The sequence below is a fragment of the Hypomesus transpacificus genome, chromosome 11 (assembly GCF_021917145.1).
Source record: "Hypomesus transpacificus isolate Combined female chromosome 11, fHypTra1, whole genome shotgun sequence".
In the NCBI taxonomy this organism is placed as follows: Eukaryota; Metazoa; Chordata; class Actinopteri; order Osmeriformes; family Osmeridae; genus Hypomesus; species Hypomesus transpacificus.
In genome coordinates, this window is record NC_061070.1 from 2550431 (window position 1) to 2654056 (window position 103626).

General features: G+C 49.7%; 4 protein-coding genes across 11 annotated transcripts in view; 1 reads left to right on the forward strand and 3 right to left on the reverse strand.

Annotated features, from left to right (window-relative positions):
* Positions 1-3605: 3605 nt before the first annotated feature.
* zgc:172136 (uncharacterized protein LOC566376 homolog) lies at positions 3606-15004 on the reverse strand. 3 transcript variants are annotated; one of them, XM_047029877.1, is made up of 13 exons: positions 14849-15004; positions 14160-14250; positions 11082-11161; positions 10022-10095; positions 9716-9911; positions 9374-9529; positions 8255-8320; positions 6951-7016; positions 6438-6612; positions 5450-6223; positions 5242-5373; positions 5006-5073; positions 3606-4657 (listed from the first exon to the last, which is right to left on the reverse strand). In XM_047029877.1, exons 1-13 carry the CDS (start codon positions 14918-14920, stop codon positions 4385-4387), a joined length of 2223 nt encoding a protein of 740 aa, XP_046885833.1. In that variant the 5' UTR covers positions 14921-15004; the 3' UTR covers positions 3606-4384. The 3 variants fall into 3 exon arrangements, with proteins under 3 accessions (XP_046885833.1, XP_046885832.1, XP_046885834.1); XM_047029876.1 differs by having other exon boundaries at positions 6951-7019; XM_047029878.1 differs by lacking the exon at positions 3606-4657 and having other exon boundaries at positions 5039-5125; positions 6951-7019.
* A 6410-nt stretch (positions 15005-21414) lies between these two features.
* On the reverse strand, positions 21415-53245 carry fam135a (family with sequence similarity 135 member A). Of its 6 annotated transcripts, none has more exons than XM_047029069.1 (22): positions 53019-53229; positions 52186-52271; positions 47847-47966; positions 41203-41282; positions 39610-39764; positions 39358-39428; positions 38031-38204; positions 37521-37647; positions 33158-33311; positions 31835-31912; positions 30966-31015; positions 30459-30617; positions 30097-30170; positions 29706-29860; positions 26807-28793; positions 26133-26293; positions 25743-25834; positions 25326-25423; positions 24999-25150; positions 24670-24780; positions 23664-23777; positions 21415-23216 (listed from the first exon to the last, which is right to left on the reverse strand). In XM_047029069.1, exons 3-22 carry the CDS (start codon positions 47921-47923, stop codon positions 23011-23013), a joined length of 4275 nt encoding a protein of 1424 aa, XP_046885025.1. In that variant the 5' UTR covers positions 47924-47966; positions 52186-52271; positions 53019-53229; the 3' UTR covers positions 21415-23010. The 6 variants fall into 6 exon arrangements, with proteins under 6 accessions (XP_046885025.1, XP_046885027.1, XP_046885028.1 ...); XM_047029071.1 differs by having other exon boundaries at positions 30459-30614; positions 53019-53228; XM_047029072.1 differs by having other exon boundaries at positions 39625-39764; positions 53019-53227.
* Positions 53246-62346: 9101 nt separating this feature from the next.
* Positions 62347-88811, forward strand: col9a1b (collagen, type IX, alpha 1b). Its single transcript, XM_047030274.1, has 32 exons — positions 62347-62515; positions 62769-62825; positions 62951-62986; positions 63085-63147; positions 69420-69473; positions 71639-71674; positions 72003-72026; positions 72457-72510; positions 72889-72942; positions 73097-73129; positions 73424-73480; positions 74914-74967; positions 75178-75231; positions 75507-75560; positions 75735-75788; positions 76166-76219; positions 77232-77285; positions 77614-77667; positions 77957-78010; positions 78227-78271; positions 78372-78425; positions 78660-78713; positions 78809-78862; positions 81250-81321; positions 81806-81841; positions 82029-82073; positions 83112-83144; positions 83443-83589; positions 85533-85587; positions 87889-88077; positions 88201-88278; positions 88405-88811. Exons 1-32 carry the CDS (start codon positions 62441-62443, stop codon positions 88596-88598), a joined length of 2031 nt encoding a protein of 676 aa, XP_046886230.1. The 5' UTR covers positions 62347-62440; the 3' UTR covers positions 88599-88811.
* Positions 88812-93745: 4934 nt separating this feature from the next.
* Positions 93746-103626, reverse strand: part of LOC124473680 (collagen alpha-1(XIX) chain) — a 60412-nt gene continuing 50531 nt past the window's right edge. The window contains exons 18-22 of the mRNA XM_047029312.1: positions 103345-103515; positions 102351-102417; positions 102134-102265; positions 97268-97345; positions 93746-94844 (exon numbers count right to left, since the gene is read on the reverse strand). Of these exons, the coding sequence (XP_046885268.1) occupies positions 94735-94844; positions 97268-97345; positions 102134-102265; positions 102351-102417; positions 103345-103515 (558 nt within the window). The 3' untranslated portion in view covers positions 93746-94734. The remainder of the gene's footprint in view (positions 94845-97267; positions 97346-102133; positions 102266-102350; positions 102418-103344; positions 103516-103626) is intronic.

Here is a 103626-nt window from a genome sequence, read left to right on the forward strand (position 1 = left end):
AACGGGGGAGAGAGAGGGAGAGAGAGAATTAAATGGTGAGAAGTCCACTCTCCCAGGATTTTCCCGGGTGTCTCACGAGAAAACCTCCCGATGTTGTCTCATAGCCTACCTTCCTCCCAAACTGCTTAGAGAGACGTCGCTCCTTATCCAGTTCTGTAAAGACCTTTTTCTCAATCCCCTCCAGCACAGGACGACGGAGGACATGTTGAGGTCTACAGAAGTGGACATGTATGACTGGACATACATTTTCAGTGAACGTTTTAGAATTGTAAAAAGTGAGAAGCGTAAAGCTTGCTTACGCTGGTCCGAATCCTGCCTCTCTCAACAGCAAATCTTTAATATGCTCCAAGTTGACCTGGTCAGGAACATCTCCCAGTTTCTTGAGGATCAAGAACTGTCGCATGATAGTTTTCTGCAAGATACATACTGAATTTACTGGTGTATGGGGATGGTTGTAGTGATACTCATGCTGCCAGTCAAAAAGTACAATATTACCTGTCCAGTATACAAATCCATCATAGGATTCATCATCAAGCAGATGACTACGACTGCCCTGGAGAAATACATAATAATAATGTTTTGAATCAACATTTGTTACCCAAACGTTACACATTATTAGATCAGATGTAGGCCAAGAAGTAAACGTTTTGACGATTTGAAAACAATCAGTAATATAGCGGAAATCCGACGTAGGCTTCGACCAAGTGTTAGCGTGACAGAGAAAGGTTGGCCTGCCTGAGAGATCATCCTGCATGCTAGGCAAGCCTAAAATAATACGAAACGACTTGAAATACCTAAATTTAAAAGTCAAATCTTAAATAAATGTGTGTGAAGCCAGTGCTAACCTCCAATAGTCGCGACGGGTGAGACATTTGGTTGTGTTAGGCAGCCATAATTCTCTGTTTTTAATTGTCCTTTGACAAATGAAACCGCGCGACATAACATAATTCAGTTTTACATGATGTGACTAATGAGAGTACTTACCTCACACTAAGAAGCAAAAAATGAACCGTTGATTGGGATAACTTTTGAAAACTTTTCGATTAAGTTAAGCGCACTAAATAGGTCGTTTAACGTTGTTGATTCGCCAGTGAATGATTATACTTTATCAAAGTATCCAAGTTCTAGATGCACTTTTTGGAATGTTGAGTAACATTGTGACACTTTTATTATCATCCGTGGCCTGATGTGACGATATGTCGACATTGTGCATAATGTCCGTTTTAATGTCATACAAATATTATATCAAAGGGGGAAAAGCATGCAATATAAGGAATCCTCATTGTTAATTGATAAGCGTTGGCATAGCATACGTCCAGTTAACGACTCTCAGTAATGTCACCATCGAGGGAAAATTGGACATCACTATCATTTCAGTCAGCAGACTTGTCTATTTTTACCTCTCTAATAGCTAGAAAAACGAACTTTGAATCAGTGGCTGCAGACCTGTTTCAGACCGTCATCTGAAAGGTAAAGGAAGTAAACAGTTCTGTACTGTAACTGACTGAACAGCGAATGAATCCTGCATTTCCTCCTTCTTGCCTTCATTAGGATGTCTGGACACTGGACATTCATTTGATACTATATCTGGACAAATGTGAGCCTTCTGGACATTGGACATTTAATTCACACTGGCCATTCTTTGATGTTATTGCTGGCAAGAAAGTTTTTGGGGATTCTAAAAGAAAGACCGGATTCTGGTCTTCTGGTCAATCCGCCGGTTGTCAAACATAGCAATGATTCATCTGCAGTGTATACGTGAGCCCTTCACAACACAGATTTTGTTTGGCGAGACTATAAAGCACTGCAAAGCACCCAGGTTTACCACAGTAGGGCTGGGTGTCACCCTGCCCCCTCCTCTCATATGCTAACATCTGGAGTTGCTGGATGAAGTTTTTACTTTGTGGCTTTCACACCTCATTGTGTAACTTACTGTTGCCTTGCTAGTTGTATGTTGATGAGGGTCAAAAAGTGGTCTGATTGGTTATTCTTGGGTATAAAGGGAATTGTGAAGCATTGTTCTGTGGATTCTTGATTTTCTGAGACCTTCTCCTCAACTCTGGCTCAACCCTACTCCTTCTTGCTCACCTCTTGCTTTCTATCTCTGGTTTACAATAATCATGGTGACGTAGGTAAGAGTTCACCTTCATTTTGTTACATGTTTGCCTTGTAATTGATTTAATTCATTTGCAATGTTATTAAACGTTTATTCTACGGTGGGCCTGAAGTGCAAAACACACCTGCTAATATGAGTACATCCCCAAATGAACCCCCCCCCCACCCCCCCAAATACGAGTCAACTCCCCCCAAATAGGATGACTTGCTCATCTCTCCCTGAATACCAAGGCACACTCCCCCAAATGGGAAACAAAATTACAACTCCAAACGGAAAAGGTAGGTACAACACTCTTGTGTCTTCCTTCAAACATAGGTGAATTAGTTTTGGTTGCTTGGCCAATATTACACCCCCAGAGTACACCACATTACACCACAGTAGCTAGCTACTTGTTGTCTATCTGTATGGTAATACTGTTTTACTCTAAGGGGATTACTACACAAAAAGGGCCAGAACTATTGTGTTTTGTAGATAAGGCCATAACACATCTAGCCAGCTTATTGGATTTCTTGCATCATGAGTGTAAAAGTTGTATTTTATTAAATATTGTGAGACTATTAGACACTGTAAATACACATTAATAGTCAATGAGTGGACTCACACAAATATACAGAAACAAACACTGTCTGTGGCTCAGTGTGCTAGAGTGTCTTTATCACTGGGACTAGTGGTTCAAATGTTGGTGCATGCAGATCTTTAGCATTCGGCAGGGTGAAATGTGTCAATGAATGGATGTTGTAAAGACCAGGGTGTCTAACCTGGTCGACACGTAGAGAAAGAGTTTTTGTCCAGTGGGCTACATGCTGAATTTTGCAGAAGGCTAAATCAAAGTTCCAGAAATAGAGTATTACAAAGAGTACTGAGAGAAGCGGTTGTGCCACTTATAGAATGGAGGGGGGGGGGGGGGGGGGGGGGGGGGGGGGATTCAGCCGCGGAATAAACGGGTGTGTTGTCAGATAAAAACCAACATACAGAAAGACATTTGTTTTGCAATTAAAAAGGTCACAATAGCCTGGGACATTGGACGGACTCCAAGATCACATCCTTTGTTATCAAGTCCATACCACAATCTACACACCCATTAAGAATCTATGCCAGAATTTACATAGTAATGAAGAAGCTGACAGGAGAACACAAACAGCCCCTGGGGTGTTTATTAACGCAATGTGGGCACTGCTCGGTTTTAACATGAGTTGTATCTTTAGATTAGATTAGTGGTTTGTCTCAGGACTATGTAGGCCTACAGGACTGCTCAATAATAACTTTAACTATTCAAACTTATAAAGTCTCAGCAATTCATATAAAAAGTGAAAGTATTACCACATACAGTAGAAAACGACAATTATGTACAAAGCATATATTACAAAAAAGCAGATTGTAAGAATAATGTCAGACAATAAATATGCAGAAAATGTCTGCATGGAGATAGTTCCCCCCCCCCCTCCCAGGATGCTTGAAGTACCCCCTCAACCACCACTTACACCCCCCTGCCCCCCCCCCCCCGAAACGTTGTCATGACGCGCGATATGCACCTATCTCGAACAGAAATGACCATTTCACAGTCTCTCGCTCGCTCTAAATACAAAATCTCCGGGAGATTGTGTAGCATTTGCGGGCGTCAGGGAGCCGCTATTGAAACGCGGGACACTCCCGGAACTTCCAGGAGACTTGGGATGTCTGGTACTATGTACATGTAAGTTTGTGTAAAAAGGTTGAGCTGGTAAATCTGTAAACACCATCCATCCCTGACATTAAATTGCTGGCTTTTCGGTGGCGAAGCTGGCCAATGGGTGTTTCTGAAAGCTGGTCGTTGCGTGCGTGAGGCAGAAGACCCTGGTTCGATTCCTGGAGTGGGTGAGGGAGGGAGGAAGCAATTCTGACAAGCGAGTAAATAAAGCTATGACATCCAGACACTTAGGTCCTCAGTAGCCAACTCCTGATGCCCTCCACCACACTGTTCAGTACTGAGAGCAAGGATGGACACCAGTGTTCCGGTCTACAGTATGAAGTCTAACAGCAGTGTTCAGGTCTACAGTATGAAGTCTAACAGCAGTGTTCAGGTCTACAGTATGAAGTCTAACAGCAGTGTTCAGGTCTACAGTGTGAAGTCTAACAGCAGTGTTCAGGGTTTAACAGCAGTGTTCAGGTCTACAGTATGAAGTCTAACAGCAGTGTTCAGGTCTACAGTATGACGTCTAACAGCAGTGTACAGGTCTACAGTATGAAGTCTAACAGCAGTGTTCAGGGTTTAACAGCAGTGTTCAGGGTCTACAGTATGAACTCTAACAGCTGTTCGTCGCCCAGTAAGTCCAGGGAGAGGCAATTGGTGGACCTGCGGCCGTAGAAGGAGGGTTTGGGGGGGCAGTGGATCGCCAGGGGCAGGTAGTAGGCGGGGGCGGGGGTGTTGGGCAGGCCGCAGGTGTAGCTGTGGGAGGAGTCCCGTTGCAGCGGCGTGGTCAGCGGCGCCGGGGGAGGGAGGAGACAAACGTTGTCCAGACTCTGACTGTGGCGATCGACAGAGACGCTTGGACGATACTTCAACTGGATACAGAGAGAGAGAGAGAGAGAGAACACGTGAGCTATGAAACGAGAAGAGAGGAGAGAGAGAGGAAAGAGAGAGGGGGGAGAGAGAGAGGAGAGAGAAAGAGGAGAGAGAGAACACAGTAGCTATATGACGAGAAGAGAGGAGAGAGAGAGGAGAGAGAGAACACATGAGCTATGAGACTAGAAGGGAGATAGAGACAGAGAGGAGAGAGGAGAGACATGGAGGTAGAGACAGAGAAAAACAGGTAGGGAAAGACAGACAGACAGACAGACAGGCAGAGAGACAGACGGGCAGAGAGACAGACGGGCAAAGAGAGGAGTTGAGGTGATAGAAGAGTTGGTCACCTGTGTGAGGGTGTCTGTGTTGCGTAATGTCACTGCATCTTTGCTGTCCACGTGAACCTCCTCACTTCCTGTTGACAGGAGATCCCAGATATCAGTTGCATGGACCCACTTCCAGCACAGCTTCACACCAACATCAATTCAGCCGTGCAGCAAATAAAACGGAGATAAAGTTACGCAATCAAAAGTGACCAATGTCCACCAGGGGGGGCTGTGGGTATAAGAGGTAGCTCTCTCACCCCTCCACGGAACCTCTGATGACATCCCAGGACAGTCCACTGACACGCCTTCCAGAAGCTCAGCCAATCGGAGCGTCTCCTTTGGGTTGTCGACAGAAACCTCCCCTGACCCACGTATACTGACCCTGGTGCCTGTGGGTCAGAACAGTTTTTATTAACCAATCAGCTGCCTTCCTTCTCCTCCCCCTGCTGCTCCTCCTCCTCTCACCTTCCTCCTCCTCCTCGTTGGGATCCTTGCTCCAGGTCTCCATGCTGGAGTTGAGAGAGCTGCCGTGACTGGCTGCTTCGCGGGAACATGTTTCCGCCCGCTTTGGCCCCACCTCCGCCTCCATGGATGCCATCTCCATGGACACTATCTCCATGGAGATGTTGTGTTGCTGAGGGTCTGCTTCAATGCCTGAGCTGCCAGTAGAGTGAAGTGATAGGCTAGGACTGTTAGTGGGGTGACCTGATAGGCCGGGACTGCTGGTGGAGTTTCGTGATAGGCCAGGACTGTTGTTGGAGTTACGTGATAGGCCAGGACTGTTGGTGGAGTGACCTGATAGGCCGGGACTGTTGGTGGAGTTACGTGATAGGCCAGGACTGTTGGTGGAGTTACGAGATAGGCCAGGACTGTTGGTGTAGTTACGAGATAAGCCAAGACTGTTGGTGGAGTGACCTGATAGGCCGGGACTGCTGGTGGAGTTACGTGATAGGCCAGGACTGTTGGTGGGGTGACCTGATAGGCCGGGACTGTTGGTGGAGTGACCCGATAGGCCGGGACTGTTGGTGGAGTGACCCGATAGCCCGGGACTGTTGGTGGAGTTACGTGATAGGCCGGGACTGTTGGTGGAGTGACCCGATAGGCCGGGACTGTTGGTGGAGTTACGTGATAGGCCGGGACTGTTAGTGGAGTTACGTGATAGGCCGGGACTGCCCTCGCTGCCTGCCGGGTCTAGGTCCAGATCATCACTGATGTATGACTCCCGGTAGCGCTTTTTCTCTGGAGGGCCGGGAGGAAGGAGGGGGGAGGGGAAGAGGGAGGGGAAAGGGAAGGGTGAGTACCATTCTCAAAATCTAAGACAACATTCAATAAAGAGGGTAGGCCTGAGCTCTGCTCCCTCCTCTTGACTTTCAACTGTCAACTCTCCCTGCGGCCCGCAGACACAGGTCTCCCCTCCACCCTCCCCCATAATCCTCCCCCCTCCCCCCCTCACCCTCCGACTCCTCCAGGTGTCTCAGGTGTGTGAGGGCCGGCTGCAGGCTCAGGAACAGGCTGTGGCTGGAGCTCAGGTGCAGCAGCAGGTGGCGGGAGCGGAAGGGAGAGCCTGTGTAGTACACCAGCTTCCTGGCAGACGGCAGGCCGTCCGGCTGGATCTCAAATTTCTTCCCCTGAGGAGAGGAACAGGGGGCGCGGGGTACGCACCACAGCCCTCGGTCAGTCGGGCTCATTAATATCTCATTGGAAACTACAACAGCATGGAGAGAGACAAGGAGGGAGAGGGATGGGCAGGATGGAGGGATGAAATAGAAAGTCACAGAGAGATGAATGGATGAGAGAAAGAGGATGGATGATAGGTGAGGGGATGAGGCAGGAAAGGTGGAAGGATGGACCGAGACGGAAACCAGTAGAAAGAACAAAAAGGAGTAAGGCTGGTACAGTAACGGCTGAATGTGAAAGGGGTGCAGTAGCAGTCCGCGGTCATAGAGGTCCATTAAGCTCGTCTCACCAGGAAGGTAAGTCGTCCCACATTGGACCAGGGGAAATCAAACAGCAGCTCCCTGATGTTGTTGACCTCCTGGTGGAAACAAGACAGCTTTAGACTTGCACACTAGCTAAAATAGACAACATTAGACCTGCACACTAGCTAAACAAGACAACATTAGACCTGCACACTAGCTAAACAAGACAACATTAGACCAGCACACTAACTAAACAAGACAACATTAGACCTGCACACTAGCTAAACAAGACAACATTAGACCTGCACACTAGCTAAACAAGACAACATTAGACCTGCACACTAGCTAAACAAGACAACATTAGACCAGCACACTAGCTAAACAAGACAACATTAGACCTGCACACTAGCTAAACAAGACAACATTAGACCTGCACACTAGCTAAACAAGACAACATTAGACCTGCACACTAGCTAAACAAGACAACATTAGACCTGCACACTAGCTAAACAAGACAACATTAGACCAGCACACTAGCTAAACAAGACAACATTAGACCTGCACACTAGCTAAACAAGACAACATTAGACCTGCACACTAGCTAAACAAGACAACATTAGACCTGCACACTAGCTAAACAAGACAACATTAGACCTGCACACTAGCTAAACAAGACAACATTAGACCTGCACACTAGCTAAACAAGACAACATTAGACCTGCACACTAGCTAAACAAGACAACATTAGACCAGCACACTAGCTAAACAAGACAACATTAGACCTGCACACTAGCTAAACAAGACAACATTAGACCTGCACACTAGCTAAACAAGACAACATTAGACCTGCACACTAGCTAAACAAGACAACATTAGACCTGCACACTAGCTAAACAAGACAACATTAGACCTGCACACTAGCTAAACAAGACAGCTTTAGACCTGCACACTAGCTAAACAAGACAACATTAGACCTGCACACTAGCTAAACAAGACAACATTAGACCCGAACCTCAACCCTCCTAGACCTCCTTCCTGCCCCCCCTTCCCCCTCCCAGACCCCCCTCCGGCCCTCCGTGCCATCCCATGACCTCCATAAGCCCCCATCCTATCCCCCGAGCCCTAATCCCCCTAGAAAGCCCCCGCAGGCCAGACCCAGCGGGGGGGCAGGGGAGGGGGGTCTGCGGGGGCTCCCACATTCCTGCCAGAGCTGCTTCCCCCCCCTCCTTCACCCACCCTGAGTCATCCAGCCTGAGAGAACACAGGCTCACGCTGACGCACACGATGACACATGGAGGGTTACGTAAGGGAGACCACAGATGTAGAATCTCACACACACGCAAACACGCACCTGATAAACCTGCATTCCTTTGAGGGTCAGCCCCAGTAAAGCTGTGCCTCTCTCCTCTCTCTTGTCCTGCAGAGAGAGTGAACAGGATGACAGGTCAGACAGGCATCTAAACCCCTCGATAACCCTCTCTCTTTTATCTCCCCCTCTTCTCCCCTCCTCTCACCCTCCCCATCTCTCCCCCGTCCTCCCTCCTCTCCTTCATCTCCCCCTCTTCTCCCTTCTCTCTCTCCTCCTCTCCCTCACCTCACCCTCTTCTCCCTTCCCTTTCCTCTCACGCTCCCCTCTCCATCTCACCATCCTCCCTCTCTCCTCCTCTCACCCTCCCCTCTTCTCCTTCATTCTTCCCTCTTCTCCCTCTCCCCTCCCTCCTCTCCCTCATCCCTCCTCTCCACAGGAGGTGTACTCTCCAGGAGGCTGGAGAAGTATATCTGAAGTGATGGTGGATTACACAACTGCTGCCTGGGCCTTCACTACACCTCTCTCTACAAACCCTCCCCAAATCAAATGCAACTTTATTTATATAGCACATTTCATACCAGGGGGAAACACAATGCGCTTCACAAAGGGGAGCAAAAAAAAACAGACATCTCCAGGTGATATGCTGAATTTTGTGTGAGAGAGACTTCTCTCCAACTTAGGTCAAGAGGTCATGCTGTGGAGCCCACTGTAGTCCCCATATAGATAAGGGCCTCACTTGTTCAGACTGACAGGAGTCAGTGAGGAGAAACTATGCAGGAAAAGGCTTCAATGAGTTACGATATTGTCAGGTGTAGTCTTTCAAGTATACAAACTAGCTGACCACATGCTGTGCCTTGTAAGAAAACATTCTGTGGAAACTATATCTGTACTTTGCTATTCATTGTATATAAGGCCGTTATAACCCCTGGCCTCACTCATCTGACCAGTCCCTGCTTCAACTGGTTAAATGATCCGACGTCGTTCTAATAAACCAAGTCAACTCTTTTTAATTGTCGTGCATCTTTCCGGCCACCGATTGTCATCATCCTAATACCCGAGTTAACCCTAACCATTCCCGAAACCACTCCACATCTCCTGGGTTAACCCTAACCGTCCTGTCCCAGTCCAGTCCTAGCCGTGTCTGTCTCCCTGACCCCTGACCTTCTGCAGGCGGTAGAAGATGACGGGCACATCCTCCAGTCTGCAGGACTCCTTGATGAAGTGCAGCGTGGCGTCGCGGGCAGACATGCCCCGCAGCTCGCCGTGCACCTTGGGGCCGTGGCGGAGGAGGTAGTCCACGCCTCGCTTCGCCACAATCTGGGGTGGTGGGGGGGAGAATGGATTAAGGAAGGAGGCGGGGGGGAGAGAAGAGGAGGGAAAGAGAGAGCACACTGGGTCAATATTTTTTTTAATCTAAAATAACAACAGCCATGAGTCCACCCAATCTCAGGACTTCAGCCATCACTCAACACCCTCCTCCACACTGCCCCCTGCAGCACCTACCCAGGGAGGGAAGTACTCCTTGGGCTGGAAGTAGGCTGCGTCCCCCTGTTCCCCGCGGTCCTGGACGTGGTCAGGCAGGTCTGCCTGCAGGGCGTAGCCCGCCAGCTGGAAGTACACCTCCTCCTGCTGCCGACACTCAGACCGCAGCACGCGCTCACGCAGGTCGGAGTAGTACAGACGCCTCGCCTTGCGCTCGCTGACACGGCGACCACACACACACACACACACACACAGATAAGAGAGGAGGATGAGAAGAGGATGAGGAGAGGAGGATGAGAGAGGAGAGGAGACAGACGTTTGACTCACCAGATCAGCCTGCCGTTCTCCACGTAGTATTGCACCTTGAGACACAGGAGCAGAGGCAGCGACCTCTTCAGCCCCTGGGGACAGCAGAGCACCAGGGGAATGTTACTGATGGGACACCACTAGAGGAATGTTACTGATGGGACACCACTAGGGGAATGTTACTGATGGGACACCACCTGGGGAATGTTACTGATGGGACACCACTAGGGGAATGTTACTGATGGGACACCACTAGGGGAATGTTACTGATGGGACACCACTAGGGGAATGTTACTGATGGGACACCACTAGGGGAATGTTACTGATGGGACACCACCTGGGGAATGTTACTGATGGGACACCACTAGGGGAATGTAACTGATGGGACACCACTAGGGGAATGTAACTGATGGGACACCACTAGGGGAATGTTACTGATGGGACACCACTAGGGGAATGTAACTGATGGGACACCACCAGGGGAATGTTACTGATGGGACACCACTAGGGGAATGTTACTGATGGGACACCACTAGGGGAATGTTACTGATGGGACACCACTAGGGGAATGTTACTGATGGGACACCACCTGGGGAATGTTACTGATGGGACACCACTAGGGGAATGTTACTGATGGGACACCACTAGGGGAATGTTACTGATGGGACACCACTAGGGGAATGTTACTGATGGGACACCACTAGGGGAATGTTACTGATGGAACACCACCAGGGGAATGTTACTGATGGAACACCACGAGGGGAATGTTACTGATGGGACACCACCAGGGGAATGTTACTGATGGGACATCACCGGGGAAATGTTACTGATGGGACACCACCAGGGGGTCTCCCAGCTGTAGGATAGCTAGCTGGGCTTATTATCTGTTCATATATTCTAGCTTCATATCTAAATTCCTCCTGGCCTCAGTCGGGATAGCCTCCATCCAGCACGTCCACACAGGCGTCCCTGCCACAGGCGTCCCTGCCCCAGGCGTCCCTGCCACAGGCGTCCCTGCCCCAGGCGTCCCTGCCACAGGCGTCCCTACCCCAGGCGTCCCTGCCTACAGGCCTCTGCTTACCTTGGCTGGGTCCTGCTTCCATTCCTTGGGGAAGTACTTGATGAGTTTCTCCTCCAGATCCAGGAAGATGTGCTCGTTGTCTGAGTCAGAGAGAACGGATGGAGAGAAGAGCAGAACTCACTCAGCCACCAAGCGAAAGAGTAATGAACTTGCGCGTGAAATTTGAAGAACAAAACCATTATTAAGAGAGAGGAGAAAAAAGAGAGAGAGCATTGAGGAGAGAGAGTGAGAGAGCGTTGAGGTGAAAGAGAGAGTGATAGAGTGAAAGAGAGAGTGAGAGAGCGAGTTGAGGAGAGAAGGCTGACTAGTAGTATGACTAGGCTGACTTACTAGTATGCTACTACTAATGCTAACAACATGCCTGTTTGCTCCTCCCTCAGTTAGCTCAGTAACTAGCAGAAAGACAAACAGAGGCTTGGCTGAACAGATCTGTTTTCAGAGGGAGGACAAAGAGGATGTTTTCATTGGGAGAATTACAACACCACGATGAGCTCACAACTCCAAAAATGTTCTGGTTGACGACCTTTGCCTAAACCCACGAGTGATTAGGGACCAATCATGCCCGTCTGTGTGTTACTGCTTCAGTCTCCCATCCCCTAGTGATCTTCATATCACTAGATGAATGAGGAATGCACAGTAACTCAGCTAGCCGGGTCTGTGGTCAGCCCAGGAGTGCAGTGAGGGTCCAGGGGTTCTGTGATTCATCTGTGGTGGGGTGACTGGGGCAGGAGGGCTGTACCACCTCATCACTGAGATGTACTCTCCTGTCTCCTCCTGTGGTACCCCCAGGCTGGTTCCAGCCCTCCCTGACACCCTGTCGTTAATCCTCCCCGCTCCCCCTCTCCTCGACCCCTTTCTTCATCGAGCTTTATGAGCAACTCTCTTTACCAACGCCACATTCTTCACCAGCAGCTCACTCCTCCAGAGATCCATCCATCCATGTCTCCCTTTGGTCTCCTGCATCCCTTCTTTATGACTCACTCGCTCGCTCTCTTCTTCTCGTCCAGGATTCAGCAGGATTCAGCAAACTCCCTCTCTCCCCACCCTCCCTCCCCCATCCCTCTTTTTCAACTACTCCCTCCCTCACTCCCCCCTCTGCCTCTCCTCCTCTTCTTCCTCACTCACTCACTCACTCACTCACTCACTCCATCCATGCCCCCCCCCCCTCCTTGTTTCTCCAGTGGAGAGGAGGAATGCAGGGGGCATTCCAGGCTTAATGAAGTTAATGCAGCCGTAGCCCTGGCCTGAGTGCTGCACGGCCCCCACACTCCTGAGTGTTGGACGGCCCCCACACTGCAAAAACAAAAGGGCCCTTGTTGGGAAGGCCAGCAGGCCGCCCTAACCTCTCACTACAAACAGAAAGAAAGAGACAGAGAAAAAAAAACATTTTGCTCACTGGTTGAGAATAGATTAGACTTCTCAGTGGAGCAGACTTTCTCTCACACACACACACACACATACAGAGAAACAGTTACACACAGGCACACATACAACAACAATTCTGTCATTGCTATTCACTGGCCCTGTTGGCAGATAACCCACTTCAGGGCAATATAGTGTAAATGGTTTCCCAGCGATCAGTCAGGGAGACACAATATCTGTAATATATGAGAAGGTCTAGTTAGCTTACTGTGTGGTGTGGGGAAGTCTGTGTTTTGTGTGTAGATCTAGCTGGCTGACTGTGTTGTGTGTGTGTTGCGTTTGTAGGTCTAGCTAGCTGACTGTTGCGTGTGTGTTGTGTGTAGGTCTAGCTAGCTGAATGTGTTGTGTGTGTTGTGAATGTGTAGTTCTAGCTAGCTGACTGTGTTGTGTGTGTTGTGAATGTGTAGGACTAGCTAGCTGACTGTGTTGTGAATGTGTAGGACTAGCTAGCTGACTGTGTTGTGTGTGTGTTGTGAATGTGTAGGAACTAGCTAGCTGACTGTGTTGTGTGTGTGTTGTGTGTGTAGGTCTAGCTAGCTGACTGTGTTGTGAATGTGTAGGACTAGCTAGCTGACTGTGTTGTGTGTGTGTTGTGAATGTGTAGGACTAGCTAGCTGACTGTGTTGTGTGTGTAGGTCTAGCAAGCTGACTGTTGTGTGTGTGTTGTGTGTGTAGGTCTAGCTAGCGGACCGTAGTGTGTGTGTGTGTGTTGTGTGTGTAGGTCCAGCTAGATGACTGTTGTGTGTGTGTTGTGAATGTGTAGGACTAGCTAGCTGACTGTGTTGTGTGTGTGTTGTGAATGTGTAGGACTAGCTAGCTGACTGTGTTGTGTGTGTAGGTCTAGCAAGCTGACTGTTGTGTGTGTGTTGTGTGTGTAGGTCTAGCTAGCGGACTGTAGTGTGTGTGTGTGTGTGTTGTGTGTGTAGGTCTAGCTAGATGACTGTTGTGTGTGTGTTGTGTGTAGGTCTAGCAAGCTGACTGTTGTGTGTGTGTTGTGTGTTTTGGGTTAGCTAGCTGACTGTTGTGTCTGCGTTGTGTGTGTAGGTCTAGCAAGCTGACTGTTGTGTGTTGCTGATAAGGACTGATCCTAAGAGCTTGCTAGACTGTGGTGTGTTTAACAAAAAAACTATAGATCTTTCTCTAATCAGACATCAGCACCTGTACTGCGTGCGTGGATAATCTCCAGTAAGGGTTGGTCTTGACCTAGAGTATCATCAGTCCCATGGCTGGCTAAGCTGTCTGACGACAACAACAGCTTGATGCTCCAATAGACAGAATGGGGGACCAGGAGGGGAGTCATGGACGGATGGATGAACGGAGGAGTGACATGGATGGATGTTTAGATGGAGGGGAGAGATGGATGGATGGATAGATGTATGGAGAGATGGATAGAGAGATGGAAGGATATGTGGATGGAGAGATGGAAGGAGAGATGGATGTATGGATAGATGGATGGATGTTTAGATGGAAGGGGTAGATGGATGGATGGATAGATGGATGGATGGAGAGATGGATGGAGAGATGGATGGATGGATAGATGGATGGATGGATGAAGAGATGGATGTATGGATAGATGGAAGGATAGATGGATGGAGAGATGGAAAGATAGATGGATGTATAGAGAGATGGATAGATGGATGGAGAGATGGAACTCACCTCTCACCACTGTGAGACCAAAAAAGTGAAGTTCTTTAATTCCTAGAAGCTCCAATATGCGGTTGAAGACGTCCTGCCCTGTTGCTTTAACCTGAAGAGGCACACAGTGACACAGTAAACAGACCTTATGGGCAACTTATAAAACACCAACACACAGAGACGTTGTTACAAGCTACAGAGATGCCATTTTAGAATGGAGCCAGCAGGAAATCCTTCTAATAAACTCCTTATTAAACCAGAGAGTCATCCTCAGTCCCATCCTAGGCCCACACGGACAAGCAGACACACACACACACACACACACACACAAAGGAAGTGAAGCAGCACTAGTTAATAAAGCAGTAGACAGACACACACACACACACAGGAAGAGAAGCAGCACTAGTTAATAAAGCAGTAGACAGACACACACACACACACACACAGGAAGAGAAGCAGCACTAGTTAATAAAGCAGTAGACAGACACTCACACACACACACACAGGAAGAGAAGCAGCACTAGTTAATAAAGCAGTAGACAGACACGCACACACACACAGGAAGAGAAGCAGCACTAGTTAATAAAGCAGTAGACAGACACACACACACACACACACAGGAAGAGAAGCAGCACTAGTTAATAAAGCAGTAGACAGACACGCACACACACAGGAAGTGAAGCAGAGCTAGTTAATAAAGAAGCACTCACCCCCACTGTGATGTCTAGTTGTTCTTTGTTGGGTAGCAGCACACAGACAGTCTTTTTAGCTAGGGCAGACATTCTGTCTGTATCCCTGTCTGCCTGCCTGCCTGCCTGTCTGCCTGCCTGCCTGCCTGCCTGTCTGTCTGTCTGTCTGTCTGTCTGTCTGTCTGTCTGTCGGTCTGTATACCTGTGTGTCTGTCAGCCTGTCTGTCTTCCTGTTCGTTTTCCTGTCTATCTGTCTGTCTGTCGGTCTTCCTGTCTGTCTGTCTGTTTGTCCGTCTGTCTGTCTGTCAGCCTGTCTGTCTTCCTGCTTGTCTGTCTATATCCTTGTTTGTCTGTCTGTCTGCCTGCCTGTCTGTTCTCCTTCTCTCGTTCTCCTTCACTCGCTGCCTCTCCTCTACTCCATTCCGGTCATCCTTCTGAAAGAAAGCAGGGGAGAAAATCGTGTCAGACATCTTTACATGAGGAACCCTGATGAACAGGTCAGAGCATAGGTCTGCATCAGCACTGGCCGGGTGATAGATCATGAGGTCTGTTACAGGAGGTGATACACCCTGAGGTCTGTTACAGAAGGTGATACATCCTAAGGTCTGTTACAGGAGGTGATACATCTATGCCACTGACCTCTATGCCCTCCTGCCCCTGTGCCTCCATACCCTCCTTCCCCCCTGCCTTTACGCCCCCTGCCTCTATACCACACTGCCTCTATGCAGCCCTGCCTCTATGCCACCCTGCATCTATACCCTCCGGCCTCTATACAGCCCTGCCTCTCACACTAAGCTCTGGTTGGTACGGTGATGCTGGGCTGGTTAACGAGAGCTGATCTCCCAAAGTCAATTAATCAGATGAATGAACATAGAGAGCTGACTCTGAACCCTCCAGTGTGTGTGGGGGACAGAGAGAGACAGAGAGACAAACAGAGACAGATAGAGAGAGACATAGAGACAGAGAGAGAAAGGGACAGAGAGAGAGGGACAGTGAGAAAGAGAGAGAGAGAGAACAGAAAGACTGAGTAACCTTGGTAGGGTTACAGGTAACATGACTCCAACAGCTCTGCAAACTTTCCTCTCTGAGAAGAACAGGTTCATACACAACAAGATGGGACATGCTCACCTGGAGGTACCTTGTCACCTGTCAGCACTGCTCACGCTCCCCACACACACACACACACACACACACACACACACACACACACACACACAAAAACCCTCCACCCACTCACCCTCCACACACACTAACCCTACCCCCCACACACACACACTCACCCCCTACCCACCCGTACACACACACACACTCATCCTTCCCCCGCACACACACACTCACTCACCTCCACGCACACACGTACTCCCTTTTCACTAGGACACGCCCTATCGAGGAGATCATAGAGATAACACTGAACAACACAGCATAGTGGTGTTGTGTGTGTGTGGGGGGGGGGTTTATTGTTATTGAAAGAAGACAGATTTTTCCCTCCATGTTCAAAGGGTGGCCTGATTGAAGAGGTTTAAGAAGCACCGCTACAGATGCACCAGCCCTGGCTCACTAGCTGTGTGGAGGCTCCTCAGAGCAGGGCTGGCTCCTGGCTCTGCAGGCTGAGGGGGCTGCAGGCTGAGGGGGCTGCAGGCTGAGGGGGCTAACAGCCAGGGGAGTGTGCTCTGAGGGACACTGCAGGAGACGGATCCCCCACACATTAACATCCTCTTCCTCCCTCTGCCAACAGACGAGCTACTCTGAACACCAGAACGGATGTCCTCGGGCCTTCCAAGGTAGGCTGACAGCATGTTGAAACATGGCATGTCTTACACACACACACACGGCTCTCCATAGCAGGGGTGAACAGTGGGAGAACCTGAAAATCCAGAACCCTGGGACCGTGCCTGCGTGTGGTGACGCAGCGCTGCATGTGCTGCTCCTGCTCCTACCTCCGGACTCGCTGCTACAGCTCTGCTCCTACCTCCAGACTCACTGTTACAGCTCTGCTCCTACCTCCAGACTCACTGCTACAGCTCTGCTCCCACCTCCAGACTCACTGCTACAGCTCTGCTCCTACCTCCAGACTCACTGCTACAGCCTCTGCTCCTACCTCCAGACTCACTGCTACAGCTCTGCTCCTACCTCCAGACTCACTGCTACAGCTCTGCTCCTACCTCCAGACTCACTGCTACAGCTCTGCTCCTACCTCCAGACTCACTGCTACAGCTCTGCTCCTACCTCCAGACTCACTGCTACAGCTCTGCTCCTACCTCCAGACTCACTGCTATAGCTCTGCTCCTACCTCCAGACTCACTGCTACAGCTATGCTCCTCCACTCACTACCACTCTCCAGGCTGGTTCAGTGTTCTGTTTGTAGCTTCTCCATCTTTTTCACTGCCTTACAACCTTCTCATCATTTTAGCATTTTAATTAGTCTATCAGTAGTCCATTGTGTGCTCTGACCATGGATTTTGTTGTAAATAAGTATATGTATATTTATATACACATTATAGATTTGTAAGTATATAGCAAAAAAAAAAGAGTATTTTCTGTGATGTGTAACCTAATTTGCGTACTGTTACTTAAGCAAATGCAACTACGTAATGCACCAAGCATATCCAGGTCTTGATTTGAGAATTGATTTCCAGTTTCTGAATCACAGTCATTGCTGTAATCTGCAGCTATTGACCTACTCGTGGAATCTGAATGGTGGTGTAATCATTACCATCGAGATACTCCATGACATGTTCCTAACATGACTCACCCATGTTTACATTTACATTTTACATTTACATTTAGTCATTTAGCAGACGCTCTTATCCAGAGCGACTTACAGTAAGTACAGGGACATTCCCCCGAGGCAAGTAAGGTGAAGTGCCTTGCCCAAGGACACAACGTCATTTGGCACAGCGGGGAATCGATCCGGCAACCTTCCGATTACTAACCCGACTCCCTCCCCGCTCAGCCATCTGACTCCCTGTTTGTTTTCAAGGTTCGGAGGTTCGGAGGTGTGAAGTTCCGAACTGAACCTTTGGAACATCCATAAGGCAACAAGCAATTGACAGTCCGAAAACTTTATTGTCCACATTGATATGGGCAATAAACAAGGCAGTAAACTCAGATTTAACCTCCTTCAGATTATCTAGTTGGCAGAGCCAGCTGTCTGTACCTCTCCCATACTAATTTTCCTATAGAGCAGAAATAAAATGTTTTTCAACAGATTTTTTAACAGATAAAGTTATATATAAACCTTCTTTGGTCAGCAACAACAATGTACAGTTCCAAAGAGCACACTCATGCAGAGGTCAGTGTAGCAGAAACTTACTTTTAGTGGTGTGAACTACTGTATCACCTTTTTCTACGCGTACATTACACATTCAAGTACAAAGTTTCACAGATGGGGCTAATTGTTGTTTGCCCCTTCCATTAAGTACCCGTAGTGGGCCATTCCTGGCATCACATGAGAGAAGCCATCTGCACGTACCTTAAATCCCCCTCAAGACTGCACTAATCCCCGGCCCGGACCATGCTCCTAGGAGCAACAACAATCCCTGGCCGTTGGCACTCTAACGGGCCTGGGTAGGACAACGATTTCTGAGTGTGGAGCCAGCGCTTCACCGCTCAACCCCTCCCGACTGATTGCGCTCCAGTTGAATACTCGTACCATGCACGCACACGTACGCACGCACGCACACACACAACCAGCATTCCGGTGTTAATGAGAGCATCCTTCCCATCCTGGCTCTCGTGGAGGTCTTGATGGAGAAACAAGCTGATAAAGCTGTTTTTCACACTGCACAAGTGCATGTATACAAAACTCAGTTTATTCTGAACCTCTTCCTTTGAATCAGAACACAAGGGCAGGACGGGGGGAGCGAGGTAGCCTATAGGGTATGTGTGGATAGCTGAAGTAAAGTCGCTAAGAAGCCTACTAAAACTAAATAAAACATTTGTCCAGTAGATGATCCTCTCATTAGCGGTCCGACCCAAGAGCACGAACAACAAATAAACAAAACATATTTTACACAATAAGCCAGACAGATAACTTATTTTGAATATCCAAAACAACATCCCATACGAGCGCATTATAGTCCAAGTCTAGAACAAGTGCAGAACGAGTTTCCAACCATGTTAATTGATCAGAAAGTAGCCTATTACTCACCTAATGGAAAGGCAAATGCACTTTGAGAAAGGTTAGGGCTTCTGCAGCCTATATGTGCCGATGCATGGGAGATTAAACCACGAAATACGCCACTTCAGATTCTCACCACGGATGCGTTACTTTAAACCGGACTGCCGACCGACTATGCAGCGGCAACATTTACCGATCCGATATTTAAACTTCTGAGAGCTGTAGAACGCTTAGCTGTCTGGACCGTACCATTCACGTTGCAAACAGGGGTGAAACTATTTGATCGTAAACTATTCAAACAAGAATATTGAAGAAAATAACACACTATTCGCACATAATTCGTACATCAATTACTGTAGATTTATATTTCTAGAATTTACAACTGCCCCATGAACATGTTATTGATAACATCTACTCGAGGAATATGTTGAGAATGTTTTCGTACCTCCCGACGGTTTCCCAGCAATTTCGAGTTGGTTATTTAAAACAAGTGGATTACAAAACAATTGACCAAAAATCAATGTTTGTACAAAAACTGATAGCCTGATAATATATTTTATATTAATATAATGTAATTCTAAACATCCTATACATATTTAGTTTAATGGTTAAGGATAGCTTACAACATTAAGCTATTAGTTGTCTAATAGACAAAACTATATTCTCAGGAATTATTTAGGACAATACTCAACAGGCTAATATATAGTATATCAAATAATATTAGGCTAGACAAGGCTGGATAGAATAACTTTTCTGATGACTCTTGTACGACCATACTGATCAGTTAGGCTATAGCAGGGGTGTCGAGCTCCGGTCCTCGAGGGCCGCTGTCCTGCATGTTTTAGATGTTTCCCTGATCCAGCTCACCTGATTCGAATGAATGGTCGTTATAACAACCCTTTTAATTGAATCAGGTGTGTTGGAGCAGGGAAACATCTAAAACATGCAGGACAGCGGCCCTCGAGGACCGGAGTTCGACACCCCTGGGCTATAGGCTATTTGCTACACTATAGGCTATTACAATAATCGTAAATACGGGCGTCCGTTTAGAAGAATCTGTCTGGCAGATCTTGTCTTTAGCGACAGATTAAGTAGATTAGCATTAGATCAAAAGATTACAGCTAATTGTTTTCAGGGATTGCTGTCTCTCGGTTAACCTTGTGACAGTTAGGCTGTTCTAGTCGGTAAAATAGAGCTGGCTTTTGGAGTGCACCGTATAGCCGTAAATGGAAGAGGATTGTAAAACCTGCACTAACGATAATAGTCCAAACATGGGCCTAATTTGACTTAATTTGGTCCAACACTTGGGTATAATGCCCGGAACTGAAACCATGACAACAACTTGTGCCTCGAACACGTAGCTGTGACCGCGGAGATGCGACCATTGTCCCACGGTCCCATTATGTGTAAAACATCGATGTGCGACCATTTAACGTTCCGTTTGAGCTGTGGTTCTTTGTGAGGTTAATTGTTTTTGTCAAGGAGACAATGTTGAACCTCCTACAGTCTCACCTTGTGACGCGGTGGCCAGTGTAATCACTGAAAATAACCTTCCTTCCTCACAGAAGTGACAAGTCGGCCTTGTAGGCCTACACAGCAGGCTCTCAGTAATCCAGCAATGCTAGAACATGCTAGAAGAATACGCTAGAAAAGAAACGTACAAGAATCACACAACTGCTTTCACCATGGGTCATGGTTTCAAAAAATCAAGTGGAAGCAAAGTTCATCTCTGTTTCAATTTAAGGTTTTACTTTCAAAGAAAACTCTTATTTTAAGACCGAGAGGGAGAAAGAGAGATGGGGGGGGGGGGGGGGGGTCTGTCAGTTGGTCTGTACCCCCTGATGGCCAGACATTGTCCTGGTCCACAACCTCCTCCCTGTAGGAGCCTACCCCCCACCCCCCCTCCATAATGAACTCTGACCCCACTAGCCCCATCCCTCTGCCCAGCACAGCCTGTCCTGGTTCCTCTCCAGTGTGTGGACACATTACCTCATCCCACAATGCCCTGGGCTCTCCAAATATGGGCGCAGAGATGAGAGGCTGGGTTTAAAGGGGGCAGAGGGGAGGGTGCTGGGGGAGGAGGGGGTGGGGGACTGAGGGTGAGGGGGATAGCAGTGAGGACGGGGTTGAGGTGTAGGGGGGGTGAGGGTGAGAGAAGGGGGGAATCGGAGGGGATAACCCTAGCCCGACTCCGCAAGACTCGAGGCTGACTCAACAAGACAAGAACATTGGAGGCAAACATGAAAAAACACGACACACACACACAATCAATAACACACACAGCAGACATGCTCTCACTCACTAACACACAATCATTTCCCTACATACACTCTTAAAGCCACACCCCCACACACACACGTCAACCTGACAGTGAGAGAGGTATAATTACACACCATGTTGGAGGAAGGAACACACACTTCCTGATAATACATATATTTAATGGTCCAAAGTGCAATGATACAAACCATTTGACAAAGAAATAATTCGATTTTTATTTAAAACAATACTCTCCAGTTCAAAAGCATAAATTACCCCTAATCCTCCTCTTTTCGTCAGATTGCGTAATCACCACGAGCCATGTTGAACCACTGACATCCCCGCCAGGACACTCTGTTCATGTCTCAGGTTCAGGTGTCTCCGCCAGCCTGGGCTGGGGTGTTCAGGGGACAGGTGGAGCAGTCTGGGGTGTTCAGGGGACAGGTGGGGCAGTCTGGGGTGTTTAGGAGACAGGTGGAGCAGTCTGGGGTGTTCAGGAGACAGGTGGGGCAGTCTGGGGTGTTCAGGAGACAGGTGGGGCAGTCTGGGGTGTTTAGGAGACAGGTGGAGCAGTCTGGGGTGTTCAGGGGACAGGTGGGGCAGTCTGGGGTGTTCAGGAGACAGGTGGAGCAGTCTGGGGTGTTCAGGAGACAGGTGGGGCAGTCTGGGGTGTTCAGGAGACGGGTGGAGCAGTCTGGGGTGTTCAGGGGACAGGTGGGGCAGTCTGGGGTGTTCAGGAGACAGGTGGAGCAGTCTGGGGTGTTCAGGGGACAGGTGGAGCAGTCTGGGGTGTTCAGGAGACAGGTGGAGCAGTCTGGGGTGTTCAGGAGACAGGTGGAGCAGTCTGGGGTGTTCAGGGGACAGGTGGAGCAGTCTGGGGTGTTCAGGAGACAGGTGGAGCAGTCTGGGGTGTTCAGGGGACAGGTGGAGCAGTCTGGGGTGTTCAGGAGACAGGTGGAGCAGTCTGGGGTGTTCAGGAGACAGGTGGAGCAGTCTGGGGTGTTCAGGAGACAGGTGGAGCAGTCTGGGGTGTTCAGGGGACAGGTGGAGCAGTCTGGGGTGTTTAGGAGACAGGTGGAGCAGGATACAGTCTGACCACCATCAACTGCCTCAATAACTATCTCATTTGCATTCCAAGTCTTTGCCCTCTGCACGTAAAGAAACAAAACTGACAATAAAAAACAAAAAGGTATTGAATTGTACAAATGACTATACTCAGTACAAAAGCTTTTTTTTTTTTTATGCAGTCGAGGTGCAAATTTATGCAGAGTGTCTAGATCTGATGTGAAGATGTTCTCCAGGTAAAAATGCTTCTTCCAACACGAGTAACACAGGTTTATCATTTGTATCATCACGTTTATCACAACCTCAGAAAAATAACCATTTCATTTTTAGCAGCTACATTTCCAGTTCGGTTGAATTGTTTATCCGAATGTGCGATGACACAATGACTTAACTTTGTATACTTAAATAACACTGAAATATACCAACAAAAGGTGAGCAGAATGACTTCCTCACCATAAAGAACGTTCATAGAAATCTACGAAAAATCATAAAAAAGGCTATAGAAAAATAAAAACAAAGAAAATCCATGTCCCCAAAAAATTGAAATGATAAAAACAAAAACAGAGGCCTCTGACCCAGTAGCCAATCAGAGGCTCCACAGGAAGCAGACACGTGTATAAAACTGTGAACAAACAACCAGATAAGACAGTTGATACGAAACATTGGGTTTGGATGCAGTGAGGTATACTTCCACAAGGTAATGCCAACCCTATTAACCTCAGTCCATGGCCTCTAGCGCCCCCTAGTGAAAGAACTTGAGTCCTGCGACCAGGAAGAACTTCTCCAGAAAGATCTCAGAGTCCAGGACGGCGATGTGGGCTGCTCGGCCAATCAGGGAGTTGGCAGTGTTGGGCAGCGCGTGGATGACATCATAGCGCACCAGGTTGCAGTCTCTGTTCTGAAGCACGGGTAACAGCAGGTTCTCTATCATCTCAGCATAGACTGGGCCTGACAGAGGGACAGAGAGGGAGGGAGGGAGAGATAAAGAGAGAGGGAAGGAGAGAGGAATAGAGAGAGGGAGAGAGGGAAGGAGAGAGGGAAGGAGAGATAAAGAGAGAGGGAGAGAGCGAAGGAGAGAGGAATAGAGAGAGGGAGAGAGGGAAGGAGAGAGGAATAGAGAAAGAGGGAGAGAGGAAAAGAGAGAGGGAGAGAGGGAAGGAGAGAGGAATAGAGAGAGGGGAAAAGAGAGAGGGAGAGAAGGTGGGGTGGGAAGAACAGAAGAGGGGGAGCATTTTAATGTTGTGAAGTAGAGGTAAAAAGGTGTGGAAACGGAGCGAGGTGGAGAGAAAAGGAGAGGGGCAAAACATGGAGGACCACAGAGGGCAGAGAGGGGGGGGGGGAGGTCAGAAGTGAAACAACTGTGTGCTGCTCCAAGCATGTGTGACCAGGCCTCACCTGTCTGCTTGTCCTTCAAGGCTGTCTTGCACATCTCAACACGGGCCGAGTGGTATGGGACATAGCGGTCCTGCAGGGAACTCACCAGAACCACGTTCCTGAAGAACTGAAGACCTGCAGCACACAAACCAACTGAAGTTACCAGGAGGGAGGGAGGGAGAGGAAGGCAGTCACACCATAAGTGTGTGTGTGTGTGTGTATGTATGTGTGCGTGTACAAAATGTGTTTTAGTTTTGCGAGTTCCTATTCCGTATCATTGGGTGGCTTAACGTATCAAGACAACGACTGTGGTCTGTTGTGTCTTTGTTGGGATTAGCTTAGCAACACCTGTCTTGCACTCTCTCAGAAGTTCTGCACCACACACACACACACACACGCACGCAGTGAGACCACCAGACATTGTTAGAGAAATATTTTCACAAAGTGATAGAGAGAAAATCAGCTAGTTAGTGGTATAGACAGAGATTGAGTGAGAGAAAGAGAAAAGTTGATGGATAGAGAGAGAGAGAGAGCAGGTGGACAGAGAGAGACAGACAGGTGGATAGAGAGAGACAGACAGGTGGACAGAGCGAGACAGACAGGTGGACAGAGAGAGACAGGTGGACAGAGCGAGACAGACAGGTGGACAGAGCGAGACAGACAGGTGGACAGAGAGAGACAGGTGGACAGAGCGAGACAGACAGGTGGACAGAAAGACAGACAGACAGGTGGACAGAGAGGTGGACAGAGAGAGACAGACAGGTGGATAGAGAGAGACAGACAGGTGGATAGGGAGAGACAGACAGGTGGACAGAAAGACAGGTGGACAGATAGAGACAGACAGGTGGACAGAGAGAGACAGACAGGTGGACAGATAGAGACAGACAGGTGGACAGAGAGAGACAGACAGGTGGACAGAGAGAGACAGGTGGACAGAGAGAGAGAGACAGACAGGTGGACAGAGAGAGACAGACAGATGGACAGAGAGAGACAGGTGGACAGAGAGAGACAGACACAGACACCTCACCAGCTTTCTTGCTCAGCTTGTACAGGAAGGTCTGCCGGGGGTCTGAGTGGTCTCTGCAGGTGAGCTGCAGCAGAGAGCCAGACTTCTTCCACTTCTGCATGAACCACAGCCCTGAGAAGACACAGGGAGGAGGGGAGTGGAGACAGGGGGGAGTGTGGAGGAGACAAGGAGAGGGGGATAGAGGAAGGAGGAGGAGCGTGGAGGTTGAGGATGGGATAGACATGACCACAACCATGAAACGCACTCCTGCATTCCAGACCCACCGCCCTTCTCCCTCCCTCCCCCTCCACTCCTCCCTTCCCCACCCCCTCCTCCCCCCCCAGGCTTACCGGTGTTGACCAGGGCGGAGCTGTTGTAGAGCGTGCCCAGGTGGGGCCCCGACAGCGACAGGAAGGTGTGCAGCCTGCTCAGGTAGCACTTGAACCTGGGCCGGGTCAGGACGGAGCGCACGATCAGGTTCCCCAGGGAGTGGCCTACGAAGCTGGCACAGCATCCACACCGCATCAGATCACGGACAGAAACATGCCGTCCAATTGCATCCTCATCACCCTGGATTCCTTTGACCTTCGCCACGCATTGATTGGTTAAGGTTTTGGATATTCAAGGATGGATGTTCTCAGTGTGGGAGCAGAGCAGGACGTTCTTTCCAGACTGACCTGATCTTGGAGACGGTGAGGTTGTAGATCTGGATGTACTGGACTATCTCGTCCAAGAGACGGTCGGTCATCGACTCAAAGTCGGCAAACGTGTCGTTCTGTGGAATGTAAGAGACAGTCTGATGTCCAGGGGAAGGAGAGAGAGACATCCAGAGCTGGTGGGGTTGTTTACCTAGTTAGCTTAGTTAACTGGTAGGGTTGGTTACTTTGTAAACTGGTTAGTTTAATTAACTGGTGGAGTTGGTTACCTGGTTACCTAGTTAGTTTAGTTAAATGGTGGGGTTTTATGGTTGGTTCACTGGTTAGTTTAATTAACTGGTTTGTTGGTTGGTTACCCAGTCAGTATAGTTAACTGGTGGGGTTGGTTGGTTATCTGGTTAGGTTAGTTAGCTGGTGGGGTTAGGGTTACCTGGTTACCTGATTGCGTTCAGACATGAGGAAATCTATTCTGGATCCAGGCAGTCCTAGCTCCAGGTAGGTCTTCACCAGCCTCAGGTCTGCACTGTTACCTGGAAGAGAGGAGGAGGAGAGGAGTAACATAGGTAGGAGAGGAGGAGAAAAGGAGTAGGAGGAAGAGAGGAGGAGAGTAGCATGGGGAGAAGAGGAAGAGAGGAGGAAGAGGAGAGAAGAGGTAGGAGGGCAGGAAATGTGAGACACAAAGTTAACAATAAACCCAGGACCGGTCCAGATCCAGGATCTCAGGTCTAGCCTGGCTGGTTGCATCACTCATGCTAACCCTAATCCCCATCACCACATGCTGCCACGCACGCGCACGCGCACACGCACACACACACACACGCTGCTCACCATCCAGGCCGTGGACACACACCACCAGGTGGATTCCCTCCTCACTGCTGTCGTCCTCCTCCAGGCTGAAGTAGGGCACTGTGGAGGCCAGGCGCTCCACCTCGCTGTACAGGAAGCCTGGCAGGCGCAGCTGCCGGAGCTCCTCACGGCCCTGGAGGAACCTGGAGGGGGGGGGGGGGGGGGGGGAGGAGGATGGGGAGGAGGGGGAGGGTGGAGGAGGAGGGGGGGTAGAGTGAGAGGAGGGGGGGGAGGCAGGGGGGGAGGAGGAAGAGGGGGGGGGGGGAGGATGGGCAGGAGGAAGAGGGGGGGGGGGGGAGGATGGGGAGGAGGGGGGGGGGGGGGGGCGGGGAGGAGGAGGGGGGGTAGAGTGAGAGGAGGGGGGGGAGGCAGGGGGGGAGGAGGTGAGGGTGGGAGGAGGAAGAGAGAAGGAGGGGGGAGGAGGAGGGGGTAGAGTGAGAGGATGGGGAGAGGCAGGGGGGGAGGAGGAAGAGAGAAGGAGGGAGGAGGGGGTTAGAGTGAGAGGAAGCTTGGCTAGAGTGTACATGATGCGCCAGCATTTTACGTGACGGCTACATGAACGACCGTGTAACTCCATCTAATGAATGATAACAACATTGCAGTTACACTATATTCACTCGATCCAACCCTAAAGAGCCAGTGAAATCTCCACTCACGCTTTCACATGAGACGCAGGGGCCTTCTCGAACCACTGCAGGGCCAGGGGGGCGGGGCCCCGGGAGGCTGGGGGCGGGGCCTGGGAGGAGGAGGGGCCAGGAGGGGGGCGGGGGCAGGCCCCCGGGGGAACGCCCCTGGGCTCGGGGAGTTGCTCCAGCCCAAACTGCTCAAACAGCAGACTCCTCCCCTGCGCCCCCCGGTCCCCCTCGCCCTCCGCCTCCTCCTCCTCAGTCGCCCCGTTGAGGAAGGCCGAGCCGTCGCCTTCCTCGTAGAAGCCGTTCTCGATCATCTCCTGGTCCTGGTCCTCCTCCTCCTCGTCCTCCTCCTCCTCCTGCCCTCCAGGCCCGGGTCCCGCCCCGAGCCCCAGGGTGATGGCCGACGTCTCCACGGGGCTGATCTCGGACACGTCCGTGCTGGAGCGAGAGCCAAAGTAGTTCTCCACCATGCCCTTCTTCACCAGGTCGGTGCTGCTGGTGGCCGAGTTACTGGAGGGACAGGTGGCCTGGGGTTCCGCCCCAGAGACCCCCACCCCTTCTGGGGGCCCCAGGCCCTCAGGGGCCCCGGCCAGCCTGGAGCCCGGGTCCAGCTCGGGCGGATTGTCGGAGGCTTGGCAGTCGGCTGGAGGCGTGGAGGTGAGGCCGTCTGGGCGGAGAGTCTGCCCAGGCAGGGTGCAGCGTGCTGGGGCCAGGGTTGGGGCCGGGGCCCGGTCCGGGTGGAGGACGCTGGTTCCGGCTCTGCTGTCCGGCTCGCCAGAAAACACCAGGCTCTGCTCCTGGACCAGAACGCTGGACTTCCTGGCGGGGGCCTCGGTCCCGCTGGAGGCCCTGGACGCCTCGCCCTCCTCGTCCGACGGCAGGGAGGTGATGGAGGTCAGGGAGGACTGGACCCCACTCACGCCGCTGGTGTTCTCCGGGAAGAGCCCCGGGGTGGAGCTGAGGGGGGCCGGCTGAGGGGAGGGGCTGAGGGGGGGCCTGTCTGGCTGCAGGGGGGGGAAGTCGGCCGCCGGCCCCGCCCCTCCAGCCTGGAGGCCCGGGGCCAGGGAGCTGGGCTCGCTCTCCATGCCCGAGTCGGAGAGACGTGAGGAGGCCGAGGGGGCGGCTCCTAACCCCGCGTCCTGGAGCCTGGCGCTCTGCAGGGAGGCCTGCCCCGGTCGGGACCCCGGGGGGCCCGGGTCTGTCCGACAGGGGAGCAGGACCGTGACCTTGTCCCCGAGGTAGGGGTCTCTGGGGCTTGGCCGAACCTCGATGTGCCTCAGCCCAGAAGAACCAGCAGGTCCAGGAAGTCCAACAGCTCCAGGGGTGGAGCCAGGGCTGTGCTTCAGGCTGCAGGGCTCCAGGGGAAGGAGGGTCCGATTGGGGGCGGCAGCCCCAGTGCCGGCCTGGGGCTTGTTCTGAGCGTCCAGGCTCAGGAGGGCGGGGCTGAAGGCTGTGTGGCTGGACAGGCCAGCGGGCTCCGCCCCCAGCCAGTCCGGCCCGGCGCCTGGACCAGCGCCCGGCCCAGGTTCAGGGGCGGGGGAAGGGGCCTCCCCTCCAAGCAGACCGCCAGCGGTCCTGGGGGGCAGGTCGGAGCTGGGCTCCCCCAGCAGGGCCTCCCTCTCCTCCCTGGGGGTGAGAGGAGTCTCGCCCCCCTGCGGAGCCCCTCCCCCGCCCCCGGCACCCCCGGCACCTCCAGCCGTCTTGAGGTTCTTGTAGCCGACCAGCACCACAGAGTCCCTGGAGCCCTGGCGGATCAGCTTCTTGCAGTTGTCGGCCTTGGCGGTCTTCTTCAGCTTGGCGGCCTTGCCCTTGGCCTTGGGCGGCGGGTCGCGACTGTCGGGCCAGCTGGTGTCCATGACGACGTGGCGAGGGTCGGCGGGGGGGCTGGGGCAGGCGGAGGAGGAGGGGGGGGGGCCGGGGGTGTAGTCCCGGGGGGCGGTCCTGTCGGGGCGACCGGGCGTGGAGCTTCTCCTGGGCAGGTGCTGTATGCCCAGCCAGGGCCCGTCACGATCTGGGGAGGGGAAGGGGAGGGGGGGGGGAGGGGAAGGGGAGGGGGGGGGGAGAGACATCCACAGATGAAGGGTTTCTACGGTTCCACTCTACTTTGTTGTTCATAGGATGTCTTTCGGTGGCCGGAAAGATGCAATTAAGAGGGTCGACTTTGTTTCTTAGAACAATATCAGATCACGTAACCAGTCAAGAGAGAGTGGTTCGATGAGTGAAGCGTGTCCTTACAAGGCGAGCAATGATCAGCAAGTTTGTGACAACATGGTAACTCATAGAAGTCTGTTCCTGCATGTGTGGCGTCCTGCGGAAAGCCGTCGGATGTCGCGGCCGCTCATTGTTGGCTATAAGCCGTGAAAGATCGAATATTGTCTGTCAAAATTGAGATTTTCGTTGTTGTGTTAACACCCTAAACTTTATTGTAATGTACAACAAGTATATGATTACTTATGAAAAACAGTTAATTTCAACGGTTTTTGGACATGTTAGCTAGCAAGACTTTCAAGCCATGTCAAATCGAATTATTAAACGGAGTGGAATCTTTGAATGTAGTTCTCTCACTTTTTGACACAGGTCAACTTTAAAATGATGTAACTTCAGTTGTGATAAACATATGAGTGATTTAAACAGATTTGTATTCAGGAGAGTTTGTATATGTATAACACCCAGAAAGTCACATTTTCACCATGTCAAAGGTTTCCGCAGGCTGCCACACATATTTCCTACCTCCTGTCTCCCGTGAGCCTGGACACCTGTTCATATCTATAAGACTGGAAAGAGGACTCAGAAGGTGACCTCTTGACCTCGGAAGGAGACAAGTCTTCTCGTACAAAAACTCTGCGTATCAGTTGTACTGTACTTTATTATACGCTTCTTTATTGTCCTCTGCTGTGCTGTGTGTGGGGCCAGTTGTACTGACCCTCAGTGATGGAGGCCAGGTATCTGTCCTCAAAGATGATTGGCAGAGAGTTGACGTCCCCGTCCAGGTCAGCGCATTCCACAGGAAGTGGGGGAAGAGACAGGAAGTAGTTGGAGCTCTTGATGGCGGTAGTCATCTGCTGGTGGCTGTGGGCGCTGAGAGGAGCAGGCCAGGGGTCAAATACTATATCAAATACTTTCAAATAGTTGTGGATTCCAAAGCAGGTTGCCCATATCGAGGAATTAAAGAGTAAAATTAAGGCACTTTAAATATTTTCTAGTATCAAGTATGACAGTACTGAAGGGAACTTCACATGCTGAGACTGGGGAGGAGGAGGAGGAGGTGAGAGAGGGGGAGGAGGTGAGGGGTGACAGATGTGTGTGTATCTTACTGTAGTTCCTGATAGGCCAGGGCAGTCTGTCTGGGGTGCTCCAGGCAGAAGAACGCCTCTGCAAACCGCCTCACCTACACACACACACACACAACAGGTATTCTCTCTCTGCTAGACTCTGGTTGATAAGAAATCTGCTCAAAAAATATATATAAGGAAAAGGCCTCTAAAGACCCTTGTGTTTTTACATGTTATTCTTTTTCCAGACGCTTTTATCCAAAGCGACATACAAATGGTGCCTAAATCACGTCCCTGCCTGATCGGTTTGCCACGTCATTGTCGTTCTCCGCACGTAGCCTACTGTAAAAACAACCCTCCTAACCGACAGGAGCGTCTGTGGCGAGGCGCGGGCGTGTTCTCACCCTGAGGGTGTGGTGCTCCACGGCCAGCAGCGCGGCCACTCCGTCCTGCAGGGACACCACCTCCAGGAACTGGCCCCACAGAGCCATGAGCAGGGAGCACAGCTGGGCCAGGTTCATGTTCACCAGCTCCGCCAGCTCATCTGGGCTCTCTGCCTTCTGCTGCGGGGACACAGGCCCGCCGTCAGACACCAGGGGGCGCCAGACACACGGCGCGGACACACGCGGAAGCGCGGACGTGCAACACACACACACACGGACGTGCACATGGATGAACGCGTGTTCATCCAACACACACACACACACACACACAACCTTAACAACCGACCGATATACAAACACAGGCTTCGTGTGCCGCAGGTTTATAATAATTAACATGATCAATCAACGAGGAGAACTTGTCAGAGGTCAAAAGGTGAATAGGTGAACGACCTACAGGAGATGAGTTTATCATCGTGATCATGTGTGACGTGCGTGCTGCGTGCGTGCGGTGAGCATGGAGGATCTTACCTTGACCTGGTCACACAGGTCGGCCAGCCTGCCCTCCACGTCTACCGTCTCTGGGGGAGGAGGAGCACACGTCAGACAGGGGCTCTGGGCACGCTACCACACACTGCTGTTTAGTGGAGGGCTGGAGAGACTGCTGGTTAATAGATACAGACGGGTCACAGACAGATACACAGACAGACAACTAGATAGGCAGCTTGACAGACAGCTAGACAGACCGACAGAGACAGCATGACAGACAGACAGACAACTAGACAGACAGCTGGAGAGACAGCTCGACAGGCAGGAAGACAGACAGCTTGACAGACAGACAGACAACTAGACAGACAATTGGAGAGAAAGCTTGACAGGCAGGAAGACAAACAGGCAGACAGACAGACAGCTGGAGAGACAGCTTGACAGGCAGGAAGACAGACAGGAAGACAGACAGGCAGACAGACAGACAGGCAGCTAAACAGGAAGACAGACAGCTGGACAGACAGACATGAGAGTCGAGTACACAGACAGACAGACAGACAGAGACAGGACACACCAGGTCTCCAGTGCTATAAGTGTGACAGAATGATGTGAGTCACCCAACTCTGAGAACAGAAACAAAACAATGAGGCTATGAGTGTGTGTGTGTGTGTGTGTGTGTGTGTGTGTGTGTGTGTGTGTGTGTGTGCACTACAGCTGAGTGTGACAGCGGGCTCAGCCGAGTGCTCGTTAGCAGCGACTGGAGAGTGGTTCAGGTGAGCAGGTGTGATGAAACACAGGAACTATAGAACAGAGAGATGATGAAGGAGAAGATGGGGGCAGGAAAAAGGCAGGAGGGATGAACCAAGGGAAGGAGGGAGGGAGAGATGGAGGGAGGGAGAGATGGAGGGACGTACCTATGGAGACGTGCCTTTGGTCTCTGGGATAGGGTCTTCTGAGAACTCTCTCATATAGGACTTGCATGCTGGACTTGGCTAGTAAGATTGTACATATAGGCATGTTTAACCTTGCTCTGCCCTATGCGCGTGAAGGGGGGAGGCGGGGCGGGGGGGGGGGGATTCTATGGTACCTCTCATGCACGTGAGGTGTTGGGTGAGTCGGCAGGAGGGGCTAGTCAGAACAGGTGGGTGGTGTGCAGGCTTGTGTGTGGGGGATGGGGGCTCCTTCATCTCAGGTGTCTGGGCTCCTGTACTGGAATAGTACCCAGAACACCGCTATATTCCACCAGCTGATGCAAGTGGTAGAGCTCAGTGGATCTTTAGTACACTAGTTTGTTTTTGAGATCAGCAAGTTACACTAGGTTAGTGATTACACTAGGGTTAGTTAGTACACTACATGAGTCCACTAGATCAGTAAGTACACTAGGTTAGTTAGTAAGTACACTAGATTAGTAAGTACACTAGATTAGTTTGTACACGACGCAAGTCCACTAAGTTAGTAAGTACACTGGGTTAGTTAGTATACTAGGTTAGTGAGTACACTAGCTAGGCTCCTGAGAGCTGTCAGGTGTCAGTGAGATACTGATTGGATGGAACGAGGAGGGTTCAAAATGGGGGGAACCAAATGACATGCAACACAATGTGACAGTGGGCAGCACTTCACTGCAACAAACACGTCATCAAAACAGAAACGGTCTAGAAGGTTATCTGTCTGGATGGAACATACTTTTAATAATTATACAGTATATCCATACATATATAATTATAACAAACAAAGGTCAGTGGTGGTAGCTATATTAACCTATTATGCAAAATCCTATTTTAGTCATCGTCTAGTTGCATACAAGGTTTTAAGTGATATGATCCTCTTTAAGGCTAGGACAGTGTTATGGAGGTAAGCTAAGTTTAGCTGGGCTAGGCTAGTGTTTTAGGGACCCTGGCTATACTAAGCTAGGCTAGGTCAGACAAATGTGTTCGGGGCCCTGGCTATGCTAAAGGATCCTATGCTATGCTAAGGGGTCCTATGATAGGTCCTATGTTGTGTCCTATGTTATGGTATCCTATGCTAAGGGGTCCTATGCTATGCTAAGGGGTCCTATGATAGGTCCTATGTTGTGTCCTATGTTATGGTATCCTATGCTAAGGGGTCCTATGCTATGCTAAGGGGTCCTATGATAGGTCCTATGTTGTGTCCTATGTTATTGTATCCTATGCTATGCTAAGGGGTCCTATGCTATACTGTGGTAATGGTGCCTGTGCTAGGGTGATGCATCAGCCTACCCAGCTCCATGCGGTGAGAGGAGGGCAGCTCCTGGGTGACGGAGGAGAAGTAGGCAAACAGTCCCTGGTAGGCCAACAGCAGGCTGGCACACAGGCTGTGGTGCAGGCTGAAGGCATGCTGCAGACACTGGTCTGACACCAAGAACGTATGACCCTGGAGAGGAGGGAGGGGGAGAAAGTGGAGAGGAGGGAGGGGGAGAGGAGGGAGGGGGAGAAGGGAAGAGATGGAAAGGAGGGAAGGGGAGAGGAGGGAGGGGGAGGAGGAGAAGGAGAGGAGGGAAGGGCATAGGGGAGGAGAGGAGGGAGAGGAGGGAGGAGGAAGAGAGGAGAGAGGAAGAGAGGAGGGAGGAAGACAGGAGGGAGGGGGAGGAGGGAGTGGGGGGGAGGAGAGCACAGAGATATGACGGAAAGGTCAGACTATAAAGAATGGATTCGATCCACCATGTATCAGATTGTTACGACTGCATTTGTCCTTGGCTGGGCAACACAGGTCAGTGTTGGAGGAGCCTTTACTGAGCAATGTGCCGGTCCAGACACAAGGCTGCCCCTCCCTGCAACTCAGATGAACATGAATCCTGTACACACACACACACACACCATGACACTGCAGTACAGAGGTGCGGAAACGCCATCCTTAAAGAGGAACTACACACACCAGCCTTGGCCCGCTCGAAGGGATTTTCATTCATATTGATTGTGGCGCTTCCTCAAACACTCCGAGGGACGTGTCAACATGGCCAGTTACCATGTGATGTATCTGAGCACTGATGTGACCTGTTGTGCACTGATGTTTTGGTGTTTAGCTGCTCTTCAAAGATGCAGCTCAACTAAAGGGCTCTGCAACTGCTGAGGTGCTACGCTGGTCTGAGAGGAAGCTGGGATGATGCTGGGATGATGTTGGGATGATGCTGGGATAATGCTGGCATGATGTTGGGATGATGCTGGGATGATGCTGGGATGATGCTGGGATGATGTTGGGATGATGCTGGGATGAAGCTGGGATGATGCTGGGATGATGCTGGGATGATGCTTGGATGATGCTGGGATGATGTTGGGATGATGCTGGGATGATGTTGGGATGATGCTGGGATGAAGCTGGGATGATGTTGGGATGATGCTGGGATGATGTTGGGATGATGCTGGGATGATGCTGGGATGATGTTGGGATGATGTTGGGATGATTTTTGGGATGATGCTGGCATGATGCTGGCATGATGCTGGGATGATGCTGGGATGATGCTGGGATGATGCTGGGATGATGCTGGGATGATGCAAGGTCCACGAAGACCTTGCATCAACACGAATTAGAACACTGGAAGCGCCGAGCAGTAAAGAGACCCCAGTAAAGTAAAAATGTTTTTTTTAATTCTAATTCAAATAATTAAGAGACACGGACAGACTACTGGGTTCCGTGTCTCCTTGATTCGGCCGGCCACACTTTATAAACTCCACTCTCTTCACAGCGACTTCCTCCTTTCAAATAACCTGACAGATGCATTCACAGTTTACCAGCTCAAACTAAAGAAGAAATCCTGTGCACAATGCACTGCCCAAGATTAGTATATTTATTATATTTAGTCCACAGATGTAAAGGGAACAAAACATATTCTAAAGTATCTGGTTAAATGTAGAAGAGGGGCCACCTACTTGATTTATCAAATGCAATTTTTCCTTTTTACACATAATGCGCTACTGCTCTTGCGTAACCCGCCATCCACACTTGGAGCTGGAGTCTCAATGTTACAGTCGGCTAATAACCAACATGAAACCACAATAGACACTCTCAACCGTATGATAACACTGTATATTATACAATGCCTGTCTTGTAGGGATGTGCATCTCCATCACATGCGATACACATCTCGATGCACTGCCAACAATCCAATACATTAAAGATACATGAAAGCAACTACTAGTGCGATATACGATTAACCCCTATTGCGATGCAGTGCGATTCGACACAATGCAATTCAACGAGATGCGATGCGAAAGAATATGATGCTATGCAATTTAATATGGTACATTATGATTAATTCGTGTCAGATGGTACATTATGATTAATTGCTTTGTCAGACAGCAAATCATAAATTTACTGAAGAAAGTGAATGTTTTACTTCACATATTAAACAAAGTCTCTGACAAAAGATAATATAACATCAGGCCTGGACCTTGCCTTAACCAGTCCTTCTTTCCTGCTGTATGCATTCTCTGAATGTAAAAAAGGGTCAACTATTACAGGCAGTCACAAGCTGCTGTAAACACTGTCATAACACCACACACTAAATTGAACTCATACGTCCTACTTTTTCTCAATGACTCAGCTATCTCTCGTCTTACTTTGTCGTACACAACAGGAATTTGTTTCTCGTAGAATAGCTTCCTATTCTCGCTAGGGGTACCGGTGGAGCTAGCCACTGACTGTAGCCATAGCTGAATCCGAGGGAGAGGCAGACGTCTCCACACAAATACCATGTAGCCTCTTCAGGTGACTACCTAAATTAGCCGTGCTGCTTATGTACTTTATTGCAGCACCACTTATCTTGCCAATTGCATGGGTCTTGTCAAATTGTCCATCTTTCTTGGAAAATGTCGAAGAGTTGCCAAACCTTGGATTTATTGCAAATCGTAGGAACGTGCAACTCTTCCTCCGCACACTCGCCCGAACACGCCTCCAACTTGAGCGAAACTTGGCCGAGAGACTGGACGAGAATCGGCCACTGACAGCAGTGGAGATGAGAGCGCGCTTAAGAAAGTTAGAGAGGCGGAATCTATCTAAATATAAAATTATTGGTCGCAAATCTTTGGTCACGTTTCTAAATACTAAAGGTGTTCGCCTACACACAATTATATATATATATGCGATGGATGACAATGTGGGATAAAATCGCGATGATAAAATCGCGATGTATCGTTTCTAACATCTTTGCATCGGTATAATCCTGTATGTATGTATGTATGTATGTATGTATGTATGTATGTATGTATGTATGTATGTATGTATGTATGTATGTATGTATGTATGTATGTATGTATGTATGTATGTATGTATATATATATATATATATATATATATATATATGTTAGAAACGATACATTGCGATTTTATCCCACATTGTCATCCATCGCATAGTGAGTTTTTATGCCGGAGCACCGATGAATCTTACCATCCCTACTGTCTTGTCATTCCGAAAGTTGTTCAAATGAATAAGCTAAGCATGTAACATCAAGTAAGCCTATATCCTAACTAATTACACTTGGCTCTCATTTTTTTAATAGCCTTCTTGGACTGTGTCCTGACAATAAATGAAGAACGTTACATGATTGTATCCAGGATAACTGGATCTAATTAGACCATTGACAGTTTATGATGTCTCTGTGTGTTTATACTTTTCACTGGGGACAACAACGCGATCAGTCAGCTGACTGTAAAATGTTGATAATGTTGGGCTCCTATACACCAACTGCAGTCTAACCTGCAACGTTCATTTTCCGACCTTGCCTTTAGCTCCGTGCAAGAAGCGCCATCTAACAATCATTACGTGTTAGGAACGACTCGCTGTCTGAAGACTCGGGGGTCATTTGACCAATGAGGAGGGAAAACGGCTTGGTACTTCTAGTGTTAATTAGCCTGATACAGAGGTAAGGGGGAGGGTAGGGGGAGATGAAGAGGAGAAAAAGAGAGGACAGAGAGGGAGGAGGGCAGCAGAGGAGAAAAGAAAGACAGGAGAGAGAGAGAGCGACAGAGAGATAGAGAAAGATGGGAGAGGAGGGGAAGGAGAGATTGAGCGAGCAAGAGATAGAGATAGAGAAAGATGGGAGAGGAGGGAGAGAGAGAGAGCGAGAGATAGAGATATAGAGAGAGAAAGATGGGAGAGGAGGAAGAGAGAGAGAGCGAGAGATAGAGATATAGAGAGAGAAAGATGGGAGAGAAGAGCGAGAGATAGAGAGAGAGAAAGATGGGAGAGGAGGGAGAGAGAGAGAGCGAGAGACAGAGATATAGAGAGAGAAAGATGGGAGAGGAGAGCGAGAGAGAGAGCGAGAGAAAGATGGGAGGAAAGAGAGAGAGAGAGAGAGACAGAGAGAGAGAGAGAGAGAGAGAGAGAGGAAAAGGGGAGAGGAGAGCTCCTGTTCAGCCTGGCTGGGTCTGCTACACTGAGTCCTACTTAACTAGCTTCAGCTAGACCTTGAAACTTCCTCCCAGGCCAGTCGTTAGATGTGGATTGATCATTCCAAATGTGCTAGGCAAGACTAATCAAGCACGTCGATGCACTAAAAAAACACAAAAACACATTTCCGAAAATATGATTTCAAAGCAGCCTTTCTCCCCTGGATGGTGCGTGTGTGTGTCTGAAGGTTGTCTTACATCAGGGGACACCTGCTTGACGTAGCTGGAGCCAAAAACCACATTCTCCAGAGGAGGAATGACCGAGTCTTTACTCTGGGCTGGAGCGCTGCGGTTCAGCCAGGTGCTCTTCACTGGCCGAGGGAAACTACACGCACACACACGCACGCACACACACACAGAGAGAGACACAGTAGTATTAAGCTAGCATTTGTGAGTTGGTCTGGCAATGTCAGGCTATGGGAATTGAGCTTACCTAGCCCCTTCTGTGCATCTCTTTAGATAAAAGTGGCTAAAATACTATACAAAGTACTATTGTATCCCACTAGTATTATATCCCATTCTCTATGTCATTTCCTGCGCTCTTGTATCGTATTCTATCCATATCAATACCTGCCATGCGCATTAGTTAATTTCCTGTCTTGTGCACCGTGTAATTTCCTGTCCTGTCCACTACATCAAGTTGTGGTCCTGTGCAATACATCAAATCCTGTCCTGTGCGCTAGGTGACTTCCTGTCAGGTGCTCTGACCTGATGAGGGGCTGGTGCAGGGCCACCAGGGATGCGTGTATCGCCATGGAGATGACGGACAGGTGGAAGTAGTCGAACATGACGTTGATGTGCTGGTGGATGCCTCGCTGGAGGCTGAAGTGGAGACGCACTGTCCTGCTGCTGATGCTCTGGAGGGAGCTGGGCTCCTCAGGCCTGGGGGGGGGGGGGGGGGAGACAGGGGGGGGGGGGGGGGGGGAGACAGGGGGGGGGGGAGACAGGGGGGGGGGGGGGAGAGACAGGGGGGGGGGGGGGGGGGGGGAGACAGGGGGGGGGGGGGGGGGAGACAGGGGGGGGGGGGGGGGGGGGAGACAGGGGGGGGGGGGGGGGGGGGGAGACAGGGGGGGGGGGGGGAGACAGGGGGGGGGGGGGGGGAGACAGGGGGGGGGGGGGGGGGAGACAGGGGGGGGGGGGAGACAGGGGGGGGGGGGGGGGGGAGACAGGGGGGGGGGGGGGGGGAGACAGGGGGGGGGGGGGGAGACAGGGGGGGGGGGGGGGGGGGGGGGGAGAACGAAGATCAGAGAAGGAGAGCAGAGACAACATCTCTCTAACAGCCTGAATCCCTTCATGATGTATGAGCCTTATTACAAACAGACTAGTGTCGTCACAATACCAACATTTAGACTTCAATACTGATAGTAAGTGTAGTGTCGCGTTACTCGATACTGAAACGATACTCATGATTTAATTGACATGGAGTAACCTACTGTAAATTACAGTAGGTTACACTACACGCGGTAGCTGTGTTTCAAACTCTGAAAACGGCAACACAAGAATTAGCGTAGGCTACATCTGACTAACACTTGAGCAATAAAATCTCTGGGGGGAAAAACATTCTAGTCCTTAAAGCCTGTATTCGATTGCAAATGAACTAACATGCAATACATATATCTAATGCTGAGGGAAAATACTATGAGCCAACACACGCAATGGTATTTAATCCCATACAGCTCAACCTAACAACAGTAGAAAAGGTCAGTTTCGCACAGTCGCGCGAAAGGGGAAACAGGGGATCTGAATTCTCCGAACACCGGCCGCATGTAGCAGAGCACAGGGGTGACATCACTCGCACATCCGCTGTTCTTCAAGGCACACTAGCCTGCAGCTTTTATCGCTTAGGTTCAACTGCCTGTTTCAGCGCATAAAAGTAGTTTTTTCTTAATGACAGTATCGTACCGTTCCTAAAAAGCGGTACGGTACCAATACCGGTATGCCGTGCAACACTAAAACAGACACCAGTGCAGGCAGACAGGGCCTGTTCCTATCCACAGAGAGAACACCCTGGAGAGACTTCGTCTGGGACACGTACGAGTAGTCTCCATCTGTGAAGTAGAGCTCCAGGCACAGCTGGAAGTCCATGTCATTTAGAGACTCCTCCACCTGAGACATGAACACACACACACGAACTCCATTAACCTCCACAACAGACCAGTAATCTGAACTGGAAAAAAAACATTTGCGAGAGAATAAAATGCGTGTGTGTGTGGGAAAGCAAGCTTAAAGCGATTCTCCTCAGCAAAACTGATTCCACTCGACCACATGGCCATGAAAACTATCGTACCACTTCCTGCTTTACCTTCTTCTCGTCCAATAGCATCATGACTTTGAAGACCATGACGTCGTTGACCACCACTTCCTCATTCTTGTACAGGATCTGAAACGTCTTGCTGCTGATGATGTCTTCCTGGACGGTGGCAGGAAAAGCCAGGTCAGAGCCTGGAGGGGGGAGGAAAGGAGAGCAGAGGAGAGGGGGGGGGGGGGAGAGAGGAAAGGAGAGGGGAGGAGAAGAGAGGATAGCAGAGGAGAGGGGGGTAAAGAAGAGAACCCAGTGTTAAACATCTACCCAACACCCGTCTTCTCACTCAACACCATTTATGCTTCTGACTTCTGCCTGGTCCAACGTCCTCTGCTTTCACTGAGACCCAAGTCCTTCTCAATCACAAGGTGCTGTCTCTGGAGGATGGGCTGAACTGCAACCTCCACAGTTCTTCACTGAAGGTTAGGTGGCTTACAGAAGCTAAACTGAGGGCTTCTGTGAAGCCCTTCAGAACATGGCTTAAAAAAAAAAGTGAAGTTGGATTTTAGGGTTGTAGGTCATAGTGTGCCGGACATACGGAACCTGGGATTTGACTTTGAAGAGCACAGCTCGGCCCCAGGTGAGGGACCAGGACTAGTCCGGTCAGATATCCTCTGTGTTATCCGACCCAGAACAACACTGGAGACTTCCGAAGCAGCCCGCCTGTATCTTCAGTGACTGGTTCTTTTGTTACGCCTGGCACATACAGAAAGGGCTTGGGGCCAGCCACAGACCCTGGCACTGGGCATCCCAGGGCAGGGACGAGCTAAGAGGCGCTGGCAAGGGAGGAGAGGCAAGGGGAAACAAAGCTAGTGTTGTGAGGAGTAGCTCAACCAGGCCATGTCCACCTCCTGCCAAAGGAACTAAATCGGCTTTACTGCAGACATACTTGCCATTCCTTTATAGTGTTGCTTCAGGATGAGGTCGAGCGCAGCTCTGAGAGGGCCGTGGACACGAGGGATGGAGGAGGGACGGAGGGAAGGACGGAATGTTCGGAATACTGCGTCAGCAGCGCAGCATGAGTGCGACATTCTAGAATAAACCTAATCAGCTGATAACATTGAGGCTCCTAAATAACATCGTTCTGCCTCCTGAAACATGCAGATTGTCTAGCAGCCAGTGTGCTGGGGACTGGGACAGCAGATAACCAGGGGCTTGGAGCTCATCTCACAGGGTTTGACTGCAGAGGTGATGTAGGACTGTAGATGTGATGTCGGACTGTAGAGGTGATGTGGGACTGTAGATGTGATGTAGGACTGTAGAGGTGATGTAGAACTGTAGAGCTGATGTAGGACTGTAGAGGTGATGTAGGACTGTAGAGGTGATGTAGGACTGTAGAAGTGAGGAAGGACTGTAGAGGTGATGTATGACTGTACAGGTGATGTATGACTGTAGAGGTGATGTATGACTGTAGAGGTGAGGTAGGACTGTAAAGCTGATGTAGGACTGTAGAGGTGATGTAGGACTGTAGAGGTGATGTATGACTGTAGAGGTGATGTAGGACTGTAGAGGTGATGTAGGACTGTAAAGGTGATGTAGGACTGTAGAGGTGATGTAGGACTGTAGACCATCACTGACCTGCGGGATGCAGCAGGCTGGCCTCCACCTTGTGTGGCACGCGTGGGGGAACCTTCATACTGGCACGCAGCTGGTAGAACCTGGGGAACACAGAACACTCAGAACCGAACTGTGAAGAGAACATAGAACCCTGAGGGGAACATAGAACCCTGGGAAAAATGTGGAACTCTGGTGCAACATGGGACACTCACCTGTGAAGAAAGGAAGGAAGGGGGATAGAGAGAGATAGAAAAGCAGAAAAATAAATAAAGAATACAGTTGTTTGACCTTGTTTGTAAAGAACAGGTAGGTGACAGCTTGGTTAACTCAATACCAGCTTAGGAAATCAACCCTCAGTCAGAGAGGAGAAACAAGACCTTCTAAACACTAGTTCACCTGAGCTGCTCGATCACTGATGCCAGTACACATGGAGCCAACTGACGTGAGGTCTGGCTAAGGCCAAGATACTAGAGGCCAGGAGAGTAGAGGCCAGGAGACTAGAGGCCAGGAGAATAGAGGCCAGGAGAATAGAGGCCAGGAGAATAGAGGCCAGGAGAATAGAGGCCAGGAAACTAGAGGCCAGGAAACTAGAGGCCAGGAGAGTAGAGGCCAGGACAGCATAGCTGACCTATATGATTGGTTTCTGGAAGAACTAAGTTCACACTGAATCCTGCTCAGACAGCAGGTGAGGAAACCATCCATGAGTGGAATACAATATGACGGTTACATAAATGTTTTGCAGCGGCACTAGTGTTCACTAGTAGTAATCAAGTGCCAAGTGTTCAACGGTAGTACGGAAGTGCTAGCTCCTGCTACCTCCACTTTAGTAGAAACAGAGCTGCTCCTCGCTACACCAGCCCTGTTAGCACCTGCTAGCTCCTCCAGCACTGTTAGCATCTGTTAGCTCCTCTCTAGTAGAGATAGGGCTGCTACACCTGCAATGTTAGCACCTCTTTAGTAGAGACATGGCTGCTACACCAGCACTGTTAGCACCTGCTATCTCTTCTTTAGTAGAGACAGGGCTGCTACACCAACACTGTTAGCACCTGCTAGCTCCTCTTTAGTAGAGACGGGGCTGCTACACCAACACTGTTAGCACCTGTTAGCTCATCTTTAGTAGAGACAGGGCTGCTACACCAACACTGTTAGCACCTGTTAGCTCATCTTTAGTAGAGACAGGGCTGCTACACCAGCACTGTTAGCACCTGCTAGCTCCTCTATAGTAGAGACAGGGCTGCTACACCTGCAATGTTAGCACCTCTTTAGTAGAGACATGGCTGCTACACCAGCACTGTTAGCACCTGCTAGCTCTTCTTTAGTAGAGACAGGGCTGCTACACCAACACTGTTAGCACCTGCTAGCTCCTCTTTAGTAGAGACGGGGCTGCTACACCAACACTGTTAGCACCTGTTAGCTCCTCTTTAGTAGAGACAGGGCTGCTACACCAGCACTGTTAGCACTTGTTGGCACCTCTTTAGTAGAGACGGGGCTGCTACACCTGCACTGTTAGCTCCTCTTTACATTTATTCATTTAGCAGACGCTTTTATCCAAAGCGACTTCCAAGAGAGAGCTTCACAAAGTGCATAGGTCACTGATAATAACAACAAGATAGCCCCACAGCATTGCGGGTAGTCAAAAACAAGAAGTACATATTGTGAACAACCAAAAAATAGTACTAAAGGGAAGAAACCATAAGAGCATTTAGTTAAACAAGTTAAAATTACACAACATTAATCTCTAAGTGCAGGTGTACCTGTAGGAAAGCAATAAAAATAGGATTTAAAAAAAAAAAAAAAAAAAAGAATACAACAGTTTAAATCAGCTACCACTAACCAACAAGAGCAACAGTCTAAGCAAGAGTCATTGTGAACCTTGAGGAAACTAGCGTTGGGTTCAGCAAACCATTCCTAAATACCATTGTACTCCCGGAACAAGTGCGTCTTGAGCCTTCTCTTGAAGGTGGAGAGACAGTCCGTGTCTCTGATGGAGGTGGGGAGTTGATTCCACCACTGGGGTGCCAGGCAGGAGAAGAGCTTGTGCTGGGACCGGGCGGTCTTGAGAGGTGGGACCACCAGGCGGTTGTCTGAAGAAGACCGTAGGTGGCGGGTGGGGGTGTAAGGCTGCAGGAGAGACTTGATGGAGTCGGGCGCAGTCTCGTTCACTGCTCGGAAGGTCAGTACCAGGGTCTTGAATCTGATGCGGGCCGTTATGGGTAGCCAGTGGAGGGAGATGAGGAGCGGGGTAACGTGGGAGCGTCTGGGTAGATTGTAGACCAGACGGGCCGCTGCGTTCTGAATTCTCTGAAGAGGGCGGGTTGCGCATAGTAGAGACTCTTTAGTAGAGACAGGGCTGCAACACCAGCACTGTTAGCACCTGTTAGCACCTCTTTAGTAGAGACAGGGCTGCTACACGTGCACTGTTCTAAACAAGCTCCCTGATATACAAACGCCCTGGCAAGGTGCTGTTGGATCGTTCCAGCTCTTTGGCTAGCCGGAGTGTGGCAGGGATTGTCCTGTGCCTGCTGCAGTTGAGGCTGTCCAGATGTTTCGGTGTGTTCCAGAATGCACCCAAGTGTTCCAGAATGTTCCAAAACGTGTTTGGACTGGGTTCAGGGTCTGCCAGGGTGCTGTTTAAACAGCGTGAACCGTGTCACATCCTTTTCCCTCTCCCCATCCCCCGTCCTCCCCCTCTCCAGGGCTCCAGACTAACTTGTTTTACTAGGAGCACAGTAGCCCCTGACTGAAAGCTTTAGGAGCGCAAGCAGAACATTTTGGGGCACACCTTGTATTGACCTGCAATGCATTTATTAATGTAACTAGAGAGGGTACAATTCAGTGGCAATTTTAGACCCTTTTTAGGAGTGCTCAAGCATCCCTAAATTTAATCTCAGCACCCCTAAAAATTATACATATATATTTTTTTAAATATATTGTTTATTATCATTTGATGCTGGTAGTTCATGAAGAAAGCGACATCCTTAGTTTTTTTTATTCAATATTTTGCATAATAATACATAAATGTATAAATTAAAATAAATAAAATGAAATTAGGGATTTAAATTAGCAAGAGGGTTTACGTTAAGCACTTTTGCAAGGCACTGTATTCATGTCTCATTCTAATTGGGGGCTGAGCACCCCTAAAGGTCTGATCCTAGAATCGCCCCTGGGACAATTTCTGGGAAAATTGTGGGGTGTGCCTGCGTCAGTTGCAGATGGGTCCGTTTTTTTTACTGTCATTTTACAACTGATATACAGCGACGCAGGGGCGTAGCCAGAAAAATATTTTAGGGTAGGCCTAGAAAAATATGGATAGGAATCTTTTCAGTTTGTTCTTTTTACTTATTTACTTTGCGATGTGCACCCGGTGCATAATCTTTCAGAGATATTTTTGTTTTTGGGTACCGTGGCTACGCCCCTGCCTGGGATGCACCAAGTTTGAGTTTAAATACATTATTTAATGTGATATTACGTACTGTACATGCAAAAATAGCCTCAACTTTCCTAGACTTTTAGCTACGGTACCAATGCAGAAGGAACGCTGATATCGCTGTCTTACTAGAACGTCGTATCTATGCGTCGTTGCTAACGTGTGCTGACATTGTGCACACCCAATGAATTCAAAGTGTGTAGGTCGCACATGTGCGTGTAACAAATGCTCGCACCGTCTCAAAAACTGGTCGCAAAATGCAACCATTTGGTCGCAGTCTGGAGCCCTGCTCTCCTTTCTCCTTCTCCACCCCCTCCCTAACCTTCCTTTCTGCAGCGTGGTTCTGAGCCAAGACTGAGAGGGCTGAGTCCGAGCCTGGTTCCATCCCCCAGACTGTGTGTTTCCAACAGAAGGAAAGCCCTCAGACCACAGCAGCCTAGCCTGGGCTGGCTGTTCTCTGGAGGGGAACAGGGCTATTAATACCTGATCATTCTCAGAGAACCGTAGAGAGGTGCTTCTCTGGGGCCCGGCGGGGAAACAGAGACACAATACCGGGTCTCGTAAAAGCCGGGAACACAATACCGGGGCCGGAATGCCACCGCCGCAACAGGAAGCTGAGAGAAGGCCCTGTATCTGGAAACATGCTTCCTGTCTGACACAGCTGTGTACACCCAGACACACACTACAGGGGAGAACTGGGACAATGAAACACTGTTTCTAACTGGGATTTCCCACTCTTTCTCTGTAGCCTACTGTACGTCCCAATAGCTTTTGGGCATCTCCAATTGCTCCCAAGGTGCTGTCCAGGGAGCAAGCACCTCTGGGAAATGACCAGAACCTTCAGCCATGCTGGTGGGTCTGAAGGCCTCCGTTTACACAGGCTAGGGAAGGCCAGGGGCCAAAGCCGGGGCCAGGGCCCAGGGCCAGCAAAATCCTCCCAATCAATACAGTTGTAACCGCCGGCCCGAGATCGTATTACTACAGACGAGGGCTTGGCTTTGTGGATCAAATGTAACACCATCAGCTACCACAAACCACAGGATAAATGCATAGTTTGCAGTCAAACAACAAGCAGCATGCCTCTACCTAACCAGGACTAGACCAACCCTATACCAGACAGACAATGGATAGTATAATGGCTGCCTCTCTTAGAATGGTTGTCAAGTTCTGTGTTACAGAAGTCCACTGGAAAAGCCAGTTTTTCCACCTTGCACCTGTTCAGCTTTTGCCAGCCTTGAACTTCATCACCTCAGTGTGTGTGTTTGTGTGCATTAAATATTTCATATTGCATCATCATATTCCTCTGGATGTTTGTATTATAATTAATCATAGTTAGATTAACTGGTAAGGGTTGAACATGTGAGAATAGAGAGAAAAGAGTGTGACATTGAGAGAGAGAGAGAGAGAGAGAGAGAGTCTGTGTGTGTCTGCTGTGATCGCAGGGACGTGATCAGAGGGTGTGTCTGCTGTGATCGCAGGGACGTGATCAGAAGGTGTGTCTGCTGTGAGGGCAGGGACGTGATCAGAGGGTGTGTCTGCTGTGATCGCAGGGACGTGATCAGAAGGTGTGTCTGCTGTGAGGGCAGGGACGTGATCAGAAGGTGTGTCTGCTGTGAGGGCAGGGACGTGATCAGAAGGTGTGTCTGCTGTGAGGGCAGGGACGTGATCAGAAGGTGTGTCTGCTGTGAGGGCAGGGACGTGATCAGAAGGTGTGTCTGCTGTGAGGGCAGGGACGTGATCAGAAGGTGTGTCTGCTGTGAGGGCAGGGACGTGATCAGAAGGTGTGTCTGCTGTGAGGGCAGGGACGTGATCAGAAGGTGTGTCTGCTGTGAGGGCAGGGACGTGATCAGAAGGTGTGTCTGCTGTGAGGGCAGGGACGTGATCAGAAGGTGTGTCTGCTGTGAGGGCAGGGACGTGATAGGGTGTTGGATTCCCGCTCCCCCAGAACCTCCCCACAGAGCTGAAGTCAGCATGGGGGCTTCCTCTCTAAACCTAAACACCAGGGCCTGGCTGGGATCACACACAGACAGATCGACGGGTGGGCGATAGACAGGCAGGAGACAGACAGGCGACAGACAGACAGGCAGACACAACTACTTGTCTGAGAGAGAGAGACAACGTCAAGTCTTCTGATAATTTCATCACAAACGTCCAGCTGTCAGCTCTTATCTGTGCATGATTGTAGTCCTGTACAGCCAGTCCCTGAAAGCTGTCAGCACACTGCATCAGTATGTCTCATTTACAGCAGCAAGCTGTCCGCAAGCACCCACAACACTACTGTCACGCCTGTGTCCTCACACTCTCTGAAACAGCTGTCCTCACCCTCTCTGGAACAGCTGTCCTCACACCCTCTCTGGAACAGCTGTCCTCACCCTCTCTGGAACAGCTCTGCTCACCCTCTCTGGAACAGCTGTCCTCCCCCCCTCTGGATCAGCTGTCCTCACCCTCTCTGGAACAGCTGTCCTCACCCTCTCTGGAACAGCTGTCCTCACACCCTCTGGATCAGCTGTCCTCACACCCTCTCTGGAACAGCTGTCCTCACCCTCTCTGGAACAGCTGTCCTCACCCTCTCTGGAACAGCTGTCCTCACACCCTCTCTGGAACAGCTGTCCTCACACCCTCTCTGGAACAGCTGTCCTCACCCTCTCTGGAACAGATGTCCTCACACCCTCTCTGGAACAGCTGTCCTCACCCTCTCTGGAACAGCTGTCCTCCCCCCCTCTGGATCAGCTGTCCTCACCCTCTCTGGATCAGCTGTCCTCACCCTCTCTGGAACAGCTGTCCTCACACCCTCTCTGGAACAGCTGTCCTCACACCCTCTCTGGATCAGCTGTCCTCACACCCTCTGGATCAGCTGTCCTCACCCTCTCTGAAACAGCTGTCCTCACACCCTCTGGATCAGCTGTCCTCACCCTCTCTGGAACAGCTGTCCTCACCCTCTCTGGAACAGCTGTCCTCACCCTCTCTGGAACAGCTGTCCTCACACCTGTCCTCACCCTCTCTGGAACAGCTGTCCTCACACCCTCTCTGGATCAGCTGTCCTCACACCCTCTGGATCAGCTGTCCTCACCCTCTCTGGAACAGCTGTCCTCACCCTCTCTGAAACAGCTGTCCTCACCCTCTCTGGAACAGCTGTCCTCACCCCCACTGGATCAGCTGTCACCACCCTCTCTGGAACAGCTGTCCTCACCCCCTCTGGCACAGCTGTCACCACCCTCTGTAGAACAGCTCTACTCACCCCCTCTGGAACAGGTCCACGTTGTAGAACTTGTGGAGTTCCACGGAGAACTCCACCGTGGCCTGGACCTCACTCATCTTGTTCTTCACCAGCGGGAAACCCTTACATCATCTGACACACCTGCGGGAGAACACAGAAGAACACACACACACAGAAGCACACACATAAGAGCACACACACACCAAGACCAAAACATTAGTCACCTGCCTGGCCTCCAGAGGGCTTGCCAGAGTAGGACTCAATTAAGGGCTCACCCTTGAGACACAAAGCTTATCTCACACTGGTCATTACTGAGGCAGTTAGGCCCGCACACACCACACAGCAAGCAACACACCACTAGCCATTAGCCTAGCCTAGCACAGAGAATCTCACTTACAAGCAGTCCTGAAACCAGCAAGGCTAAGCCCTCGCCTAGCCTCACCTTGCCTAGGTTAAGCCCTTGCCTAGCCTCGCCTTGCCTACAGTAGGCTGACCTAGCCTTGGCTCGCCTAGGCTAACCTAGCCTTGCCTCTCCTGGCTCTGTGCCTCTTGCCCGTTTGTATAGAGGCTCGGCAGCTCAAACTGAGAAGCACAAGTGTTCTGCTGCTTGTTCTAGAAATAACACAACTCTGCTAAAAGGCTGGCAGGCAGGGCAGCCAAACTTAGAGAGAAAGAGAAGAGGCTATGAATCACTCCACTGAAATAGGCCTGCAATACAATATCCACTACTTGACAATGTTAGATTACATATATTTGTTATATTTGTAGTCTGTCACATATACAACTATATACATAAATACTAAATATAAATACAAACTAATACTGTATATATTCAATAAGGATGGCAAGACCTATATAGGGATCTCCATCCTAATGAAATATGTCTAGCTCTTAACTTGCAGTGAGACTTGAGGTGGGTGAATATGATCTCTAAACTCGCTGTGTGTCCTCCACAGATTCTGAGAAGTAAAGCTGAAGAGGAACTGGCATCGCAAATCAGCCAGAAGTCCCCTCAATTACTAATGTGAGGGATGAATAAGTGATCCCCCCCAACAGGGAGGAGGCAGTGTGATTCTGGCAAGAACCACAGAGAAGGAACACAATATGGCAATGACAAGACAAGTCTGCCTGGAGAGCAGCACAGACCAGGAGCACAATCTGGCACTGAGCGGACAGCTCTGTCTGTGGCAGGTTAACAACAGGATGGCTCTGTCTTCCTTCCCACACCCACCCACCTTCCCTCCCATCTCTCTGTCCCTCTCTCCCCCTCTCTCTCTCATTCTAGTTGAGCAGCGAAGAGAGGGTGGGTTGTATCCACCTACTGTGTTGTTTACCAAACACAGGATGCAGTGCAGGGCAACAGGGTTACTAGATTCACAAAAGGCCCTTGAAGTGAAGCCTCCGGGCGATTTTCTCTCTCCCTCCCTCCCTACTCGTCTTCCGTCTTTACACGCTTGCTCTCGTTATCTCTCCCCTCATCACTCCCTCCTTTACTATCTCTGACTTTCTTTCTTTTCCGTTTGATTTGAAGCTCGAGAGCATCAGAGGAGACAGAGTTTTGCTTCCAGCCGGTCTCACGGAGAAGCAGCCCCACCAGAGAGACACTCCACCCTCGTTTCATCGCCCTCTCCTTTGCTCTCGTCTTCCTTCTGAATTCCTGCTTGCAGCAGTGAGGAGCTCCACCAGGCATGACATAACAGGCCCCCCATCTTACGCAAGTACCCAAGCCAATGAAGACTCGAGTCAATTATTGAGTGAAAGAACGTGGGGAAATTAGCGCCGGGCCTGAACTGAAACCTCCCGGCAAAAAGACTGTTTATAAGCACCAGGCTGAAGATCACTGTACATTACAGCTGAGGTCACTCTACAACAGCTCTGTGTGTCTGTACAGTACATCACTATAACAGGAGTGTGTCTGTACAGTACATCACTATAACAGCTCTGTGTGTCTGTACAGTACATCACTAAAACAGGAGTGTGTCTGTACAGTACATCACTACAACAGCTCTGTGTGTCTGTACAGTACATCACTATAACAGGAGTGTGTCTGTACAGTACATCACTATAACAGCTCTGTGTGTCTGTACAGTACATCACTACAACAGGAGTGTGTCTGTACAGTACATCACTATAACAGCTCTGTGTGTCTGTACAGTACATCACTACAACAGCTCTGTGTGTCTGTACTGTACATCACTACAACAGCTCTGTGTGTCTGTACAGTACATCACTATAACAGGAGTGTGTCTGTACTGTACATCACTATAACAGCTCTCTGTGTCTGTACAGTACATCACTACAACAGCTCTGTGTGTCTGTACAGTACATCACTACAACAGCTCTTTGTGTCTGTACAGTACATTACTATAACAGCTCTCTGTGTCTGTACAGTACATCACTATAACAGCTCTCTGTGTCTGTACAGTACATCACTACAACAGCTCTGTGTGTCTGTACAGTACATCACTATAACAGGAGTGTGTCTGTACAGTACATCACTTTAACAGCTCTGTGTGTCTGTACAGTACATCACTACAACAGGAGTGTGTGTCTGTACAGTACATCACTATAACAGGAGTGTGTCTGTACAGTACATCACTAAAACAGCTCTGTGTGTCTGTACAGTACATCACTATAACAGGAGTGTGTCTGTACAGTGCAGTGTTTCCCACACATAGACTAATTTGTGGCGGTGCGCCACAGAATCAACACCGGCCGCCACACATTGCGTTTCGTAAAATATTTGTTTTTATCGCTATTTAGGTTAAAACACGCAGCGTATTCGTTCAGCTGCATTTCCTTTCCCCTGCTCTCCCTCCGTCTCTCTGTCACTCATGCGTCTTTCTCACATATGCACAGTCACAACGTCAGCACACGTTAGCAACAACAACGCATACATATGCCGTTCTAGTAAGACCGACAGCTATATCAGCGAGCCTTCAGCATTAGTGCCGTAGCTAAAAGTCGAGAAAAGTTGAGGCTACTTTTCGCGAGGTACCTTACTCACATTTACATTTAGTCATTTAGCAGACGCTCTTATCCAGAGCTAATTACAGTACTCAAAGTTTCCCCTTCGTTCTTTTGGTGAGAAGTCTCAAGAGCTAGCTTACCCGGCGTCATGGAGCCAAGCAGTTAAATAGTTGTTTAGCACTAGGGTTGCTACATGCATAATGCAGAAATAATATGTTAGTTGTTGTTAATTTTGTGAAGGTGTGAATCATTTTGGATTAATATTTAATGTAACAAATTACTAACAAATTAACTGTAAAGAATTATTAACGAAGGAATTATTACGACCCCCCCCCCCCCCCCCCCCCCCCCCCCCCCCCGTCTGACAACCCCCACCCCTCCCCGCCACAATTAGGTTTCTAATCTGTGGGAAACACTGCAGTACATCACTATAACAGCTCTCTGTGTGTCTGTCCAGCTGCTCCTGATAGCTGCAGACCTCACAGCTGCTCCCTGGGGAGGAGATGCACCGGGAGGAACCACCTGGGGAGGAGGAGGCGTGAGGCCCACCTGGGGAAGCTCGTTAGCCGCTTCCTGGGGTCCACGTCCGCCGTGGCTGAGCAGGACACACTAACGCCACACTTCTGTTGTTTCTACACAAAGGCCGTGTGCTCAGCAAGGTTATCGATGGAAAGATTACAGATACAGCAGCACAAGTCACTCAGAACAAAGGTTTTTTTTGGCAGCCACTTTGAAATGTGAAATGACGGGCGGTGGTTAGACCTGTGATGTCTCGATCTGCAGTCAAATGCTCTAACCCCGGAGCTAGGCCCCGCCCCCATGACACAGCCTTGTTTCAACACGTCTCCCCCTTAACGGGCTGGCTCAGGCCCGCGACGGGGCAGCTAGCATCAGCCTGTCCTGCAAGTCAGCATACAGCTGTGATCAGAGGAGACCCCCGTCTACCGTCACCATCCCCGGGCTATGCTCCCTTCTGTGCTGCTACATGAATAATTCACCTACCACATCTCTGGCATTCACACTCCGCTCCCTCCTCTATAAAAGCCCATCGCCTTCCTCAGCTCAGTGAGGATTGTGTCCTGAACGGTTGAAGTCTGCCATCTCCCAGTCAGCTGTACCTGGCGGCAGAGCCCACTACGGACACTTTCTCAACCGGCTTGTTTGCCCTCGAAACTAACTTTCCTCTGTCTGTGGGCAGTAGTTTTTGACGCACACCTCCATGTTGAATTTAGCATAGTTACTTATGACAGTAGCAGTATCTCAAGAGTGATTGAGGACAATAATAAGCTGATGGATGGACGGATTGCATCCGTGATGTGTCTCTGAGATAGCGATATGGTGACTGAATAAGCACCAGAGATGAGCCCCTACTGAAAGGTTAATCACTTACTTGACTTCTGACAATTCGAGGGGTCGTTATTTCCGCTCGATATTCACAAGATCATCGTTGCAGGTTGACATCTCCGGTGGGCATCTCTAGAATGAGTCACCACACACATCTATCAGTGGGGTTGAGTATTAAAAAAACAAGACCTGGCTGAGACTGGATATCCTAATTCCAGTCGTGGATGAGTAAACAGCATAAAACGATTCAGATTGACTGCCACCTTTTCATTTATTGTTTTCGAAAGTTTAGCGGCAGAGGTCAGACCGAAGTCATCAAGGTGATCTGATATAGAGAGGTGAGCTTTGTGGAAAGTGCAAACGACACTCCTCTCAACTGAGACCCTGTTGATTACGCAGTAAAGCTAGCCTGTCCGCCTGCCACCCACACATTCTCTCTCTCCATTTGACTAAGCCACATATAGCAAGCCAGCTAGGACTACAATGACAGCTAAAATGACAGTTACTCCAAAACGACACATTCATAAGCACAACTGGGGTAGCTGTGGCTTTTTTGGTTAAGTTTAGCTATATAGCACATTAGCAAGGTATGTTGAATATAGCACATCTAATGTTACGACCACTGCTGGTGTGGGGGGAACCATGCAACCAGATGAACTGTGTCCATTCATATCATAACCAACTACAAAACCCTGATTTCACGACAAGAGCAACGAATGCTCGCTTGTAGGCATGGGACTAAGCGCACTTACGCTAGCTATCCAACAATCTAGACTGGACTTGTGCAATGATTTCTCTTTCTAGGCTAGTCTGGCTACTGACGCTAGCTAACTCGCTACCACATTCCCAGCTAGCTGACAGTAATGAACATTACCATACCTTAACAAGTGATATATTTCGTCTTCTTTTTTGTATCAGACTTTTTGCGATGCCTCCCCAGCTAAGCTTTAATTGGCAGGGAGTTAATTGGGAGTTCGACCAACGTTGCTGTGCTATCTGGCTGGCTTGTTTTCCCCCTTCTCGCCACGGCAGCTGTCAGGGTTCGACTGACGCGCTGCTCGTTCTCAAACAACCTGGCTGCGCACCTATGCGCATATTCCATGCAGTCGCAGAATGTTTTCTCACTGTCACTTAATTAAATCAAGGGACGAATACGTGAGTCTAAAATATAATTGCCAAGCGAGGAAGTTAAATAAAGGGTGCGTGTGCGTGCGTGCGTGCGTGCGCTCGCGTGTGTACGCGTGTGTGCGTGCGCGTGAGTATGTGCGTGTGTGGGGGTGTAGACGCGCGTACACAAAATATAAAAGGTAAAATAAAATATCCTAGCCTCCTAAACGTTTAGTAAGTGCACATTGGTAAAATAGTCCAGATTTCACACATACACTGCAATGGACGTCGGTCTGCCAACGCTGGACCTGGTTGTCAGCGAGTCTCCCGGTCCTGTCCTACACCTATAAAGTTCAACAATGGATTTTGGTGTTTCAAAACCCATTGACACTGTATGACTATGTTTAGCTTGTGTTCTGCTCCTCTCTCTTACCAACCGTCTCTGGAGGAGGGGATCCCTCTCTGAATGGATCCTCCCAAGGTTTCTTAAATTTTTCTCCTGTTGGGAGTTTTTCTGGGAGTTTTTCCTTGTCTTCCTTGAGGGTTTAGGTTAGTTGAGGGGCAGTTCTATGGGCGTATGTGAATCCCTCTGTGACATGCTTGCGTGTAAAAAGGGCAATACAAATACATTTGATTTGATTTGATGATAAGATATGTATGTGTATATATATATATAAATATATATATACTTAACTAATCAGAGAACGCATGAAACACGACCGCAATACTTTACAAGTTGATTAATGTTCTTCTTTTCTTTTTTTAGCACAGACAATGTTCCGTTAAGTACTGACACTGGATGCCTCTGCAAAGATTATAATATTGTCTCCCAAATAAACTAAAAACCTGTACTCCCCCTTGTATTCGACACGTCCCTCCTTAATCAGAATCAGAATGAGTTTTAATCAAAAAAAAAAATGAAAAAAAAATTAAGTAGTTTACACAACAAGGAATTTACATTGGTGGGTAGATGCATACAGTAAACATATAAGAATCTTTAAAAAGTGTATGCACTCCTTAAATATAAAAGACATTGAAAAAAAATACAACAAAACACTAACAAAACTGGACAATATAAAATAAAATAAGATATAAAAGTAATAGAGTGCAGTGAGGCTGTGGGCCAGAGAAGCGTTAATGTAGCCCAGTATTTTATAAATGACTTAGTGTCAATTGGGGGTCCTGGGCCTTGTTGATAGGGGTGCAAAAAAACCTTCCCCGACAATCCAGTCATCTGTGTGGGAGTGCGTGGTTACTAGTTCTAATGGTTACAAGGAACATTCAGAGGGATGAATGTTCGGAGATCTTTGTAAACAGGCCCATCTCTGGAAGACTAATGGCTGTCTAAAACATCAAACTAATATTTTGTTATAGGATTGCCTAGTACATAAACACATGCAGTACAATCATCTTTTTTGAGGTTGTCAATATTGGCATGCCACCAGTGTAAACTATAGATTACGTTACGCAAGTATGTAAAGTAACGAGGTGGTAAGATTTTGTTGTTGCAAGAAATGTTGATAAGTGGTAAGGAGTGTGTATACTTTTACTAGATAACATGTAAATACTTGTTGTTGTTCACCAGTGGTGGTTCAGAGGTGTGTGTCCATTACAGAGGTGGAGACTGTATATCTCTGGACACCAAATGTCTCACAACAAGGACGATTCGAGAAACTTCCAATATGAGGTTGTACAATAAACTGGACACCCTGGACTAACCCTACCAGACCCTCACCAGGCCCCCCACCAGGCCCCCCACTAGGCCCCCACCAGACCCCCACCAGACCCCCACCAGGCCCCAACCAGGCCCTCACCAGGCCCCCACCAGACCCCCACCAGACCCCCACCAGGCCCCCCACCAGGCCCCCACCAGACCCCCACCAGGCCCCCCACCAGACCCCAACCAGACCCCCACCAGACCCCCACCAGGCCCCCCACCAGGCCCCCCACCAGGCCCCCACCAGACCCCCACCAGGCCCCCACCAGGCCCCCCACCAGACCCCTCCACCAGACCCCCCACCAGACCCCCCACCAGGCCCCAACCAGGCCCCCCACCAGGCCCCCACCAGACCCCCACCAGACCCCCACCAGGCCCCCCACCAGGCCCCCCACCAGGCCCCCACCAGACCCCCACCAAGCCCCCCACCAGACCCCCACCAGGCCCCCCACCAGACCCCAACCAGACCCCCACCAGACCCCCACCAGGCCCCCCACCAGGCCCCCCACCAGGCCCCCACCAGACCCCTCCACCAGACCCCAACCAGGCCCCCCACCAGGCCCCCACCAGACCCCCCACCAGACCCCAACCAGACCCCAACCAGACCCCCACCAGGCCCCCCACCAGGCCCCCCACCAGGCCCCCCACCAGACCCCCCACCAGACCCCAACCAGACCCCAACCAGACCCCCACCAGGCCCCCCACCAGGCCCCCCACCAGGCCCCCACCAGACCCCTCCACCAGACCCCAACCAGGCCCCCACCAGGCCCCCCACCAGACCCCAACCAGACCCCCATCAGCCCCCCCACCAGGCCCCCCACCAGACCCCTCCACCAGACCCCAACCAGGCCCCCACCAGGCCCCCCACCAGGCCCCGCACCAGACCCCAACCAGACCCCAACCAGGCCCCCCCACCAGACCCCAACCAGACCCCATCAGGCCCCCCCACCAGACCCCAACCAGACCCCCACCAGACCCCAACCAGGCCCCCCCACCAGACCCCCACCAGGCCCCCCACCAGGCCCCAACCAGACCCCATCAGGCCCCCCCACCAGACCCCCACCAGGCCCCCCACCAGGCCCCAACCAGGCCCCCACCAGGTCCCCCACCAGACCCCAACCAGGCCCCCACCAGGCCCCCCACCAGACCCCAACCAGGCCCCCCAACCAGACCCCCACCAGGCCCCCCACCAGGCCCCCCACCAGGCCCCCACCAGACCCCTCCACCAGACCCCAACCAGGCCCCAACCAGACCCCCATCAGGCCCCTCCACCAGACCCCAACCAGACCCCAACCAGACCCCCATCAGGCCCCCCCACCAGACCCCAACCAGACCCCAACCAGGCCTCCACCAGACCCCCCACCAGACCCCAACCAGGCCCCCAACCAGGCCCCCACCAGGCCCCCACCAGGCCCCCCCACCAGACCCCAACCAGACCCCAACCAGGCCCCCACCAGACCCCCCACCAGACCCCAACCAGGCCCCCACCAGGCCCCCAACCAGGCCCCCCCACCAGACCCCCACCAGGCCCCCCACCAGGCCCCAACCAGGCCCCCACCAGGCCCCCCACCAGACCCCCCCACCAGACCCCAACCAGGCCCCCCACCAGGCCCCAACCAGTCCCCCACCAGGCCCCCCATCAGACCCCCCCACCAGACCCCAACCAGGCCCCCACCAGGCCCCCCACCAGACCCCCACCAGGCCCCCCACCAGGCCCCAACCAGGCCCCCACCAGGCCCCCCATCAGACCCCCCCACCAGACCCCCACCAGGCCCCCCACCAGGCCCCCCACCAGACCCCCACCAGGTCCCCCACCAGACCCCAACCAGGCCCCCACCAGGCCCCCCACCAGACCCCAACCAGGCCCCCCAACCAGACCCCCACCAGGCCCCCCACCAGGCCCCCCACCAGGCCCCCACCAGACCCCTCCACCAGACCCCAACCAGGCCCCCACCAGGCCCCCCACCAGACCCCAACCAGACCCCAACCAGACCCCAACCAGGCCCCCACCAGGCCCCCCACCAGACTCCAACCAGGCCCCCACCAGGCCCCCCACCAGACCCCAACCAGACCCCAACCAGGCCCCCACCAGGCCCCAACCAGACCCCAACCAGACCCCCATCAGGCCCCCCCACCAGACCCCAACCAGACCCCAACCAGGCCCCCACCAGACCCCCCACCAGACCCCAACCAGGCCCCCACCAGGCCCCCACCAGGCCCCCCCACCAGACCCCAACCAGACCCCAACCAGGCCCCCACCAGACCCCCCACCAGACCCCAACCAGGCCCCCACCAGGCCCCCAACCAGGCCCCCCCACCAGACCCCCACCAGGCCCCCCACCAGGCCCCAACCAGGCCCCCACCAGGCCCCCCACCAGACCCCAACCAGGCCCCCCACCAGGCCCCAACCAGGCCCCCACCAGGCCCCCCATCAGACCCCCCCACCAGACCCCAACCAGGCCCCCACCAGGCCCCCCACCAGACCCCCACCAGGCCCCCACCAGGCCCCCACCAGGCCCCAACCAGACCCCAACCAGGCCCCCACCAGGCCCCCACCAGGCCCTCCATCAGACCCCCCACCAGGCCCCCACCAGGCCCCCACCAGGCCCTCCATCAGACCCCCAACCAGGCCCCCACCAGGCCCCCACCAGGCCCTCCATCAGACCCCCCACCAGGCCCTCCATCAGACCCCCCACCAGGCCCCCCGCCAGGCCCCCACCAGGCCCTCCATCAGACCCCCCACCAGGCCCCCCACCAGGCCCCCACCAGGCCCTCCATCAGACCCCCCACTACACCCCCCCACCAGGCCCCCCCACCAGACCCCCACCAGATCCCCCACCAGGCCCCCCCACCAGACCCCCCCACCAGGCCCCCCCACCAGACCCCAACCAGACCCCCATCAGGCCCCCCCAACCAGACCCCCACCAGGCCCCCCCACCAGACCCCCACCAGGTCCCCCCACCAGACCCCCACCAGGCCCCCCCACCAGACCCCCACCAGGTCCCCCCACCAGACCCCCACCAGGCCCCCCCAACCAGGTCCCCCCACCAGACCCCCACCAGGCCCCCCCATCAGGCCCCCCACCAGGCCCCAACCAGGCCCCCACCAGGCCCCCCACCAGACCCCCCCACCAGACCCCAACCAGGCCCCCCACCAGGCCCCAACCAGGCCCCAACCAGGCCCCCCACCAGGCCCCAACCAGGCCCCCACCAGGGCCTCCATCAGACCCCCCACTACACCCCCCCACCAGGCCCCCCCACCAGACCCCCACCAGATCCCCCACCAGGCCCCCCCACCAGACCCCCCCACCAGGCCCCCCCACCAGACCCCAACCAGACCCCCATCAGGCCCCCCCAACCAGACCCCCACCAGGCCCCCCCACCAGACCCCCACCAGGTCCCCCCACCAGACCCCCACCAGGCCCCCCCACCAGACCCCCACCAGGTCCCCCCACCAGACCCCCACCAGGCCCCCCCACCAGGCCCCCCACCAGGCCCTCGATCAGCCGCACATTGCCCCCCCCCAACCAACTATACCCTGGTATATTAGCTCATGAGAACATGGACCGTCAAGGCCATTTCTAGGAGCCCTATCTAAAGCCTAAACAAAAGCTATCTAGCATGCAGCGTCCTCTTTCTGTGCTTGTAAAGGTTATGTTGATTATGATCCCCTGACGTTTATCGTGAGAGTAAAAAACCCCATATCGTGATACTATTCAACTGCCCTTCATTTCTGTATTCATTGTCCAGTCTTCTGAGATGCTCAAATCGAGTGTATCAGACACCCGCAGATCTGTAATAAATACGTTGATTTTGTCTTGAACTTCGTGAACTTGGTGATTCACTTAATTGACTTGGTTCATTTACAGTAATTGGGTACTATCTAATACGTCTTCACCCCCCACCAGCCCCCTACCAGCCCCCCCCACCAGTCCCCCCACCAGCCCCCTACCAGCCCTCCCCCCCACCAGCCCCCTACCAGCCCTCCCCCCCTACCAGCCCCCCCTCACCAGCTCCTTACCAGTGCCCCTCCAACCCTCCACCAGACCCCCAGCGTCCCCCACCAGCCCCCACTCCAGGCCCCCACCAGTGTCCCCTCCAGATCCCCGCCAAGCCCCCCCCCCCAAGCAAGCCCCCCCACCAAGCCCCCCCCCCAGTAGGCCCCCCCGTCCCCCCAGCAGTCCCCCCAGCAGCACCCGGCAACCCCCCAGCAGCCCCCCCCCAGCAGCCCCCCCCCCCCCCCCCAGCAGGCCCCCCAGCAGCCCCCCCCCTCCAGCAGCCCCCCCCCCCCCCCAGCAGTCCCCCTAGCAGCCCCCCCCCCACACCCCCAGCAGGCAGGGCTATGAGCAGTCCTCCTCAGACTAGCTCCAGTGTTGACCAGGCTCACTGGAGGACTCATCTAGAGACTGTTCTGCTGTTTAACCACCTCCTGGAAACATCAGCCGAGTAGGCAGCACTTTTCTAAACAACTTCGAGCAACTTCATGGGTGGACTTCAATGGTAAAAATCCTCTTTTGAGATTTATGTATGGATATTAATGTGAACAAGTTTAGGTCTGTATGTTACTCTCTATTGAATCTGTGAACAGATTTAAATATTGTGTTTTTCAAATCAAATTTGTGTCATAGATCATATATATGTACAGAGTTGATCATCTATGTCCCTGTATTGATTCCCACTGATTGTGGTATACGTGTTCTTCCTGAGACACAGTTCCTTGAGGTTCCCTGTGGTGGACACTGGTTTTGGAACCTTTGAAACCATCTTTCCTTTTGTCTTTATGGATTCTGTCCAGTTGAGAGGAAATCCTGAGCTTCTCAATGATGTCAATGTGAACATCAGGATTAGCCTTGTGATTTCAGTTCGTTCAAAAAGTCATAGATGCAGAACTACAACAAAAAAGTAACTTATGTGGGCTTTTCCTTCAAGCATGTTTATTAGCCAGTCCCAAACACTTATGTTATGTGAAAAAAAGAAAATGATTGGGTTCTCAGGATGATGTATATCTGGTGTTCGAGGGTGGTTCTTCTCTGCTCTCTGTGTTTCGTGTTCCCACAATGCATCTGCACCGGCCTGCACTCCCAAAGTACGTATACGTCCTCGGACAGGCAAACCGACACTGCATGGATCAGACTGTACAGTTATAACCAAACCAACCGTCACTTTCTTCATCGCTCACTAGCACGTTGTGTCTAATACTTTATCTGATAGTGAGTCAATACCGTGTAAAGTGGCACGGATGATTGAGAGAGTTCATTTGGGCGCATAGGCCTACTGTGTAATGGAGGTGGAGAAAGCATGATATCTGAATGTAATAACGGATATGCACACATTTTAACAACCCCCAGCTGTGCACATAAACGAGCGCGCGGCAAAGGCTCGAGCGAGGGTGTAAAGGATTAACAGGAAGCGACAAACAATCAGAGGCAATATTTATTTAGCGTGCTCCAGCTTTTCAAACATTACAAGAGTTTTATGGCGTTAGACACACCATTATAAGCACACCCAACTTGTGCCCAACTTGTGCCTGCAAACACACACACACGCACACACACATTTGCCAATTAAACACATGATTTGTCAGTTGTTACTTTACTTCTGCAGTTGTGTCTTACTCCTCCGGGATGGACGTTCAGTCGGAACAAGACGTGTGTCCACAGGTCAACATCGGGGAAGATCGTTTCCCAGGTTGTTACACATTCAGATTGCACATGCAGTAGAATCACACATGCGTCACTTGACGGTCTCAGTGACACAGTTTTCTTCCAACAGGATTTGACATCATGTCCCAGTTTCACATCGCTGAGTTAGCAAGACGAGGGACCGTTAAAAAGGTCGCAGGATCAACCCCTACACGTAGTGCGTACAAGATGGGCCCAAATTTCAACTTCAGAATCAACACCAGGTAAACTGGGCTGCTGTCCAACAACGTCGTCTCGCGTTTGATAGTTGAAGACTGCCGCCTGGTGGATATAGTGTGCTATTGTCCCTGTCCATGGTGCTGAACGGGGACTTACAAGGGTCTTGTGCAGGCGTTGGGCACTTGGTAGTTGCAACATTATGACTCCTACACAGCTCTGATTTAAATACTTTTCACTAGCTATTGACTGATGAGAGCAGAAGTATTCACTGATGATGCATCTCTCTTGTTTCAGATCGGCCCACCCTCTTGGACTCCCGGAAGAGTTTGCTTTTGTGACAGTTTTACGCATGGACGGCAGTACTGTACAGAAGAACTGGAACATTTGGCAAATGCAAGATTTAAACGGCGACGAACAACTGTCTGTGGGGCTGAATGGACTGGCACAATCTCTCGAATTCACCTTTATAGCACTTGACAAACAGAAACAATCTGTCGTCTTTTCTCTCCTTCCCCTCCTCTTTAACTCTCGGTGGCACGAGATCGTACTGAGTGTCAGTAGGCGTCTCGTGACCCTCTTTGTGGACTGTGTTAAGATCGAGTCTCAAAACATCCCGACTCGTGAGAAAGTCCATCTTGATGGCTACACTCTGTTAGGAAAACTAAAGGACAACTCTGTCATAGCGGTACCGGTAAGCATACTTTGGCGTAATGGGTGCACACTGTCCACTATACATGCTTTACACAGCTGTTTGCTCAATTTACCAAAGGCATTCACCATCACCAGCCTAGTGAAGACGTGGCCCGCTCCGCACAGCCAATTCCTGCAAATATGTGGGATTTGTAACACCGGTGTTCTAGTCCAGAGCATGACCCGTGAGCGGCTTCCAATGGGAGCGCAGTGGAGGCCCACATTAGGGTCGAATCCGAAACATTCACACGCGTTATCTGACCCCGAGTGCACATTACGCATCTGTAAAAACATAAAAATGTAATTCTGTCTATTCGGTGAAATAATCTAGTCCCAGATTACACTCCGGATAGCCATACGGAAATGTGTTCAATTACATCAATTATATTAAATGTACAAGGATGGATCAGACCGATGAACAATAATGAGCACCGATGATGTATGATTTGATAATACAATTGTTTCATCGCTTTTATTTAGTTTGAACTGCAGTCCATGCTTGTTCGCTGTGATGCAAGACGCCCAGAGAGAGAATCCTGTCACGAGCACCCTGCAAACACGGCGGTAAGGTCACAAAGCACAAGCTCAACTCCCATGTGGTCAACCGAAAGTTGTTATGGGCCAACGCAAACCCTAACTAATTGTACAATTATGGCTAAATTCCGCTGTTTAAAATCCCCGCTGTTCTCTCCCATTTGACTCATCCCCTCCAAAACCCCTCCCCGCGTTCCCAGTCCCGGATCCCTCCAATCACTCGCCCGTAACTCAACAGGTCATGAATAAACATGATTATGTGATGGCTATGGTACATTTGGCTGTTCAGTTAGCTGAAACGGATTCAGTTGGGTCGCTTTATCTGTGTCCACTAACCCAACGAATCCCAGTAAAAAGGACTAATTTTGTACCTTAACTGCCATTGGAGAGGTCATGGCTCGCGCAACGGGTTTTCGCGGGCCGCTTTTGGTGCTTTTGTTGCAGTTAGTCCTCATCTGCTCTGCACAAGTAAGTTCCTTTCTCTGATCTTTCCTTGCAGACTGACGAGGCCGAAGTACAGGTGAGCTTTATCCATCTTATTTTATCATCGATAGGCTACTGAAGATGAACGTCATTATCAGAGGCGATGCAGCTGCCTCAATAGATGCGATATTGTCCTTTCCGAGAATTGCCGTGCTCACCGGAGCATAACCACATCTAACAATAGACAAGAGCGCCGTTGTTTGCAGGTGGTAACATTGTTTTAACTCTGTGTTCCCAGAGGAACGGGGGAGGAAGCCCCGGACCCGCAGGTGTCCCTGGAATTAATGGTGTTGATGTAAGCCATCTTCGAGCATGCGACATTACGATATTAGTAGGAGAAATTATGTTCTTTAGCTTAAACTATTCTGAAATGTAGCCCTTACTTAACCCCGTTTTATATGTTTGTCTAATTTGTTTTAGGGCGAAAGGGGAGACGATGGAGAGGAAGGCCCAGCTGTAACTATACATTGAGCTTTTCCACCAGTTTTATTATCCGCAGTCATTTAGTGTACATTTTCTATGTTTCATTCGTGGTTATTTCCGTTTTTGTCTAGGGTCCCGATGGAGACGCAGGTAAACTGGGTTCAGCTGGATTACCGGGAATACCGGGAGAAGATGTGAGTATCATGGGTCTCACAGTTGTCCCGCAATTCTTAATCATGATAAACTATTGTTATTACTGCTAAGTGAACTGCAGGCCCGTACCACAACCAAGTCAGGTCCGTTTAGAATTGGGTGTTAATCTCTCAGTTAAGTCTACGTTCAACATTCAGTCATGTTCTTGCTCATCACAACTTCAATTGGGTTTTAAAACGTCTGCTCTGCAAAAGGCAGGCGTCAAGTGTACAAGAATGCAGGGAATGTGTCAATGGGAGCAGAAGAGAAGGAATTCCAGTGTTTCCTGTGGAACACAAAGACCCTTTGTCCTCTCAGGAGAACCTGGGTCTGAAGGTCATTTTTGCAGGTTCCTCCTGAATAGTTGCAGGGTTGGCAAAACATACTGAGACATGATACTCTACATGCAGGGTTAGGTAAACTGTGACCAAAAATGTAATGAAGGATGTTAGTCACATGACCAGTAATGAAGGATGATAGTTACAGTGACCAGTAATGAAGGATGATAGTCACATGACCAGTAATGAAGGATGATAGTCACAGGACCAGTAATGAAGGATGATAGTCACATGACCAGTAATGAAGGATGATAGTCACAGTGACCAGTAATGAAGGATGATACTCACATGACCAGTAATGAAGGATGATAGTCACATGACCAGTAATGAAGGATGATAGCCACATGACCAGTAATGAAGGATGATAGTCACAGTGATCAGTAATGAAGGATGATAGTCACAGTGATCAGTAATGAAGGATGATAGTTACAGTGATCAGTAAAGGAGGATGATAGTCACATGACCAGTAATGAAGGATGATAGTCACAGTGACCAGGAATGAAGGATGATGTTCTACATGTACAGGGTTAGCTAAGCACAGACCACCAAGATGATGCTGAGTATGATGTATGGCAATAAGCAATATAAGTTTACATGGAAACAGACTGTTTCAGAGTTCCCAATTCCATGTCAAATATATCTATTTGTATAATAACGTGCATCATTTATATGTCTGATCTGGCACTATGGCTGCTGAAGTCACTTAGTATTTGTAGTAGATTTGACTCAGTATGGGAAGTGACTGGTTTACTCATGGTAGAAAAACAGACTGATTCTGCGTTGCTTAGGATAGAATGGTCTACCAAACAACTAATATGATTGGTCTGTTTTGACGATCTTTGGAGTGTGTGTGTGACTCTCTGGGGTCGTCCTGCTGAGTGTGTGAGCGCCTGTGGTTCTTCACTGTGTGGAGCGGGAGAACCTTAAAGGCAGCAGGAACAGTGGAGGTAGTGTTGCTGCGGTTGGTATCTCCTGGAGACAATCCTCATCCTGGTGAGGAATGGTGTCTGTGAAGGACGTTTGTTTGAATGAGGCTCGAGGAATGCAGCTCTCCCATTGGTGAACTGTCTGAGGCCCTGACCCTAGTGGGTGCCTGTGTGTGTGTAACCTTTCTGCCTGTCTGTACCTTGACGAAATGCTTCTCACCATTGATTGGAATTAGCTAAAGACATATGGTTAAATATGTTGCAGCACAGTTATTGGAAATAGAGAAGTCTAAATTGATAGCTTAAGGTGGACGTTTTGCTGAGAAAAACATAACTCAGGGTACAGGCTGTGTAGGACTCTGTCCTGCTGTGTGTCTGTCGTCCTGTGTGTCTGTCTTCCTGTGTGTCTGTCTTCCTGTGTGTCTGTCCTGCTGTGTGTCTGTCCTCCTGTGTGTCTGTCTTCCTGTGTGTCAGTCCTCCTGTGTGTCTGTCCTCCTGTGTGTCAGTCCTCCTGTGTGTCTGTCCTACTGTGTGTCTGTCCTCCTGTGTGTCTGTCTTCCTGTGTGTCTGTCTTCCTGTGTGTCTGTCCTGCTGTGTGTCTGTCCTGCTGTGTGTCTGTCTTCCTGTGTGTCAGTCCTCCTGTGTGTCTGTCTTCCTGTGTGTCTGTCTTCCTGTGTGTCTGTCTTCCTGTGTGTCTGTCTTCCTGTGTGTCTGTCCTGCTGTGTGTCTGTCCTGCTGTGTGTCTGTCCTGCTGTGTGTCTGTCCTCCTTTGTGTCTGTCTTCCTGTGTGTCTGTCTTCCTGTGTGTCTATCCTCCTGTGTGTCTGTCCTCCTGTGTGTCTGTCCTCCTGTGTGTCTGTCTTCCTGTGTGTCTGTCCTCCTGTGTGTCTGTCCTGCTGTGTGTCTGTCTTCCTGTGTGTCTGTCTTCCTGTGTGTCTGTCTTCCTGTGTGTCTGTCTTCCTGTGTGTCTGTCCTCCTGTGTGTCTGTCCTGCTGTGGGTCTGTCTTCCTGTGTGTCTATCCTCCTGTGTGTCTGTCTTCCTGTGTGTCTGTCCTCCTGTGTGTCTGTCTTCCTGTGTGTCTGTCCTCCTGTGTGTCTGTCTTCCTGTGTGTCTGTCCTCCTGTGTGTCTGTCCTGCTGTGGGTCTGTCTTCCTGTGTGTCTATCCTCCTGTGTGTCTGTCGTCCTGTGTGTCTGTCGTCCTGTGTGTCTGTCCTGCTGTGTGTCTGTCTTCCTGTGTGTCTGTCCTCCTGTGTGTCTGTCTTCCTGTGGGTCTGTCTTCCTGTGTGTCTGTCTTCCTGTGTGTCTGTCTTCCTGTGTGTCTATCCTCCTGTGTGTCTGTCGTCCTGTGTGTCTGTCCTCCTGTGTGTCTGTCCTCCTGTGTGTCTGTCCTGCTGTGTGTCTGTCTTCCTGTGTGTCTGTCTTCCTGTGTGTCTGTCCTCCTGTGTGTCTGTCTTCCTGTGTGTCTGTCCTCCTGTGTGTCTGTCCTCCTGTGTGTCTGTCTTCCTGTGTGTCTGTCTTCCTGTGTGTCAGTCCTCCTGTGTGTCTGTCTTCCTGTGTGTCTGTCCTCCTGTGTGTCTGTCTTCCTGTGTGTCTGTCCTGCTGTGGGTCTGTCGTCCTGTGTGTCTGTCTTCCTGTGTGTCTGTCCTGCTGTGGGTCTGTCTTCCTGTGTGTCTCTCTTCCTGTGTGTCTGTCCTCCTGTGTGTCTGTCTTCCTGTGTGTCTGTCCTCCTGTGTGTCTGTCTTCCTGTGTGTCTGTCCTCCTGTGTGTCTGTCTTCCTGTGTGTCTGTCCTCCTGTGTGTCTGTCCTGCTGTGTGTCTGTCTTCCTGTGTGTCTGTCCTGCTGTGGGTCTGTCTTCCTGTGTGTCTGTCCTCCTGTGTGTCTGTATTCCTGTGTGTCTGTCCTCCTGTGTGTCTGTCCTCCTGTGTGTCTGTCTTCCTGTGTGTCTGTCCTGCTGTGGGTCTGTCCTCCTGTGTGTCTGTCCTGCTGTGGGTCTGTCCTCCTGTGTGTCTATCCTCCTGTGTGTCTGTCGTCCTGTGTGTCTGTCCTCCTGTGTGTCTGTCCTCCTGTGTGTCTGTCCTGCTGTGTGTCTGTCTTCCTGTGTGTCTGTCTTCCTGTGTGTCTGTCCTCCTGTGTGTCTGTCTTCCTGTGTGTCTGTCCTCCTGTGTGTCTGTCCTCCTGTGTGTCTGTCTTCCTGTGTGTCTGTCTTCCTGTGTGTCAGTCCTCCTGTGTGTCTGTCTTCCTGTGTGTCTGTCCTCCTGTGTGTCTGTCTTCCTGTGTGTCTGTCCTGCTGTGGGTCTGTCGTCCTGTGTGTCTGTCTTCCTGTGTGTCTGTCCTGCTGTGGGTCTGTCTTCCTGTGTGTCTCTCTTCCTGTGTGTCTGTCCTCCTGTGTGTCTGTCTTCCTGTGTGTCTGTCCTCCTGTGTGTCTGTCTTCCTGTGTGTCTGTCCTCCTGTGTGTCTGTCTTCCTGTGTGTCTGTCCTCCTGTGTGTCTGTCCTGCTGTGTGTCTGTCTTCCTGTGTGTCTGTCCTGCTGTGGGTCTGTCTTCCTGTGTGTCTGTCCTCCTGTGTGTCTGTATTCCTGTGTGTCTGTCCTCCTGTGTGTCTGTCCTCCTGTGTGTCTGTCTTCCTGTGTGTCTGTCCTGCTGTGGGTCTGTCCTCCTGTGTGTCTGTCCTGCTGTGGGTCTGTCCTCCTGTGTCTGTCTTCCTGTGTGTCTGTCCTCCTGTGTGTCTGTCTTCCTGTGTGTCTGTCTTCCTGTGTGTCTGTCCTCCTGTGTGTCTGTCCTGCTGTGGGTCTGTCTTCCTGTGTGTCTATCCTCCTGTGTGTCTGTCGTCCTGTGTGTCTGTCGTCCTGTGTGTCTGTCCTGCTGTGTGTCTGTCTTCCTGTGTGTCTGTCCTCCTGTGTGTCTGTCTTCCTGTGGGTCTGTCTTCCTGTGTGTCTGTCTTCCTGTGTGTCTGTCTTCCTGTGTGTCTATCCTCCTGTGTGTCTGTCGTCCTGTGTGTCTGTCCTCCTGTGTGTCTGTCCTCCTGTGTGTCTGTCCTGCTGTGTGTCTGTCTTCCTGTGTGTCTGTCTTCCTGTGTGTCTGTCCTCCTGTGTGTCTGTCTTCCTGTGTGTCTGTCCTCCTGTGTGTCTGTCCTCCTGTGTGTCTGTCTTCCTGTGTGTCTGTCTTCCTGTGTGTCAGTCCTCCTGTGTGTCTGTCTTCCTGTGTGTCTGTCCTCCTGTGTGTCTGTCTTCCTGTGTGTCTGTCCTGCTGTGGGTCTGTCGTCCTGTGTGTCTGTCTTCCTGTGTGTCTGTCCTGCTGTGGGTCTGTCTTCCTGTGTGTCTCTCTTCCTGTGTGTCTGTCCTCCTGTGTGTCTGTCTTCCTGTGTGTCTGTCCTCCTGTGTGTCTGTCTTCCTGTGTGTCTGTCCTCCTGTGTGTCTGTCCTGCTGTGTGTCTGTCTTCCTGTGTGTCTGTCCTGCTGTGGGTCTGTCTTCCTGTGTGTCTGTCCTCCTGTGTGTCTGTATTCCTGTGTGTCTGTCCTCCTGTGTGTCTGTCCTCCTGTGTGTCTGTCTTCCTGTGTGTCTGTCCTGCTGTGGGTCTGTCCTCCTGTGTGTCTGTCCTGCTGTGGGTCTGTCCTCCTGTGTGTCTGTCCTCCTGTGTGTCTGTCCTGCTGTGGGTCTGTCCTCCTGTGTGTCTGTCCTCCTGTGTGTCTGTCTTCCTGTGTGTCTGTCCTCCTGTGTGTCTGTCCTGCTGTGGGTCTGTCCTCCTGTGTGTCTGTCTTCCTGTGTGTCTGTCCTCCTGTGTGTCTGTCCTGCTGTGGGTCTGTCCTCCTGTGTGTCTGTCCTCCTGTGTGTCTGTCCTCCTGTGTGTCTGTCTTCCTGTGTGTCTGTCCTCCTGTGTGTCTGTCCTCCTGTGTGTCTGTCCTGCTGTGGGTCTGTCCTCCTGTGTGTCTGTCCTCCTGTGTGTCTGTCTTCCTGTGTGTCTGTCCTCCTGTGTGTCTGTCTTCCTGTGTGTCTGTCTTCCTGTGTTTCTGTCTTCCTGTGTGTCTGTCCTCCTGTGTGTCTGTCCTGCTGTGGGTCTGTCCTCCTGTGTGTCTGTCTTCCTGTGTGTCTGTCCTCCTGTGTGTCTGTCCTGCTGTGGGTCTGTCCTCCTGTGTGTCTGTCCTCCTGTGTGTCTGTCTTCCTGTGTGTCTGTCCTCCTGTGTGTCTGTCCTCCTGTGTGTCTGTCCTGCTGTGGGTCTGTCCTCCTGTGTGTCTGTCCTCCTGTGTGTCTGTCTTCCTGTGTGTCTGTCCTCCTGTGTGTCTGTCTTCCTGTGTGTCTGTCTTCCTGTGTTTCTGTCTTCCTGTGTGTCTGTCCTGCTGTGGGTCTGTCCTCCTGTGTGTCTGTCCTCCTGTGTGTCTGTCTTCCTGTGTGTCTGTCTTCCTGTGTTTCTGTCTTCCTGTGTGTCTGTCCTGCTGTGGGTCTGTCCTCCTGTGTGTCTGTCCTCCTGTGTGTCTGTCCTCCTGTGTGTCTGTCTTCCTATTATGGGAGGGGCATAGTGTAGTCCCACCCAATCAGAAGCATCCGTTCTCAGAGCCCTCCTCTAGCTGTCTGTTCCGCCCCTCCGGGTTGTTATTAGACACAGCTTAAATGATCACTAGACGTCTGATTTTAGATGATTCATGTTATTCTATGTAATATGTTTGTGGTTGCCTATGGAGGGATATCACTGTATATCACTAACCTTGCAAAACAGCTGGATTTGCGAGATCATGACCACGCGAGAATCCATCTTGCCAAGCTCAAAGTTATTTATTTGGACCAATCAGCATCCTCTGCGGAACGACTGGCAGCTGCGGACGTGGTTGAAGTTAACCCGTCATAGACGGTGATAGACAGATGGTCCATTCTTTCACGAGGAGTTTTTGAAAGTGCCTGCCCATTTCCCAACAGTTTCCAAGGAAGACTTCACAGATGGACATGTGTGACAAACTTTGTTGAGTCATGTTAGTATATCCCAGTGATATTGGACCTGTTGTCTTCCTATCCTCTGCAGGGTTTGACTGGACCTATCGGAGATGAGGGACCAGATGGTCCTCTAGGACAGAAAGTGAGTGTCTTGCCACAGATCCCGCTCACCCTTTCCATCTCCCTCTCCTTCTCTCTTTCTCCCTCTGTCTCGCTATCTCCCCCTCTCTTTCTCTTTCTCCCCCTCTCTCTCTCAATTCAATTCAATTAAATGTAGCTTTATTAGCATGACAGTCATTACAACCGTATTGCCAAAGCAAGAAGCACAACAACAGACAACCATACCTCAACAACACCATTCAAAAACAACATAAAGAACGACAGTCAGTATTGTCCGGAACATGTGGCAACAACAAAGTCAAGAACAGAAAACAACTAATCAAAACAAAAACAACCAAAGTAAATAGCTACCGTGAAATGGACAACACATATTACATATAGAATTACAAGGCTGGTCACATTACATTCAGGTTTTCCCTCATTTCATGGCACTCTTTAAGAAATTGTCCAGATAGGGGGGCTGCGTTAGCCTGACGTTGTCATACTCATAATTCTAGTCAGAATATGAGTCTGAGAACTCTCCGTTGGGCTTTGACTACAGGGCGTGTTTCAAACGAGCCTGGAAAACAAATGCCTCTTCGCTCAATTGGATAGATCTACAACCAATCAGAGCAACAGAGTATGTGACGTATGTTAAGCACCGCATAGTTGTTGTCAACAGAACTAAACTACAAGCAGACTTGAAGTATGCTTGAAGAATGAATACAAACGATTTTTGCCGGTGTTGTAAAATTAATTTAAGGGTAGGGAGAGTACTTGTTCACACGGTCAACCTTTTTGAGCGAAACAATAAAGGGCAATGCATATACGAAGTTCTCCGTTTAGGATTACAACTCCATCGGGGCCAGCTGATAAATTAAACTTTTACCGAATCCCGTAGGAAGGACGGCAAAAACATATTTTCCATCGACAAATGCTTTGATTGCGTCTCTCTGTTCCTCTTTCAAAATTAATGCGCTGTCGATGTCTTCTAAAACAGACTCGATGGCAGTATCATAACATCCCAGATCTCCAGCGGTAGCCATGTTTGTTCAAAACGAATTCAACTTAAGCGCTCTTTTGTGACGTGGGTGATTACGTTACTGTTGATCATCTGTCCATCATCGTATAAAGCCCGCCCTGGCAATTTAATTGGTTCGCCCAGATTCTGGTTTTCTGTAGTTGGTCCCCAATACGAGACCCTCCAGACCCAACTTCCCGACCAAATTTTTTGGGGGGCGGGGAGAAGTTGGGCTGGCAGCCAGGCTAGGGCTGCGTGTCTTTCCCCTAAGTACTTTTAGTTTTTCATCATCAGACAGTGTGGTGAACAATTGTACACTCTCTCCCTCTCTCTGTCTCTCTGTCTCTCTGTTTCTCTCTCTGTCTCTCTCTCTCTCTCTCCCTCTCTCTCTCTCTCCCCCTCTCTCTGTCTCTCTCTCTCTCCCTCTCTCTCTCTCTCTCTCTCTCTCTCTCTCTCTCTCTGTTTCTCTCTGTTTCTCTCTGTCTCTCTCTCTCTCTCTCTCTCTCTCTCTCTCTCTCTCTGTCTCTCTCTCTCTCTCTCTCTCTCTCTCTCTCTCTCTCCTTCTCCCTCTCTCCTCCCTTCCTCCCCTTCTCCCTGAGCCCGCTCTAGGCTGATCTCCACTTGGTTGGTTGAACAGAGGGAATAACAATGTGTAAAGCGATGCCTTGTGACAAATGGGCCTTAATCCTAGCAGGGCTCAGTGTACTGTGGCCTAATCCCCATGGGAGGCCGGCTCCTGCTCCAGGCCTCGTCAGCACCAGCACCACCGGGTCAAGTGCTGACTGGACTGGTCATGGGACACCTGTGGAATGTTAACTCTCACTCTCTCTCTTCTCCTCTCTCTCTTTTCTGTCTCCCTTTCTGTTTCTCTCTCCCTCTCCCTCTCTCCCTATGTCTGTCTCTCTCCCTTTCTGTCTACCTGCTTGTCTGCCCATCTGTCTGTCGGTCTGTCTGTCTGTCTCTCTATCCACCCAGAGGCTAAAATGGACGACAAGTGTGGAATCCTAATAAATACTCCAACCATGATAAGCATTTTCCTGTTTGATTTTAAAACTGTTGCATTGTTGTCAATGTTAAAAGCATGTTTAGGTACTGAGGGGCACAATTAGCCTTTTGAGAGGATCTGAGTCTGTAGTTCTGCCCTGGCTGTGTAGTTCTGCCAATCTGACGTGTTTTGTTGTTTTCAGGGTGAACCTGGCAAACCTGGGCCCCGGGGGATGGCTGTAAGTAACTCTGCTCTCGCTGAGATAAGCCAGCAGTCATTAGAAGCAGGATTACAACCTGAAGTCTCACTGTGTCACATCAGATTAGCTTCAGGTGCATAAGCAGTCCTTCCTGCTCCAAACTCCAGCTCTGGAAACCAGTTCCAGAGTTAAACCATTACATTTGGGACAAAGTGGAATTTACATGACATTTTTCTCCATAATTCTCCAAAGGGGCGTAGGTGTTGTGCATTCAGAATAATAGCTTGAAGCCTTAGGCTGAGGGATGTCCAAGTTCTCTCTTGGTGTCTCTGTATCCATCCTGTGTTTCTGTTTCCCCCTCCTCCAGGGCGTTGGTTCTGACGGACCCCCTGTAAGTAACACAGCTCTCCTCAGCATGGTACCAAACGTTCACAGCTGTCAGAGGGAAGCGGAAAGTCGAAGCCAGACCGTCGATGTTTGTCTGGTGCTGGGCCTCTGTGGGAGGCTAGCGTTGCTCAGATAGTCCGGCTCATCAATATTGAAAGTGCTTCACACACTGAAAAGTCAATACTATAGACGTGCTGCATAAGTAAATACTGGCTAGCTAACTATAGAGTTAGCCGTCTGTCCCTCACAAAAAGTCATGATTAAATCAAGTAACATAATGTAAGTTAAATATAATTCAATATATTAGTATCACTATTAGTGCTGTTATTGCTATTATTAATACTATAACAATGATTATTATTGTTGCTATTATTATCCTAATAATGATTCTTATTATTATCAGTAGTTGAAGATGTTTGTGTCTGTCTAAACAGGGACCCCCAGGGCCTGGTGGACTTCCTGGGGAGCTAGGGAAAGTGGGCCCTCAGGTAAGTACTGCCCTGAAGCAGTAAGCTGTACTGTTAAGCTGTCTGTCTGTCTGGCTAGCTGTCTGTCTGTTTAGCTGTCTGTTTGGCTAGCTGTCTGTCTGTCTAGCTGTCTGTCTGTCTGTCTGTCTAGCTGTCTGTCTGTCTAGCTGTCTGTCTGTTTAGCTGTCTGTCTGTCTGTGTGTAATGACCTACTGATGCGTTTCATAAACGTGACAAAGTACCTCTCAACTGATTCTTTTTTTTTCTTTTAAACAAATAGTTACGCATGTAGATTTAGACCCTTGTTTACCTGATCATTTGTCTCATCATAAAACCATCCATTTGATGACTCTGTGTGTATCTGAGTGTAGCTCATGTCACATGTGTCCCTCTCCCCAGGGCTCCATTGGAGTTAGAGGGCCCCAGGGACCTCGAGGACCTACCGGGCCCAGAGTACGTACCCTGAAACACCTCTGACAGTCGGCCTCACCTGGTCCTGGTCCTGGTCCTCTGAACCAGCCTGGAGCCAATGTGTGGTTGTGTAGGGGTTAAGTACACGGTTTTCCATGAGCAGCCAACTGAGTGTCTCTGGTCTGTTTGTTTTCAGGGAGCAGCAGGGATGCAGGGTAGCTCTGAGCTGGTGAGACTGGCTTGACCTAACTTCCTGAGGACCGGTGTCTCTCTGTCTCTGTCTCTGTCTCTGTCTCTGTCTCTGTCTCTGTCTCTGTCTCTCTCAATCTCTCTCTCTCTCTCTCTCTCTCTCTCTCTCTCTCTCTCTCTCTTTCTTTCTGTATGTCTATTTATCTGTCTATCTATCTATTTATCTATCTATCTGTCTATCTTTTCTGTCTGTCTGCCTGTCTACCTACCTGTCTACCTGTCTGCCTGTCTGTATGTCGAGAGTTTCCCTGACTGTGTGTCTCTGCTGCTGTAGTGCCCCAACTCCTGCCCCCCTGGTACCCCTGGTCACCCCGGTCTGCCTGGCATGAAGGTAGGTGGTGCTGTTGCATATGTAAGAGATTGAAAGAGTTGAAGTATGCTGTTAGATATGTTGAGATGCTGTTAGAGATTCTGATAAAGATTCTGTTAGAGATGTAGAGATGCTTTTAGAGATGCTGTTAGAGATGCTGTTAGAGATGTAGAGTTTTTGTTAGATATGTAGAGATGTTGTTAGAGATGCTCTTAGAGATTTGTTAGAAATGCTGTTAGGTATGTAGAGATGATGTTAGATATGTAGAGATGCTGTTAGAAATGCTGTTAGAGATGCTGTTAGAGATGCTGTTGGAGATGCTGTTAGAGATGCTGTTAGGTATGTAGAGATGCTGTTAGAGATGCTGTTAGAGATGCTGTTAGATATGTAGAGATGCTGTTAGAGATGCTGTAAGAGATGCTGTTAGATATGTAAACATGCTCTTATAGATGTAAACATGCTATTGGAGATGTAAACATGTCACTAAAGATGTAATAATGTTACTACAGATGTAAACATGTTACTAGAGATCTTACCATGCTACTAGAAATGTAAACATGCTACTAGACATGTAATCATGTTACTACATATGTAAACATGTTACTGCATATGTAAACATGCTACTAGATATGTAAACATGCTACTAGGGATGTAAACATGCTACTAGGGATGTAAACATGCCACAACAATGTAAACATATTTCTTCAGATGTAAACATGCTACTAGAGACGACAACATGCTATTAGAGATGTAAACGTGCCACTAGAAATGTAAACATGCTACTAGACATGTAAACGTGTTACTAGAAATGTAAACATGCTACTAGACATGTAGACATGTTACTACAGATGTAAACATGCTACTAGACATGTAAACGTGCTACTAGAAATGTAAACATGCTACTAGACATGTAGACATGTTACTACAGATATAAACATGCTACTAGACATATAGACATGTTACTACAGATGTAAACATGCCACTAGACATGTAGACATGTTACTACAGATGTAAACATGCTACTAGACATGTAGACATGTTACTACAGATGTAAATATGCCACTACATTTACATTACATTTACATTTATTCATTTAGCAGACGCTTTTATCCAAAGCGACTTCCAAGAGAGAGCTTACAAAAGAGCATAGGTCACTGATCATAACAACGTGATAGTCCCAAACATTGCAAGTAGCCAAAACATGAAGCATACATTGTGAAAAGCTAAACAAGTGCCAAAGGGAAGACCCATAAGAGCATGCAGTTATACAAGTTACAAATTAAACAACATGAACCACAAAAGTGCAGGACTGTACCTGTAGAAGAACAATCAACAGTAAAATATTTCACAGCGAGTACAAGACTTAACTTCGTTATATCTAACCTAAAAGAGCAACAAGTCACTCAATAAGAGTAACTAGCCATGTTAAAGTTGTTGGTGCCTTGTGATTCCAGGGCCACAAAGGTGGGAAAGGAGAGTCAGGAGAGCCGGGCAAACAAGGGCACAAGGTACAGCCGTCAGCCTCTGGCTGAGACCAGGAAACAGTCTGCTTGAAGCTCCTTCTTCATTCACAGACAACCTATGTTTCATTCACAAATATCTTACCTGCACCACTTACACCCTGCACCCAGAACACTACAGGACAGATTCAGTTGTAGCCAGTGTCCCCAATGAGCCCTGATGTCGTTGAACCCTTGATGTGCTTGTGTCGTTCCCAGGGCGAGGAGGGAGACCAGGGCAGCTTGGGGGAGCTCGGATCACAAGGGCCCACGGTGAGGTCCTCTCATGCACCCTCAACTCTACACACACCCTTTAGTTTGCTGTCGCCCTGGACAGCTCTCTTGCAAATACAGATGACAGTAATTCGAATAACAGCTCTCAACCAGGCTGATCTAAACACTAAGTCACACGTCACGGACTCCCTGGGACTGTCGTCCTGCCGTATGGCCACTGCGACCGCAAGGCTGGCCGTTGGGGTTCATGTTAGTGTTGATGTCGTAGTTCATGTTGTTTTTTATGTCACAGTTGTTGTCGTGTTTGTGTCCAGGGTCCCCAGGGTATCAGAGGGTCCACAGGGATGATGGGCTCCAAGGGAGAGATGGTAAGAGCCACCACCCCTCCTCAGGTCCTATCTCCGCTTCAGCCACGGCAGGAGATACACCATGATCCTTTTGGCTGAACATCACACACTGGCAGCTGTGGAAACCACAGAGACACACACACACACAGGTTTTCGCTCACGCTGTGTTGATTCCTCCTCCCTCGTCTCTGACAGGGGGCCAGGGGCCACGATGGAGATCCAGGTCCTCAGGGGGTCTCAGGGGCCACGGTGAGTATCTCCTCTGTCCCTCTCACCTCTTTGTCTCGGGAAGGAAATGATTTAGAGATACAGTGTAACACACACACATAGCCAGCTGCTAACAGCTGTTGCCATCAGTCTCTTTGGTCATTTATTTCGAAGTACGGAACACAATTGTTGTGTCTGAACAGTTGTGTGGTTTTATAATCATTATACTATTACAATACATTTGAACAAGTTGCTGTCTAACCTTGTTACTGGGTCACATGATAACAACATCAACACAGGCCTGGATTAGAGGCCTGTCAGTGGGCTTGAGTCAGAGTGTTGGAGTCAATGAGTAATGAATCAGTGAATGAGGATAGTAACAGTGACTGATGTGATCCTGGCTTCATGTTGTTTTGCAGGGTGACCAAGGCCAGAGGGGTGTGATGGGGGAGTCCGGTCCTAAAGGAGACATGGTGAGTATCTGAAACACACCCAGACCCTCTGCATACTGGCAGGACCCCTGGGCTAGCTCACATGACCTCATCAACAAACTGTGACGCTCTAAACGCCATCCTTATCGTACTGTGATGCTCTAACAGGGTAATTATCATACTGTGATTCTCTAACAAGGTCATTATCATACTGTGATGCTCTAACAAGGTAATTATCATACTGTGATAATCTAACAAGGTCATTATCAGACTGTGATGCTCTAACAGGGTCATTATCATACTGTGATAATCTAACAAGGTCATTATCTTACTGTGATTCTCTAACGCCGTCATTATCATACTTTGATGCGCTAACAAGGCCATTATCATACTGTGATGCTCTAACAAGGTAATTATCATACTGTGATGCGCTAACAAGGTCATTATCATACTGTGAGGCGCTAACAAGGTCATTATCACACTGTGATGCTCTAACAAGATCTTTATCATGCTGTGATGCTCTAACAAGGTAATTATCACACTCTGATGCTCTAACAAGATCATTATCATACTGTGATGCTCTAACAAGGTAATTATCACACTCTGATCCTCTAACAAGATCATTATCATACTGTGATGCTCTAACAAGGTCATTATCATACTGTGATGCTCTGACAAGATCATTATCATAACAAGATCATTATCATACTGTGATGCTATAACAAGATCATTATCATACTGTGATGCTCTAACAAGATCATTATCATACTGTGATGCTCTAACAAGATCATTATCATACTGTGATGCTCTAACAAGATCATTATCATACTGTGATGCTATAACAAGATCATTATCACACTGTGATGCTCTAACAAGGTCATTATCATACTTTGATGCTCTAAAAAGATCATTATCATACTCTGATGCTCTAACAAGATCATTATCATACTGTCACACTGTGATGCTCTAACAAGGTCATTATCATACTGTGATGCTCTAAAAAGGTCATTATCATACTGCGAGGCTCTAACACTGTCCTGATGGTCTTGTCTAGGGGCCTCAAGGGTCACGTGGGATCACCGGCGTCCCAGGGCCCAAGGGAGCGGGGGTGAGTAGCGTGCAGCTCACCCGTCATCACCAACAGCTGGATGCACACATTCACGTCCTCACTGTCAACCGCTGGCACTATTGAAGGGATCTGTGAAAGTCACATTTGACCATTACTTCGTTTAGCAGTCGCTTTTATCCAAAGCAACGTACAAATAGTGCCTAGAGATTGTACAGCTGGTTTTCTAGGACCAGAGGTATGGCGTTCCATCAGTAGTTCTGTTGTTCCAGTCCAGGAACGGCCTGTAGATGACGAGACACAACAAGAACCTCCTCTCAGCTGCTGTAGGATCTCAGTTGTTTCCTTGTTGACCTGTTTGTGTTTCCAGGGCTTGCCGGGTGTGGATGGCCGTGAGGGTATCCCAGGGATGCCAGGAGCTAAGGTAGGACCACCACAACACCTCACTGGCCCACTTACAACTCCCTAGCATCCCTCCTGCCCTCTCAGATCCAAAAAGTGTCTGGGAGGGAAGGAGGGAAGTCCAACGTTTTGGCTTGATTTCCCTCTGCGATGGTTTCCTAGGGAATTCTGTTGGGTTGGTAGTGGGAGTTACCGCTGCTATTATGGGATGTCCTGGATGAGTGTGTGGGTTGAAGTGAAAGAACGCAGGCTTCAGCTGCAGTTGTCAATTGTGGTTAGAGTGATGCTGATCCTTTCCTGTGCGTCTGCAGGGAACGCTGGGGAAGGCAGGAACCCCTGGGGAGGTCGGGCTGCAGGGACTTCCTGTAAGTATGACCTTCGACCCCCCTCCAACCAGGCACTGTGATTGGACACGCATGAGTAACCTCTCCCAAGGTTCCTTCTCTCTTCATCCTTCTCTCTGAAACAACACAGAGCATACAAACGTCCCTCTGAACAGCTGAAAACTGTCCTTAGTGGGACAGCGTGTCCACATCTCAGAGCGTTCTAACCTTGTATGTCTGTCCTCCATCATTCCTCAGGGGTTGCCAGGTGTCCCTGGGCCTAAAGGTCTTGGAGGAGATAAGGTAAACCATCTGTTTCACTGTCCTCTCTGGAGGTAGAGGAATGTCTCCTTGGCTCCCACAAGCTCTGTACCCTGATGTGTGTGTGTGTGTGTGATTGCAGGGAAGCTCTGGGGACGCGGGTCTGCTAGGAACCATGGGCTCAGCAGGTAGACAGGTGAGTCCTGCTGCAGCACAAAAACACTGCATCCTGCCCATCAGAGGTCAGAGGTCAGAGGTCAGAGTGGGACTCTCAAGATGGCGCCAGGGTGTGTGACATGCCATCTGCAGTCCTCCCTGTTTCTGCCTTTGGCACTTGCTCTATTCTGATTTATATCTTTCTCGACCCCAATTGCAAATCAACATGCTCTATAAATATTGATCGATTGGTTGGTTGTGTCCGTCTCCCCAGGGAGCGCGAGGAGAGCAGGGCGTGCTGGGGCCGGTGGGGCCCATCGGAGTGCCGGTGAGTATGCTGTTGACGTGGTGACACTCGTTATTGGTTGAAACATGAACGGAATATTGAAAAACCTTTTCTCTCTCCCCTTGTTCTGTTTCCAGGGTGACGTCGGAGAACAGGGACCGGGCGGACCTCAAGGAAAACCAGGTGCCAGGGTAAGCTGCTGCCTGTTACCGAGAGGAACCAGACCGCTACAGACTGTTACAGATTATTCCAGACTCTTACATACTGTTACAGACATGAACCACACCATTACATATAGTTACAGACTTGTATATACTGTAACAAACAAGAGTCAGACTGTTACATATCATTACAGGCTCTTACAGATGGTTACCAGCTGTTACACACTGTTACAGTGACTTCGACTGACTTTTAAAAAAGTATTACAGGCTGTTCAAGACTTACTGGCCGTTACTGGTCGTTACAGACACTTCTAGACCAGTGGTTCCTTAACTGTGGTACGCCTACCACTGGTGGTATGCGTGCCCCCTTCTAGTGGTACGCGGAGGAATATCAGAAATATTTAAATACCTTAACTATGATATCATTGTAAAATTTTAAAAGTTTTGCCTTCCCTATAATATTTTTGTTTCGAAAACAAAAATAAATTTTGCGCTACCTGACGGTTCTCGGGTAGTGGCGCATGCAAACATCCACGATAGTTGCTGCGCGAACTGTGTAGCTCAATAGGGCAGGGCTCCAGACTGCGACCAAATGGTTGCATTTTGCGACCAGTTTTGAGACAATGCAAGCATTGTTTACAAGCACTCACGCATGTGTGACCTACAAATTTGGAATTTATTGAGTGTGCTCAACGTCAGCACACGGTAGCAACCACGCATAGATAAGACGTCCTTGTACAGCGATATCAGCGAGCCCTCAGCATTAGTTGCCTACCGTAGCTAAAAGTCTTGGAAAGTTTAGGCTATTTTTCACTAGGTTCCTACGAACATGTCTTACGTAATCTGCCAAACGAATGGGTTTCCCATCGTTCTTTTGGTGAGCAGTCTCACCAGCCCTTCTCATGGAGCCGAGCAGCTAAATACTTATTTAGCATTAGCGTTTTTAGCTACTGTATCCCTGCCTGTGTTTGCCTGTGTTATATTAACTCTATGGTGTTTGCGCTGTTACGCTGTTATACTCAGAAAGTATCGTGTCGTGGTGTAGGAGGACTGTTCGAAAAGCGCTGCATCATACATTTAAGTTATTTAGCTAAGACTTGCATGTACAGTACGTAATGTCACATTAATGAATGTATTTAAACTCAAGTTTGTGTGGTGCGTCGCTGTATATCAGTTGTAAAACTGTCAGTAAAAAAACTGACCCATATGCAACCAACGCAAGCACACACCACAATTTCCCCAGAAATTGGGTACAATTTCCCCCTCTCTACATTAATAATTGCATTGCAGATCGATATAAGGTGTACCCCAAAATGTTCTGCTTGCGCTCCAAAGATATTCAGTCCGGGGCTACTGTAATCCTAGTAAAAAAAAGTTTGTCTGGATCCCAATAAGGTATAGCCTACGCTACTGGATATTAACGTTGGTCATGAAGGTGGTACTTGGAGAGTCAAATATTTTCTGAGGTGGTACGGGGTCTAAAAAGTTTGAGAACCACTGTTCTAGACTGTTACAAACTCTTACAGACTGAAGGCCCAGGGTCTGGGAACAATGTCAGATATCGCAGTAGCACACTGTAATGTTATATCGCAGTAGCACACTGTAATGTTATATCGCAGTAGCACACTGTAATGTTATATCGCAGTAGCACACTGTAATGTTATATCGCAGTTGCACACTGTAATGTTCACACTGTCACATCCTAAGATGACACAGCCCTCTAGAATAAGTCCCATATAAAACCTCCATCAGGTAATTCAGGCAGCTTTTATCATCGGAAGGTAGAGAAGGGTTGGGGGAGGGAGGGAGGTAGAGAGGGGGGGAGGTGGAGAGGGGGGGAGGTAGAGAGGGGGGAGGGAGGTAGAAAAGGGGAGGGATGGAGGTAGAGGGGGGCTAGAGGGGGACAGGGAGGTAAAGATTGTGTAGAGGGGGGCAGGGAGGGAGATAGGGGGAGGGAGGGAGGCACATAGGGAGAGAGGGGGTAGGGAGGTAGAGAGGGGTAGAAAGGTAATACAGAGGGGGCAGAGAGGTATCCTCTCCAGGGCAGGGCTGGGGGAGGTCTCGTGGCAGGCCCTGTTTCTTCAGTAAGAGGAGACAGGAGGGCCGTCCTGCAGGCTGAAAGAGCCCTCTGTTCCTGTGGCATTCCTCTCTCACACAGGGACCACATCAAACGTGTGCCGGGAGGAACACACAGAAGAAGAATGTGGGCTCAGGCTTTTAACAAATAATGTTCCGATTTTTTTAACTGTTGTTGCAATAAGTGTCACTATGTGTGGTGCTGTAATGCAAATAGTCTTGTATCCTATCTCCTAACTCCTGTCTCCTCCGTACTATCTCCTCTTTCCTATCTCCTCTCTTGCACCCGATCTCCTATCTGTGTTGTATCCTATCTCCTGTCTCCTATCTGCTCTCTGCAGGGACCCAAAGGTGACCTGGGACTCCCTGGCATCCCTGGACCCCCAGGTCTTCCTGGAGTAAAGGGAGAGAGGGTAACACACACACACACACTTCACACCTCTAGATAGTTACACACACACTTCTGAATACAAGCTAGTATCACCCACACAAACATTATGTTCCACTGAAGGGACATCAAACACTGTCATTATGCAGAACCCTCCTGGACTCCCTAGTCCCCGATGACTCAGCACAGCCCTGACATCAGAGATCACAGGGGGTGAGGTGAACACAATAACAGTCAGGACCCGACCCAGACTTCCAGTGGGTCCTGACACTCCCGTTCAGCCTCAGCCAATGTTCTTTCTACGGTCAAAGGAAGGTCAAATGTCCCATCTGACAGTCCAGAAGCAGATCATCAGAAGTGCGAGCGATGATGAGGGACAGAGTAGCTACTTGGCTCCCTCTAGTGTCGAAATGACAGTCATGTCGACAGAACGCTGCTTTGAAAGAGTCAAATGCTGAGAGAAGTCTGAGCTGCCTGCTTGCTCTGAGGTTGCTGTTTGTCTGTTTCAGGGAGAAGGTGGTGCTGTGGGGCCTAAAGGAGAGACGGTACGACGTCCTCTTCATCCCTTTAGATACTTTATACTAGGCTTTTACTAGCCTGGTCATGTTTATGATGAATATGATGAATATGATGAATATGATTCATGTTGTGTTTCCATGTGTTTCCGTGTGTGGGCGTGTGCGTGCGCGTGCGTGTGTGTGCGTGTCTGTGTGCGTGTGTGTGTGTTCTTAGGGAGAGCAAGGGTCTGAGGGAACTTCAGGAGACAAAGGAGAAGTTGTAAGTTATCATCCACACTTCTGAATCTGGTACACACCTGGTACAGTGCCACCATACTACACCAGGTACAGTACTGCCATACTACACCTGGTACAGTACCACCATATTACACCTGGTACAGTACCACCAAACAACACCTGCAATACCACCACATCTGGTACAGCATCACCACACTACACCTGGTACAGTACCACTATACTACATCTGGTACAGTACCACCACACCTGGTACAGTACCACCATACTACACCAGGTACAGTACCACCATATTACACCTGGTACAGTACCACCATATTACACCTGGTACAGTACCACCATACTACACCAGGTACAGCACTTCCACCCTTGGCACAGTACCACCATACTACGACTGGTACAATACCACCATACTACACCAGGTACAGTACTACCATACTACATCAGGTACAGTACTACCACACTTGGTACAGTACCACCACACTTGGTACAGTACTACCATACTACATCAGGTACAGTACTACCACACTTGGTACAGTACCACCACACTTGGTACAGTACTACCATACTACATCAGGTACAGTACTACCACACTTGGTACAGTACCACCACACTTGGTACAGTACTACCATACTACATCAGGTACAGTACCACCACACCTGGTACAGTACTACCATACTACACTTGGTACAGTACTACCATACTACACCTGGTACAGTACCACCACACCTGGTACAGTACCACCACACCTGGTACAGTACTACCATACTACACCTGGTACAGTACTACCACACCTGGTACAGTACCACCACACCTGGTACAGTACTACCACACCTGGTACAGTACCACCACACCTGGTACAGTACCACCACACTTGGTACAGTACTACCATACTACATCAGGTACAGTACCACCACACCTGGTACAGTACCACCACACCACACCTGCAGTACCAACACACCTGGCACATCTTGTTCAGTGAATACAGTGTAAATTCATGTACCTGGGTGTGTCTGTGTCTGTCTGTTCTGAAAGTGCTTTGTGTTCATGTCTGTTTCTATAGGGGGACCAGGGAGAGTCCGGGCCCAAGGGAGCGGTGAGTTGTGACCGCTAGCTGTCGCTAGCTGCTAGCTGCTAGCGACTAACCACCCAGGATTTGAGTTGTCATATTTTTAAAACACAATCCTGAATACGAGAATTTCAGCAAATACCCAGTTGTTGCATATCCAGAGATTGTTCCAATTAGTTTGCTACCTAAGTCTACTTAGGTTTGTATTATTGTACGACGAATAGACAAGGACAGGGAAGGGAAAACGTAACACAACGTAAGCTGTTGCCAAGTACAACCCCCCTCACGCACACAGCTTCTGACGGGGTATTTTCTAACCCTGCAGGTGGGTAACCCTGGAGAGCCTGGCAACCGAGGCCCTGAGGGCAGCCGAGGGCAGCCTGGCATCGAGGGCCCTCCAGGGACCCCTGGGCCCCGCGGCATGCAGGGAAACAGGGGCGCTCCTGGCATCAGGGGTTCCCAGGGACCAGCGGTAGGTACCCCCAAGTTACAGAGCCAGGGTTTACGGGATACACCCACATATGCTAGTCTAGACATGTACTACTACGTACTGTGAATCGTAGAGCTAAGGTTTTCGGAATAGAACTCAATGTTTTAGTCTACACAGGTAGCAGTACTATAGGTACAGTGAATCATATAACAAGGGTTTATAAATTAGAAATTATATTAGAGCCCGACCGATAAAGGATTTTTAAGACCGATATGAATATTTGGTGATTTAAAAACGATATTCTGATATACCGGCCAATATATATTTTTTTATCCAGAAATGCGTAAGAAAACAAACAGATTTCCTTAACATTAGTTATTTTTAGATAGTCACTAAAATAATATGATAATGCAGTTCAAAAATAAACGTGTTTGTTTTATTTTCACAACAGAACAGAGGAACATCAAAATATATAAAAGTTCTGATAACAAAAATGTACACAAATATAAACTTAAGGTATTAGCCTTAAGTCCTTTGAACAGGGACTTTAGGTTAATAACTATGGTGGACAAACTATGCAACGCCATCACTCATAACATGGTTGAAGGATGTATGTGTAGTATATAAAAAATAAATGATTAATTTTTATTTTATTGATTTTACTTCAATATTGTCTTTATATGATATCTGATTGTAAGAGTATCGCATGTTCATATATATACTTGAATGTTTGTTCACTTTTGTTCTTGCAAAAAATAAATACAAAAATGCTGATACCGATAGTCTGGAAAATGCCTAATATCGGCCGATAATATAGACCAATTATTTGTTTGTAAACAATCGGGATGCGCGCGCACTGTGGCTGCAGAAAACCGGGAAAGGATAGCATTTTAAATGGCAAAAGGACCACACGGATAATACAAATAGTTAGATTTAAAAAGACCAAAAGCGTCGAGGAGGACATGCCTTTAGGAGAGAAAGCTATTACCCAATGATCTGTCGCATCAGAATTTTGATTTGGGTCACGAAAGTCCTGAAATTTGAGTGAGAATGTCGCCCGGTACAGACCGCATAGTCGAGCGGCAACCATGTCTTCACGTCATGTCACAAAGTTCATAATTTTACAGTTTTACAGTCAATTTTACATTAAAAAAGTCGAGCAGGGCAGCTTTCAAGAGATATGGGAATTCTGCTTTTAGTCAGCTGGTCCGATTATTTTTCTGATTTGTTTAAACTGGCAATCTGAGTGAGACTACATCCCAGTGTGCACAATGTTGTATTTCACTCCATTCTACACCAGAAACGTCAGGGAGGACTGCCTAATGTAGATACGAGTCTGGTGAAGATAGCCAGAATCTCGGATTTCTTTAACCTGTCTGTTTCATTCGTCATTTGTCTGAGAAAGCGACCTCCGTTAGCCAGGCTAGTTTTGCCCGATCACTTGGACAGGCTATTTAAGGGTATCGGGGTCAAGTGACTTTTGTGCTAAGTGAACGTAAATGTATTTGTCCAAAGGCCAAGAGCCTCAAAAAGTTAATATCAAGCCCTGCAATCCAGTGGCCAGAGATATATGATGACCTGAACGACACTCCAAAAGTAATAGAACGGGGAGAAGTTCGTATTTTGCAACCCACATGCGCAGTTGAGCCTGCTTGACAGTTGTGTGACGTAGGGTGATAATTGGTCTAGGTCGGGCTCTAATATTAATTTACTAGATGATTGTTATCCAAACATAAAATGGAGGTCTCTGTTCTGGTCTACACAGGTACCAGCATTAGGTACTCAGAATTATAATGCTAGGTTTTACAGAATATATGTGCCCCAAAGACAAAGCTTATTGAACAGGCTTAATCATGCCTGGACAAAAACAGTGATAGCAAAAACTATGAATGACTGTAGATATGATTTATCCCACAGTCTTATCCCTCCAAAAACTAGTATGTTGTTATGGAAGCTGTCTAATGTCACTTCCTCTTTGTCCTCAGGGCAAAGAGCCAAGTGACCAGCACATACGACAGGTCTGCATGAGAGTGATGCAAGGTATGGTATTACCCCTCCTCCTCCTCTACCAGTTCCTCCTTCTCCTCCTCCACCAACTCCTACTACTCCTCCTTCTCTTCTATCAACTCCTGCTGCCCTCCTCCTCTACCATCTCCTACTGCCCTCCTCCTCCTCTACCAACTACTCCTCCTCCTCCTCTACCAGCTACTCCTCCTCCTCCTCTACTAGCTACTCCTCCTCCTCTACCAGCTACTCCTCCTCCGCTACCATCTCCTACTGCCATCCTCCTCCTCTACCAACTACTCCTCCTCCTCCTCTACCAACTACTCCTCCTCCTCCTCTACCAGCTACTCCTCCTCCTCTACCAGCTACTCCTCCTCCTCTACCATCTCCTACTGCCCTCCTCCTCCTCTACCAACTACTCCTCCTCCTCCTCTACCAACTCCTCCTCCTCCTCCTCTACCAGCTACTCCTCCTCCTCTACCAGCTACTCCTCCTCCTCAACCAGCTCCTACTGCCCTCCTCCTCTACCAGCTACTCCTCCTCCTCTACCGGCTCCTACTGCCCTCCTCCTCCTCTACCAGCTACTCCTCCTCCTCTACCAGCTACTCCTCCTCCTCTACCAGCTCCTACTGCCCTCCTCCTCCTCTACCAGCTACTCCTCCTCCTCCTCTACCAGCTCCTACTGCCCTCCTCCTCCTCTACCAGCTACTCCTCCTTCTCCTCTACCAGCTACTACTCCTCCTCTACCAGCTACTCCTCCTCCTCTACCAGCTACTCCTCCCCCTCTACCAGCTACTCCTCCTCCTCTGCCAGCTCCTACTGCCCTCCTCCTCCTCTACCAGCTCCTACTGCCCACCTTCTCTTCTACCTCTCTCTTCTACCTCTTCTACTCTCTCTCTCCTTCTCTCTCTCTGAGTGACACCCCCTATGCCCCTCGACCATCTCCCACCTCTCTCCCTCCCTCTCCCTCCCTCTCTCTCCCATCTCTCTCTCTCTCTGTCTCTCTCTCATCTCTCTCCCACCTCTTCCCCTCACTCCCACTTCTCTCCCTCTCTGTCCCACCTCTCTCTCTATCCCTTCTCTCTCCCAACTCTCTCCCTCTCTCTCCCACCTCTCTCTCCCTCTCTCTCCCACCTCTCTCTCCCACCTCTCTCCCCTCTCTCTCCCACCTCTCTCTCTTTCTCCCACCTCTCTCCCCTCTCTCTCCCACCTCTCTCCCCCCTCTCTCTCTCTCTCTCTCTCTCTCTCTCTCTCTCTCTCTCTCTCTCACTCTTTCTCTCTCTCTCTCTCTCTCTCTCTCTCTCTCTCTCTCTCTCTCTCTCTCTCTCTCTCTCTCCCACCTCTCTCTCCCACCTTTCTCTCCCACCTCTCCCTCTCTCTGTCCCACCTCTCTCTCTCTCTGTCTTTCTCCCAGCACTCGCTCTCTCTGTCTCTCTCTTTCTCTCTCTCTTTGTCTGAGTGCTTTGAAGACGAGTTGAGGCTCCAGAGAGATCAGGGCAGAAATCTGAAATATGCTTCAGTCTTTGTTTCTGTGATGGATGAAAGATTCCCCACCTGCAACTCAGAAAGGCTACAACCTCTCCTCCCTCCTCCCCCCCGCCCCTTTCCCCCTTTCTTCTCTCCCTCCTCTTAAATCTCCCCCTCCTCCACTTCCCCCTACATTCATCTCCTAAACTCATGACTTTTTTATTCCCCATGTGCTGAAAAATTAATTTAGCTTCCAGCAGACCAGAAATGTGCCTCTCTTGAGCCTGGCTGGATGAGTGGAATTCTTTAAAAGTTCAGCGAAGCGGCCTTTGCTTGAATGTTGATCTGAGCAGTGGGGACTGGGGATCAGAATAGCTCAGCCAAGCGGACGGAGAAGCCAGGGAATCTGTGGTGGACATTTTGGATAGAGAATGTGTTTTGTCTCTGTCGCTGATGGACAGGAGCAGTGTTTTATTTGCTGTCTGCCGTGGTTACGGAAGCACCATGGGCCGTGAGAAATGTAAAAAGTCAAGGAGGGATTCAGGAGCGGCTAACACGGCTAATAAGGCTCCTCTGTAGACACCATTACATTTCACAATACATGATTGGGGTGTTTGGTTCACGTTGTGCTGTTCTTAATACTGAATTAGGCAGTTGATTTAACTTAACTCTCTCAGTGATATAGTGCTGTATCTAGACCATCTACATCCTCTCTCTCTCTCTCTCTCTCTCTCTCTCTCTCTCTCTCTCTCTCTCTCTCTCTCTCTCTCTCTCTCTCTCCTCTCTCTCTCTCTCTCTCTCTCTCTCTGTGACTACAGTATTGTAGTGCTGTATCTATAACATCTACACCCTCTCTCTCTGTGTCTACAGAGCAGCTGGCTCAGCTGGCTGCCAGTCTCAGAAGGCCGGAGTCTGGTGCGGCCGGCCTCCCTGGTAAGCCTGGGCCCCCCGGTCCCCCCGGACCCCAAGGAGACAGTGGCTTCCCTGGGCAGGCTGGTGCTAGGGGACTCCCAGGCCTCAAAGGGCCTCCAGGACTTGTGGGAGTCAAGGGACCCAAGGGTAGGAAGAGCACTATGAAGAGCACTTGAAGCCTGTTGTTTGTCAAACATCATTCAATTAGAATATCTAAAAGTAACTCCGTTGCGCTGTGTTAATTATATGTGTGTACATGTGTGTGTGCAGGTGAGCTTGGTGACAGAGGTGACAGGGGACCCATGGTGCGAGGGCCTAAAGGCATTCCAGGACCTCCCGGTCTTCCCGGTGAGTCACATGACCACAAGATCACATGATCACTCCATCACATGATCCCAAGATCACATGATCACCCCATCACATGATCACAGCTGTGACTCAGTCTGTATCTAACCCCGGCCCTCCCCCCTGCAGGCGAGCCAGGGAAGCCAGGGTACGGTCAGGAGGGTCGTGATGGAGAGCGAGGGCCTCCTGGGGTCCCCGGGCAGGCTGGCGTGCCTGGCTCTCCTGGTGCTGCTGGGCCCAACGGCTACTGCGACCCCTCGTCCTGCAACCTCCAGGCGGGTGCCATGCAGGACTCCAGCCTGAAGGGCCCTGCAGGGAACTAAGCTGCCGTCTGGGACACGAGCAGACACACACAGAGACTAGAGACACACAGCTACACACACTGGGTGCACACAACATTCCCTCCCTCCATCGCTCCATCCGTCTCTTCCTCCCTCCATCGCTCCATCCGTCCTTCCTCCACGCTACTGTTGTTGTGCCACAGTCTGTCTAGTCTGGTTGTTGCCAGTCGCAGTCCCTCCCTCCCTCCCTCCCTCCCTCCCTCCCTCCCTCCCTCCCTCCCTCCCTCCCTCCCTCCCTCCCTCCCTCCCTCCCTCCCTCCCTCCCTCCCTCCCTCCCTCCCTCCCTCCCTCCCTCCCTCCCTCCCTCCCTCCGTATCTGAGGCCTGTCACCCAGGACTCATGCTCATCTCAAGGAGCCTTCCACTTCCAACACTGCAACAATGATTCCACTCTCCGCCAGTTCTGTTATTGCTACTTCCATCTGACCGGGGAACACTGGATGGATGATCTGTTTTCCTTTTTTTATTTTTTTTACTTGACATCTGTTTTTAAACAGGGTGACAATACTTTGAAGAAATTAAATGTTGTACCTGAACAGCCATCTATATTCGCTTCCATCCCTTCATCCCTTCTTTATTTCCATCCCGTGTGCTATCCACCCTGCACTCTTTAATGTAAGTAGTTCATGCCAGTGGCAACCCCACCCCCACCTGGCCCCCCATAAGCCTCCCTCAGACCCCCATCTGGCCCCCAAGCCTCCCTCAGACCCCCATCTGGCCCCCAAGCCCCCCTCAGACCCTCATCACACATTTAGATCTGGATTGCCTCCACCTGAAGTGCTTTTTTGTAATTTTTCTAATGTGCTGAGCTGTTTAGCAAAGATGGAACTGTGTGACTGTTATTGTTACTAGTTCCTCCTGTCATGTCCGGCGCTCTAGCAGAGAGAGAGGGGGGGGGGCTCAGACGGAACACTCCAAGTTACACTGAATACACTGTTTTACTGTAAATCTCCGTAAATTCTTGGCATTGTGGTCGATAATAATTCCCTACAAAACGCCTCTAAAGTGCCTTTGTGATGAATTTGTCTCATTTACATTAAAAACGATTTTGTTTTGACATTAGGGGTGGCCTTCTTTCCACCTGTTCTCCTCAGTGGAGACTGATGGACTTGGTTCCCTTGTTGCCACGATGCATTCTGATACGTGTTAGTATTTATTACAGTGGTAACTAGGGAACAACATTACTGTTTGTACAACTATGAGAAAGAGCAAAGAGCATTTGAAAATAATCATGTTTTTTTAATGAATTGTTCACTCAAATAAAACCTTGAAGAGGTCAGTTTGAAAACTTCTTTCCAGTTATCAGAGATTCTTTATGAAGTAATTGCAACATGAAAAATCACAGGAAATGTACAGAAATAAATGTACAAAGCTGTTAAAAATTGACAAACATAAATAATACACAATCAGAAAAAAGGTTTTATGCAATGTCAGAGTACCACTTGAAGCAAACAGCCATGCATAGATCCAAAACACACATGTTGAACTCCAGCCCAATCCCTCATGGAGACGAACGTGTCAGGATAGCTAACAGCATTACAATTTCAAGTAAGCCTTACAAAATCCAAAAAAACTGAGCTTACATTTGGTACACATTTAATCCACACAGTGTTGAGTTGCATTCTTTACCAACAAATCAAAATGACTGTAAGAACGTCGTGGTACAAGTGCGAGGGAGGTGAAATCTTATCAAAACCAACAGGATGCAGGAGAAGAAAGAGATGGAGAACATTTCCTACACGTCTGCAGAGTGGAAGCTTCTGCAGCCTCAACACGCCGCGTGTGAAACACTCTCAGTCTGCTTCTCATCCATCAAATCAACCAGATCGATCGTTCTCTCCGGTACTTTCCATCAATCTGTTTGACAAACAGCCAGTTTGGCTCATTCGTTAGGTTTCCCCTGTCTGAGGTGAGGTGAGGTCAGCAAGTAGCTTATGTGGTGTAGAAGCAGAAAGAGAGGAGAGTCTACTGTCAGAAACTAAAATACGACCATCGCCAGCCAAAGACAAACTCAGCCTCAAATGAGGTAGATGTTGGACATAGAAAAAAAAACACTCTCAAACGTTAAGAAATCAATGAACGGAACAAAAAAAAAGAGATTGGAAACGTGTTAGGATTATAAACAGGACAAGAACCTCTATGGAGGTGAGTGAAGATGGACACCTTCGTTCTCGTTGGAGTCCAGGGTGTTGCAACACGGACACACAATGAGATTCTCTTCCTGCTCCGCGTGTCCACACTTGCCCTCAAGGGCAGCGAGGCTAGCAGGCCTGACCAGGTCAAACGGTACACGGCATCGATCAGAACGTTTATCTACACATGCCACACATGATAGTGTGAAAATAGAAGCTCTCCACCGCAAGACTACAGGAGTGAAAGGTGTCAGGAACTTCGAGCCTTTCTACGTCTTTCTATCTGGAGGTCATGAGCTGGCCTACTCCATAGAACTATTCTCACACGCAATCAAAATATATTCACGAGAAAAACAAATGGTAGAAAAGGTGGAAAACATCAGCAATGATAACAACGATAGGAGATGGTCGGCAATGGAGCGAACATTCTCCCACCTGTCTCCTGGAAAACCGGAGACAAATAAATAGAAACAGTAAATAATCATGCTACTGAATAATCACTCTTTTATCTTTCTGCAAAACGAAGAAATGGCCAAACATCCAGTAGGGGGCCCTTTCTACCCACAAATGAAGAGAGAAGCACAGGGAGAGAGACATAGAGACGCACAGGGAGAGAGAGAGGGAAAGAGACATACAGACGCACAGGGAGAGAGAGAGGGAGAGAGACATAGAGAAGCACAGGGAGAGAGAGAGGGAGAGAGAGAAGGAGAGAAGCACAGGGAGAGAGAGAGACATAGAGACGCACAGGGAGAGAGAGAGGGAGAGAGACATAGAGAAGAACAGGGAGAGGGAGAGAGAGAAGGAGAGACGCACAGGGAGAGAGAGAGGGAGAGAGACAAGGAGAGACGGACAGAGAGAGAGAGAGGGAGAGAGAGAAGGAGAGACGCAGGGGGAGAGAGAGGGAAAGAAGCACAGGGAGAGAGAGGGAGAGAGAGAGGAAGAGAGAGAGAGAGAGGTGAGCGAGACAGAGGTGAGCGAGAGAGAATCAGGATGGGTTTAACAGTGTGTTCCGGCTCCTGTGCAGTTTACTTACAAATATGTATTTTTCAAAGAACAATAATTAGTTTAAAACTTGAGAAAACGTTTTTATCTGAGAGAGACAGAGGTAGAAAGGGAGATGGAGAGATGAGCACAGGGAGAGGAGGGAACAGAGAAAGAGAGATGAGAGAGAGAGATGAGAGAGGTGTCTGTGCTGACTCTCTTCCTGATACAAAATGAACAAAGCAAAAAAGACTTAATGAAATGATTTCTCAGGGTGGTACGCAGGAGGGATGCAGTAAAATACATCTTAAAAATATAAAAATGTCTGATACACCCACATGACTTCTCAAACTTTAATCACAGCAGAAAGAAAAGGATGTGGAAGAGATTTCTTTGAACTTTAACGTCTGCCGCCTTGGCACAGCTCTGAAGACAGACTGTGACTCTAAAGCAGACCCTCTGAAAGCCTTTTATTACCAGATACATCAGCCCCACCACCACACATCTCCATGCAGCTCAGCCAGAACTATCCACCCTGCCATAGCTCACTCACTGTCACACAGGCCCTCCGACCGACCGACAGGCAGCAGCTGGTGCAGAGGAATGGAAGTACAGTCTAGCTCTAATCTACAGCTTGTCAACTAAGCGTCTTGTTATGACTGACTGGTACAAGTGTATACAGCAGCTTTGGGGTGGGTATGGCTCAGTCGTGGAGCATGTGACTGTCGATCAACAGATCGCAGGTTCAAATAAACCCTTTGTATTTCGCTTTGGGTTTTGATAAAAGAACCTTGCCTGGCGAAGGAGGCCTGTTGCAATTCTGCTCAACAACTGAGGAGATCTAGATCTGTTTGTCTCTGGAGCTTTCTAGAACATGTCTAAGGGGATTTTCACTTCCTTTAAACTTAAACTCTTAGATTAAGCCACAAACAATTAATTTTAAATCCATATGATGGCAAAGAGAAATGTAAATGTGCAGGGATGCTCTATCAAGTCTGAGTACGGGGGGAGAAGCAATGTAAAATATCTACAATTTGAATCTTAAATAAATATTTAATCAAAACAATGTTCAAGTAGATTTTGGGTGGAAATCATTCCACCGAAAGAAAGCAAAATCCCAAAGCAAAAGAATATTGCAGTTTTGATATATATAACACGATATCTTATGGATGAAGAATTACATATGCATAATATAGCACCCATGTAGACATGTTTAAAGATCTTGAGGAGGAATAAATGAAGCAAAGACCACAAAGATCTGCCTGTGAGGATCTCTGCATAAATCATGTAAACAACGCCTGCCATCTGTCTCCTCCAACCACACCCAGGACAAACGCTTCAACCACACCCAGGACAAACGCTCCAACCACACCCAGGACAAACGCTCCAACCACACCCAGGACAAACGCTGGTGAGGGGAGATCTACAATGGAGAGATGGTGAGGGGAGATCTACAATGGAGAGATGGTGAGGGGAGATCTACCACGGAGAGATGGTGAGGGGAGATCTACCATGGAGAGATGGTGAGGGGAGATCCACCATGGAGAGATGGTGAGGGGAGATCTACAATGGAGAGATGGTGAGGGGAGATCTACCATGGAGAAATGGTGAGGGGAGATCCACCATGGAGAGATGGTGAGGGGAGATCTACCATGGAGAGATGGTGAGGGGAGATCTACAATGGAGAGATGGTGAGGGGAGATCTACCATGGAGAGATGGTGAGGGGAGATCTACCATGGAGAGATGGTGAAGGGAGATCTACAATGGAGAGATGGTGAGGGGAGATCTACCATGGAGAAATGGTGAGGGGAGATCCACCATGGAGAGATGGTGAGGGGAGATCTACCATGGAGAGATGGTGAGGGGAGATCTACAATGGAGAGATGGTGAGGGGAGATCTACAATGGAGAGATGGTGAGGGGGGATCTACCATGGAGAGATGGTGAGGGGAGATCTACAATGGAGAGATGGTGAGGGGAGATCTACCATGGAGAGATGGTGAGGGGAGATATACCATGGAGAGATGGTGAGGGAGGGAGATCTACCATGGAGAGATGGTGAGGGGAGATCTACCATGGAGAGATGGTGAGGGGAGATATACTATGTAGAGATGGTGGGGGGAGATGAAACAGATCCCAGCGCCTGTCAAATTCAAACCTAGAGGCCCGACAGGCTGACTCTAACCACAAGTCTCCTGGGACGAACAACAGCCACCCTTAAAAGGTCACACACGCATTCTACAAATAGGTCCTGTCTCAGCTAGCAGGCGTTACTGATGGTCAGTTAAATCAGATCAGCACTTCGGCATACATAAATTCAGAAGCATAAAAGAAAACGTTTTCCCAGGCGTGCTTGCCCACTTGGGCACGCACACATACACACACACACACACACTTGTGCACATGCACGCACACACACATTACAACAACAACAACTTCTTGTTGTCAAGCACAATAAGTTATCTGAAAGTGGCCAGACGTGAACACAGCCAGCCACTGAAGAGGCATGAAATCATTAAGAAAATGTTTTTCAGACAGAATTACTTAAAGAAACAAATTCATTTCACGGTCTTGAAAGACTTAATATGAATCAGAATAATATGAACCACTATGGAATGCATTAGGTCACGGTGGGAGAGTGAAAACGAGAAATAAATTAGAAGCACATAACAGCCTATCATAGATAATGATTATAATTACAGTGAAGGATGTTTATCATATTCACATGAATAGAATTGTTTAAAAACCTGAACAAAATCTATTGAAATTCGCTTGAAGCTCTGCAGTAATTGGTACAGTAGGTGCTCAGAGTTGGGGATACGGGGAGAAGTAGCGATGCTGGGAGATGAGGGGCTGGGATGCCTCCTCTCATAGTGACCCCTGACCCTGGCTGGCGGAGGGGTAGGTGCAGGTCAAGGTAGAGCCTTGGTGGAGGGGCCCCTGGCTGGATGGGGGATGAAGGAGCCCCCTGACTTGGTGAGGCGGGGTGAGGTAGGGGAGAAGGGGTTATCCGTTCCTCAGGGAGTGGGGGGAGGGGTGGAGACAGTCGCTGGGGTCACACCTCCCTTGGGCTCCAGGGAGGCCGCGGGGGCCCTGAGTGGAGCCCCCTGGTGGACCTGTACAGGCACAGAGCGACACGGGGTGGGAACAGGGCCGGCCACCTGGAAAAACACACACGTACACACACACACGAGTACACATACACACGCACACACACATGTACACACAAGCACACACATGTACACGCACAGAGGTACACGCACACACAAACACACACACACACGTACACACACACGTACACACACACACACACAAACACACATACACACACAAGCACACACATGTGCACGCACACAGGTACACGCGCACACACACACACAAGCGCGTGGTGTACACACACGTGCACACACAATAACATACACACACATTCAGAGAGGCATGCTAAGGGGTGTGTTCTGCTGGCGATGCATCCAGGCTGGGAAGAAGACATTAGGAGCAGAGGACTGGACTGAACACCCAGACCAGTGAACCTTCATCTGGGACTCGATAATGGCTGTTGTGTCAGCTCTGTATGTGGGTCTAAAAGCATCTCTCTGTAATGAGCTCCCCTGGAAACTCTCTGGAGCCCAGATGCATCAGAGTCACGATGCATAGCTGTCAATAGGACATCCGTCTGGACCTCACAACAGCAGCATCATGTTGGTACTGTGAAAGACAAACAGCCTCGTGTTCCGGGGTGGGCTATAATGTGCAGCCTTTACTGCAGCGTGGGCGGTTGGCTTCCATCTTTCACATGCTGGGCTGCCCTGTGCACAATAAGGTATCTCGATAGGTGGTGTTTAGTATTACCTGGTATCTCTATAGGTAGTGTGTGGTGTTACCTGGTATCTATAACTAGTGTGTAGTGTTACCTGGTATCTACAGCTAGTGAGTCGTGTTACCTGGTATCTACAGCTAGTGAGTCGTGTTACCTGGTATCTACAGCTAGTGAGTAGTGTTACCTGGTATCTACAGCTAGTGAGTAGTGTTACCTGGTATCTACAGCTAGTGAGTAGTGTTACCTGGTATCTCTATAGCTAGTGAGTAGTGTTACCTGGTATCTACAGCTAGTGTGTACTGTTACCTGGTATCTACAGCTAGTGAGTAGTGTTACCTGGTATCTACAGCTAGTGAGTAGTGTTACCTGGTATCTACAGCTAGTGAGTAGTGTTACCTGGTATCTACAGCCAATGAGTAGTGTTACCTGGTATCTACAGCTAGTGAGTAGTGTTACCTGGTATCTATAGCTAGTGTGTAGTGTTACCTGGTATCTACAGCTAGTGAGTAGTGTTACCTGGTATCTCTATAGCTAGTGAGTAGTGTTACCTGGTATCTACAGCTAGTGTGTAGTGTTACCTGGTATCTACAGCTAGTGAGTAGTGTTACCTGGTATCTATAGCTAGCGTGTAGTGTTACCTGGTATCTATAGCTAGTGAGTAGTGTTACCTGGTATCTACAGCTAGTGAGTAGTGTTACCTGGTATCTACAGCTAGTGACTAGTGTTACCTGGTATCTACAGCTAGTGAGTAGTGTTACCTGGTATCTACAGCTAGTGAGTAGTGTTACCTGGTATCTACAGCTAGTGTGTACTGTTACCTGGTATCTACAGTTAGTGAGTAGTGTTACCTGGTATCTACAGCTAGTGAGTAGTGTTACCTGGTATCTACAGCTAGTGAGTAGTGTTACCTGGTATCTCTATAGCTAGTGAGTAGTGTTACCTGGTATCTACAGCTAGTGTGTACTGTTACCTGGTATCTACAGCTAGTGAGTAGTGTTACCTGGTATCTATAGCTAGCGTGTAGTGTTACCTGGTATCTACAGCTAGTGAGTACTGTTACCTGGTATCTACAGCCAATGAGTAGTGTTACCTGGTATCTACAGCTAGTGAGTAGTGTTACCTGGTATCTATAGCTAGTGTGTAGTGTTACCTGGTATCTACAGCTAGTGAGTAGTGTTACCTGGTATCTCTATAGCTAGTGAGTAGTGTTACCTGGTATCTACAGCTAGTGTGTAGTGTTACCTGGTATCTACAGCTAGTGAGTAGTGTTACCTGGTATCTATAGCTAGCGTGTAGTGTTACCTGGTATCTATAGCTAGTGAGTAGTGTTACCTGGTATCTACAGCTAGTGAGTAGTGTTACCTGGTATCTACAGCTAGTGACTAGTGTTACCTGGTATCTACAGCTAGTGAGTAGTGTTACCTGGTATCTACAGCTAGTGAGTAGTGTTACCTGGTATCTACAGCTAGTGTGTACTGTTACCTGGTATCTACAGTTAGTGAGTAGTGTTACCTGGTATCTACAGCTAGTGAGTAGTGTTACCTGGTATCTACAGCTAGTGAGTAGTGTTACCTGGTATCTACAGCTAGTGTGTAGTGTTACCTGGTATCTACAGCTAGTGAGTAGTGTTACCTGGTATCTACAGCTAGTGTGTAGTGTTACCTGGTATCTACAGCCAGTGAGTAGTGTTACCTGGTATCTACAGCTAGTGAGTAGTGTTACCTGGAGGTCCGGTGGGTCCAGGAGCTCCTGGTATCCCCAGACCCAGCTGACCTCTCTCCCCCTTCTGCCCTCGATACCCTGCAGAGGAACACAGCACAGTTAGGGGGGCAGGACACACACACACTCACTCAGGCACACACACACACACACGCACACACACACACAGAGCAGGTACACAACAAGGAATTTGAGAAGGGCTTTGTGAGTCGTATTAGTGTACATTCCGATTGAGAAGAGCTCAACGTTTGAGTGCGAACAAATGTGTAGGACAGACAGACGTTTTCCCAAGTTGCTACACAGTAGTCCATCACAGCTGTAAAAAACCATGCCATGATAACCTGATGAACACACAAACCTCTTGGTCCTTAGACAAGGTCTCTGACTAAGTCATGATTCCCTCTGACAGAGGCATACACACACACATGCTCACACACACACACACACACACACACACACACACACACACACACACACACACACACACACACACGTCTACACACCCACACCCAAAGGTTCACAAACACACACACGTACGTTCCCAGACAGAAACACTCTCCAAGATGATGGCTGATTCTGGGCAAACGTGACTTCTCTGTCAACAAACTCCAGTAAGCAGATTTGAAAGTCTTGAGAAGACCAGATGTTTTTAATCAGCTTGATCTGAGGTAGGAGGAGGATAAAAAGCTTTTTCCAAAACGTACAAAACAAAAGAAGGATTAACAGCAAGAAATATGAAAAATTTATGAAACACTGTAGTTATTTCCAGTAAGTCCACTTCCCTACCAGTAAAATAAACTATCTATGCAGTTTTAAATAACAGCACAAGAAGAGTTCTCAAATGACTTTAATTAGTTGGAAGAAAATAAGCAAGCAACTCTCTACCAATTAGAGAATCACTGGTACCAAAAAGCACATTTCTTTTTTTTATGAATTCCCTGGAGTTTCTCCCATTCAGTATGTAAACAAAGAGTTGCGAGTTCTAAACATCCACCCGCACGCCAGTTCAAGCCAACCCATTTCATGCCACAAAGAGAACCCAACCGAGGAGAACATCAAAGCTTCCAGCCTGTCCAGGGAGCGTCAGTGTTGTGAGTGAGATCCACACACGGGCGGGCGGGGCTCATGCTTGGGCGACGCTCTCCTCTGCTCATGCACCAAATCTCCGCGTCGCAAGACGAGCCGCACGGAAGCGGACGCAGGGAGGTGGCCGCCTCGCGGACCCGTTCTCCGCGAGGCGGTTACTGAGAGTCCTGGAAGCTGTGTCAGTGGAGAGGGAGGGCTGGTGGAGGGGATGAATCAGCGCGGCTAACAGAGGTGTCGGACCCCGGGCCTCGCCGCCCCCCTCCCCCCCGGCCCCCCCCTGCTCTGTCAGAGAACGCGCCCGGGCGCCTAGCCACGCAGCGACGAGGCGGAGGGAGAGGAGGTGGAGGAGAGGGGGTAGGAGGGGAGGAGGGGTAGGAAGGGGGGAGGAGGGGGAGAGAGGACTCTACTCAGCTCTCAGAGCCCATGCAGCCGGGGGCGATCATTCAGCAAGGCAGCCATCACTACGGGGGGGGGGCAAGCGAACAGTACCTGAGAGAGACCAGACCCTCCCAGGGGGAGCCAGGGGGGGAAAGGAACAGATGGGGGATGGAGGGCTGTGGAGAATGGAGGGCTGTGGAGGATGGAGGCCAGTGGGGACCAGGGGGGGGGGCTGTGGAGAATGGAGGCCAGGGGGGGACTGGGGGACTGGGGGGCTGTGGAGGATAGAGGCCAGGGGGGACCAGGGGGGGGGGGGGGGGGGGGGCTGTGGAGGATGGAGGGCTGTGGAGGATGGAGGCCAGTGGGGACCAGGGGGGGGGGCTGTGGAGGATGGAGGCCAGGGGGGGACTGGGGGGGGGGGGGGGGGGCTGTGGAGGATAGAGGCCAGGGGGGACCAGGGGAAGGGGGCGGGGCAAGGGGGCCCAGGGGGACCAAGGAGACAGGGTGACCCAGAGGGAGAGGGAGGGACTGAGGGGACAAAGGGGGAACCAGGGGAATGGGGAGGGGGGGGCAGGAGGACAGGGGGGCCCAAGTGTCAGTGTTTCCAGGGCTCCAACATCAAGCTGGGTCAACAGTCCTCCCACACCCGCCCCCCTCCCTGACAGGATGCTGCCTGGCAGGCCTTTAAGTCCCGCCCTGACGATCAGTGGCTGTTTACTGCACTCAGAGATACATTTTCAAAGTGTTTTTGGCCCCTATTTCACAGAGGGAAATGAACTCCAAGGCTGCGTTTTTCCCAAATAACAAGCTATAACAAGCTACAGGCAGAAAGAGAAGCACCCATCCAAACCCATCAGCCAATCCGAGAAACATCTCAAACAAAGGATGGAGTGCACATGATCTGAGACTTGATACAGTATCTGTTATCAGACTCTCTACAAGGTCTCTTCCAGGTACACTTCTGGCGTAGTCAATGTGCATTTGAATTCAGAACCGTTATTCCTCGTTGTAAAATAAATTCTAAGATAACATCCTGTCTAGGGCAGCTGGTGAGTGACAAACAGAACGCAACAAAACAAGAACAACTTTTAAGGACTGCATGCGAGAAAAGAGATGTAAGACAGGCGGTGATCGTGGTTTGCATTAATGAGAGTCAAGGTGAAGAGACAGCGAATGACCCAAATTACTGTTAAAACAGCAAGCAGAATTTGAGAGAACGTCAGAACATATAAGGAGAGTAACAAGACAAGACGAGCTGTTCTCAGGAGAACCGTCTCACAGCACCAGACTCCCTGCAGTACAGGGACATTAGAAACCCCATGTCAAATCACACCAGTAGAACAAATACAAAAGAAAGGAAAAAACTATACTCTGAAAATGCAAAGGGGTTATTTTTCTTCATAAACTATTCATTCTGGCGTCTTTGAGAGGAAGTCAAATGGAATATTCCAGAGGACTGCTGTCTCCAGTGGAGGATGACGCAAAATAATGAGGAAATATTACCCAGAGCCCCCATTTCAAGCTGATACAGGCACAGGAGTCAACAACGCAAGAAAAAAAAAAAAAAAAAATTCTCAATATCTTATTCATCAAGGGACCAACAAAGTTTCCTCGTGACTTCTTTAACTCACAGATTTATTTAGAAAGTTGGCGTATTAATAACTGCTTATAGAAAAGAAGAAAAAAACACTACTTTGTGGCATTGGCAAGGAAATAAAACGCACACAATAAACCTGAAGGAAAACATCTGACAACATGAGTTAAGGCATCGACCCATGACTAAAGTACATTCACTTAGAAAACACTAGAACTGCAGCCCAGCTTCATGTCAACACAGTCAATAAGGTCACACGGTAAACCGTCTAGGTGAGGTAGTTGGCCATGCTTTATAACTGAGGCCAATTCATTAGTGTGCTAACGTGCAACACACGCCTAGTATAGTATAGTATAATATAGAATGGCATAGCATGGTATGATATAGAATAGAATAGCATAGTATAGTATAGCATAGTATATAATAGTATAGTATAGCATGGTATGGTATAGTATGGTATGGTATGGTATAGTATAGTATAGTATAGCATAGCATAGCAAAGCATAGCATAGCATAGCATAGCATAGCATAGCATAGCATAGCATAGCATAGCATAGCATAGCATGATATATTAAAATATAGGATAGGACAGTATGGTACATCTCCACATGTTAAGGGTGGTGGGTTTCCTAAACAGCAGAAAGGAGTGGATGCAGCTCTGAGGTGAACAGGTCCAGCGAAAGGGTCAGAGAAAGGTTAGGGAAGGGGCAGGGCTGGATCAGACAAAGGTACATGGATGTGAGAAGGAGCAGGCAGGCAGGCGTAGACGCAGGTCTGATAAGGACTGTCCTGCCTGCCCTGGGCCCCTTGCCCTGGGCCCCTCGCCCTGGGCCCTCGCCCTGGGCCCTCGCTCAGAGCCTGCGCGCTGCCCGGGTGAAGCAGTGTCCAAACTCGGCTCTGTCCACACTCACTTGGGCTCCTCTCAGTCACCGACAGTTCTCCATTTGTCTTCATATCTCCCCGACAGAGAGTGCGAGGAGAGACAGACATGAAGGGAAAAAGAGAGCAAGAGACAGAAATAGAGGGTGAGGGATAGAGCGAGAGACAGAGAAGGAGAGCGCACAACAGAGAGAGAAGCAGACAGGGTGTGAAAGAAAGAGAGAGAGAGACAGAGAGAGACAGAGAGAGAGAAAGAGAGAGAAACAGAGAGAGAGATAAAGAGAGAGAGATAAAGAGAGGGCTAGAGAGAGAGAGACAGAGACAGAAAGAGAGGGAGAGAGAGAGAGAAAGAGAGAGAAAAAGAGACAGAGAGACAGAGAGACAGAGAGAGAGAAAGAGACAGAAACAGAGAGAGAGAGAAAGAGAGAGAGAGAGAGAGAGAGATAGAGAGAGAGCACTCCTGTGTCCTTCCATACTCCTGTTCCTGTCCTCCGCTCCTCTCCTCCCTCAGTCTGCTCTACGTGTCTAACAGGAGAGAAACAGCCATGAATCCCCACAGCACATCAACAGCACCACGGCTGCCACAGCCGCCGGGAAAACGCTCCCCTGATGAAACCCTGCCTTCCCATTACACTGCTCCACTACTACATGTCTGTCTCCTCTGAATCTCCCCAGACCCCTTTACAGCCACCCCAACAGCCTGCTGTAGTGGTGGGTGTGAGTCCACAGAGAGAGGGAAAGGACAGTGGTGCTGGGTTAGGTTACACCTGGGGACTGGGGTGGATGTCAGAAAGGGAAGGGAGGGGGGTAGGGCATGCCTCTTCTGGTTAGGAGGGTTTATAGGGTGAGAGGGCTTCAGGAAGAGTTTTAATGAGTGTGTGTGTGTGTGTGTGTGTGTGTAGGAGGGGCACCCGGAAGCTCCAGGCTCTCACCTTGAGGTCCTGGGGGCCCCGTGTCCCCTGGGGGGCCGGTGGTACCAGGCGGGCCGGGGGCCCCGTGCCGCACCTGCGCTGCCAAGATGGCCGCCGGTGTCTTCTGCTGCGCGGCGGAGTTAGACAGCCTCTCTGCAAGACAACGCTCTGCGTCAGGGGGACGGAAGGTTCCGGAGGAGCATGTGAGGGGGATCGTTTAAAAAGGTAATGTCTGTACCTTCAAACACCCTCAGCACTTCACTTCGGATAAACATTTTTATTTCCTCCATGGAATTGGCATCACTCTGTGTGGAGAGGCGGGGATGACAAATTCCACAGAAAAAAGTATTGAACAGATTAAAAAAAATGCAATTAAGAGACGGCGGTGATTCGTGTTTTATTCCTGTGTTCTGGAACAGAGAGAAAGATCCAGACGCACGGAGAGAGAGAGAGATAAAGAGAGTTGGGGAAACGCTTTGTGGCATAGCACAGTAATCAGCTTGTGTGTCTGTGTTTCCTGTCAGTGTGGTGGGCGACAGTGGACGTGGAGAGGAATCACAGATTCCAGTTCTCTGGCTGCTCAGTGGGAACACCCCCCCCCCCCGCTGACTCTCTTCAGGAAGCCTCTAATGCAGGTCTGAGCAGTGGGGGGTGGGGGGGAGGGGGGGAGGAGGAGGAGGGAGAGGACGGGGTGGAGGAGAGGGAGGAGAGGGAGAGGTATGGTGAGGAGAGGGAGGGAGGAAGAGAGGCTCCTACAGGCCCTGCTGGTTGAGTGTGTGTGTTCACTGAGGTTTTATAAACAGGGAATAAGCTTTGTGACACCGCGGCAGGGACGAGCGAGGAGAGAGAGAAGCAGACTGGACTGACATCATAAAGTTTCTTCTACACACTTCTATAATGTTGTGTTCTGTTCAATACTGCTCTGTTCTATACTGTCCTATTCTATGCTGGCCTGTTCTATACAGTCCTGTACAGTCCATATCTTTGTTGGGTTATAACATCTGTGTTGGGTTATGATATTTGTTGGTTTGTCGTACATTGTTGGTTTGTCGAACAGTGTTGGTCTGTCTACAGTGCTGGTTTTCATATGTTGAGTCATATTGTGTTGACAAGCAAGCAGGGTTAGGATTTGCGGAGTGGGTTTGCGTAGAGGGTTTGTGTAGAGGGTTTGTGTGGGTCCCTGTTGTGTTACTGTGTAGGTGAGATATGGCAGGGTTGTGTCCCCAACCTACCAGGAGGCTGGATGTGGAGAGGGGGCCAGGGGGCCCTGGGTCTCCTCTGTACCCCTGAGGCCCCACCGGGCCTGGCTCTCCTGTCCAGCCCTGCTCCCCCTGGATGCCCTTCTCTCCCTGGATGCCCCTCTCTCCCTGGACCCCCCTCTCCCCAGCGATCCCCGGGTCTCCCTGTGGACATCACAAGACCAGCATGTATGTAACAATCACAGTAACACAATAACAATCACAGTACCACGACAGGACTGTCATAAGACCAGGGGGTATTCCAGAAAGCGGGTA

What these genes read in the sequence shown, in the direction of transcription:
- zgc:172136 (XM_047029876.1), bottom strand. Translation starts at nt 14,920, where the DNA reads ATGTCTGCCCTAGCTAAAAAGACTGTCTGTGTGCTGCTACCCAACAAA. An exon ending in AAGGAATGCAGGTTTATCAG is followed by an intron (nt 7,020 to 8,254) that starts GTGCGTGTTTGC and finishes TGTTTCCACCAG; the next exon opens with GAGGTCAACAACATCAGGGA. An exon ending in ACACAGACACCCTCACACAG is followed by an intron (nt 4,658 to 5,005) that starts GTGACCAACTCT and finishes CTCTGTATCCAG; the next exon opens with TTGAAGTATCGTCCAAGCGT.
- col9a1b (XM_047030274.1), top strand. Translation starts at nt 62,441, where the DNA reads ATGGCTCGCGCAACGGGTTTTCGCGGGCCGCTTTTGGTGCTTTTGTTG. An exon ending in TGGGCTCCAAGGGAGAGATG is followed by an intron (nt 75,561 to 75,734) that starts GTAAGAGCCACC and finishes CGTCTCTGACAG; the next exon opens with GGGGCCAGGGGCCACGATGG. An exon ending in AAGGAAAACCAGGTGCCAGG is followed by an intron (nt 78,863 to 81,249) that starts GTAAGCTGCTGC and finishes TGCTCTCTGCAG; the next exon opens with GGACCCAAAGGTGACCTGGG.
- fam135a (XM_047029070.1), bottom strand. Translation starts at nt 47,923, where the DNA reads ATGAGTGAGGTCCAGGCCACGGTGGAGTTCTCCGTGGAACTCCACAAG. An exon ending in GTGGACCTGTTCCAGAGGGG is followed by an intron (nt 41,283 to 47,846) that starts GTGAGTAGAGCT and finishes TGTGTTCCCCAG; the next exon opens with GTTCTACCAGCTGCGTGCCA. An exon ending in TCATGTCTGAACGCAATCAG is followed by an intron (nt 25,424 to 25,742) that starts GTAACCAGGTAA and finishes TACATTCCACAG; the next exon opens with AACGACACGTTTGCCGACTT.